This window comes from Chiloscyllium plagiosum, unplaced genomic scaffold (assembly GCF_037043375.1).
Source record: "Chiloscyllium plagiosum isolate Xiang-an unplaced genomic scaffold, Cpla_swu_hap1 HiC_scaffold_18, whole genome shotgun sequence".
NCBI classification, from domain to species: domain Eukaryota; kingdom Metazoa; phylum Chordata; class Chondrichthyes; order Orectolobiformes; family Hemiscylliidae; genus Chiloscyllium; species Chiloscyllium plagiosum.
Genome location: NW_028270156.1, coordinates 78,673,853 through 78,818,031, shown reverse-complemented (window position 1 = coordinate 78,818,031; position 144,179 = coordinate 78,673,853). Strand labels below are relative to the sequence as shown.

The window sequence follows — 144,179 nt, the reverse complement described above, 5'->3', positions numbered from 1 at the left end:
AGAAATATAATATACAAAGTTAGAGAGCACGGTCTGTGTGGGATGAGGTGGTGAGGGACTGAGGGATATATAAAGATAGAGAGATGTCACAGTATGGAGAGGGAGAGAGAAAACGTGTGAGGTGGGAGAGAAATATATTCTAATATAGTGCAGAGAGTGGGAGGGAGTATAGGGATGGTTTGGTGTTAACTTTCAGAAACTCCCCAGATTCAGGAATTGGTTCTTTTGGACTGGAGAGTAACAAATACTCAAGAAGGGAGGGAGGTAGTAAAGGGGAAACTATAGGTCGTTTACTTTTATGTCAGTTGTGAGGAGGCTGTGAGAATCGACCACGAAGGAGGAGATGCTGCGGGGAATCCAATTCAAGGTAATTGGGAAGAGTTGGCATGGTTTTTGTGGTGGGGGAATTGTAAGTAATTTATTGGAGTCCTTGGGAAGTCAACATGCTGGAAAGAAATGGGGTGTACTGTAATTGCACTTGATAAGGTCCAGTCAAAGCAGAAAATAAAAGCTTCTGATATAGGGGATAACACTGATCAAAGATCGGCTGGCTGGCAGAAAACAGAATATTTATAAATGGGTTTTAATCTAATCACAGGAAACGACGAGTGGGGTCCTAGACGTCTGTGCTGGAATATCACCTTACAATTCACATCAGTAAGATGAGGGGAGTGATAATTATACTCAGGTGACATAAATAGGCAAGTATGTTGTGAAGAGAACATAAGGAGGCTGCAAACAGAAATAGACAGATAAATGAATAGACAAAAATCTGGCAGATAGTGTATAATGTGCAATGTTTCACTTTGGCAGGAAGAATGGAAAAAAAAATGAGTTTTAATGATATAGAGAATGACAGTAGAGTTCTGAGGTGCGGAGGGATTTCTGATGTCCTAGTGTGTGAGTCATAGAAACTTGGTATACAGGTACAGCATGACATCAAAACTACTGGCAAGTAGCTAATGTTCCTCTGTCCAAGAAGTGAAATAGGGATAATCCAGGAAACTATAGACTGCTTAGTCTCCTATCAGTGGTTGGGAAGTTATTGAAGAGGATCCTTATGGATAGGATTTGTGCGCATTTGGAAAAGCATGGCCTAATTAGGGATAGTCAGCATGGCTTTGGGTGGGACAGCTCCTGTATCATTAACTTGATTTTTTTTCCGAGGTGGTGATGAGGGTGATAATTAGGGCAGAGCAGTGGATGTTGTCTAAATGGATTTTAGTAAGGCTTTTGACAAGGTTCCTCACTAAGCTCATCCAGAAGATTAAGATGTATGAGATCTACGATAACTTAGCCATTTGGATTCTGAATTAGCTTGCCCATGAAAGACCGAGGGCAGTGGTGGAGGGCTGTTTTTCTGGCTGAAGGTCCGTGACTAGCGGTGTTCCACAGGGATCTGTACGAGGACCTCTGTATATACAGTGACTTAGGTGGGTTAATAAGTTTGCAAATGACACAAAGATTGTGGAAATTTTGGATAGTGTAGATAGTTGTCATGATGTACAACAGAGATAGATCTGTTACAGATATGGGTGCAGAAATGGCAGATAGTTTAATCCAGGGAAATGTGAGGTGTTGCACTTTGGGAGATCAAATATTAAGAGTCCTGCCATTAACTGCATACTTTCCCTTAACAGCACTGATGTCCAGGGGGATCTTGGAATCCTAGTCCATAGCTCCCTGAAAGTGTCAACGCAAGTAGGTAGGGTGATAAAGAAGGTGTGTGACACACCTGCCTTTATTGGTCACAACATTGAGTACAGGAGTTAGGATGTCTTGATGCAGCTTTATAAAACTTTGTTGGGCTGCGCTTTAGAGTATTGTTTACAGGAAAAATGTGGAAGGTTTGGACAGGCTGCTGAAGATGTCTACTAGGATGCTACCTAGATTAGAGAGTGTGAGCTATAAGAGGTTGAACAAACTAGGGTTGTTTTGTCTGAAGTGGCAGTGGCTGTGGCTGAGGGGAGACTTGATAGATGACTATAAAATTGAGATCCATAGAAAGGGTTGACAGTCAGAATCTTCTTCCCACAGTTGGAATGACTAATACTAGAGAGCATGCATTTTAAGGTGAGAGGGAGAAAGTTCAAAGCAGATGAGGAGTAAGTGCCTGGAACAATCTGCTAGGGATAGTAGTGTAGATTCAAGAGTGTGGTCCTGGAAAAGCACACCAGGTCAGGCAGAATCCAAGGAGCAGGAGAATCGACGTTTCTGGCAAAAACCCTTTATCTGGAATGAGGCTGGGAGCCTTGGGGGTGGAGTGATAAATAGGAAGAGGTGGGGTTGGAGGGAAAGTAGCTGAGAGTGCGATAGGTGGGGTAATGGTGATAGGACTGAGAGGAGGGTGGAGCAGATAAGTGGGAAGGAAGATGGACAGGTCATGAGGATGGTGCTGAGCTGTAAGGTTAGAACTGGGATATGGTGGGGGAGGGGAAATGAGGAAACTGGTGAAATCCACATTGGTGCCATGGGGTTGGAGGGTCCCGAGGTGGTGGTAGAGGCAGATATGATAAGGGTGTTTAAGGGGTTTTTAGATAAGCAGTTGAATATGCAAAGAATGGAGGGATATAGATCATGGACAGACAGAAGGGATTAGTTTTAATTTGGCATAATGTTCTGCACAGCATCATGGGCTGAGGGGCCTGTTCCTGTGCTGTGCTGTACTGTTCTATGTTCTAAAAAGGTTAATGGGATGCTATTGTTTTATTATTGAAGGAAGGATGTGCTTCAGTTATACAGGATGTTGTTGAGACTACATTTTGAATACTGTGTGCAATTTTAGTCTCTTTATTTAAGAAAGGATGTAAACATATTGGAGGCAGCTCAGAGATGGTTCATTCGACTGATACCTGGAATCAATAGGCAGATCTTGTGAGGAAAGATTGTGCAGACTGGGCTTGTTTCTACTGAGGTTTAGAAGAATGAGAGATGATTTGCTTAAAAGTGTATAAGATCCTGAATGGTCCTATCGAGGATGATGTGGAAAGGGGGCACTGTTTAATAATGAGGGGCCACCTTTTCAGGGCAAAGACGAGAACTGTTTTCTAAGGGTTGTGAAATGTGATCTCTTCTGAGGCAGAGTTCCAATGCATATTTTTAAGACCGAGATGGATGAATTCTTGTTTGGCAGGGGAAATCCAAGCTTATTGGGGGTAGATGGGAATAGGGAATGCAAGCCACAAACAGATCCGGTGTGATCTTATTGAACGATGAAGCAAGCAAGTTGACCAAAGTGAGTGGGGAGAAATTGAGGAAGTGCCAGTGAAAGTGGAGGGTGAGTTTAGGGTATGAGTGTGCTGATCGAGACCATGCTGATCGAGGGCTTTACTCCAAACATCCACCTTAATCCCATCTCCAATGTTACCTTTGGCTAACAAAACCCTCCCCCACCCCCCAATCTCTGATTACAAATAATCAACTGATTTGACGTGAGATGCTACTTGTAAAAGACAGTCCAACTCTGTACTATCCTTTGTTTGAAAAATGTTTCCTAAGTTCACTCCCAGAAGGTCTTGCCTCTTTTTTTTAACACTCTTTCCCCAGCCAACAGAATTCAATAGGATAGGTAGAAACCGTTACCCTTAATAGCTTAAACATTTCTACATGTCACCTCTAAACCTTTTAAACGTCAGGAGCTAAGAGATTATCTTATTTACTCTCTCCTAATTTAAACAGTTTTACTAGAATGATACCCAGAAGTCAATGTACACTGCTATCCCTGAAGCCCCAACCTCATCTTTGAAAGGTGCAGGGCCCAGAGCAGCTCCCAGTGACCCCGAGACTGGTTGAAGTAGGGCTCCATACAGCTGACCCATGAGGTCCAGCTCCTTGTGTTTGAATTTTTGAGAGAGAGACCAGAGTTCTATCAGCCTTTAAGGATTATTTTCTGGACCTGTTCAGGATCTATTCAGGCCACTCTTTGCCTCCACTGCTTTTAGACCCTGGTTTCCTCCTTTTTGGATCCAAAGTGAGTGACCTCATTCACTTTGATTGGATTGCAAACTGTTTAGCTCAGTTTTACCCAATTGCTGAATGTATCAGTATCTCTGCGAGATGATGTTTTCACCCATGCTGTTTACAGTGCTGCCTATCTTTGTTTCATCTGCAAATTTGCACCCATATTTCTGAGTCCTTGATAAATAGGGAGGCCTCAACACAAGAAATACAGGTAACTAACATCCAGAGATATTCCAGTGTCCACTTCTTTGGAAACTCTGTATCAGGTTGGTTAGGTCTGACCTCTCCTTTATAAACCCATGCTAACTCTCTCTGACCAGCTGGAAATAGTGGAGCTGTTCTGTCATTTTCTCTTTAATTATAGGCTCCAGTAATTTCCCCGTAGTAACGTTTGATTGACAGCTGTGTAACTCCCTGGTGTCCCTTCTCACTTTTGTTACATAACGAAGGGGCATGAACAATTTTTCAGTGTACAGGAATGGCTGTTGCCTAGATTGGAAAGGGTTGGAGTAGAAAAGTGTAGAGGTCTTACTGCACTTACATGGGTTTTTGCACCATCAGCCAACTTTGGAGTAGTGTCTGCCATTTTGGTCAAGAAAGGTATCCTCATCCTGGAGATGGCATTGTGAGCATTCACCACAATCCTCTGTCTCTCTCTCTGTTCCCACACCCACCCCCCCCACTCCACCACCCATCCCTACTTGCCTCCCATTGATGGTTTCTTTTACTTTCTTCAGGATGGCATTGGTGAAGAGGTGCTTAAAATGTCCACTGAGGAGATTGTTCAGCGTACACGTCTGCTGGATAGTGAGATTAAGGTAAATGCTCAATACCTCAATTTGGAGTTGAAGATAGCAGACCTGTTGGTGCAGTCCCTTGAAGTCCTCATTTTCCCTCAGCTTGTGTTGAGCAGCTGATTGGAATGGGACTGTTTGGCCTCAGTGTCCCAAGACCTGAGGAGATTGGTCCTCATAGCTTCCACAGGTCACCCAATAAAATCTTCATGTGTTAAATGAAGTGAGGGTGGATTAGAATGTGAAGCTTTTCACATTTCAGTTGTCGACCATTACTTCCATTGCAGGCTGCCACACGAACAATGGCAATATGAGTGAGGTAGCAAACTAGGTATCCCAGAGTGATCCAGAACCACCAGATAGTGGTCCCAGTTTATGAGAGAGAGTGTCTGTGTGTGAACAGAGCCTGGTTTGGTGTTTGTTTGAGTGCATGGTCCCTTCACTGGTTTGATGAAAACTGTCTCTGACCGACTAACAGATTATGAAGAGTGAGGTGCTGAGAGTCACACATGAGTTGCAGGCCATGAAGGACAAAATCAAGGAGAACAGTGAGAAAATCAAAGTGAACAAGACCCTGCCATACCTGGTATCTAATGTCATTGAGGTGAGTACATGAGCCACTCCGAATAGTTCTGTTGTGCCCAGCCCAAAGCTGATTGAGATGTAGGGAATGCGAGCACTTTGTCATTACACCCGGGATCCCTCTGTAATGACAGTCCAATTGGAGATAGCAGTGCTGCTTCTGAGCACATTTCAGTGTTAATCACTTCACTTCAAATCTTGAACCATCTCAACATTGCTAATACTGGGGGAACCATTCCTTTGCAATGAAGTGCAGTGGAATCTGACAGCTGACAGAACCTCAGCTCAATGACCCGTCCAAAAGGTTACCCCTTCTGGCAACCTGTGCCGGCCCTCAGTCTGTTTGGTTGAGCTGAAAGTTTGTGCTCAGATGGTCTCAAAGGACTTGTGGTGTGACTTTGGAGCACAGGAAGTGTATGTGATGACTTTCTCAGCTCTGTAAATTCTCAATTTTGTTCTTTTTACCCTTTTAACGGAGGTCAATCAACATGACCCAACTTGAAGGTGAAAGAGCTGCAATTGGTATTGTGCTATCACTGCGATACACACACCCCCAGCTTTCAACATAATGAGCCATCTAAGGGAAGTCAGTGCAATGGAAAACGTGCTCAGATTTTCATAGTTCATGCAAAAATGTCTTTAGTTCCGTTTGTGGTTTATTCACACAGAGTAGAACTCATACAACAGTGTGTGTGGGGCTTCCTAGGTGTTGTGCAACTAAGTAATGGTGTCCCCAGGGTGCTCTGTGGGCCATTAACCTTTCCCACCAATGCATTGTTAGCCTGTCCTGGCACCATCATGGGAGCAGACAGGTTTTAAACCCAACCTGCCCCTGCTTGGAGTATTATTGTGAGGAGCACTGCTAATACCTTGCCCTGATGCTCTTTCTCAGTTACTGGATGTTGATCCAAATGACCAGGAGGAAGATGGAGCAAATGTTGATCTGGATTCCCAACGGAAAGGGAAATGTGCTGTGATTAAAACATCCACCCGTCAGGTAAGGAAGGCTTTAGATTTGTGATTTGAAGGAGCCGTGAGCTGTGATGTGGGGGGATTATGTCCCAGTAACGCGTGCCCTCTACAAGATGCAACAGTATTACTGTTTGTGAGGAGGACTTGGGGAAGGCTGCCACGACTGTTCAGGTCCTGACCCTTTGTGGTGTTTGTGCACTGACAGCAAGCCAATTCATCAGGAGCTGGTAGACAGGGTTGTTTGTCAAATCTTGCACAACCCCAGGAGAGAGGGATATTGCCTCATTCTTCTCCATTAGACCTGGCAGTGGAAGTTCTGAGTCTCCAACCAGGAGCAATGTTTCCTGTGCAGCTCCCCTACCCCAAACCTCCTCACACAGCATGTGCTGAACCCTTATTCTTGCTGCTGGGGTTGGGATGAGTTAACAGTCTGCACTTCTAGAAGGTAGAACATTCATTGCTTATTTTTCATGAGGTAATAAAGAAGGTTATTTAAGGGATTGCAATAGATGTTGTATATGTGGATTTTAAGAAAGTGACATGATACCAAAAAAGCTCATTATTAAAACAGAGGCTAAGCAAATATGAGAATCATTGTCCAATTGGGCAAATAATTGGCTTGAGGATGAGCAGTGAGTCGAAGTAGTTGGTTATTTTTCAGACTGGAGGGTGTTAGTGGGGATCAGTGCTAGGATCACATTTTACTTTGCTATATATAAATGACTTGGATCTTAGAATGCTGAATAAGATTTGAAGATGTGCTGACAATATCAAACTTAGAGGAGCGGTGTTATGACCCCAACTAATTTTATTACTAGAGAAATCAGGTCCCAGACTGAAACTTAACTTCACAGGTCATGTTCAATTGTTTTAGTTTTAATGAATTGGTTTCTCACTGGGATACAAATACTCAATGTTGCAGGTTTGGTTTTAACAACAAAACAAATTTATTGCATGCAAGCAATAAAGATAAAATAAATCAGACTATTTACATATAATGCAAATGTAAAGATTTTGAAACACATGGTAACACAATCCCATTAATTCCAAAATCAGACCTTTATACATCCCAGAAACATACTTTGTACAGTAGTCCTATGAGAGAAAAATACCCAGCTCTACTACATTTATAGACTTAATTTAACTGTGAAAATCTGAACCTCTCCCTGAAGCTTTCATACACCTAAGTTTAAATGTTTTGTACTCTAAATAACCTCTTCAGCGTTTTATCCAAGCTCTTCTGGTCTAGAGCTATTGCCAAAAGACTTATTCTAAAGAAATCTATTTTTACTATCTTCCTTTTTCACGAGCCCTGCTTTGCATTTCTATCTTCATCCAAGACTACTTCAGAATTCCCCCAAACTGAAACTAAATAAAGAAACATTTTGTTTTCAAACTATTGGCATTTCCCCTAAGCTTAAAAACACTAGTGCAGAAATTTCTGAATGAAATGCTAGATGCACAGTTGTTCATCTTATTCGTAATGTAATCTCTTAATGTAAACAAACCCTCATTAAATCTGGAGGCTGCTACTCTGTCAAGTTGTTTTAAAAGGGGCACCATTTTCATACAGAGTGTGGTGCGTGTATGGAATGAGCTGCCAGAGGAAGAGGTGGAGGCTGGTACAATTGCAACATTTAAGAGGCATCTGGATGGGTATATGAATAGGAGGGGTTTGGAGGGTTATGGACCGGGTGCTGGCAGGTGGGACTAGATTGGGTTGGGATATCTGGTTGGCATGGGCGAGGTGGATGGAAGGGTCTGTTTCCATGCTGTACATCTCTATGACTCTATAAAAGAAATTCCCATGGTTGTATAAATACTTTCAAGCAAATCATTAAACACTTCAGATGCGTAGAAAAATCCATTTGTCACTAATTCAAAGTTCAAAACATCAACCTTCAAAATCAATGATACACATATAAATTGCATCCCTTACACCAGAGGATGGCATGAATTGACTCTAACAAGTAGTAAATAGATCAGAGTGGGCAGACAAATGGCAGATGGAGTTTAATACAGAAAAGTGTGAGGTGATGCCGAATGGCTAGGCAGATGTTAGGTAGACTTAATGGCCTAGTTTTAAATACTCTGCAGGGTGTTTATGTGCATCTGTCTTTGACGGTGGCGGGCCAGATTGAGGAAGTGGGTAGCAAAGCATCTGGGAAATGCAAAGAGAAATTTTGTTTTGCCTGTGAGGAAATTGGTTGGGTGCTTGAGGGAAATAAAGCTGTGGGGCCATAGGTATCCAGTGTGGGAGTGGGAGTCACTGGATTGCTCCATGGGGAGGTAGTGTGAACTTGATAGACTAAATGGGCTGCCTCTGCTGTTGGGATTACAAACAGTGCTTAAGGTGTGTTTGGTTGATGGGATGTTTAGCTCTATCTTCTGTGTGTTGGACAGACATACTTCCTGCCTGTGATTGGACTGGTCGATGCTGAGAAGCTAAAGCCTGGTGACCTGGTGGTGAGTGCATCCCACTTGTTTCTTTATCCAGACCCCATCTCTCCCCTACTTGTTCTTCTCCCCCTTGGCTTTCACGGACAGTTCACTGCAACTGATTGAACTTGTATGTATCAGAGTCCCACCCCATTCTAACTCGGAGTGTCCTTATATCCTAGTCTGTGTGATGGTCTTTGATCTGCCCTGAGTAATCTCCTGTTTCCATGCCAGGGTGTGAACAAAGATTCCTACCTGATCTTGGAGACTCTGCCAACCGAGTACGACTCTCGGGTCAAGGCCATGGAGGTGGATGAGCGACCAACTGAGCAATACAGTGACGTTGGAGGTCTGGACAAGCAGATCCAGGAGGTCAGTGGGTGTCTATAATGAGGGGTGGGGTGGGTACTAGACTGCAGAGACATGTAGGGGACTCTCCATGAGTATGGAATGCTGCAGAATGTGAGTGCCTGAACTCCCATCTGAGGAAAGAGTTGCTGAGTATGTGTGAAGCAGAAGAATGAACCTTTCCTGTAATAATGCTGACATCTCTGCCTCTCTCTCTCTGCAGCTTGTTGAAGCCATTGTCCTCCCTATGAATCACAAGGAAAAGTTTGAGAATCTGGGAATTCAGCCTCCAAAGGGAGTTCTAATGTACGGACCACCAGGAACAGGGAAGACCTTACTGGCGAGAGCTTGTGCTGCACAAACCAAAGTGAGTGGCAGAGTGCTGTCTGACTTTCCAAGGAAGACAGGGGGAGCTTTAACCTGTATCTCACCCTGTGCTGTCCCCGTCCTGGGAATGTCTGATGGGGAATAGTGCAGTGGGAGCTTTACTCTATATCCAATCCCTGCTGTCCCTGTCCTGGGAGTGTTTGATGGGGAACAGTACAGCGGGAGGTTTACCCTGTATCTCACCCCGTGCTATCCCTGCCCTGGGAGTGTTTGATGGCGAACAGTGCAGTGGGAGCTTTACCCTGTATCTCACCCCGTGCTATCCCTGCCCTGGGAGTGTTTGATGGGGAACAGTGCAGCGGGAGCTTTACCCTGTATCTCACCCCATACTGTCCCTGTCCTGGGAGTGTTTGATGGGGAACAGTACAGCGGGAGGTTTACCCTGTATCTCACCCCGTGCTATCCCTGTCCTGGGAGTGTTTGATGGGGAACAGTGCAGTGGGAGCTTTACCCTGTATCTCACCCCATACTGTCCCTGCCCTGGGAGTGTTTGATGGGGAACAGTGCAGCGGGAGCTTTACCCTGTATCTCACCCCGTGCTGTCCCTGTCCTGGGAATGAGTGATTTGATGAGGATAGTGTAGCAGTACCTTCCCTTTTAGTTGAAGAGTAGCAGGAGCTTCATTCTGTGTGTGAGCTGACAGCTTTCTCCTCCCCTCAGGCTACCTTTCTGAAACTGGCAGGCCCGCAGCTGGTGCAGATGTTTATTGGCGACGGTGCAAAGCTTGTTCGGGATGCTTTTGCTTTGGCCAAAGAGAAAGCTCCATCCATCATCTTCATTGATGAACTGGACGCCATCGGCACAAAGCGGTGAGAAGAGTGATTGTTACGTTTCCACGGTCTGACCAGCTTTACACACTAGCGTTGTCACATCCCCACACTCTAACCATCGGTAGAAAGTGGTGGTGCTGAGTGTGGGTATTGAAAAGGTGGAAGAGAAGCATTTTGGGCACACATGGAGGAGAGCAGTGCATTGGTGTAGCTCTGTCTCTGGTACAGTGGGTTAGTGCCTTTTTATCTACCTTGAGTGAAGTTTTGGGTGATATTTGTGACACTGTGGGACATCGGGAATTCTGTATCTGGGGAAGACTGGGCAACAAATATTTGGGTTGTGAGTCACGCTGGTAAAGTGGTCTGTGAGCTTGCCGTGCCAGTGAACAATATTTGGCTGCATTGTGATTCTGTCTGTTGCAGGTTTGACAGTGAAAAGGCTGGTGACCGTGAAGTTCAGCGAACAATGTTGGAGCTGCTCAATCAGTTGGATGGTTTTCAGCCAAATACCCTTGTCAAGGTGAATATTGGAAAGCAACTCTACAACTATGGATGTCCATGTTGTTGATGGTCCCCTTTTGCTTCTGGAGGCTCCACTCCAGTGTCTGGGTGGGATGGGGAGGGTAGCAATGTCCCTGTTGTCCTATGGTTGGGTTGTGCCTGTAAATATCGATTTCCTTTAGGAGGGGCCAAAGTCATTTATTGGTGTTTTCCCGTAATGCCAATTTGTGTGGTAGTGGAGCTCAGGGCAAGTTTTCATATGGGCAGATTGAAGTAAGTCATGATTTACATATGGACCACTTTCACAGGCACTAATTGCATCAAATGCTTGAGGGAAAACTGATGTTTTTACTCACTTGAAATGTAATTTGAAGTCACCTCCAAAACATTTACAGATTTGTTACAGATTGAAACAAGTATCATCGTCATGTGACAGCTTGTCACAAAAGCAAAATCTGACTTTTCTTTTGAATGTTTGCTAAGTTTTGATCTATTTTGGCCTTGGAGACTGTCATTACCGGTCTTTGTGTGCGAGAATGTGAAAGAGCACAGTCTCTAGAGTCTGACTGTTCCTGTTCCTATTCCCCGATAGGTAATTGCAGCCACCAATCGAGTTGACATCCTGGATCCAGCTTTGCTGCGGTCCGGCAGACTTGATCGGAAGATCGAGTTCCCGATGCCCAATGAAGAGGCGCGAGCAAGGATTATGCAGATTCACTCCCGGAAGATGAATGTCAGGTGAGAATGCTCTGTGCTCAGTCAGGAATCAGTCCAACTTCACCAGCCCTACTGCTTCTGATTTCTCGTCCATGTGTTTCATCACACTGGTAAGTCCATCTCTAACCTAAAGGGGAGCAAAAATTTGTCGGTACATTGCCTAGGCTTAGCTGTATAACTGTGGTAGGTACATAGGCAGATGTAGTTAATACTGTTACACTTATTAGATTGTTAAATTGCAGTGTCAAGTCATGGTTAATAGTACCTTTTGAAATATTCCTTTCTTGTTGCTGTCTGCAGTCCTGATGTGAACTATGAGGAGTTGGCTCGATGTACTGATGACTTCAATGGAGCTCAGTGCAAGGCAGTGTGTGTGGAAGCGGTGAGTATAACTGTGGGACCTTTTTGGTATAGGAAGATTTACTGGAGATTCAGAGCAGTGTGGCAGGCGAGACACACTGGGGATCGGGAATTGTGTGTTGGGATAGGGGGTTTCTGGAGATTCGGAGCAGTGTGTCAGGAGAGAGAATCCCTGGAGAGCAGGCACAGTGTGTTGGCAGAGAGAGAATCCTTTGGAATCAGAAATGCTCTTAGGATAGAGAAAATCGCTGGAGATCAGGTGTGTTAGGATAGAAAGTTTATGGAAATTGGGTGCAGTGTGTCAGGAGACAGACTCCCTGGCAATTGTGAGAGGGTGTGGTGCTGGGAAAGCATAGTCGGTCAGGCAGCATCTGAGCAGCAGGAGAATTGACATTTTGGGCATAAGCCCTTCATCAGGAAAGGATTGTGATAGTGTGTCAGGATAGAGAGAGAAAGAGTTCCTGGAGATCAGGGACAGTAGGACATGTCAGAGTTTTAGTGGCTAGCAGTTAGTTGTGAAGGGCTCTCCCTGAACTTTCCTGCAGGAGAGTAATAGTTATCAGGAGGATTATTATATAGAGTTTTCATATTTGCAGCAGTCCTGTCATCATTCCCCTTCCTCCCCCACCTCAAAACCCTAAGAGAATCTGATATTTGGTGCTATTTACACACATTTAGGTGTGTACTTGTTCTGGAGAGAAGTCAGACTGAGTGTGATCCTTGGAGGCTGAGGTTAGTCAGCTTACCCCACTCTGTATGTTTGCTCTGTTGTTTCACTGGTTTGCTGATACTAAGTGTTCTTACCTTGACAGGGGATGATCGCTTTGCGTAGGGAGGCCACTGAGCTCACGCACGAAGATTATATGGAGGGCATCCTGGAGGTTCAGGCCAAGAAAAAGGCCAACCTCCAATACTATGCCTAGGAGCCAGGCCTCTTGTTAGTACCACTTTCCTGTACAATCCCTGGAGCTGGATTCAATAAAGTGATTGCTTATCCTGTGTTATCTGAAGTGGCTGAGCCAGGTATGGGGTGGGGGGGACTGGGACTTAGAACACCTCTGGACACGTGAGTATCACCTTGTCCAGTTGGGGGATGATAGTATTAACCCTCCAGCCAGGTCCCAGATACACTGTACACAAGCAACAACTTCAAACAAAATAACACTCTGGTGTTCCGTAGCTTCACATCTTTTTAATTATTGACCAACTGAATGCTCAGTGTATATATTACAATCTTAAACACTCGCCCCCGATCATATCAGTTTATTCCTTCAATCCTTGGCTATAAACATACATCAAAAATGGACATCACAATATTTTACAATTGTACTGTAAACAGATAGCACTGCACTTGAGTTTGATACAGTACAAACTTGTACATCCCAGACCTGCATGCTTCTTTCAGGAATGATGTGACACAATGAGCACAGCACAGTGGGAGAGAGGTCAGGGAATGGTGCAATCATTTCACGTGATGCTTGGGAAATGTGGGATGTTGGAACTATGAGAATCTGTGGTTGTCATGCCAGTAAAAGTGAGAGGAGAGGAGAAGCTAAGAGCTCTTTAGAAGATTGTGGGAAGGTAATGGGACTGATCCCACCATATACACGCAAACTGTGAATGAAGTGAGATTGATGGACTGAGTGACCTCTTCCTGTACCTGCTTCTTACAACCTTCCCTTTCACTGTCTGAACCACGGGCCAGTGCTGTTTGGGTGGGGAGAGTGCATTAGGGATAGCCCTGCAATGGGTTAGTATGAAACACCTCCCTCTCATTCCTGTTACCGAGCTCAGTCTGGATCGTTTATGGGATCTTACTGAAGAAGCTCAGCTCCACTCCCAGGCCATGACAGTGAGATACCTCATTAGGGTTTGGACTTTGCTAGGTTGGTTTGAACCAGATCAGTCATGACTCTGACCTTTATAAGTTAAATTTCCTGCTTGATTTATAATGTACATCTGAAGTAAGATTTTTGAAAATATCTGAAGGAGCCTCTGGCTTTTAATGTGGAAATGAGACAAATTCAATCCATGAAATAAGCCATTCCTCACCTGTCTATATCACCCTCCTGGAGTCTACTGTTAGACATTCACTGCCCTCAACACACTACTTTTATCTATACTCACTCACTTCCCCTAAACAGACTTCAGCCTGTGCTTCTCCTGCAGCTGATCTTCCAGCTTGTCGGAGTTTGGGGAGGGTTATTCTGCTGACCGCTGCTCCTCGCTGGTGCCCACTTTTAAAATCTGAGCACTGGTGAGGAGCACTGCCTAGCCAGCCCTCTGTGCCATTATGTTTATTCACCAGGAGTGGCCAAACCAACTCCAATCCAATGGTCAGTAGTCCATACCTTAAAAATATGGAATCTAGCTGTGTATTTCTATTTAGTAAATAAAAAAGGTATAACTGATTCCAGCGTTGAGGCTGTGATCTCTATACTCGGATTCACACAGTAAACGTCTGTTTCTTGGTCAAGTTCAAATATCGAGAAATCAGTTTGTATGATTTTTGATTTACTCCTTCACATCTTGGTCACTGAACAATGGGATTTTAATTGACTAAATGTACACAGAGTGTATGTTTACCTAAATTTGGCAAAGTATACATGAGGCATTTTCTGCTGAAACATTCTAGCGGATTTTGATGAATCAATTATTTCAGTCGGACAGTACTGAGCTTTGACAAAGGGTCAGTTAGACTCGAAACGTTAGCTCTTTTCTCTCCTTACAGATGCTGCCAGGCTTGCTGAGATGTTCCAGCATTTTCTCTTTTTTGGACAGTACTGGTCATCTGGGAGCTCTGATATCTCTCTCTACCACCTTTGAAGTTGTTGGCCGTTGCCTGTGCAGTAGCTACCGTTGGAATCAGCAGCCCTAAGCAGTACATAATGGCACAGAATTAAACATCAGCAGTCTGGCTGATAATCGAGACTTGGTCGAGTCTGTAACTTGGAAGTGTACAGCTCCTTGCCCCTTTATGGGATAATGCACTGCCCACAGTTACTCAACACTTTGTACTGTCTCTGGTTTGACAGGGAGTGGGAAGAGATGTTGCCCAGAAATCTGGCTATTGGCCAGTTTGTCTCTTTTTATCAGTTATATTAAAAAATGCATTTCCAACAATAGGCTGGAGATAGTCGCTTGCACCAGTTTTGAAGATTTAACCAAAAAGGGAGGAGGGGGGGAAAAAAGTTCAATTACATTCAAGGCAATTTACAGCAGTGACATTCTGTACAATTGAAAAACGTTTAATTATTTTATACAAATGAATGCAGAGGCAATACACAGCCAGTCACAGCCACTTTACAAAACCAAGTCCTTAGCTGACAAACCAGGTGCCTTCAACATTCCCACATTTGCTCACCTCAGCACTTTCCTTCGAATCTGCTGCTGGTTACATTCTGGGGTGGGGGGAGACACTGTTCAGTAAATGTACAAATGAGTCTTCTGGTTTTTTTACTGTGCAAGTTGGCTGGGACGCTGAAATGGTAGGTAGTATCAAAATTGTATATAATAAATTTGGGAAAAAGACCTTGATGCATTGACAGAAAGGAAAATGTTTTTGCAAGGTTTTTAGGATTTTTTTTTCTCTTAAATCGACTTCAATGTACGAACACTGCATTATCACAAGTCATTCTATTAAATACATTCAACAAAACTGCTTTGCGTAGACTTGATGTTTAAGTGTTTAAACAATTCTCAGCACCCTGCCCAGGGGTGTGATGCAGCTCCTGGTGACTCTGCCACTTCATCGTTTGGCTGACTTGCTCCCTCAGGCCTCCGAACGTCTCATTGAATCCAGGAATGTTAAACAGTGTGGCAGCAGCATCAATTACATTGTCCCATTCTCTGCCCGTGGTTTGTGTACAACTGTGTGAGGGCTGCTGAGGGAGGGGGCCAGAGTACAGAGGAAACCTGCCAACAGTGTGAGTCCTAGTCCGCCCCATGCACAGAACATGGACCAGCCGTAGCCATGGCTGATATCCTCGGGCAGCCCGTACATGTGCCGAGGAAAACGGGAAAGTTCAAAATTAATTCCGGCTACACAAGTACAGAGAGAGATAATGCAGCAGGTTCCTGATGGGAAAGGAAGAACAGAATTGGTATTCCTCATCTGGAGACTAGCCCTCAGTGACACTTTTCATGGACACCTCACATTCCACGCGGACACTAAACGCACTTCTAACCTGGAATTGTTTTGTTCATCTGATGTCTAGTATTTTGATGAGCAGAAACGTTCTTACAAAGCAATCAAAAAGATAGAAGTGATCGCCTCAGATCTCCACAATCAAGATTGCTTTCAAGGTACTGGCGATATGCCGTCCTTGCAAACTGTTCACACCCTCAGTGTGATACATGATCCCAGGACAAAGCTATTGTCAAATATCTGCAGGATCACTGAGTCAAACAACTGAGCCAAGAGAATAATATTGTCTCCTACCTCCAGAATTGATCGATCAAAAGGAAAGACTACAGTTGTAAAGGTACGTTCAAGGGTACAGGACTTCCAATGTTCCACGATGGAGAGCATGGGTAGTCACTGTACGAACTGGGAGGGAATGAGTGGTCAATATACACAAGGTGTGTGTGTGTGTGGGGGGGGGGGGGGGGGGGTGGTGGTGCCAAAGAGCATCAGGGAAAAGGCGGGAAGTCAGGGTGGTCAGTGAATGGACTGTGGAAGATCGAGACAGTAGGGCGGAGTGTATGTGGACTGGAGGGTGCAAGCAGTCAGTGTATGGATGGGGGGAGAGCGAGAGAGGGTGATCAGTGTACGGAGTAGGAGGGAGCAAGAAAGGGCAATCAGTGTGAGGACAGAGGGGGAGCGAGAGGGTGGTTCGTGTATAGACTGGGGAGGTGCGAGAGGGCAGTCAGTGTACAGGAGGGTTTGTGCAGTCAGTGTATGGACTGGGAGGGAGCGAATCATCAGAATATGGAGTTGGAGGAAATGTCAGTGTTCAGACTGGGAGGGAACGAGAGGGCAGTTAGTGTACAGACTGGGAGGGTATGAGGGGAGGAGTGTGAGGGTGGTCAGTGTTCGGGCTGGGGAAGAGTGTGGGCGACCTGACTCTCAGTCGCCAGTGTGCTTATATCATCCTCGCATTGAAAGACTGGGTAAAGCCATGAGCACTGTTCTTTGTGAAATGACTGTAGAGGGTGTGGAGGTGCTGATTTCAAACAATGGGCACTGACTGTCTTACCTCCCATGAGAAAGAGCAGGCCAGCCACATACTGCATCAAATCGTGATCCTTGCAGCAGCCCAGAATCCCAATGATCCAGCCAAAGAGAATGATAGAAACTGCCATTCCAATAAAGCCTGCTGTCATTCGTCGCAGATCTGGGATTTGGAGAAAGCAAAGCTTGAATCAGAGAGATCAGCAAATCAAGAAACTAACCCCAAAATAATTCGAGCAGAGCACAGAGTACAGCTCCCTCTATTGTGTCTCATGAAACACTCCAACGACAGGGACAGCACAAGGTTAGATACAGAATAAAGTTCCTTCTACACTGTCCTCAGGCAGTGTCAGAACAAGATTAGATAGACAGTTAAGCTTTCTCTACACTTTCTGCATCAACACAGCCAGAACAGGGGCAGCGCCGGGTTAGATTTTTTTTCTATCCCTACACTACTGCCATACAGTAGTAGTGAAAAATGTGTTGCTGGAAAAGCGCAGCAGGTCAGGCAGCATCAAAGGAGCAGGAGAATCGACGTTCCGGGCATAAGCCCTTCTTCAGGAATGAAGAAGGGCTTACGCCCGAAACGTCGATTCTCCTGCTTCTTTGATGCTGCCTGACCTGCTGCGCTTTTCCAGCTCTGATCTCCAGCATCTGTAGTCCTCACTTTCTCCTAGTTGATTTCAACCTACTGCGAATCCTCTTGCAAGGATGCATTCCTTGAAGAAGCTATCCTCCTCCCTCTGCAAGGATCTCAGTGAGTCCCCTCATTCCTGAAGAAGGGCTTATGCCTGAAATATTGATTCTCCTGCTCCTTTGATGCTGCCTGACCTGCTGCGCTTTTCCAGCAACACATTTTTCAGCTCTGATCTCCAGCATCTGCAGTCCTCACTTTCTCCATACAGTAGTAGTGCCCATTTTCCCAGCACCCATGCTGTGTGTGTAGGTGCAAGACACAGTGAAAACACCAGATGCATAGATAACTTTATTAATATTCCACCACCAGGAAAAACACTCAGTGAACCAGTAACAAGCAAAGCTGACATGAAAAAAATTAATCTATCTTTGCACACCTCTGGAATAAGTTTGGACTTGAACCTAGGCCTCCATGTCCAGGGAAAGGGACACTACCATTGCACCACAAGAAAGACCCTAAGTATGGAGGTTAGGTCGAGCGAAATAGTATTGACTACCTTGATTACTTGATTATATGAATTTGGTATTACGTATTGTATATTTTGTAAACAATATATTTTATTCTTTGACATTTTTGATTATGGTCTGAAACGAGAAAAGATCCAATTTAAAAACCAAGGATTCTTTTGACATTGCTGCAATTTTTAAAAGCAAGGAACCTGACACTCATTGGAAGCACTGTTTACACAGCTGCAGGTTCAAGCTGTAGCTGAAATTTACCCTGCAGACAAGGTAGAGCCAAGGGCTGTGTACAAATGGAGATTAATCCAGCAAAAAGTAGCTGATTGCTTTGTGATGAGTTATTGATGACCAAAGCCTGAGGGCTGTCATCAACAGAGTGAGACACCATCAGTTCTCTGCCTGCACAGGAGCTCTCTCTTGTCTGCAGAGGAAGAAACCTGTTCAGTTTCCCTTCAGCAGTAAGCTGTGACTTCTGTTTGAGGAGTCAGATACATTTTTAATTGTTAACCAGCTTGCCTCCTGCAAACAGGGGAGAATGATCAAGAAACAGCGTGCTGATCAGCACAGAACTAAGAAGGCAAAGATAACTGAGGCTCTGTCATGGCACTAGGGTTTAGAGCAAATACAAGGCGACCAGGTATACTCAGAGTAGGGAAGCACTGGATTGACACAATATTTGATTACAGTTAAAGCAGCTTGAGCATGAGGACAGATTGATTAAAAAAAAGAGGTTGAATTCCAAAGGGAAGGAAAAGATAAAGAGATAACAGAGAAAGATGAAGAAAAGAATGTAAATGAGCAAACTAGAGTTACAGTTGTAAAGGTAAACAGGAGAAAAATATGAATATCAGCTTAAAATTATACAATTGAAACAGGAGATGTTAGTTACTGATGCAGCCACTGGTAGAGAGAATCTGAGTCATAATTTGAAGTCCAGTTATGTTTGCATGGGACCTACCCACTTTTGAGGAAAATAATTGTGGAGGTGTTCTTATGTCATTTGAGAAAATAGCTAGGCAAGTGAAATGAGCAAAAGAAAACTGATATTGTTTGTTGCTGAGTTAGTTGACAGGTAAAGCAGAGGAAATTTCTGCTTAGCTGTCAGTAGAGGTTGCTTTGAAGAAAACTGTATTAGCTATATTTAGGATCGGCAAAGATTCTGAAATTTAAGGAACGGCTGGGGCAAAACTACACGGAAGTCAAAAGAGTTAAACAAAGTAATTTTGACAGGTGGATAAGAGCATTAGGAGCTGAACATATGTATAAAGGTTTTAGAGAGATTATTCGCCTAGAGGAATTTAAAAACTTACTACCTTCCATATTGCCTTGAGGACCAATTGCTCGGCAGGTAGCAATAATGGTTGATGATTATGAGTTCATCCAAAAACTAAACCTTTTTTCCTCAGAAATTCAAGAGGGATTGAAAATGGGAGAGTGAAAGAATGTAGGTGTTTTAGTTAAGAAATGATTGGTGGGAATGTCCAGGGTGTCCTCTCGGATTGGAAGGGGAGGAGATGAAAATCGGAAGCCAAGCTTCCTCAGTAACAAGGTTTGCTTAGAATGCTGCAAGTTGAAAGAAAAATCACTGGGACTTACTAGAGTTCATAAGAATGAATCCCAAAAGGAATAAGCTTCCCCCACAGATCAGATTGCAGTTTAACTATAACTAAGAAACCAAAGATAGACACTATCATGAGTGCAGAATTACACAGAGTAGATGAGAGATATGAAGAGTGATAATCAAAAAGAAAGATAGTTCCTTTCTCTTCAAGGGAAAAATCAAAGTCCATGACTATAGTACAGGATACTGAGCTATTCAAACCATCTAATTGGGGAGAAAATTCATAAGTCTGACGTGCAAAGAGACTTGGGAGTTCTAGTCCAGGATTCTCTCAAGGTAAACTTGGAGGTTGAGTCAGTAGTCAGGAAGGCAAATGCAATGATGGCATTTATTTTGAGGACTTGAATATAAAAGCTGGTAGGTATAGTTCTCGGGCTCTGTAAGGCTCTGGTCAGACACATTTGGAGTATTGTGTGCAATTTTGGACCCCAAGTCTCAAGAAGAATGTACTGGCCCTGAAGCATGTTTAGAGGAGGTTCACAAGAATGGTCCCAGGGATGAAAAGCTTAACATATGAGGAACGTTTGAGTACTCTGGGTTTATGGATGGAGTTTAGAAGGATGGGGTGGGGCGGGGGGGGGGGGGAGGTATCTAATTGAAACGTACAGAATACTGAATGGCCTGGATAGAGTGGATGTTGGGAAGAAGTTTCCATTGGTAGGAGAGACTCGGACCCAAGGGCATAGCCTGAGAGTAAAGGGAAGACCTTTTAGAACGGAGATAAGGAGTAACTTCTTCGGCCAGAGAGTGGTGAAGCTATGGAATTCATTGCCACAGAAGGCTGTGGAGGCCAGGTCATTGAGTATATTTAAGACTGGGGTAGATAGGTCCTTGAGTATCAAAGGGATCAAGGGTTACAGGGAGAAAGCAGGAGAATGGGGTTGAGAAACTTATCAGCCATGATTGGTGGAGTAGACTCGATGGGCTGAATGGCCTAATTTCTGCTCCTATGTCTTATGATCTTAGGTCTTCATTCATTGAGGCTCAGGAAGCAGATCCAGAGTTAAGTAAGAGATTGCAGACAACTCACACTAAAGCTGAGGCTGAAGGAGTTTCAGAATGTTGTTACATTATGAACAGGATTCTGATGAGGATTTAGAGACTTCCTCATAGACCTACAGGTGAAGAAGGGATAGTTGATCATCAGTTAGTGGCACCGCCCAGCTATCCTTTGGACACATTACAAATCACACATGAAGGTTCTGTGGCAGGGAGTCAATAACAAGTATTTAACACAGCCAAGACTTCATAAAGGTGTAGTACAGATTTGTAAAACATGTCAGTTGGTAAGAAAACCTCAGGAGTCTCCAGATAAGGAAGCATCTGGATAAGAAGTAGATGCACATAGTAGGTTCTGCTATAATGAGATAGTCCCATTCTTGTGCAACGTTTTCCCATTATTGAAAAATCACACAATAGCTGCGCCAAACTAATGCGGCCAGAATTGCGTTATAACCAATACACACTTTAAAAGTTTGCACTTTAGAAACATTGTCCCCAATCCTTCAATCACTTTACAGTGAATTCACGTTAATGAAATGTGTTATAGCAGTTTGACCTGTAATGTAACTGGAGTAGTAATACAAAGAAATAATGTTCCCTTGGAGTGTACTAAGACGGACGGGTCAGACATGAAAATTATTTTTCAAAGACTGTCAAGGGAAAATCATACTGCTGGGGATTCTGAATATTTTATCTCAAAATGGGAGGTTTTTCCTTATGCTTCAAATCAAGCTGATAATCAATAAAAATACAAAGAGACGCTGAAATAAGTCAGCCGCTGCTGCTGGCCAGTGTAGCATTTGTCTTCCAGAGGGGTTGATGAAAAAGAAAATATGAATTGTAGCTGTACAGCAATCCTATCATATAGTCAGATGAAAGCCATGACTGGGGGATGACAGAGTGGCCCAGAGGTTAGCACTGCTACCTCACAGTGCCAGTGACTTGGGTTTGATTCTATCCTCAGGCGACTGTCTGTGTGGGGTTTGCACATTTTCCCAGTGTTTGTGTTTCACACCACAATCCAAAGATGTGCAGGTTAGGTGGACTAGCCATACTAAATTGTTCATTGTGTCCAAGGATGGGTAGGTTAGGTGGATTAGCTATGGGAAATGCAGGGATAGGGTAGGGGATGGATCTGAGCGGGATGATCTTAAAAGGGTCAGTGTGGACTTAATGGGCCAAATGGCTTGCTTTCATGCTATAGGGATTCTATGAAAGCCCTATAGAAGGATTTAACTTCCTCTTAGGAAATGATCTGGCTGGTTCAAAAATATTGGCTTCACCAAGAGTAAAAGAAACAGATCTTACAGGAGGAATATCCTGGATTGTTCCTGACTAGATCTCAGGTCCATAGAACTAGATATGAAGAAAAAGGAGTCTATGAAAAAGGGAGACGATTTGAAAAGTCAATCATTGGATATAAATTTTGAAAATGTATTTAAAAAGGGTGAAGGAGGAGAGAATGAGGCTGACATATTTAGTCCTTAGCAGAAATGCAATGAACAGATTTGAAACTGAAACAGCTTACTCAGAAACAATCAAAATGACACCTCTGTGTTATTACTTGAAAAACAAATTCTTAATGAGGAAATGAAGACCACTTCAAACACCAGCTGGTGGGTAAAGGGCCATCAGCTTCTGAGCGCCACAATAATGTTTGATGAATGACGCTCAAAATTTGAATGGCAGGTCACTTAAGTATTAGGAAAACGCAGTCTAAAATATAAAAGCGTTTTTATTGGCCATGATTACATTAAAAAACTTATTTTTTTGAAGAAATGCTATAACTTGTCAGGTAATGAGGAAATCGCAACCATCAATTAAATCTGCTGTTTTAATTCCAGTACCAGCTTTCAAAGGACCATTTAGCAGAGTCTTAACAGACCAGTATGACCTAAAAACAGGATTGGGAAATAGTGTCTTTCAACAATTATAGATGTTTCAACAAGCTTTTAGGAAAAATGACTACTAAAGTTCAATGCTTTATATATATATATTGAAAAAGATAAAATTTGAGCCTTGATCTTAAAGTATGTCAGGTAATTAAAGAAATAATGTCTAGGTTACAAATTGAACAATTCACACCTTCTGTGTATCATCTAATCTCAAGGTGCATTGGAAAGACGGCATCAAAGTTTGAAGACTATGATTAGAGCTTATTGCTAAGAGTGTCTTAATGATAGGAATAAGGGGTTTGTTACTATTTGCCATTAGGGATACTCCAAATGAGTCCCTAGCATTCAGTTCTTTTGAACTAATTTATGGGTGTGACGTAAAACTGCTTTGTGTTAACACAGTGAAAAGATTATATAATAAGGATGATTGCTGGGAGAAAGGGGTACTTATAGTAGTGAAGGAAGGAGGGAGAGAAATAGAAACATCAGTGCAATAGGAAATTAATCCAAAATGAAAACTTCAGAAGTTAACTTTCCAACAAACTAAAATATACTGAGGTACTTAAAGGATTAAATCTTTTTATTTTCCAAAAAAATTATCAAGGTGACCTCTGAATTATTTGTGGGAATAGACCTGAAAAAGTGGTTTTGGCTGTTCATGACGCTGCTGTAGAGAATACATTACCTATAAAGCAACACCTGTGCTGACTCAATCTAGAGAGATTAGCTCAGGTGAGGAAAGAAATTTCATTTATGATGAACAATGACATTATTGGACTGAGTCAAAGTAACTGCATATCATCGATTGTGGTTGTAAAGATTCTGCATGATTATCGTGATGTCAATGTGGTAACAAGAGTGGACTCATATCCTAAACCATGACTGAAGGATGTGTTGAACAAACTGAACACGCCTGGTTTGTCACAAAAATCGACTTGCTAAATGGATAATTAGTAATAGAGAAAGCTACAGAAATTTTGGTTTGTGTAACACCAGATGGACCTAATCAGTACAAAGTCATGCTATTTGGAATGAAAAACGCATCAGCAATGTTTCAACGGTTAAACAATAACCAAAGGAATTAATAATTGTAAAAGAAAACAACGAATTGCGGATGGTGGAAATCTGAAACACACACAGAAATTGCTGGAGAAACTCAGTCAGTCCGGCAGCGTCTGTGGAGAAAATGCACAGTTAACTTTGCGGGTTCAGTGATCCTTCTTCAGATCTAGTAATTGTACTGTTTAAATTTACTATTTGGTTGTTTTTAGCCAAACCTGGCAAAAATATTGGCACCATTTGCCTGAACTGTTTGTTTGACTTCCATAAATCTATTTGCTGTAAATTGAGCTGAGTGAACTTGCCAATGCCAATGTATTTAGGCCATACTATGGGACAAAATCAAATAGCACTTAGATAAACAAAATTAGAGGCTATTTTGGACTTCCCATGCCTAAATTGAGCTTTTGCACTGTGTTAGCACCCTATAGATTCTTTCACAAGTTTGTTCTGAATTTCAACACTGTCACTGCACCCGTAACAAACTTTGTAAAAGGCAGAATATTTGAATATATGTAAGTGCCAAACTGCCTTGGAAAAATTAGAAACTGTACTAAAGACAGTTTGAATTGTGCTAAATTATACAAAGCCATTTAATTGGCTTTTGATGCCAGGGATGTCATTGTGTGGGGTTCGTTTTACTGCAATATGACAAGATGAGGATTGAATGGTTTGTCAGTTATTTTTCTGCAGAAGCTGACTACATATCAACTAAAGTATTCAATTGCTCAGAAAGAGACTTTGAGTCTTGTGATGGTTCAACATCATTTTGAAACATGCATTACCAATAATATGGACAAAACTGCTGTTTATACGGACCACGATCGTTTAGATTTCTTAGAAAGGTGGTGGGACCAGAACTTACGATTGTTTCGGTGGAGCTTAATTCTTCAACTGTATAATTTGAAAATCATTCATGTGTCTGGAAAAGAAAATGTCATTGCGGAGGCTTTATTGAGAGTGCATATGAGAGAGACAGCGTGTAGTGTAAAAATGATTGCTGTGTGATTTAGTGTGTAATTAATATTGACATGTAACCAGACTTAGTAATTTGTAGAATTAGCAATAAGATAACTTCTGATGCATAACAAACATGCCTCCTTAAAATTTATGCTTTTTTTTCCTTTGGAGGGAGGTGGGAATAAACGGTAGGATTTATAAATTATGTATTTAATATATATTAATATTATTTATTTTAAGTTTAGGTTTCTTATTTTTTTGAGTTGATAGATTTTGGATTTTCTGTGTCTGAAATTGACATTTTCCAAGTATTTTTGTAGCATGGTGATTTCTTTCAAGCCTGACTTCAGAGTAAATGGGTTTTGCCTACCAAGAATGGGGCCATTTATTTAGTTTAGTTTGTTTTGCAATGCAGCACAATAAATAATGGGCCTCAAGGTTGGTTATTGATCTCTGGAGCTAGTTTTCTCTGAACCTTAAGGGAAACATGAATAGCTTAGAGAAGGTGATTGGCAATCAGTTTTTGAGTAGTCCTGTGAAGTCAGACCTGTCCTCCTGAGAATTAAACTGTTTAGATTGAGGAGTTAGTGTTAATCCCAGACCAGGAGTGTTGGGATAAAACCCCAAAGTGGTTACTTAAAGCTGGGTACATTTAAGCTCAGGTTTATAATAGCTCCAGGAAGAAGCTATCTGCAGCACCAGTCTAAATGGCAAAGTCGCGTGTGACTTAGGAACTTAGAAACAGGGACTTCGGTGTAAGTGCTGTATGAGTGCTTTTTTTGTTGAGTGCTGTACAAAAACTGGTTTGTTTATTTTCAATTTCAAAAGTGATGTTTTGGGATTTATTGAGTTAAACTTTTACCGTATTTTTAAAAATCTCTGAATGTGTGTGAAATGTAGATGGCTTTTATTTTCAACCTTGTTGTTCTATTAATAAACATTTGTTTTCTTGTTACAGCAAACTGCAGCATTTTGACCGTATGTTTTACCAAGAGAGCATTATGTTAAAATTCTACAAGTCCAATTAAGAAAAATCAAACCAGGTTCCTGTGGGATCTGAATTGTTCAGTAATAGCATCGGCTGGGATCAGGAACAGTCTATTATTGTTATTATCTCTATGACTCTACTATTCTGAAACACATCAACAGTACTCTAAATCTCACCCTGCGGTTCCTATTATTACTGTCAACCTCAGCTTGCAGTACTCTCTATTAATCTGAAACTCAGTTGGCAGAACTGTTTATAAATCTCATCCTACAGTAGTCTTTACTCCACTGAATGCCAGTCTGTACTTCCCTGCCCTACTCTCAACTGCAACTTCAGTACTTTCTACTCCTCTCAATGTCAGCCTGCAGTCCTTGTTATTACTGCCAATCTCAGCCTGCAGTAATCTATGTTCCTCTGGACATCAGCAGTCAGTACTCAGTATACTCTAAACTACAGCCTGCATTAGAGCCATAGAGTCAAAAAGATGTACAGCACGGAAACAGACCCTTTGGTCCAACTCTTCCATGCTGATCAGATATCCTAACCTAATCTAGTTCCATTTGCTAGCACTTGGCCCATATCCCTCCAAACCCTTCCTATTCACATACTCATCCAGATGCCTTTTAAATGTTGCAATTGTACCAGCCTCCACCACTTCCTCTGGCAGCTCATTCCATACACGTACCACCCTCTGCATGAAAAGGTTGCCCCTTAGGTCTCTTTTATATCTTTCCCCTCTCACCCTAAACCTATGCCCTCTAGTTCTGGACTCCCCCACCCCAGGGAAAAGGCCTTGTCTATTTACCCTATCCATGCTCCTCATTTTTTAATAAACATTTATAAGTTCACCTCTCAGCCTCCAACGCTCCAGAGAAAACAGCCCCAGCCTATTCAGCCTCTCCCTGTAACTCTCTCCCTCGTCACCCCCTTGTCCTTAATATGTCTGTAAAATCCCTTTGTATTATCCTTGACACTATTTGCCAAAGCTATCTCATGTCCCCTTTTTGCCCTCCTGATTTCCCTCTTAAGTATACTCCTACTGCCTTTATACTCTAAGGATTCACTTGATATCCCCTGTCTGTACCTGACATATGCTTCCTTCTTTTTCTTAACCAAAACCTGAATTTCTCTAGTCATTTAGCATTCCCTACACCTACCAGCCTTACCTTTCACCCTAACAGGAATATACTGTCTCAGGACTCTCGTAATCTCATTTCTGAAGGCATCCCATTTTCCAGCCATCCCTCTACCTGTAAACATCTGTCCCCAGTCAACTTTTGAAAATTCTTGCCTAATACCATCAAAATTGGCCTTCGTCTAATTTAGAAATTAAATTTTTAGATCTGGTCTATCCTTTTCCATCACTATTTTAAATCTAATAGAATTATGGTCGCAGGCCCCAAAGTGCTCCCCCACTGACACCTCAGTCACCTGCTCTGCCTTATATCGCAAGAGTAGGTCATGTTTTGCAGCTTCTCTTGTAGGTGCACCCACATACTGAATCAGAAAATTGTCTTATACACATAACAAATTCCTCTCCATCTAAACCCTTAACACTATGGCAGTCCCAGTCTATGTTTGGAAAGTTAAAATCCCCTACCATAACCACCCTATTATTCTTAATTGAGATATTTGAGGTTTCCTTACAAATTTGTTTCTCAATTTCCCTCTGACTATTAGGGGGACTATAATACAATCCCAATAAGGTGATCATCCCTTTCATATTTCTCAGTTCCTCCCAAATAACTTCCCTGGATGTATTTCCGGGAGTATCCTCCCTCAGCACAGCTGTAATGCTATCCCTTATCAAAAGCTCCACTCCCTCTCCTCTCTTGCCTCCCCTTCTGTCCTTTCTATAGCATTTGTACCCAGAACATTAAGCTGCCAGTCCTGCCCATTCCTGAGCCATGTTTCTGTAATTGCCATGATATCCCAGTCCCGTGTTCCTAACCATGCCCTAAGTTCATCTGCCTTCCCTGTTAGGCCGCTTGCATTGAGATAAATGCAGTTTAATTTATCAGTCCTACCTTGTTCTCTGCTTTGTTCCTGCCTGCCCTGACTGTTTGACTTGCTCCTTTTCCCAACTGTACCAGTCTCAGATTGATCTCTTTCCTCACTATCTCCCCAGGTCCCACCAACCCCAACACCCCCCCACCTTTAGTTTAAATCTTCCTGAGCAGCTCGAGTAAATCTCCCTGCCAGTATATTAGTCCCCTTCCAATTCAGGTGCAATCCATCCTTCTTGTACAGGTCACTTCTACCCCAGAAGAGATTCCAATGATCCAAAAATGTGAACCTTTTCCTCTGCACCAGGTCCTCAGCCACACATTCATCTGCTCTATCCTCCTATTCCTACCCTCACTAGCTCGTAGCACTGAGAGTAATCCAGGTATTATTACCTCGAGGACCTCCGTTTTAAATTCCTGCCTAACTTTCTACATTCTCCCTTCGGAATCTCATCCTTTTCCCTTCCTAAATCATTAGTTCCAATGTGTACATGGATCTCCACTGGTCCCTCTCTCCTTTGAGAACATTCTGCACCTTCTCTGAGATTTTTTTTTATCCTGGTATCTTAATGATCCAGGGTACCGTTCTGACTTTTCACTGCCGGCCGCAGCAATGTCTGTCTGTGCCTCTGACTAGAAACTCCTATCTCAAATGATCCCGATGTACCTCTAATTTAATTAGATTACATTCTTGGTGCCAGAATCTTGGACTCTGCATTCCTCTGAACTTCAGCCTGCAGTTCTCTCTAGTACTCTGACTGTCTGCCTGAAGTACTGTTTATGAATCTTAGTCTGAGGCTGCAATACTCTTATTACTGTGAACCTTAGCCTGCAGCACCCTGTTTTACACAGAACCTCAGCTTGCAGTATTATCTATTACTCTGAACCTCAGTCTACAATATTATTACTCTGAACCTCAGTCTGTAATATTATTACTCTGAACCTCAGTCTGTAATATTATTACTCTGAACCTCAGTCTGCAATATTATTACTCTGAACCTCAGTCTGCAATATTATTACTCTGAACCTCAGTGTGTGGTACTCCATTACTCTAAACCTCAGCCTGTGGTACTCCATTACTCTAAACCTCAGCCTGTGGTACTCCATTACTCTAAACCTCAGCCTGTGGTACTCCATTACTCTAAACCTCAGCCTGTGGTACTCCATTACTCTAAACCTCAGCCTGTGGTACTCCATTAATCTGAACCTCAGTCTGTAATATTATTACTCTGAACCTCAGTCTGCAATATTATTACTGTGAACCTCAGTCTGCAATATTATTACTGCGATATTCCATTACTCTAAACCTCAGCCTGCGATACGCCATTACTCTAAACCTCAGCCTGCGATACGCCATTACTCTAAACCTCAGCCTGTGGTACTCTATTACTCTAAACCTCAGCGTGTGGTATGCATTACTCTAAACCTCAGCCTGCGATACGCCATTACTCTAAACCTCAGCCTGCGATACGCCATTACTCTAAACCTCAGCCTGCGGTACTCCATTACTCTAAACCTCAGCCTGTGGTACTCCATTACTCTAAACCTCAGCCTGCGATACGCCATTACTCTAAACCTCAGCCTGTGGTACTCTATTGCTCTAAACCTCAGCCTGTGGTACTCCATTACTCTAAACCTCAGCCTGTGGTACTCCATTACTCTAAACCTCAGCCTGTAATACTCTATTACTCTAAGCCTCAGCCTGCGATACGCCATTACTCTAAACCTCAGCCTGTGGTACTCTATTACTCTAAACCTTAGCCTGTGGTACTCCATTACTCTAAACCTCAGCCTGTGGTACTCCATTACTCTTAAACGTCAGCCTGCGGTACTCTATTACTCTAAACCTCAGCCTGCGGTACTCCATTACTCTTAAACGTCAGCCTGCGGTACTCCATTACTCTAAACCTCAGCCTGCGGTATTCCATTACTCTAAACCTCAGCCTGTGGTACTCCATTACTCTAAACCTCAGCCTGCGGTATTCCATTACTCTAAACCTCAGCCTGTGGTACTCCATTACTCTAAACCTCAGCCTGTGGTACTCCATTACTCTAAACCTCAGCCTGTGGTACTCTATTACTCAAAACCTCAGACTGTCGTACTCCATTACTCTTAACCTCAGCCTGTGGTACTCTATTACACTGAACTGTGATCCTAACCTTCTTTTCCTTGTACTTACGCAAAGCGTGCCATTCGTCCTGCCGAATAGTCATGGTTAAATTAACTGGTAGGTTTCGTGGCACTGTTGAGGAGGAGTAGTGATACTTCACAGGAATACATCGCTGTACAACACCTGTAACATAAACACACAATTTCAGAGCCAGTGCTGGTCCACACTCTGCGATTAACACAACTTAACGCACCCACTCACAGCAAGTATTACTGACATTTTAACCATCTGTTCATAGGGCACCGACTCTGTCCAGAAAGATCATTAAAACATCAATCCTACCATCAAATAGCCACAGTGCGGACAATGTGTCTTCAGAAAAGGTATTGTTACTTCCTTTCAGCACCAAACAACTGGTCTTATGTTAAAAACAGAGACATCTTAGAGTAGCAGCCCAATAGTAAAACCGTAGACTATTACATCATTGTAGTCTGACAAACTGCTGTGCTTTTCCAGCACCACTCTATTCCAAAATTTTGCATATATGTGTTCTGCTTTCAGTAAACACTTTCTGCTTCTGTAAATCTGCCCTCTTATCCCTGGGCATTTCCTAGTTGTGCCTCACCTGATGTCTCTCCGTCAGCTGTCGGAGGCCTTTTCTCCCTGATGGCATTAGCTTCATTCAGGCTTCAGTGTTGACAGGCCCAGGGTGACCCAGTGTTGCCATCTGTCCAGCCAACACCACAACGTGCGCCACTTCCGACTGCAATCACCACTCCTTTAATTCTCCAGACTTAAACCACAGCCACTAACAATACATTCTATCAGGAGGCTCGCTGCACAGACAGAGAAAATATATAACACATGCATTCATTCCTAATTATTGCACTGCCACTCTGAACCTCAAAACACAGTCCTCTCCATTACTCTGAACTTCAATCTGCAGTACGCCATATTACCCTGAACCTTAGAAACTCTGATTGGTCCTTGTTCCAGCAATGCTTGGGGCTCACTGTTTCAATATTTATGTAATCTGCTGGTGTTCCAACTCCCTCTGTAACATTTGCTTCAGGGTCTGGATGATTCCACAACAAACAGCTAGGACTGTATTCTAGGCCAAGGTGCAGCACAGATTAGATACAGTTACCAAACTCCCTCCACACTCACTCTCTGAGCAGTTTCTGTGAACATAAAACCTCTCTCAGCTCTTCCCCACTCAAGCTCCCATCACTAGATATTTCCACAGAATACTAAGTGGGTGAAGGTCAGGCAACAGTGAGCAAATAAACACTCCAAAGACAATTAAAAAGTGAACAGAGGAAATTCCCCCTATAGGGGCGCAGTGGCTCAGTGGTTAGCACTGCTGCCTCACAGCACCAGGGTCCCGGGATCAATTCCTGCCTCAGGGCAACTGTCTGCGTGGAGTTTGCACATTCTCCCCGTGTCTGCATGGGTTTCCTCCGGGTGCTCCAGTTAGTTTCCTCCCACAGTCCAAAAATGTGCAAGTTAGATGAATTGGCCATGCTAAATTGCCCATAGTGCTAGGTACATTAGTCAGGGGTAAAATGTAAGGAAATGAGTCTGGGTGGGTGACTGTTCGGCTGGTGGGTGTGGACCTGTTGGGCTGAAGGGCCTGTTTCCACACTGTCGGTAGTCTTAGCTGAGACTAAACATATTCATTCGGGACAGCATGGGGTTAGATATAGGGTAATGCTCTTTCTACTCTTTTAAGCTGAAAGTACAAACTGCCTCTACTCTAAACAGAAATTAAAACTTGCTCTAATCTTTTAAACTGAAAGAAACCATCAATTCTTTTAAACTGATAGTAAAACTCCCTCTACACTATCCACATCAAACACTAATGGAAGAGGGACAAGATGGGGTTACAGCATAAAGGCCCCTCTATTTGAAAACACAAAGTCAAGCTTCCTCAATTCTTCTCAACTGAAAGCACAGCTCCTGCTCCACTGTCACCATCCAACACTCCCAGGACAGGTCTAGCACAAGGCTAGACACAGAGTTAAGCTCCCTCAAATCTATTAAATTGAAAACAAAGCTTCCTCAAGTCTTTTAGACAGAGTGAAGCTTCACTTTGAACACTTTTGAATGGAAAATAAATCTACCTTGATACTGGCCCATCAAACTCTCCCAGGACAGTGACGAGACAGGGTTAATTATAGCGCAATGTTCCCTTTAAACTGAAAATAAAATTTCTTCTTCACTCTCCCAATCAAAGATTGCCAGGGCAGCTAAGTAGCACAGTAGTTAGCACTGCTGCCTCACAGCGCCAGGGACCCAGGTCTAATTCCAGCCTTGGGTGACTGTATGGAGTTTCACGGTCTTCCCATAACCATGTGGATTCCCTTCGGGTGCTCCAGTTTCCTCCCACAGTCCAAAGGAATGCAGGCCAGGTGGATTAGCCTTGATACATGTGGGTTACAGAGATTGGGGGGTGGGGAGTGGTTCTGGGAGAGATGCTCTTCAAAGGGTTAGTGTAGACACAATGGTCTGAATGACCTCGATCTGGACTGTAAGGATTTGATGATTCTAAGTACAGCATGAGGTTCGATACAGGGTAGAGTTCCCTCTACATTGTCCTATTGAACATTCTCAGGACAGGTACAGCATGGGATTAGATTCAGAGTTAAGCTCCTCTACACTGTCTCCCTTCAAATACTCCTCGACAGGTACAGCATTTAGTTAAGACACAGACTAAAGTGCCTCTTACTATTTTAACCTGATTGTAAAGCACCCTGGACTATTTTAAACTGAACATAAAGCTCCCTCTGCTCTTTGAAACTGAAAGTAAGCTCCCTTTACACAGTCACCATCAAACACCCTCGGAACAGGAAAGGTACAAGGTTAGATACAGAGTACAGCCTCCTCTACTCTCTTAAATTGATTGTAAAGCACTCTCTACTCTTTTAAACAGAAAGTAAAGCTGTCACCTTCATTTCTTTCCCCCTCAACTATTCAAACATACCTCCCTCTGAACTGACTGTACCCCATGCTCTCAGATCCAACCCTGACTGTTGACAAGGGCGGTGCTGCTGTTGTCTGGCAGACTCACCTCTATTTTGCAGAGGCTGAACGTCAGCTCTCCGACATCTCCCTCCTGTCTCCCCTTGGACCATGACCCCATCATGGAACACTAGACCATTGTGTCCACAATGGTCACTAACCTCATTTCATCTGGTGATCTTCCCTCCACAGCTTCAACCTCATCGTCCCCCAACCTCACACAGTACACTTCTACCTTCTTCCCAACATTCACAAACAGGACCTATTGTTTCTGCCTGCTCCTGCCCCTTGGAACGCAACTCGTCCTAACTCAACTGATTTTTTAAAACTCTCCCCTAAGCAACTAGAAGAGCAAAAGGGAGGGGGGGGGGGGGGGGGGGGGGGGCATGAGAAAGGACTTGGAAATAGGATTAAGGAGAATCCTAAGATATTTTATAAATACTTTAAAGGGAAGAGGTTAACTACGGAAAGAGTAGGGCCCATTAAGGACCAAGGGAGTGACCTGTGTGTGAACTGCATGATATTAGAATGGTGTTCAATGAATATTTCTCTTCGGTCTTCACTCTGGAATAGGAAGATGTAGGTATGGAATTCATGAAAAAGGATTGTGAGGAACTTGCACAGTTTGACAGAGGAAATGGGGAGGTATTGGAGGCACCATCAGGCTTGAAATAGACAAAACCCCTGGCCTGGATGAATTGCATCCCATGCTGCTGTGGAGGACGAGGCAGGGAATTGTAGGGGCTCTGACCACAGGGGAAAAGCTAGAGGACTGGAGGACAGCAAATGTGGTCCCACCTTTCAATGGCAGGGGGGAGTTGGAAGAGAGTCTCACATTCGTGGTCAGGAAACTACGGGGGAAAACTCTGAAGGAGCGAATTAACACCTACTTGGAAAAACATGAGTTAATTAGGGATTGTCAGCATGGCTTTACAGAGACAGATCATGTCTAACAAATTTGTTAGAGTGTTTTAAAAAGTGATTAAGTGTGCGGATGAGGGAAGCTCATGTTGATGTAGTTTATATGGATTTTAACAAAGCTTTTGACATGGTCCCACATGGGAAACTGATTGATTGAGAAGGTTAAAGCACATGGAGTTGAGGGAAACATGACGAGATGGACTGGAAACTGGCTTAGCAATAGGACACAAAAGGCAGTGGTAGAAGGCTGTTCGAGTGACTGGAGGCCAGTGTCCAGTGGCTTACCACAAGAATTAGAGATGGAAATGTGTGCTGGAGAAGCGCAGCAGGTCAGGCAGCATCTAGGGAACAGGAGAATCGACGTTTCGGGCATTAGCCCTTCTTCAGGAATGAGGAAAGTTTGTCCAGCAGGCTAAGATAAAAGATAGGGAGGAGGGACTTGGGGGAGGGGCGTCGGAAATGTGATAGGTGGAAAAAGGTCAAGGTGAGGGTGATAGGACAGATTGGGGTGGGGGCGGAGAGGTCGGGAAGAAGATTGCAGGTTAGGGAGGCGGTGCTGAATTTGATGGATTTGACTGAGACAGGCTGGGGGGAGGGGAAATGAGGAAACTGGTGAAATCCGAGTTCATCCCTTGTGGTTGGAGGGTTCCTAGCCGGAAGATGAGGCGTTCTTCCTCCAACCGTCGTTTCGCTGTGGTCTGACGATGGAGGAGTCCATCGCAGGTCTTTGGACTCCTCCATCGTCGCAGGTCTTTGGACTCCTCCATCGTCGCAGGTCTTTGGACTCCTCCATCGTCGCAGGTCTTTGGACTCCTCCATCGTCAGACCACAGCGAAACGACGGTTGGAGGAAGAACGCCTCATCTTCCGGCTAGGAACCCTCCAACCACAAGGGATGAACTCGGATTTCACCAGTTTCCTCATTTCCCCTCCCCCCAGCCTGTCTCAGTCAAATCCATCAAATTCAGCACCGCCTCCCTAACCTGCAATCTTCTTCCCGACCTCTCCGCCCCCACCCCAATCTGTCCTATCACCCTCACCTTGACCTTTTTCCACCTATCACATTTCCGACGCCCCTCCCCCAAGTCCCTCCTCCCCATCTTTTATCTTAGCCTGCTGGACAAACTTTCCTCATTCCTGAAGAAGGGCTAATGCCCGAAACGTCGATTCTCCTGTTCCCTAGATGCTGCCTGACCTGCTGCGCTTCTCCAGCAACACATTTCCATCTCTGATCTCCAGCATCTGCAGACCTCATTTTCTCTACCACAAGAATTAGTACTGGGAACCCTTATTGTTACATAAACAATAAATAATGTAGGTGAAAATGTAGGGGGGATTGTTAAATAAATTTGCAGACGACATCAAGATTGGTGGAATGGTAAATAACAAAGAAAATGATTGTAGGGTTGTAAGATTGGTCAGACAGGCAAACCAGTGCCAGACAGTACTTAACCCTGACAAGTGCAAGGTGATGCACTTTGGAAGAAGCAGCAAGTTGAGGGAGTATTTAATGAATACCAGGATACTGGGTAGCTTAAAGGAACAGAAGGGTCTTGGGGTAATTATTCACAGATCCCTCAAGTAGGCAGAGCATGTGATTTCCTGAAGAAGGGCTCATGCCCGAAACGTCGATTCTCCTGCTCCTTGGACGCTGCCTGACCTGCTGCGCTTTTCCAGCAACACATTTTCAGCTCTGATCTCCAACATCTGTGGTCCTCACTTTCTCCTAGAGCACGTGAATAGAATAGTTAAGGCGGCATATGGGGCACTTGCTTCCTTCAGTTGTGGGGTAGAGTATAAGAGAAAGGAGGTAGTGCTGGAGTTGTACAGAGCACTGTTCAGGCTGTAACTGTGTGCACTTCTGGTAACATCACTACAGGAAGGATGTGATAGCACTGGTGGGGGTGGGGGTACAGAGGAGGTTCACCAGGATGTTGCCTGGGATGGAGAAATTGAGCTATAAGGAGAGATTACATAGGCTTGGGGTGTTTTCTTTACTGTAGAGAAGACTGAGGCGGGGACCTAATTGAGATGTGTAGGACTGAGAGGTATGGACGGGGAGAACAGAGAGCAGCTATTCCCCTTAGTTGAGGGGTCAATCATGAAATAGCATAGTTTTAGGGTAAAGGGCAGGAGATTCATAGGGGATTTAGGCAAAACTGTTTTTCACTCAGGAGGTGATGGAAATCTGGAATGCACTGCCTGGGAAGGGAGTGGACACTGAAAATCTTACAACCTTTAAAAGATACTTGGATAAGGGGGTGATATGGTGGCTCAGTGGTTAGCACTGCTGTCTCACAGCACCAGGGACCCGGGTTCGGTTCTAGCCTCAGGCGACTGTCTGAGTGGAGTTTGCATATTCTCCCCGTGCCCAGCATGGGTTTCCTCCGGGTGTTCCAGTTTCTTCCCAAAATCCAAAGAAGTGCAGATCAGGTGAATTGGCCATGCTAAGTTGCCCATAGTGTTAGATGCATTAGTCAGGGGTAAATATAGGGTAGGGGAATGGGTCTGGTGGATTACCGTTCAGACAGTCAGTGTGGACTTGTTAGGCAGAAGGGCCTGTTTCCAAACTGTAGGGAACCTAATCCAATAAGTACTACAAATATTATAACATTCAAGGACATGGAACAAATGCAGGAAATTGGGATTAGCACACTTCTGGTGGCAGTTATATCGGTACAGACTCAATGGGCCAAAGGACCTTTTCTGTGCACGTATGAATCTGTGACCCTAGTCCCTCCCCACTTGCATCCACAATTACATCAGTTTCCCATTCATAGACATCAGCCAACTCCTCTGCAGCATGGACATGCAATACCTTTACATGCCCATCCTCCACCAGGATGGTTTCAGGGCTTTCCTCTTCTTCCTGGAAAAAAAGCATGAACTGTCCCCTCTGCCACCATCTTCCTCTGCCTATCCAAGCTCATCCTCTCTTTGAAGAATCTCTTCTTTAACTCCTCCCACTTTCTTCAGATCAAAGATGTGACCAAGGGTGAGCCCCATTCCTTGTTTCAATCCTACCTTGGTCCCTCCCCAAAATTCTTTTTCTGGTACACCGATGACATTGTTGGTGCTACCTCCCTCCCTTGTTCCGAACTGGGAAAATTTGTCAATTTTACTTCCAATTTCCATCCCACTCTCACCTTCATTTGGTCACATCTGAATCCTCTGTTCCATTCCTTGTCACCTCTGTTTCCATTCCTGGGGATAGGCTGACCATGACAAACCAACAGACGCCCAGAGTTACTGTACTATACATCCTCACACCCTGCTTCCTGTAAAGACTCCATTCTGTTCTTCCAGTTTTCCTGCCTCCATCTCATCTGATCTCATGATGCTACCTTCTGCGGGGGTGGGCGTGCCTCAGAAATGTTCACCTTCTTCCTCACCTGAGGACTCCCACCTTGTGGGTTAACAGCGTCCTCAACCGTGTCCTACCAATTTTGCATTTCAGCCATCACCCCTTCCCTTCCCTCCCACAACACCACTCGAGTGCCTTCATTTTACACTCCCCCAGCTTCTGCATCATTTCCACCACCTCCAGCAGTATGCGACAGACATGTACAATCCCCACAGCACCCTCTATAAATGCAGCAGAAGGTCTTGCATTCAATTCCTCTCACAATTAAACCATTTGCTTTCCTGATTACTTGCTGTACCTGCATACTAACGTTCTGTCATGGTTTCAAGATGGCACTGACACATGGCGACACTTTGCGAGCTCTCTGCAGGACATCTTACTCTTGCATTTCTTCCAATCGTTCTGCGCTTTTAAACTTCAATTCTAAGTCTGTTAAAATTACTAACAATGTTCTCTTAAATCTACATTTAAATCTTCTACAATCATCCAGGCCTGATTCACCTTCTCTGCAACTGTAACATTGTATTCCTCGCTCTGTACTATTATCCTTATGCACTTCGTATGGTATGATCTGCATGTACTGTACACAAAACAAAACATTTCACTGTACATGTAACAATAATAAATCAAATCAAATCAAATCAAGCACTAGGACACCCAGATCCCTCTGCATCTCAGGGCTCTGCAATCTCTCACTATTTAGATAATGGGCTTTCAGATTAGATTAGATTACTTACAGTGTGGAAACAGGCCCTTCGGCCCAACAAGTCCACACCGACCCCCCGAAGCGAAACCCACCCAGACCCATTCCCCTACATTTAACCCTTCACCTAAAACTACAGACAATTTAGCATGGCCAATTCACCTGACCTGCACATCTTTGGACTGTGGGAGGAAACCAGAGCACCCAGAGGAAACTCACGCAGACACGGGGAGAACGTGCAAACTCCACACAGTCAATCGCCTGAGGCAGGAATTGAACCCGGGTCTCTGGCGCTGTGAGGCAGCAGTGCTAACCACTGTGCCACCGTGCTGCCCATTTTGTTTTATTCTTCCTGTCAAAATGGACAATTTCATGTGTTCCCACATTTTACTTTGTTTGACAGATCTTTGACCACTCACTGAACCAATCAATATAGCTAATTTAATGCCTTCCAGCCCTTCAACCAAATCATTTGTATCAATTGTAAAGAATTGAGGCCCCAGCACCAACTCCTGTGGCACACCACTCACAACATGAAAACATCCATTTACTCCGACTCTCTGCTTCCTGTTAGCTAGTCCATCTTCAATCCATGCCAATATGTTACTTCCTACAGCATGAGTTTTCACTTTCCACAATAACCTTTGATGCAGCACCTTACAAAATGCCTTCTGGAAATCCATATACAGTACATCTGCTGGTTCTCCTTTATCTACACCTCAAGTCCCTTCTTCAGATTTCTCCAAAGAATTAGTTCAATTAGATATCCCTTTGACAAGGGCATTTTTCCTGATTATCTTGAACTTGTCCCTGTTATAATATCTTTCACAGTAACTTGTAATATTTTTCACTGTTAAGCTGATTGTCATGTAGTTTCCTGCTTTCTCCTTTTGTGGAAAAGAAGGAATGAAATTCACTATTTTACAATCCAAAAGTACATTTCCTGACTCTAATGAGCTTTTGAAAATTAAAACCAAGGAATGAGCTATCTCACTAATTACTCATTTAAAGACTCGAAGATGAAATCCATCAGGACTTTGGGATGTGTCAGCTCACTGGTCCAACAATGTACTCCTAGCTATTTCCCTGGAGACTGGAATTTTCTTCAGTTCCTCCCTCTTTTTCAATTCCTGACTTACAGCTATTTCCGAGATGCTACGTCTCTAATGAAGACCAACTCCTGCCCTCTGCACACACTTTTCTCTCCTATGTTAGTATGGTAATAGTTATGTGATCCTAACTTGTGCATGACATATACATAGACTCAAACAATAATGCATTGGTGCACATGCCCAAACATGGAACAGTGCTTTTCCATAGAAAGGCATACGCGCGCCCACACACACACACTACTGAATCAGATAGAAAAGACCATGTCTTTATGATTGCTACGTCTGGCAGTGATGCACTTTCTCTGGAATTCATTGAGAAAATAATCAGTTTTTAAAGTTGAAATCGAGTTATCTGATTATTTAACCCCTCCCTTCCATTACAGTGAGATTTATAATTCACTGTTAGAATTCTACAATGAGTAGAAAGCAGGACAAATTCAAGCGCAGGCTTGTTAGAAAGTTCTTCTAACTTCATTGTGAGTCAAATGATTTCCTGGTAAACAAGGCTTTAGTGGAAGACAGAGCACCGTTTACTGCATATCTGCCACCTACCCCGTCTCTAATCCCCACACCCAGCCACAGCCAAAGACCCTTTGATTGATTGACTGATATTTGCTGACTGTTTTGAAGTCTAGCAGCCTGTGGGTGTCTCATCTCTCTCATTCCCCGGATATTAATCTATAATTTACTGCTTCCATGATGCCTGCTCCCCCCGTTAATCTGACTGTTAACAGCCTCACAGTTCCTTATTTCACGGCATACTCTTAACATCGATTAAAGCACAGCCTGTATATCACAACCCAGGAGCTGTGGTTCTCTTGTCAAACAAGATTGTCTAGCGTCTTGCATGGCAATGTTCAGCACCCTGGACAGCGCCGTCCCTGGATCCCAAATCCAGGCTTTCAGCAAATGCCGAGCACACCCAGAGCAGCAGCGATAAGCAGACTGCCAGATACTAAAAACACAGGCAAATTCACCTCACCAAACCCAGACTCCTGTGAATACACATCCCACTTAACTGGGAGTTTCTGCGGACAACACTCAAGCCGTAGGCTCCAAGCAACATGATGTCAAGGTCGCGTTTACAGATTAGAGCCCGAACCCAACCTCTTCACCACCCAAAACCCTGAAGTGCTCCTAACCTAACTCTTTGCACCAAACACACCTTCAACCCCATTCACCTCCCCAGCCCCAGACAGGTATTCCTCTGTCTGGGAGCCCCAAGTCTCTCAATCTCTGTGCTCTCCGGCAATCCAATCCTCTCTCTGTGGGAGACTCCCACTCTGCTCCCCCCACCCTCCCCCAGTTCTCCGGGAGACCCCCCACCCTGTCTCCCTACCCCCCCCCCCCCCCCCCCCCCCGCCCAGCTCTCACCTTTGAAGATGAGCTCCTCGGTGTCCTGGTCGAAGCCCTGGCGGTGGCACTTCCTCCAGAGGCCCAGGATGGTGGAGTTGAACTGGCGGCTGCAGTGAGAGTCGAGCGGGGCTGAAGCGAGGAAGTAGCCGTGTGCCCGGGCCAGCAGCTGCCGGGGAGCCTGGCGGAGGGGCAGGTTCTGGCTCGGGATGTAGATGAAGCCGGGGTCGTTCCTCTTGTTCGCGTAGTTCTTGCAGCGGTCCCGGTGCCGCCGGGCGTCCGTCTCGTACCAGTAGTCGGTGCAGATAGCCATGGCGAGCAGGCCGAGAGCACAGAGAGCCAGCAACAACCCAGCACCGGTCAGCAGCTTCATCGCCGCCATTGCACACCGAGACACAGACAGAGAGCGGGGAGAGAGAGGAGGGGGGGGGGGGGGGGGATGTGGGAGAGAGAGAGAGAGGAAATGTGTGTGTGTGTGTGTGTGTGTGTGTGTGAGAGAGAGAGAGAGAGAGGGAATGTGGGAGAGAGAGAGAGAGGGAATGTGGGAGAGAGAGAGGGAATGTGGGAGGGAGAGAGGGAATGTGGGAGAGAGAGAGAGAGAGAGAGGGAATGTGGGGGAGAGAGAGAGAGAGGGAATGTGGGAGAGAGAGAGAGGGAATGTGGGGGAGAGAGAGAGGGAATGTGGGGGAGAGAGAGAATGTGGGGGGAGAGAGAGGGAATGTGGGAGGGAGAGAGGGAATGTGGGAGAGAGAGAGAGGGAATGTGGGAGGGAGAGAGGGGGAATGTGGGAGGGAGAGAGGGGGAATGTGGGAGGGAGAGAGAGAGAGGGAATGTGGGAGGGAGAGAGGGAATGTGGGAGGGAGAGAGAGAGGGAATGTGGGGGAGAGAGGAAATGTGGGAGAGAGAGGAAATGTGGGAGAGAGGGGAAATGTGGGAGAGAGAGAGGGAATGTGGGAGGGAGAGAGGGAATGTGGGAGGGAGAGAGGGAATGTGGGAGGGAGAGAAAGGGAATGTGGGAGAGAGAGGGGGGAATGTGGGAGAGAGAGGGAGGAATGTGGGAGAGAGAGAGGGGGAATGTGGGAGAGAGAGAGGGGGAATGTGGGAGAGAGAGAGGGGGAATGTGGGAGGGAGGGTGGGGGGGAGAGAATGTGGGAGAGAGAGTGATGGAGCAAGAGAGAGAAGGAATGTGGGAGCGAGAGGAGGGAATGTGGGAGAGAGAGGGGGAATGTGGGAGAGAGAGGGAATGTGTGTGTGAGAGAGGGAGGGAATGTGGGAGAGAGAGGGGGAGGGAATGTGGGAGAGAGAGGGGGAATGTGGGAGAGAGGGGGAATGTGGGAGAGAGGGGGAATGTGGGAGAGAGGGGGAATGTGGGAGAGAGAGGGAGGGGGAATGTGTGTGTGAAAGAGAGGGAGGGAATGTGGGAGAGAGAGGGGGGAATGTGGGAAAGAGAGAGGGAATGTGGGAGAGAGAGGGGGAATGTGTGTGTGAGAGAGGGAATGTGGGAGAGAGAGGGGGAATGTGTGAGGGAGGGTGGGGGGAGAGAATGTGGGAGAGAGAGAGTGAGGGAGCGAGAGAGAGAAGGAATGTGGGAGAGAGAGAGGGGGGGAATGTGGGAGAGAGGGGGGGAATGTGGGAGAGAGGGGGGGAATGTGGGAGAGAGGGGGGGGAATGTGGGAGAGGGGGGGGGGAATGTGGGAGAGGGGGGGGGAATGTGGGAGACAGGGAGAGAGGGAATATGAGAGAGAGGGAGACAATGTGGGAGACAGGGAGAGCAAGAGAGACAGAGGGAATGTGGAAGAGAGAGGGGGGGAGAGAGAGGAATATGGGAGAGAGGGAGAGGGTGACAGAGAGGGGGATTGTGGTTGTTAGAGTGGGAGAGGGAGAGGGAGAGGGAGGGAGTAGAAGAGGAGTGTGGGAGAGAGATTGAGAGGAAATGTGGGATAGAGGCAGGAATAGAGGGGGAGTGAGGGGATGTGGGAGAGAGGGAGGGAATGTGGGAGAGAGGGGGGGGGAGAGAGAGGGGGGGGAGAGAGAGAGAGAGGGAATGTGGGACAGAGAGGGGAAGGTAGAGAAAAGTGGGTTGGGGGATGTGGGACAGAGGGAGGGAGTAGAAGAGGAGGAGTGTGGGAAAGAGATTGAGAGGAAATGTGGGAGTGAGGGAGGGAATGTGGGTGGGAGTGAGGGTGGGGGAGAGAGGAGGAGGGAATGTGGGAGGGAAGGTAGGGGGAGAGAGGGAGTGTGGGACAGAGGGTGAGAGAAAGTGTGGGAAAGGGGGGGAATGGGGAGAGGTGGAAGGGGAGAGGGAATTAGGGAGAGAAGAAATGTGGGAGATAGGGATGGGGAGAGAGAGATAATGGTGGGAGGGGGAGAAAGGGAGATAGAGGAAGGTAGAGAGAGGGATGGGGAGAGAGGGAGGGGAAATAGGGGGAGAGAGGGAGGGGAAGTAGGGGAAGAGAGGGAGGGGAAGTAGGGGAAGCGGGGGAGAGAGGGAGGCAGAGAGGGGGAAGGGGATGGCGAGAGTGATGGAGAGGGGAGAGAGGGAGGAAAGGATAAAAGGGGAATATGGGAGTGAGGGAGGGATAGAGAGAGCATATGGAAGAGAGACACAAGGAGAGGGAATATGGGAAAGAGAAACAAAAAGAGGGAATGCGAGGGAGAGGATTGAGAGAAAGAATGTGGGAGAGAGGGAGGGAGTGAGAGAGAGAGGGAATGTGGGAGAGCGCTTGGGAGAGAAATGTAATTGGAATGGGGAGAGAAGGAATGTGGAGAGGGGGGTATTTTGGAGGGATAGATGGGGAGAGAGGGAAGGAATGGGGGAAAGGGAGGAGAGAGGGAGGGATAAATGGGGAGGGAGACAGAATGTGGAAGAGATAGAGGGATAGAGGGGGAAGGAGAGAGCGGGGGAATGCGTGAAATGGGGAATGTGGGAGGGGGAGGGGGAGGGAGAGGGGAAGAGACAGGAAAGGAATGTGGAGGGATGGAGATGGGAGAGAGGGAGGGAGGGATAACAGGGGAATATGGGAGGGAGGGATAGAGGGGGAATATGGGAGGGAGGGATAGAGGGGGAATATGGGAGGGAGGGATAGAGGGGGAATATGGGACGGAGGGATAGAGGGGGAATATGGGACGGAGGGATAGAGGGCAGACAGGCACAGGGAGAAGGGATGTGGGAAAAAGAAACAGAGGGAATGTGAGGGAGAGGGATTGAGAGAGAGAAGGAATGTGGGAGAGAGAGAGAGAAGGAACATGGGAGAGCATGGGAATGTGAGAGAAAGAAAGAGGGAGGAATGGAGAGAGAGGGAGAAAGAGGGATGTAGAGAGGGAAAGAGGGAGAGAGGGAGGAAGAGGGAATGGGAGAGGGAGAGAGGAAATAGAAGGAAAGGGAATGGGAGAGAGGGAGGGGGAGGGACAGTGGGAGAGAGAGGGAATGTGAGTGAGGGAATGCAGGACAGACATGGAGAGAGTATATGGGGCAATGTGGGAGAGAGAGAGGGAGGGAGAGAGAGAGGGAGGGCATGTGGGAGCAGGGAGGGAGCAAGAGAATGTGGGAAAAAGAGGAAAATAGAGGAGTCAGGGAATGCGACAGGCAGGAAGAGAGCAGGGGAATAAAATGTGGGAGAGATAGCGGGGAATACAGGACACAGGAAGGGACAGAGAAGAAATGTGATGGGCAGAGAGAGAGAGAATGTGGGATGGAGGGAATGTGGGAGAGATGGAAGGGTAGAGAGAGAGAAAGCAAATGTGGGAGAGAGTGGGAGGGAAAGATAGATCAGGGAGGAGAGGGAGGAATGTAGTAGAGTGGGAGGAAAAATGGGTGGAAGAGATAGGATGGGAGAGAATGTGGGAGAGAGGGAGGCGAGACAGGGTGGGATGGAGAGAGAAGGAATGTGGGAGAGGGAGATATAGAGGTGGAGAGAGAGGGAATGTGAGAGCTTGGTAGGAGAGAGGGAGGGATAGAGGTAATGTGGAAGTGAGGGAGAGAGAGAAAGGGACAGAGAAAGGGAATGTGGAAGAGGGGGTCGGAGAGAAGGGTAATGTGAAATAGAAAGGGAGTAGGGGTTGGAATGTGGGAGAGGGGAAAAGAGGGTGAGGGGGGAATGTGGGGGGGGGTGAGAGAAAGGGAATGTGGGAGAGAGAAAAGGAACGCAGGAGACAGAGAAAGAATGTAGGAGAGAGGGAGGGAGAGGAGGAATGTGGGAGAAGGGTCGAGAAAGAGGGTGGGAGAGAAGGATTGTGGGAGAGAGGGAGAGTGTGTGGGAATGTGCCAGGAAGGAGGAGGAAGAGAAGGAATGCGGGAGAGATGGAGGGGGAGAGAGGGCAAAGTGGGAGAGTGTGATGGAGAGAGAGGCAATATGGCAGATAGAGAGGAAGGGAGCGAATGTGGGATAGACAGAGGGAGGGTATGTATGGGATGGGGGGGAAGAGAGAGAGAGAGATGAGAATGGAGGGAGGGGGAATATGGGAGAGTTGGAGGGAGAGTTGGAGGGAGAGAAGGGAGAGTTGGAGGGAGAGGGGGGAGAGTGGGAGGGAGAGGGCGAGGGAGGGAGAGAGTGGGATGGAGAGGGGGATAGGAGAGTGAGTGAGGGAGAGAGAGTGGGAGAATGGGATGGGGAAGAGGGGAGGGAGGGCGAGACGAAGGGAGGGGGAGGGGTAGAGGGAGAGTGGAGAGGGGGGAGAGAGGGGGAATGGTGGAGGAATAGAGGAGAGAGAGAGGGAGAGAATGTGACAGAGAGGGAAAGGGGAAGTAGGAGGAACAAAAGTGAGAGGGAGGGATAGAGGGGGAAGGATGACACGTGGGAGATGGAGGGAGAGAGAGGGAGCGAGAGCGCGGGAATGCAGGAAACAGGGAACGTGGGATGGATAGAGAGGGAGAGAGAGCAGGAGGGAATGCGGCGTGATGGAGAGGGAAGAGAGGGAAGGAGGGATAAAGGGGGAATATGGGAGGGTGGGTGGGTGGGATAGAGGGGAATAGAGGAGGGAAAGACGGAATGTGGGAGAGAGAGAGACAGGGAGAGGGAATGTGGGAAAGAGAGACAAAGAGAGGGAATGTGGGAGAGAGGGATTGATGGAGAAAAGGAATATGCGTGAGAGAGAAGCAATGTGGGAGAGAGAGGCAATGCGTGAGAGTGAGGGAGGGAGGGGAGGGAAGGGAGGGAGGGGAGGGAGGGGAGGGAGGGAGGGGAGGGAGGGAGGGGAGGGAGGGAGGGGAGGGAGGGAGGGGAGGGAGGGAGGGGAGGGAGGGGAGGGAGGGAGGGGAGGGAGGGGAGGGAGGGGAGGGAGGGAGACAGAATGGGAGAGAGGGGTCGGGAATGTGCGAAATAAATGGAAAAATAGGGAATACAAGAGAAAGAGGGAGAGAGGGAGGGAGGGAGAGGAAATGTGAGTGAGCAATTGCAGGACAGAGGTGTGGAGAGAGTGTGGGGGAATGTGGGTGAGAGGGAGAGAGAGAGGGAGGGAATGTGGCAAGGAGGGAGGGAAAGAGAATGGGAGATTATGGGATACTGGGAGAGGGAATACGTGGTGGAGGGACAGCGAGAGACGGAATGTGGGAGAGAAGAGAGAGACAGTGAGGGTGTGGCAGAAAGGAGGAGGAATAGAAGGAATGTGGGAGAGATAGATAGCAAATGGGAGAGAGAGTGAGAGAATCATAGAATCCCTACAGTGTGGAAACAAGCCCTACGGCCCAAAAAGTCCGCACCGACTCTTCGGAGAGTAACCCACCCAGACCCATTCACCTAGCCACATTTCCCCCTGACTAATACACCTTACCTAGACATCCCTGAACACTATGGGCAATTTAGCATGGCCAATTCATCTAATCTGCACATTTTTGGATTGTGGGAGGAAACCAGACCACCCAGAGGAAACCCACCCAGATACACAGTCGCTTGAGGCTACAATCGAACCCAGGTCCTTGACACTGTGAGGCAGCAGCGCTATCCACTGAGTAACCATGCCACCCTAGGCAATATGGTAGATAGGGAGGGAGGGAAGGAAAGTGGGAGAGAGGAAGGGAGGGTATGTATGGGTCAAGAGGGAAGAGAGAGTGAGAGAGAGATTGAGAGCGAATGGAGGGGCAATGTGGGAGAGACAGGGAGGGAGGGAAGGGTTGTCATGTGGGACAGAGGATGGGAGAGAGTGAAAAATAGATGAAGAGAGAGGGAAAGTGGGGGAAAAGAGAAAGGGAATGTGGGAGAAGGAATGCGGGAGAGTGGGAAAGCGGGAGACAGAGGGATTGAGGAAGAGAGGGTGGGAGAGAAGGAATGTAGGAGAGAGGAACAGAGAGAAAGAGGGAATATGGAAGACAGAGGGAATGTGGGAGAGAGAGGAATTAGGGCGAGGGGGAATGGGAAATAGTGAATGTGGGAGAGGGAATATCAGAAAGGAGGGAGAGAGGGAATGTGGGAGAGAGAGAAGGGTTGTGGGAGAGGGGCAAGGAGAGAGAGAGAGAGAGGGGAAATGTGGGCAAGATAGGGAATGGAAAAGAAAAAGAGAGATGAAATGTGAGAGAGGGTAAGAGAGAAGGAATGCAGGAGAGAGGGTAGAATAAGTGTGGAGAGAGATAGGGAATGTGGGAGACAGGGGAAAAGAGTGAAGTGGGAGAGAAGGAGGCAGAGAGAGTGAATGTGGGACTGAGGGAGGAAGTGAGAGAGAGAGAGAGCAGCAATGTGGAAGAGAGGGAGGCTGAGAAGGAATATAGGAGCGAGAGAAGGAATGTGGGAGAGAGAGGGAATGTGCGAGAGGGGAGAACTTTGGAGGGATAGATATGTAGAGGGAGGGGAGAGAATGTGGGAGAGGGGAGGGTGTGGGAGAGAGGGAGAGAATGAAGAGAGAGAGGGAATATGGGAGAAAGGGAGACGGATGAATGGGGGAGGGAAATAAGGGCAGCGAAAGAGGAAATGTGGGAGCAAGACAGAGAGGAAGTGCAAGAGAGCTCGGCAGGGAAAGTCAGAGAATGTGGGAGGGAGAAAGAATGTGGGAGAAAGGAAGAGAGGGAGGGAGTGAGAGGGAGGGAGAGAGAGTAATGGCAGGGGGAAGAGAGGGAAGGGAAGAGAGAGAATGTTGGAGACTGCGAGGGAGAGGGGGGAATGTGGCAGAAGGAGGGAGACAAACAATGTGGGAGAGAGAGGGAGTGAGAGAGAGGGAGTGAGAGAGAGGGAGTAGGGTAGAGAGGGAGTGGGAGGGAGAGGAATGCGGAAGAGAGGGGGGAGGGTACATAGGGGATAGGAGTGGAGAGAGAGAGAGACAGGAAGAGTGGGAGGGAGAGAGAGGAGGAATGTGGCAGAGGGAGGGAAAGAAGGAATGTGGGGGAGAGAGAGGGAGAGGAAGTAGGAGAGAGGGAGTATGGGAGAGTGGGAGGGAGAGACAGGATGAATGTGTCAGAGAGAGGGAGAGAAGGAATGTGAGAGAGAGAGGGAGTGGGAGAAAGGGAGAGAGAGTAGAGAAGACATGTGGGTGGGAGGGAGGGAGGGCATATAGGGGATTGGAGGGGAGACAGGGAATGTGGGAGAGTGGGAGGGAGACAGGGCAGAAGAGGGATGGGGGAATGTGGAAAAGAGGGAGGGAACGAGAGAGGGTTGTGTGAGAGAGAAGGTGGGAGAGAGGGAGTGGAGAGGGAGGAATCGAGGGGGAGATTGAGCAATGGGGAGAGGGGGAATGAGGAAGAGAGGATAGAGAGAAAGAGGGATGGAAAGAGAGGGAATGTTGGAGAGAGGGAGAATGTGGGAGAGAGGGAGAGAAAGGAAATGTGGGAAAGAGGGAGAGGAAAAGGAATGTGGGAGAGAGAGAGAGAGAGAAGGAATGTGGGAGAGGGAGTGAGTGAAAGCATGTGGAAGAGTGGGAAAGGAGGGACAGATGGAATGAGGGTAGGAGGGATGGAGAGGGAGTAAGTGTATGGGAGAGAGGGAATAGGGAAGAATGTGAGGAAAAGAAGGAATATGGGAGAGGGGGACATGGAGAGAGAATGTGGGAGAAAGAGGGAATGGGAGAGAAAGAGGAAGGGAGAGAAGAAATGTGAGAGTGAGGGAAGGAGAGAGAGGGGAATGTGGGAGAGTCATAGAGTTATAGAGCTGTACAGCACAGAAACCGATCCTTTGGTCCAACTTATCCATGACAACCAGATATCTTAACCTAAACTAGTCCCATTTGCCAGCACATAGCCCATACCCCTCTAAGATGTTGGAGACTCAGAGTCAAAATGTGCGGTGCTGGAAAAGCACAGCCGGTCAGGCAGCATCCAGGATGCAAAAGAGTTGACATTTTGGGCATAAGCCCTTTATCAGGAATCTGAGGGGAGCAGGGCAAAGGAGGCTGAGACATAAATGGGAGGGTGGGGTTGAAGCTGTGGGGGGGGGGAGGGGAATGGCGATAGGTGGATGCAGGTGAGGGGTGATTGTGATAGGTCGGTGGGGAGGTTGGAGTGGATAGGTCAGAAGGAAAATGGAGAGGTGGGACAGGTCAAGAGGCCGGGTTGGAGGGTTTTATCTGGGATGAGGTGGGGGTAGAGGAGATTTGGAAACCTTATCTGCTGTGTCCATTGCTCTCTATGTGGTCTCCTCTACATTAGGGAGACAAAACACCAACTCATGGAGCATTTCAGGGAACATCTCTGGGACACATGCACTCAACAACCCCACCGCCCTGTGGGCGACCACTCAACCAAGGTAATGCAAGTCTTGGGCCTCCTCCACCACCAAATCCAAGCCACCCGACATCTGGAGGAAGAACGCCTCATCTTCTGGCTTGGAAACCTCCAACCACACAACATCAATGTCAACTTAACTAGCTTCCAAATCTCCCATTCCCCCATCTCATCCAAGATCCAACCCTCCAACTTCGCATCACCCTCTTGATCTGTCCTACCCGTTCATCTTCCTATCTGCTCCACCCTCCCCAATCACTCCTCACTTACATCCACCTATCGCCTTCCCAGTTACCTTACCCCCACCACCCCCCCAAGCCCAGCCCCACCATCCTATTTATCCCTCAACCCCCTTTCTCCTCTACCCCACATTCCTGATGAAGGGCTTATGCCTAAAACGGCCACTGTCCTGCTCCTCAGAAGTTGCCTGACATGCAATGCTTTTCCAGTGCCACACTCCATATCCCTCTAAATCCTTCCTATTCATATATCCATCCAGATGCCTTTTAAATGTTGTAATTGTACCAGCCTCCACCACTTCCTCTGGCAGCTCATTCCATACACACGCCACATTCTGCGGGAATAAGTTGCCCCTTAGGTCTCTTTTATATCTTTTAACCTATACCCTTTATATCCCAAACCTATACCCTTCTGGACTCCCCCACCCAATGGAAAAGACTTTGTCTATTTATCCTATCCATGCCCCTCATGATTTTATAAACCTCAATAAGGTCACCCCTTAGCCTCCAATGCTCCAGGGAAAACAGCCCCAGCCTATTCAGCCTCTCCCTATAGCTCAAACCCTCCAACCCTGGCAACATCCTGGTAAATCTTTTCTGAGCTGCGAGGGAGGAATAGAAGTTGCGAGAGAAAGAATGTGGGAGAGTATGAGAAAGGGAGATGGCGGAAATGCGGGAGAGAAGGAATGTAGAAGAGCGGGAGGTAGAGAGAGTCAGTGTGATGGAGAGAGAGGAATTGTGGAAGAGAGCTAGGGAGAGAGAGGGAGTGGGAGAGGGGGAATGTGGGAGAGCACGAGCGAGAAAAGGAATGTGAGAGAGAGAAGGAATGTTGGAGAGGGAGGTAGACAAGGAATATACGAGAGAGGGAGGGAATATGGTAGAGAAGGGTGGCAGAGAGGGGAATGTGGGAAACAGCTACGGAAGAGAGGGAATATGGGAGAATGGGAGAGAAAGTGAATGTGGGAGTGGGAAGTGTTAGAGAGGGGGAATACGAGAAGGAGCTGGAATGTGGGAGAGATGGAATGTTGTAGAGAGGCAGGGAGAGATGAAACATGGACGGGAGGGAGGGAAGAAATGTGGGAGAGAGGGGAGAGAGAGAATATGTGGAAGAGAGGAAAGGATAGAGGGTGTGGGAGAGGAGGGATAGAGGGAGAGAATGTGGGAATTAGGGTGGAGAGAAGGAATGTGGGAATTAGGGTGGAGAGAAGGAATGTGGGAGAGAGGGAGGGAGGAAGAGAGAATGTGGGAGGAGGATTGTGGGGGAATATGAGTGAGGGGTAAGGTTGGAGGGAAAATGGGGAGAAAGAGGGAGGGATTGAGAGGTGGCAGAGAGGGAATGTGTGAGAGAGAGGGAAAGGGAGGCAGACAGAATGGGGGAAGAGAGACTGAGGGAGGAAGAGGAAATGTATGAAGTAGATTAAAAGAGGGGGAATGTGGGAGAGAGGGAAGGAATGTGGGAAACAGGGAGGGAGTGAGGGGATGTGGGAGAAATGGGAAAATGGGGGAGACATGAAATATGGCAGGCTGGAAGAGAGAGGGTGGGATGGGATGTGGGAGAGAGGGAGGCGGAATATGGGATACAGTAAGGGAGAGAGAGGATATGTGGTGGGAAGAGAGAGAATGAAGGATGTTAGAAATGCAGGGGAGAGAGCACAAGAGACAGAACGTGGGATAGAGGGAGAGAAAAGGAGGAACAGAACTGAGCCTTACTTCGGCTGTGGATAAGGTGTTGGAAAAGGTTATAACAGATAGGATTCATAATCACCTGGAAAGGAATAATTTGATTAGGGATCGTCAACACGGTTTTGTGAAGGGCAGGTCATGTCTCACTAACCTTACAGAGTTCTTTGAGAAGGGGACAAAACAGGTGGATGAGGGTAAAGCGGTTGATGTGGTGTACTTCAGTAAGGCGTTTGATAAGGTTCCCCACAGTAGACTTTGCACAAAATACGGGGGCATGGGATTGAGGGTGATTTAGCAGTTTGGATCAGAAATTGGCTAACTGAAAGACGACAGAGGGCGGTGGTTGCTGCTGGAACTCAGTTACCAGTAGTGTGCCACAAGCATCGGTGTTGGGGCCACTGCTGTGTGTCATTTTTAAAAATGGTTAGGATGTGGGTATAGAAGGATGGGTTAGTAAATTTGCAGATGACACTGCTGGTTGGCAGAGTTGTGGATAGTGCCGAAGGATGTTGTGGGTTACAGAGGGATATAGATAAGATGCAGAGCTGGGCTGAGAAGTGGCAAATGGAGTTTAATGCAGAAAAGTGTGAGGTAGTTCATTTCATAAGTAACAGGAATACACAGTACTGGGCTAATGGTAAACTTCTTGGCAGTGTATATTGAGCAGAGAGATCTTGATGTCCTAGCGCATAAAGCCCTGAAAGTTGCCACCCAGGTTGATAGGGTTGTTAAGAATGCATATGGTGTGTTGGCGTTTATTAGTAGGGGGATTGAGTTTTGGAGCCATGAGGCCATGCTTCAGCTATACAAGACATAGGTAAGGCTGTACCTGGAATATTGCATGCAGTTCTGGTCACCACATTTATAGGAAGGATGTGGAAGCTTTAGAAAGGATTCAGAGGAGATTTACTAGGATGTTGCCTGGTATGGAAGGTAGGTCTTACGAGGAAAGGCTGAGGGACTTGAGGCTGTTTTCGTTAGAGAGAAGGTGGTTGAGAGGTGACTTAATTGAGACGTATAAGATAAGCAGAGGGTTAGATAGGGTAGACAGTGAGAGCCTTTTTCCTCAGAAGGTGAACACGAGGGGACAGAACTTTAAATTTAAGGGTGATAGATTTAGGACAGGTATCGGGGTAGTTTCTTTACTCAGAGTAGTAGAGGCATGTAACGGCCTCCCTACAACAGTAGTAGACTCACTGATGTTAAGGGCATTTAAATGGTCATTGCACATACATATGGATAATAATGGAACGGTGTAGGTTAGATAGGTATCAGATTAATTTCACAGGTCGGCGCAACATCAAGGGCCGAAGGGCCTGTACTGTGCTGTGCTGTAACATTCTATGTTAGAAGGAATGTGGGAGAGAACGAGGGAGAAAGAGGGAAAATTAATAGATAGGGAGGAAGAGAGGGAATGTGGGAGAGAGGGAGGGAGAGAAAGAGGGAGTGGAATGTGAGAGGGTGGCAGACAGAGGGAGGAGTAGGGGAGAGAGAGGGCATGTGGGAGAGAGGGAGGGTGAGAGAGAAAGAGAATATGAGAGGGGGGAATGTGGGACAGAGAAAGAGAATGCAGGAGACAGAGAGGGGAATTGCAGGAGAGAGGGTGGGAGAGAAGGAATGTGGGAGAGTGAGGGAATATTGGAGAGAGGGAGGGAGAGGGAGGGAATGTGAGAGAGAGTGAGGGAGAGAAGGAATTTGGGAGAGAGAAGAAATGTGGGAGAGGGGGAATGTGGGAGAGAGACAGAGGGAGTGAGAAATAGCTAGGGAGGGAGAATGAGGGCATGTGGGAGAGAGGGAGTAATAGAGAGGGAGAGAGGGTATGTGGGAAAGCGGGAGGGGGAGAGAAGGAATGTGGGAGTGAGGGTGGGAGAGAGAGGAAGGGAGGGAAGGAATGTGGGGGAGAGAGAGAGAGAGGGAATGTGGGAAAGAGCTAGGGAGAGACAGAGGGAATGTGGGAGGGGGGTGTGGGAGACAGGAGGGAGAGTGAGTGAATGTAGGAGAGCGCGAGGGAGAGAGACGTAATGTGGGAGAGCAAGGAATGTGGAGAGAGGGAAGGATTGAGAAAGAGGGAATGTGGGAGAGGGTGGGAGAAAAGGAATGTGGGAGGGATAGAGGGAGAGAGAGAGAGAGAGAGGTAAGGGGGGAATGTGGGATTGAACTAGGGAGAGAGAGGAATGTGTGGGAGAGGGAGGGCGGGGGGGAGAATGAATGTGGGAGAGGGAATGTGGGAGATGGATGGAGAGGAAGAGATTGTGGGAGAGAGCAGGATTTTGGAGAGAGGGAGAGAGAGAATGGGAATTTGGGAGAGAGAGAAATTTTGGAGAGAGGTAATGTGAGAGGGAGGGAGGGATAGAGGGGTAGGGAGTGAGAGGGGGATGGAGGGGCAGCAAGAGACATGACATGTGGGGTAGAGAGGGAATGTGGGATAAGGAGAGCGCTTGGGAGGGAGTGTGAGAAAGAGGGAGGAAGAGCGAGAGGCAGGGATGTGGGGGAGAATGAGGGGATGTGTGTGAGAGAGAGAGAGCGAGAGAGAGACACAGTAAGAGAGGTGGTGGTGGGAGAGAGGGATGTGGGAGACAGGTTCTATAGGTTCTTCTATAAGTGTGCCATGGCACCAGATGTCTGTGTTTTGTTGCTGTATATAAGCATTACTGAAAAATGGACATGTTGCTGGGACTTTTCATCTTGCACTCAACAGAACTAATGCAAGAATACCAAATTTCAACCAAACATAACAATCTATACTTTAAGGTTGAATGGTTGACAAGCCAAAGCTAATTGGCCAAGTCACTACTGCAGAGAAGCTGGCAGGGAACAAATACTGGCCCAGCTGCCCAAGCTCCCAGGTAACTCAAAAATGGTACAAAGTTTGAATACATTACTGGTGTGATGCCAGGTAGACAGACCATATAACTCAGTAAGTTTTAGAATACTCGTGGACAAAGATGAGAGTGGTGCTAAAGGAAGGTTGCTAAATAGTGGGAAGGCCAACTCTAGCAAAATTAAGCAGGTGGTGGGGAATGTGGATTGGGAGCAACTGTTTGAGGGTAAATCCACATTTGATATGTGGGAGGCTTTTAAAGAGAGATGGATTAGAGTGCAGGACAGACATGTCCCTGTTAAAATTTGGGATAAACGTGGCAAGATTAGGGAACCATGCATGACAGGGTAAAATGTGAGACTAGCTGAGAGAACAAAGGAAGCATCCGTAAGGTCTAGGCGACTGAAAACAGACAAAGCTTTGGAATAATATTGGGAAAGTAAAATGAGGAATTAAGAGGGCTAAAAGGGGTCATGAAATATCTTTAGAATACAGGGTTACGGAAGATCCCAAAGGGAGCAAAGGGATACAGATCCTCAGGAAATAGATGGCAGATTTAGAGGATATGGATCGGCACAGGCTTGGAGGGCCGAAGGCCTGTTCCTGAGCTGTAATGTCTTGTTCTTTTATTCGTATATAAGGAGCAAGAGAGTAACTAGAGAAAGCGTTGGCACTCAAGGACAAAGGAGGAAAGTTATGCGTGGAGTCAGAGAAAATGGATGAGATTCTTAGCGAGTACTTTGCATCGGTATTCATTGGGGAGAGGGACATGACAGATGCTGAGATTAGTGTTAGATCTTTGATTACTCTAGGTCAAGTCAGCATAAGGAGTGAGGATGTGTTGGGTATTCTAAAAGGTAATTCCCCAGGTTCAGATGGGACGCATCCCAGGTTACAGAGGGAAATGAGACAGCAAATAGCTGGTGCCTTAACAGATTTCTTTGCAGCATCCTTGAGCATGGATGAGGTCCCAGAGGATTGGAGAATTGCTAATGTTATCCCCTTGTTTAAGAAGGATAGCAAGGATAATCCAGATAATTATAGACCGGTGAGACTGACGTCAGTGATAGGGAAGCTGCTGGAGAAGATACTGAGAGATAAGTTCTTTTCCCATTTGGAAGAAAATGGGCTTATCAATGAGAGGTATCGACAGGGTGGAGAGCAAGAAACTCAATTACTGGGGGGGGGGGGGGTCACAAATTCAAGGTGAGGGGGGAAACATTTAAGGGAGATATTCGTGGAAAGTTCTTTACGCAGAGGGTGGTGGGTACCTGGAACGTGTTACCAGTGGAGGTGGTAGAGGTGAGCAAAATAGTGTCATTTAAGATGAATCTAGACAGATACATGAATGGGCAGGGAGCAGAAGGATACAGATCCTTAGAGAATAGGTGACAGGTATAGACAGAGGATCAGGATTGACACAGGCCTGGAGGGCCGGAAAGCCTGCTCTTGTGCTTTAATTTTCTTTGGTCTATGTTCAGTTGGTAAATCGAATTAGGCAACTTGTTCCTTTAGTTGTTTTTAATTGACAGTGTACATACAATGTAGTACAAACAGTATAGCTCAGGCTTGTAAAACAAAATCTGCAATTGGACAGCACTTGCTGAATAATCCAGAGTGTGCTAATAGCTACTGAGAGAAAGTGAAAACTGCAGATGCTGGAGATCAGAGTCAAAAACTGTGGTGCTGGAAAAGCACAGCAGGTCTGGCAGCATCCAAGGAGCAGGAGAATCTATGTTTCGGCACAAGCCCTCCACAGTCACATTTCTGATGAAGGGCTTATGCCCGAAATGTTGACTCTCCTGCTCCTCAAATGCAGCCTGACCTGCTGTGCTTTTCCAGTGCCACACCTTTTGACTCTGTGTGCTAATAGCTACACTAACAAACTTAATATGATCAATTAACTTCTGACTATTGACTTATTTAAGATTGCTAGAGATTGTGTTCATTTATACATCAAGGGCAATCCTCTGCAAACCAAAGGAATATGTTCAAGTCTTACATTTTTTTTTAATCAGAAGTTTGGGAAATTTATAGTCTCTACTGCTTTCTCTATTATAATGCATTGGCCAACCCCAATCTGCAGCATCTTTTTCCCCTTCAGTATTGTGACTGCAAAGGAAACTTGATTATCCGAATATCAATTATTCGAATATCAGATTATCTGAAGGGGATCTCAAGTCCCGATAGAAACAGTACATTAAAGACTGTTTCAACCCTGATTGCGTCTTTTGTTTACAGGTACAATGATTACAAACTGAAATGCTGCTGAGAACAGTCCTGGACAGTCCACACACCGTTTCTAAATGACTGACCTCTCGCACTCTCTCTCTCTCTCTTCCCACCCCCACCCTTTCTCTAGAGTTCTATACAGGGGTCTACCCTAAACCCCTCCTTCCCCAGATAATCTCTCCAACACTGTTCTGTACAGGGCAGAGGTGGAACTTATCAAAACGTTGTGTGTGCTTGTGTGTGCACGCATGCACGCGCTATTTGGAAACTTACCCTACAAAGGCAGGAGCAGTCTTACTGTTGGTGTAACAGTCCAGCTGCCGGGGATTTTGGGGGGGGGGGGGGGGGGGGGAGTAAAGAGGGGTTCAGGGAACAGGGACGCGGATGGTGGGTGGGGATGGATAGATTGGGGTGTGGGGTTGGGGGCGGGCGGGGGAGCAGACGGGGGAGAGTGGATAAGGTTGGGGCGGGCAAACAGTGGGGGTGGGCGGGGTCTTGCGCACAGTGTGCTTTTGCCTAGTCTCCTGAACAGGGAGCAGACTTCACATACAACTCCGAGCCCCAGAGGAAATCAATTAACCAAATAATCAATTATCCGAATGAAATAGTGCCCTCCCATCTCGTTTGGGTAAATCAAGGTTCCTTTGTATTTGAAATTTAGGATTCTTGTAACTGTCCTGATAAGTACAGGATGAAAAGCTTCAGCAGTACATGATTCTCTTCAACATGATTCCTCAATTTATAAAGTAGCGTATATTTACATAATACCCTTCATGACCATAGCACCTTACAGCTCATGAGGGACATTTAAATGCAGTCCACTGTTGTAACACAGAAAACAGAGCAGCCCGTTTGTGCACAAGTTCCCATAAATAGCCATGTAATAACAACCAGATATTTATTTGATCTTGATTGAGGGATAAAGATTGGCTGGGATATGTGGGAGAACTGTCCTGGTCTTCAAAATATGCCATTAGATCTTTTGTGCCCCCTTTGAATCACTAGTTTAAACCCTCCTCAACAGCACAATTGTCCCACAAGGAATGAGGCTGTATTTAGGAACAAAGATGTAACATTTGAGAGGAATACCAAGTGCAAAGAATACTGGGAGATAGAATAAGAAATACTAAGGTGTTGAAAGTAAACGAGATGTAATAAAGTTTAAATTGGAGTTAGTAAGAATGTAAATGAGTGTACAGAGTGCATTTCAATACAATTGGTGGGTTATAGGTGGTGTTGTGGCTTAACAGAGACCCAACTCAACCAAGGATAGGACCACAGTGTGTTCTTGAATATAAAGTGTTCAGGAAAGGTAGCAGGACAGGATGACAGTGTTGATTAAAGAGAATATCACCATGCTGAAAAGAGTAGGAGGAAGTCCCAAAGGGGTTAGGGAGTAGAATTTAATCAGCTGAAGCTAAGGAACAATTAAAAAGTACAATACATTGCCTGGTGTAAGCCAAAAGGGACTGCAAGAGCAGAGGATCCTGGGTGTATATATGCACAAATTAATGAAGGTACTAGGGCAGTGAGATAGTGGTTAATAAAACATACATCATCCTGAGCTTTATTAAAACAAACTTGTCACCACCTTCTCCACACAGACCTGCATTTTCTTCCTTTTTATATCATTACCCAGTTCCTTCTAAAAGGTCTGAATGAAATCTACCTTGGCCACACTCTTAGGAAATGCATCCAAATCTCAAATACTTGTGAGAAAATGTTATTCCTCATGTCGCCACTGTTTTAAGTCTTTTGTACATTATTCTTCATTTCTCCATCATTGGGATGAGTTTCTCCCGATTTATCTTGTCAAAGTCCTCATGATTTTAAAAGCCTCCATCAAATCTCCTCTTATCATTCGGTTATAGAGTTATAGACATATACAGCATGGAAACAGGCCCTTCGACTCCAATTCTCCATGCTGACCAGGTTTCATAAATTGAAGAGTCCCAATTTTCTGCGTTTGGCCTGTGTCCCTCAAGCAAAGTAGCCCCAGCTCCTCCAATTTACTGAAGTTTCTCATTGTTGTGCTTCATGAACCTTTTCTATATGCTCTAGGCAGGATGTGAAGCTGTTATAAAATATGGTGCCCTGAGCTGGATGTAGTTCTCCAGTTGAGGCTGAACAGAGGTAGATGACGGGAAACTTCAGTAAATAAAACTTCAAGAATGAAAACAATTGTAAAGATAACATGTAGATAATTATTATACATGATTCCAGGATTGTCATATGGTCATTGAAACGCTGTTGAAGTTTATTCACTGGCTTAAAAGGAAGTGGGAACATAGTTCATGCTGGTGCTTTAAATGCAGCACTTGCAGAGACCGGTAAAGAGCTCCAGGTTCGCTTACTGTACAGTACAAGTCTTGAGACCCAGGGTCTCCATATACAATGTGGATGGGAATCAATCTACAGCTGTGGCTGAGGTCACAATAAACCAGGAGTCCAAGACTGAAAGGCATAAGGGGTAATGCACACCAGTCTCACTGTACTCAAATCTGTCTTGGCTCTGTCTGGGTATGTACATAAGGCCAATTCAATCTGGCAACTGAAATACTGACAAACTGCACACAGACACTAACATCAAAATCTAGAGGGGTTGAATCTCCCCATGCATGAGCTTTGATCTTTCAGCTCTGGGTTTAAATCAGACACACATACATGACAAACTGAATATGCATATTTTATTAAATATTTCATGCTAAATATTTACAAGTAAAATGAAAATACATAAAATTTTTTAAAAAGAATGAGGAAAATAAAATCTGTGCCTGGAGATAGGAGAAAGTGCAGAGAGCTTCATTTTATCGCTAGGTCTGTATATAGCTGTGAGGTGCTGAAGATCTCAGTCGCGTGCAATGAGCAACAGCCTCACACTGGAGCAGACAGCACCAATAACACTAACAGCTGGTACTAACAGTCGGTCCATAGCCCTCATCTGAGCACACAGACTGAGGAATGTCTTTACTTCCTAACACAGTAACTGATTCCATTAGTATGGCAGTGCCGAGCAAAAAGGTTTGATTTTGCAGATGGCATAGTTATTGCACTGTAGTAAATGGGCAGATGCCACACACCAAAAGCATAGTTATGGTTGTAAACCCCAAATGATCTGGGAAACTGCACATTGCTTTTGGTTTTGCTATCTAACCGCCGCAAATACTATTATCATATGTCATGTGCAATCTAATTACAAGAAGTGTAGAAATCTTGGTGACAAGTAATAATTTGGCAAGTAGGATATGACAGACACACAATCGAGAGACTCAGATAATGTATGGGAAATAGGATTGGGGGGGGGTCAGGTGTGTAGTGTTTGAAGACTAATATCGAGGGGATTAGACAGACAGTTTTTGGGGAACAGGATTGAAGGGGTCAGACAGTGTTTGGGGAATAGGATCGAGGGGGTCAGACACACAGTGTTTGGCAATTAGAGTCAAGATGGCCTGACAGATAGTGTTTGCGAACAAGATCAAGGAAACTAGACAATGTTTGGCAAACGAGATCGGGGGATATACGGCAAACTGATAGCTTTTGGGGGGGTATTTGGAGAGAGCCAGTGGGAAATTGAGTCGGTTCGAGTCAGTTCCTCTTGGGTTTATTGCTGTTTACATTCTAGTAATATAATTGAAAAGGGAGTCATTAATCCTGATGTTATCAGGACAAAATGACAACTATTATTGATGATTTTGTTCTGGGGGAGCTTACTGACCCCTGTCGACTCCAGTACACGTCCACACTGACTTTGGATTTTTGACTTTGGCAGGGCATAGATTCGGGCAGACCCATCTAAGTGGAAGCACTGCAGCAACAGTATTTACTGCAGCATCACAGTGCTTTTAACTATTGATGTCTGACCTGTGTCAAAAAGCAATGGCAAACTCCAGATTACAATCTCATGTTAACAATGTAACAGCAATTGGCAAGGTTCACCTGTCAACATTTCCTATGCTACTTTTGAATAAAAAGTGTGATGTAAGGGCCAGTCTGTGCAAATCTGGAAATCAACATGGCTGAGCACTTATAACAAAGCAACAACTTGACTCATAACGTAAGCTGAGGAGTTCGCTGTCTGACAGTGAAGCACCATCAATTTATGTAGTGGCTGTTCCTAGTTGTGCAACATCTGGCTTATTGCAATTTTCTTTGGTTCAGCATTTTACTGCCGGTTACGAGTCATTTAGCAAGTCTCCGTGACCAAACTCAGTTTCCAGGAGACATGGGGTGGGGGAGGAACGACAATGGTACAGTAGTTCATTTTGCTGATCAATGGCCTGAAGAAAGCTGGCTGCAAGTTACCTTTCCCTCGGTGATACTGAAACAGCCTACTGATCCAGGATAATCCAGGGCCTCAGTTAAACAATAGCAGAGACCAGCATCATGACTCCAATCCCACAGCACAACAATAACACCTGACACACAGAGTTCCTGCAACAGAATCAGAGGTCAAAATTGCAGCAAATTAAAAGAGAATCCGTCAAGTACAAATGCAATGCGCACAATTCCCTACCTGTCAGAACTCCACTTCTTTCTTCACAATTATCGACTGCTTTGATAGCTGATGCATAGTAATCATTGCGGGCCTCAACACAAAGGTTACATCTCAGCTTATTTTAACACAGAGGACAATCCATAGCCAAGCTCGCAGCCAAGGCACAAACAACAGATTAGGTTAAATCCTACAGATTTGGAGATGCTGGTGTTGGACTGGGGTGTACAAAGTTAAAAATCTCACAACACCAGGTTATAGTTCAACAGGTTTAATTGGAAGCACACTAGCTTTCGGAGCGACGCTCCTTCATCAGTGACTATCACCTGATGACGGAGCGTCGCTCCGAAAGCTAGTGTGCTTCCAATTAAACCTGTTGGACTATAACCTGGTGTTGTGAGATTTTTAATTTGTAAATCCGACAGAGGTTGGGAAAACCATCCCGATCAAAGCAAACCTCCATGACTAGGCCTGCATAGCAGTGACTACACTTCAAAGTAGAATACAGTACTTGTGAAGCACTTTGGGATATTCAGAGGACAAGGAGCTACATGAATGCAAATCTTAATCAAATGATTCTTCACAAATTCACAAGTAAGCAGTGGATTTGGACTCACTAAAGGTCACCTTAGCTTTTTCAAACATTCCAAATCCCCCCCTCCTTTTGTGTGTGAATCAATGTAAATTCATGGAAAAATAAAGTTATGCTTTGGGTGGGAAATGCTATGTCAGGACTAATTATGTCATGTACAGATAGGTTGCTTAAAACTCCTTCTACAGTGTAGCTATCAAACAAAACCAGCACAGCTACAGCATGAGGTTAGATCCAGAGTAAAGCTCCCTCTATACTGTTTCCATCAAACATCCCAGGCAGATACAGTATCATTGTATGAAAAGACAATCCCACACTGGCATAACATTCATGATGACGGGTTTCTAAAGCATTGGGAAGCTAATGAAACATTTTTAAAATGTAGACACTTATGGAAAAATTTCCTCAAACAGAAGCACTAAACAGATAATTTCCCATTATAATGTTTGCTGTGACCAGGACACTTGGACAACATATTCTGAACCTAAAACAAATGCAAAGTTCTGCAGGTTCCGGCAATCTAAAGTAAATACAAAAAGTGGTGGAAATATTCAGCACATCTGCCAATATGTGTGGACAAAGACAGAGTCAACACTTCATTACAATGGCTCTAACATTGAGACCATCAACCTGAATTACTATTTCCCTCCCAACAGACACTGACTGAACTATGGAACATTTCCAGCATGTTCTATTTTTGTAACTCACCCCCAACCTTTGAAGAGTTGACCTTAGTGAATCATATACACATTGTCCCATTTTTGTACCTGATCTCTGGATCTACTAGTACCTGGAACTTGGGTGAGACTACAAAACATATAATTATGAATTAAAACATGATCAGACAGACTTTCACAGCCAAATATAAGGATGGTGGAGAGGCTGAAAATGAAACACAGAAACAGCAGATTGGTGTAGCATTAGGCCAATTGGCCCTTCAAGCCTCCGCTACCATTCAATACGATCCTGGCTGATCATGCAATCTTAGTATCCCATTCCCACCCTCTCCCTATACCCCTTGATCCCTTTAGCTGCGAGGGCTATGTCTACTTCCCTCCTGAATATATCTGATTAGATTAGATTAAAATAGATTCCCTACTGTGTGGAAACAGGCCCTTTGGCACAACAAATCCACACCGACCCTCCGAAGAACAACCCACCCAGACCCATCTCCCTCTGACTTATGCACCTAACACTATGGATAATTTAGCATGGCCAATCCACCTGACCTACACACCTTTGGATTGTGGGAGGAAACCCATGCAGACACGGGGAGAATGCGCAAACTCCACACAGACAGTCGCCAGAGGCAGGAATCGAACCTGGGTCCCTGGCACTGTGAGGCTGTAGTGCTAACCACTGAGCCACCCTGGTACCAACAGGATCCTGTGGGAGAGAATTCCATAGGTTCACAACTAAGTAAAAAAATTCTTCCTCATCTCAGTTCTGAATGGCTTACCCCTTATTCTTAGACTGTGACCCCTAGTTCTAGACTTGCCCATATTGAGAACAATCTTCCTGCATCTGGCCTGTCCAGTGCCATCAGGATTTTATATGTTTCTATGAGATCCTCCCTCATTCTTCCAAATTCGAGCAAATACAAGCCCAATTGATTCAGTCTTTCCTTGTATGTCAGTCCTGCCATCCTGGGAATCAGCCTGTGAACCTTTGCTGCACTCCTTCAATAACAAGAATGTCATTTCTCAGACTAGAAGACCAAAGTAATATTCAAGGTGTGGTCTCACCAAGGCCCTGTATAACTGCAGCAAGACATCCATACTCTGATACCCCAATCCTCTCACAATGAAGACCATTAGCTTTCCTCATTGCCTGCTGCACCTGCATGCCAACCTTCAGCGATTGTTCCACCATGACACCAGGTCTCATTGCATCTCACCTAAACTGCCACCAGCTTATTCAGATAATTTGCTTTCCTGTTTTTATGAGCAAAGTGGATAACCTCACATTTATCCACATTACATTGCATTTGCCAAGTGTTTGCCCACTCAGACAGTCTGTCCAACTCACCCTGCAGCCTCTTAGCATCCCCTTCACAGCACACTGCCACCCAGCTTAGTGTCATCTGCAAATTTGGAGATATGGCATTCAATTCCTTCATCCAAATCTTTAACATATATTGTGAACAGCTGCGGTCCCACTGAACACTGCAGCACCCCACTGGTCAAGGTCAGCCACTTTGAAATGGAACCCTTTATTCCAACTCTCTGTTTCCTGTCTGCCCAGCAGGTCTTTATCCATGCACTGCTGTTTGTTTCTGAATATGCCCCATTCTATATGGAGCTTAGCCAGAAGAACAGGAAGACCCCTTATCTGTTGCTTACTTGGACCTTCAAACAATATTCTTCATCCTTTCATGCCAGACAACTGCTGGATGGAGTTTGTCTGGAAATACACATCTCTGCGCCTACTTTGATTGTGCTCCCAGATGAATCCATTTTGACCTGCAATCTAGCAGCCAAATTTGATCTCTCAGCAGTGAATTCATTGTTTGCTAGACCTGTCCTCAGAGAAGGTGAGTCTCCAGCAACAAGCAGGCTGCTACACATCTACTGAAGTGCAATAAAGAGGCAACAGAACTACATGTGGGGCACACAGAGTCAGGTTTGCAGGTGTTCAATCTCTGCCTGACATGAGAAAATAGTAGATGGCATCGGAGCTGTTCTTGGAGACTCAGTCACACTGCCTGTTCACTACAAAGCAACCAAGCTACTGCACACTGAAGTCCACAATCCCACTTAATACACCCATACTCTCATGCATCCCTAAGCAAAATCAATCTGCCTCAGCTCATTCCTCCAGTACGTGGGAGTTCAAGAGTTCAGCTTTGCCAAGAGGCCAGGATAATTGAATGCTGTCCTCTGTGTCAGCATTATGGAGTCAAAAGATTAAACTGCTTCACGACAGTCAAATGTAGACACAAGTCTACAGCCTATATTAAAACTCTTCATATCTATATTTCTCTGTGCACTACATTCAACCTGGCAAAGTCATCCCTCAACTGCATCACTTTCAGTTCCTCAGCCTGACCTGCAGAGAATCTCCTGAGCTTCAGACAATTTGATTGCATTGTTTCTCAAACTGCCACAAGTTTGTCCAACCACAATTGACTGATAAATAAGAGTCTGCAATAACCTACAGTCATGAAGATGTCAAGTAAGAGTTTAACTATTGTAGATGCCTGTGGGTTGCTTCAAGTTACTAACTAATTAATTATATCAACAATTAGCTCAGACACTATTTGTAGAAGTACACATTCCAGGTGTGGTTCCAGCACCATTACAAAATAGCATTGTCGCTGAGGTAGTAGCTTGGCAAACACCCATGGCCACTATTAACATTATGCATGAGGATCACTAAGCTCATTTAATTTTCTAATAGAAAGGAAGAAGCAAGTTTAACATTATCCCTCTGCCCAACATTTCCAGAATCTATGCAGAATGGTTCCTTACCACACATCCTTTTCTTGAAGGAGGTCAGGTACCACAGAAACCAGAGCAATGTACAGAAATCCACCTGAAGTAAATGGTAGAATCCAAGCTACACTGTCCCCTGAAAGATTTCAGAGTTAGATGCATTAGAATTATAGAGATATGTTGTTGAGTCACTGACCATACCTTAGAATTCAATGTGTTAATGAATACATGTAGATAGATATTTTTAACCAATCTCTTCAGAGATAGTATTATACTTGAACCGAGGCCTCAGAAATAAAACACTACAAGTGCACCATAAAACTCCATAATCACAGGTAAATGACCAAAAGGAGGCAGCAGGCTGCAATCAACTTTGAGAGGCAGGTAGGTGCAGAGAGAGGAGGGACATGGGAAGTCAGAGAGGAAGGGGCAGAGGGTCAGAGATAGATGGGTAGGGAGGTCAGAGAAGGAGGGGAAGTTCAGAAAGGGAGAGGATATGGGAGTGGTCAGAGAGGAGGGTGATAAGGAGGAAAGGATGACAGGGAAGAAACAGGAGGGAGGAAGCAGAGGGGGAAGGGATGGAATGGACAGAGGGAAAGAATAGGGAGGACAGAAAGGAGTGGCTGGGTATGGGCATGCGGTGATTCAGAGAGGGAGGGGTGGATAGGGTTATAGAAGGGAGAGGATAAACATGGTGTACACATGCAATAAAGGCAACTGCACAACAAAGAGAACTTAGAGAGATTGGGAATGGAGAGAACCCTGACTAACATGAGATTGGAGGAGAGGTCCCCGAAGTTGGTGGAGGAAGGGAACAGGTCACAGAGGGAGGAGGCAGGGGAAATGCAGAAGGCTCAACTGGAGGAGATATGGAACAGTGACAGAATCCAAGAAGAAATGGAGATGTGGGGCACACATGGAGAGGACCCAAAGTCAGTATTTGGGTCAGGGAAAAGGACCCAGTGAGATGGTGTGCATGCATTGAAGAGACCTCAGAGGGAGGGGCGAGGTTAGATGGGAACCAAGATTGAGATTGAGATGGATTGGGGTGAAGGAGACAGAAGGGGAGGTGGTATGTAAAAGATCTGTTGATTGGGGAAAACAGTGAAGAAGGAGAGCATGTTTGCAAGCAGTGGGAAATGGGATCGGAGGAGGAATGTAGAGAGAGAAAAGGGAAATAAGGGTGAGAATGGTGTGAGAGAGAGAGGTAAAAAAGAAAAGTACACTTCTGGTTGGGCCTATTTTAAAAACAACAAAAAGAGAACTATTCAGACTCCTTTCCCCCAACAATACTGTCAATGCCTAACTTACATTCAGAAAATTAAACAGTACCTGCTCCTTCTGGAGACTCTGCACACATGGCAAAGCATGCCCCCAACACTCCTCCAAATGCAGTTGTCAACTGCATTTTCGCTGCACTCCACCGATCAAAACCTGCCCTGAGCAGGATGGCAAAGTCTCCAACCTGTGGATTAATACAATGAAACAGTCATGTCAGGCCTACTAGTAGCCATTTTGTACAGTGGAATGAGAATTAATCTCTGGTCAAAACAATGAGGCACAAGAAAACCGCTGACAGGTAGTTCCTGTGAATGTACAGGCATACCCGTTGTAAAAACTTTTCCAGGTGAAGCAATGATTTACACACACTTCCTTTAATGTTATTACTGTATTCATTGGAATGTCATGGCTTGCATCTTCAATCTACAGTTCAAAATGACTGACTTAGACAAGACAGCATGGAACAGCTGAAGAAGAGCTGGTACAGGGGAGAAGGACTCACATTTTTGAATCATTGGAATCTCTTTTGGGGTCAAAGTGACCTGTACATTAAGAGGTGATTGCACCTGAATTGGAAGGGGACTAATATACTGGCAGGGAGATTTGCTCAAGCTGCTCAGGATTTAAACGAGTAAGGTGAGGGGAGGGGGGGTGGGGGCAGAGCAACAGTGAGGAAAGAGATCAATTAGAGACTGGTAAAATTGAGAAAAGGAGGAAGTCAAGCAGTCAGGGCAGGCAGAAATAAAGCAGAGAACAAGGTTGGACTGATAAATTAAACTGCATTTATTTCAATGCAACAGGCCTAACTTGGAAGGCAGATGAACTCAGGGCATGGTTAGGAACATGAGACTGGGATATCATAGCAATTACAGAGATGTGGCTCAGGGATTGAAAGGACTGGCAGCTTAAGGTTCCAGGATACAAATACTACAGGAAGGATACATGGGGGGGGGGGGGGGGGGGGCGAGAGAGGAGGTGGTGTGGCGTTCTTGATAAGGGATAACATTACAGCTGTACTTAGGGAGCATATTCCCAGAAATACATCCAGGGATGTTATTTGGGTAGAACTGAGAAATAAGACAGGGATGATCACCTTATTGGGATTGTATTATAGATCCCCTAATAGTCAGTGGGAAGTTGAGAAACAAATTGGGAAGGAGTTTACAGTTACCCATAAGAATAATAAGATTGTTACGATAGGGGATTTTAACTTACCAAACATAAACTGGGACTGTCATAGCGTTAAGGGTTTAGATGGAGAGGAATTTGTTAGTTGTGTACAAGAAACTATTCCGATTCAGTATGTGGATGTATCTACTATAGGTGGTGCAAAACTTGACCTACTCTTGGAAAATAAGGCAGGGCAGGTGACTGAGGTGTCTGTGGGGGAGCACTTTGGGGCCAGCAACCCTAATTCTATTAGTTTAAAAATAATTAATGGAAAAGAATAGACCGGATCTAAAAGTTGAAGTTCTAAATTGGAGGAAAGCTAATTTTGATGGTATTAGGCAAGAACTTTCAAAAGCTGACTGGGGGGCTAATGTTCACAGGTAAAGGGATAGCTGGAAAACGGGAAACTTTCAAATGAGATAACGAGTGTCCAGAGGCAGTATATTCCTGTTTGGGTGAAAGGAAAGGTTGGTAGGTATAGGGAATGCTGGATGACTAAAGAAATCGAGGTTTTTGTTAAGTAAAAGAAGGAAACATGTGTTAGGTATAGACAGGAAAGATCGAATGAATCCTTAAAAAAGTATAAAGGCAGTAGGAATATACTTGCGAGGGCAGCTGCCAGGAGGGCAAAAAGGGACAGGATATAGCTTTAGCAAATAGGATTAAGGAGAATCCAAAGGTTTTTTATAAATATATTAAGGACAAAAGGGTAACTATGGAGAGAATAGGCCCCCTCAAAGATCAGCAAGGCAGCCTGTGTGTGGAGCCACAGCAGATTGGGGAAGATACTAAATGAGTATTTTGCATCAATGCTTACTGTAAAGGAGGATATGGAAGATATCAAATGTGGGAAAATAGATGGTGACATCTTGAAAAATGTCCATATTACAGAGGTGTTGGTGCTGAATGTCTTGAAACGCATAAAAGTGGATAAATCCCCAGGACCTGATCAGGTGTACCCTAGAGCTTTGTGGGAAGCTAGTGAAGTGATTGCTGGGCCCCTTGCTGAGATATTTGTATCATCGATACTCACAGGTGAGGTGCCAGAAGACTGAAGGTTGGCTAATGTGGTGCCACTGTTTAAGAAAGGTGAGAAGGAAAAGCCAGGGAACTATAGACTGGTGAGCCTGACATCAGTGGTGGGCAAGTTTCTGGAGGGAATCCTGAGGGACAGGATGTACATGTATTCGGAAAGGCAAGGACTGATCAGGGATAGTCAGCATGGCTTTGTGTGTGGGAAATCATGTTTCACAAACGTGTGGGCAGCACGGTGGCTCAGTGGTTAGCACGTTTGCCTCACAGCGCCAGGGACCTGGGTTCGATTCCAGCCTCAGGCGACTGTCTGTGTGCAGTTTGCACATTCTCCCCATGTCTACATAAGTTCGCTCCGGTTTCTTCCCACAATCCAAAAGATGTGCGAGTTGGCCATTCTAAATTGCCCTTAGTGTTCAAGGATATGCAGGCATTAGTTAGGGGTAAATGTAGAGTAAAAGGATAGGGGAATGGCTCTGGGTGGGTTACTCTTTGGAGGGCTGGTGTGGTCTTGTTGGACCAAAGGGCCTGTTTCTACACTGTCATGATTCTATGATTGAATTTTTTTGAAGGAGCAATGAAGAGAACTGATGAGGGCACAGCAGTAAACATGATCTATATGGACTTCAGTCAGGCGTACGGCAAGGTTCCTCATGGGAGACTGATTAGCAAAGTTAGATCTCATGGAATACAGGGAGAAATAGCCATTTGGATACAGAATTAATTCGAAGGTAGAAGACAGAGGGTGATGATGGAGGGTTGCTTTTCAAACTGGAAGCCTGTGACCAGTAGGGTGCCACAAGGATCGGTGCTGGGTCCATTGATTTTCGTCATTTATATAAATGACTTGGATGTAAACATAGGAGCTTTAGTTAGGAAGTTTACAGATGACACGAAAATTGGAGGTGTAGTGGACAGTGCCAAAGGTTACCTCAGAGTACAACAGAATCTTGATCAGCTGGGCCAATGGGCTGAGGAGTGGCAGATGGAGTTTAATTTAGGTAAATGCGACATGCTACACTTTGGAAAAGCAAATTACAGCAAGACTTATAGATTTAATGGTAAGGTCCTGAGGAGTGTTGCTGAGCAAAGAGACCTTGAAAGTCAAGTTGCAGGTGGATAGGATAGTAAAGAAGGTGTTTGGTATATTTCCTTTATTGGTCAGAGCATTGAGTATAGGAGTTGGGAGGTCATGTTGCATCTGTACAGGACATTGGTTAGGCCACTTTTGGAATATTGCGTGCAATTCTGGTCTCCCTCCTTTCAGAAGGATGTTGTGAAACTCGAAATGGTTCAGAAAAGATTCACAAGGATGTTGCCAGGGTTGGAGGATTTGAGCGGGACACTAAATAGGCTGGGACTGTTTTTGCTGGAATGTCGGAGGCTGTGAAGTGACCTCATAGAGGTTTATAAAATCATGAGGGGAGGTCAGAACTAGAGGCCATAAGTTTAGGGTGAGAGGGGTAAAATATAAAAGGGACCCAAAGAATAACGTTTTCACGCAGAGTGTGGTGTGTGTGTGTGGAATGAGTTGCCAGAGGAAGTGGTGGAGGCTGGTGCAGTTATAGCATTTAAAAGGCATTTGGATGGGTATATGAATAGGAAGGATTTAGAGGGATATGGGCCAAGTGCTGGCAAATGGAACTAGATTAGATTGGGATATCTGGTTGGCACGGACAAGTTGGCCAAAGGGTCTATTTCTGTGCTGTACATCTCTATGACTCTATTAAAGTCCACAGGGATTTTTAAAAATTATTCCACCATGGAATGTGGGCTTCACTATCAAAATTCATCATTTGTTTCCCATCCTATTTGCCCCGGGAAGGCGGTGGTGAACCTCGTAATTTAATAGCTAATATAATCAATACTGTGCAGCCCAGCTCAGCACAGAGGAAAAGACAAGTCTGAAATAGTTGTCAGCCATGAAGTGCCAAGTGCATGATCCATCTCAGGTTCTTCCAGAGGTCACCAGCATCACAGATGCCAGTCTTCAGACAATTCAATTCACTCCACTTGTTGTCAAGAAAACACTGGGTATTGCAAATGCTGTGGGCATTAAAAGGCTTTTGCTCCAGAACTAACCGTGTCCCTGGCCAAGCTATTCCAAATAATTACAACATTGCCATCTACCCAGCAACATGGAAAATCGTTCAGTTTCTATACACAGTAGGACAAATTCAACCTAGCCAATTACTACTCTATCAGTCTACCCTCAATTATTAGCAAGTGGTGAAAGATAGAGTAATCAAATTGCACTGATCATGAGTAATCTGCGCACTGTCAGTTTGGGTTCTGCCAGGGCTACTCAGCTCTTAATGCCATTGGTTTAAATGCTAATGGCTATCACTTTCACTCTTCCACTCACCTCTGGAATTCAGATTTTTGCTGACCAAGATTATAGCCAATGTTGGATCGGAGTATTTATGGCAAATCATAAAAAAAGTCAGCGTTCTTTGATTTAGTTAGATGGGATTTGTCCTAGTTTTCATAGGCAGTGCCTATCTGTGGAATTGTCAGGTGGATCTGATGTTGTCAGGGCCACCTGACAACATCAGATTGTAATGTCTTTGTAATGTCTAAGAACTACTTAAAGTGCTGGACATGCAGTGAATCAAATTGGCCAAAAACTAACATCTTTGATCGTGAGGATTTCAGGGGAACCCCAATGTCAAACAATGCTTAGCATTTCTAGCTGAAAATGCTTCAGTTTTGACCTTTGCACTGATGTGCTGGCCCTCCTGATCATTGAGGATGGGAATACTTAGGAAAGGTCATTCGCCCATTCTATGGTTAATTGCTCACTACCATTCACAACACAACATATGGCAGATCTGTTTGATGTAGGATTCTTAGCTACGTCTTCATGTTCCATATCCCTTCAGTCTAACTCATCCATGCCAACCAGATATCCTAAATAAATCTGGTCCCATTTGTCAGTATTTGGGCCATTCCTTCTAAACCATTCCTGCTCATATCTCTATTCAGATGCATTTTTAAATATTGTAATTGTATCAACCTCCACCACTTCCTCTGGCAGCTCATTCCATACGCACACCATCCTCTGTGTGAAAATGTTGCCCCTTTGGTCCCTTTCAAAACTTTCCACTCTCACCTCAAACCTACGTCCTCTAGTTTTGGACTCCCCCAGCCCAGAGAAAAGACTATCCTTAATCAGTCCTTGCCTTTCCAAATACATGTAAAGCTATCCTTCAAGATTTCCTCCAACAACTTGCCCACCATCAATGTCAAGTTTACTGGTCTATACTTCCCAGGCTTTTCCTTATCAGCACTCTTAAATAGTGGCACCACATTAACCAAACTCCAGTTTTCTAGCACCTTGCCTGTGGCTATCAATGATACAAATATCTCAGCAAGGGGCCCAGCAATCCCTTCCCTCTCTTCCCACAGAGTTCTAGGGTACACCTGATCAGGTCCTGGGGATTTAAGCCATCCAGCACCTCCTCTGAAATATGAACGTTTCTCAAGATGTCACTATTTCCCCACATTCTTTATCTTTCACATCCTTCTCCACTGTAAACATTTTTCAAGATGTCACCACCTATTTCTCCACATTCTGTATCTTCTGAGTCCTTCTCCACAGTAATTACTGATGCAAAATAATCACTTCATATCTGCCCCATTTCCTGTAGTTCCACACAAAGTCTGCCTTCTGATCTTTGAGGGGCCCTATTCTCTCCCTAGTTACCCTTTTGTCCTTACCGTATTTATAGAATCCCTTTGGATTCTCCTTAACCCTATTTGTCAAAGCTATCTCATGTTCCCTTTTCGCCCTCCTGATTTGCCTCTTAAGTATACTCCTAACTGCTTTTATACTCTTCCAAAGAATCACTCGATTTCTGCTGTCTATACCTGATATATGCTTCCTTCTTATTCTTGATCAAAACCTCAAATTTCTCCAATCATCCAGCATTCCCAATACCTAGCAGTCTTGCCCTTCACCCTAACTGGACTCTCGCTATCTCATTTTTAACGGCTTCACATTTTTTTACTCTACCTGTAAACATCCACATCAACTTTTGAAAATTCTTGCCTAATACCGTCAAAATTACCCTTCCTCCAATTTAGAACTTCAACTTTTAGATCCGGTCTATCTTTTTCCATCACTATTTGAAAACTAATAGAATTATGGTTGCTGGCCCCGAAGTAGTTTGCCACCTCTAATTTTGGTGTCACCTGCAAACTTACTAACTATACCTCTTATGCTCGCATCCAAACCATTTATATAAATGACAAAAAGTAGGGTTTGGAAGGTTTGGAGGGATATGGGCCAGGTGCAGGCAGGTGGGACTAGATCGGGTTGGGATATCTGGTCGGCATGGGCGGGTTGGACCGAAGGGTCTGCTTCCATGCTGTACATCTCTATGACTCTATTACTCTAAGTCACAGCCAGACCAATCACAAATCATTCTACTGAACCATTTACTGCAAGACATTGATATCCCCAACCCAAAGAATGTTTTGGACCACTGCCACTAAGTGCTGTTCAATACAGAGCAGTATTGATTCATCTGCTGTACAGGACATTGGTTAGGCCACTGTTGGAATATTGCATGCAATTCTAGTCTCCTTCCTATGGGAAAGATGTTGTGAAACTTGAAAGGGTTCAGAAAAGATTTACAAGAATGTTGCCAGGATTGGAGGATTTGAGCGATAGGGAGATGGTGAACAGGTTGGGGCGGTTTTCCCTGGAGCATCGGAGGCTGAGGGGTGACCTTATACAGGTTTATAAAATCATGAGGGACATGGGTAGGATAAATAGTCAAAGTCTTTTCTGTGGGGTGGGGGACTCCAGAACTAGAGGATGAGAGGGGAAAGATATAAAAGAGACCTAAGGGGCAACATTTTCACACTGTGGGTGGTATGGGTATGGAATGAGCTGCCAGAGGAAGTGATGGAGGCTGGTACAATTGCAACATTTAAAGCCTGGATGGGTATATGAAGAGGAAGAGGACGGGTATATGAAGAGGAAGGGTTTGGAGGTATATGAGCCGGATGCTGGCAGGTGAGACTAGATTGGGTTGGATATCTGGTTGGCATGGACAGGTTGGACGGAAGGGTCTGTTTCCTTGCTGTATCTGCTGAATAGGTGGTAGCTGCTAAAAGGTTTCCTTGTCCATGTCTGGTTAAATGTCATAAAACATCGCGGACTCAGAAGTCTCTGTTGAGGACTCAGGACAATTCCCTTCTCACTGTATGCCATTGCAACACCACCTATGGTGGGTGCGTCCTTCTGGTAGGACAGAGTATTCCGAGCAATAGTGATTGCCTGAAAGGTCTGATTATAAAAGCGAGCTTGAAGGGAACTTTTGCTAGAGATTAATAAGTAACAGTGGTGGACCTGAAAGGTATTTATGGCAAGAACCCAGCAAAAGACAGTGTCAGGCAGCTTGCAAAAAAATCTAAGACAGATGTCAGCATAAGTGACAAAACTATTTAAACAAATAGAGACATTTCAGTCATCCGAAGTGCACAAAATGTTCCACTCCAGAATGTAACTCATGAACTGGACAACCAATCTTACAGGAGGTATTGGCAGGTACAGTGTCTTGAGCTCCGGGTGTCAGAGTTTGAGCAGTAGCTGGTATCACTATGGTGCATCCATGAGGCTGAGCGCTTGGTAGATAGCAGGTTTCTGAATGTGATCAGCCTGTATCTTAAGTGTATGCTTCAGAAAGAAAGTATGTAGCATAGACAGGTAGTATAGCATTTTCTTGACTGCATCTCGCATCAGCCAGTATTCAGTCCAGAATACTGGAGTGTGATCTTACATCTGGTGAATGCAGACTGAGCCAAGACCACGGGACCATGGATGGATCAGCTTTCAGTTGGTCGGTTGAAGGATACAGATTAGCAAATCAATATAATAGTTAGGGCTCAGAACAGAACTGTGGCCATAGACATGAATTCAAGATAGTACATTATCTTACAAAAAAAACTGGAAATCAGAAACAAAAACAGAAATTGCTGGAAAAATCCGGCAAGTTTGGCAGCATCTATGGAGAAAAATCAGAGTTAATGTTTCGGGTCCAGTGACCCTTCTTCAGAACTGATGGTAGCTACAAAAAGATTGATATTTATGTAGAAGATGGAGGTAAACAACAAGTGGAGGTACAGCTCAAAGAGAGGGGAGAACAGTTGGACAGACAAAGGAGTGGTTAAAGATCGGTCTGGGGGAATGAATATCTGCTAATTGGGGGAGCTGTTAGTAGCTGACAATAGGTTGAGTGATAGCAGCTCATGTGATGTCAAAGCCTGGTGTATGGGGGTGGGAGTAAACATGGCCTCAAACCCTAAAATTGTTGAACTCAATATGAAATCCAGAAGGCTACAGAATTCCATACGTAAAATGAGATGTGACCTATCTCCCACAGTTTGGTCCCCAACCCCTTTCTTCCCTCCCACAAGAGCAATAGGGTCCCCCCCTTGTCCTCACCCACCATTCCACTAGCATCCACATCTGCAGAATCATTAACTGTGATTTCTGACACCTCGAGCAGGATGCTACCACCAGAAATATATTATCGCCCCCCCTCCCTTGTCAGCCTTCTACAGGGACCATTCCCTCCAGGACACCCTGGTCCACTCCTCCTTCACTCCCAACAAGTCCCCACACCCACCACGACACTTCCCCCTGCAACTGCAGAAGGTGTAACAGCTGCCCTGTTACTTCCTCTGTCCTCACCATCCAAGGCCTAAACACACCTTCCAAGTGAAGCAGCACATTACCAGCACTTCACTCAATCTAGTCTCTTGTATTCGCTGTTCACAACACGTTCTCTTTTAGATTGGGGAAATGATGCGTAAATTGAGTGACCTATTAGTGAGTTTTGAGAAGATTTGTAGCTCAGGTTGAGGTTCTGGATGTAGGTTTGCTCGCAAAGCTGGAAGGTTTGGTTTCAGATGTTTCCACACTAGCTAACGTCATCAGTGAGCCTCCAGGTGAAATGCTAGTGGTATGGGCCAGTTTTTATTTGTGTGTTTCGGTTTCCTTGTGTTGGTGACGTCATTTTCTGTTCTTTTTCTCAGGGGGTGGTAAATGGGATTCAAATCAATGTGTTTGTTGATAGAGTTCCAGTTGGAATGCCATGCTTCTAGGAATTCTCACGCATGTCTCTGTTTGGCTTGTCCTAGGATGGATGTGTTGTCCCAGTCAAAGTGGTGTCCTTCCTCATCTGTATGACATGAGCATCAGCGAGCCACAAAAAGACATGACCCACTCTCACTAGTATCTTTACATATAGATGAGGAAGGACACCACTTCGACTGGGACAATGCATCCATCCTAGGATGGGTCAACAAACATATTGACTTGGATCCCATTTACCACCCCATGAGAAAAAGAACAGGAAATGACATCACCACAGGAAATGATGTCACCAACCCAAGGAAACCTAAACACACAAATTAAAAGCAGGCCATACCACCAGTGCTTCATTCAGAGGCTCATTAATGATGTTACCTAGTATGGTGACAAAATGTCTGAAACCGAACCTGCCAGCTCAGCGAGCAAATCTACATCCTGAGTGACCCCTGTTTTGTCTGCAAAAAAGACCCTAAGCTTCCAGTTGCCTGCCACTTGAACACACACAATGCTCCCCGGCCAACACCTCTGTCTGAGGCTTGCTGCAGCACTCCAATGAAGTTCAGTGCAACATGGAAGAATAGTACCTCGTTTTCTATTTGGGAACTCTATGGCCTTCTGGATTCAATATAGGGTTCAACAATTTTGGGGCTTGAGGCCATGTCCTTCGTCCCACCCCCACATACCAGTCCTTGGCATTACATGGTCTGCTATCATACACAACGCATTGGCAGCTACTAATAGTCCCCATTTGCAGCTATTCATTTCCCCAAATTGACCTTTAACCAGTCCTTTTGTTTGTCCAACTGTTTTTGTCGCTCCTTGAGCTCTATCTTCACCTTTCGTTTACTCTCCTCTCTCCCGCTATCCCATTTCTGCATAAATACCACCTTTTTCAAACTACCATTTCTGGTAGCTCCGAAGCTAGTTTTGAAGGGTGACTGGACCAGCAAGATTAACTCCGATTTCTCTCTATAGATAGTGCCAGACTTGTCGCGTTTTTCCAAGTTCTGTTTTTGTTTTTGTGTTTGGTATATTACCTTACTATTACCAGATTCAAGGATGTCACTAAGCTACTCCAGAACACTTGGGGAGGGGGGAAAGAAACCAGAGGTCATAGTCATATTGGGAAAAAAAGGATGAGCTTCTGCAAGCAGACTTTAACAAACTAGAGAACATACCGGCAAGCAGGGTTTCAAAGTTATTAATGTCCAGATTATTCCCAGTGTCTAAAAATAGAAGGATAGAGAAGGTGACAGTGTGCCTCAAGAGATGGGGCAGTAGGGAGGATATTGATTGCTGGGAAATACTTAAAACTAGTGTGCAGGTACAGCAGGCAATAAGGAGGGCAAATGGAATTGTAGCACTTATTGCTAAAATAAAAGTGTATAATAGCAGGGAAGTGTTGCAACTGTACAAGGTATTGGTGAGATCGCATGTGGAGTACCTTGTACAGTTTCGGTCCCTTACTCAAGGAAAGGCAATTGAATTGGAGGCAGTTAAGAGAAGGTTTGCTATATTAATTCTTATGAAAGGCTTGCCTTATGAAAAGAGATTGAACAGTTTGGGCCTATTTTTGCTAGTGTAAGAATGGGAGGAGACTTAGAAATACAGAAGATGTGAAAGGGAATTAACAAAGTACACGTAGAGTGGATGTTTCTCTTTATGGGTTAATTTTGAATGAGAGGTTACAGTTTTAAGTTAAGGAATAGCAGATTTCATACAGAGATGAAAAGGAATTACTTCTCTCAAAGGCTCGTGAATCTGTGGAATTAATTACCCTTGCGTAGGGTGGAAGTTTGCACAGTGAATACATTTGAGGAACTAGACAGCTTTTTCGTTAATAATGAGTTAAAAGAGCGGGCAGGAAAGTGGAGTTGAGGCCAAGATGAGATCAGCTATGATCATATCAAATGGCAGAGTGGCTCAAGGGGCTGATTTGCCTATACCAGCTACTAGTTCTCATGTTCTTATTGGGCAAATGCAGGACATTTACAAAAATCATAAAACAATCAGGCAGAGTCAATGTGGATTTATTAAAGGAAACAATGTCAAGTTTATTAGATTTTTTTTGAGGGTGTAAACAGAGTAGATGAAAAGGTTTAGATTTTCAAAAAGCCTTCAAAAAACTGCCATAAAAGGTTACTGCACAAGAGATCATAGTATTGGAGATTATATATTGGCATGGATAGAGTCTAGATAATTGCATCATTTTCAGGTTTATTAACTGTTTTGAGTGGTATGCCACAGTGATTAGTGCTGAGGCCTCAACTCTTCACATCTATGTCAAAGACTTGGATAAATGGACCAATTGTTATGGAAGTGAACTTGTTGATGCTACAACGACAGATAGGAAAGTAAATCACTGATTTAAGGTGATTGAAAAGAGAAGCAGCAATGACCTGAGAAAAAACATTTTTAGGTAGCCAGTGGTTAAGGTCTGAATGCACTGCCTGAAAATGTGGTAAAGGCAGACTTAATCTCTTTCAAAAGAGAAATGGATAAGTGCCAAGAGAAAACAAAATGCAGGAGGAAGGAGAAAGTGTGGGTGAGTGGGGTTAGCGGAGCTGCTCTTACACAGAGCCAGCACAGAGACAAGGGGCTGAGTGGGCTCTGTCTGCAGATTGTATGAATGTGACAAAAGATCACACTTGCTTTACGTTGTGCTATATGGATGACTGCCCTCCTCACTAATCTGCCCGTCCAAAGACCTGGAAAAACAAAGAGTTGGGAAGCAGAAGGTTCCTATATAAGGGAAGTGTACATTTTAAAAATGTTCATAGAAGACAATTATTCGCATAAGTGTCAGCTCACTCACCTCGTGTGGAACTTCATGGAGAAGAATAGCCAGCGTTGTTGTGAGTCCAACCTAGAGGAAAGTATGATTTCACATTAACTATCTCAACAACAGCACTGCTCTGTCTCCAGTAGTTGACTAGGTCAAAATGAGTACCAGGTAATGCAACCGTAGATACTATACTTCCAGTTTTTTTACACTGCTTAAGAATTAACTCCAGCCCAGTGTAGAGATAGCTGAACAGAACCATGACAAAGAAATCATGAAATCAAACAAACTACAATGATTTTTAGAAAAAAAATCTGTCCTTAAACCCAAAAATATTAACTTTCAAGGTTTTCAAAAAATTCCCAATAAAGTCAATTACTTACTAGATCAAACGCACACACACAGCATGTCCTGTTAATTCTCCCACTTTGCTCAGTGCTCAGCCTATTGTACTGTTCTGACAGAGCTCAAGAACAGCATCTCATCTTTCAATTTCGTACTGCCATGTTGAGTCAGCACCCCAATCAGCAACATGACATCCTAAACAATATTTGTGCACAGCAGCTATTGGTAAGGATTTGTTTTCCCCCATTCACCACCTCTAGATCCATTGATTTATTGTTTCTTTGCTTGTCCTGTTGGCACCCAATTTTTCTTTTCACCATCAAACCTTTTGTTATTTAGTCTCACCTATCTCCATACTCTTTCTCCAATGTTTCCTCCTGTGCCTCTGCCAAGGTTGAGGGCTGCCTCTGTTTTCATTTCAAACATGTTACATCTCTAACGTTTTCCAAGTACGACGAAAGGTCATCAATCATGCAACATGAACTGTTTCATTTTTTGCAGGTGCTGCCAGATCTGCAATATTTCTAGCACTTTGTTGAATAAAACAGGACAACCTCATCCTTAAGGACTGAAGTAAAGACCTGAAAGACACTGATCAGTCTTTGTAAGCAAGCATTTTTGCTTGGACCACTGAAGAAGATTGATCATGAAGATGAGTGTGGTACAAACACAAGCGGTCTGTCTACATTTGGAGCACAGATTCTGAAATGAAGCGAAGGGGTCTGTGTTGGGTTCCTATATTGTTTCTAAATAACTTTCTTAGAACAGAACATTATTTCTCCATCACTCCAAAGCAAACTGAGACTGACCTTGAAAGCTCCACAACTGCTACATACAAACATTTCAACATGAAGCAGGACGAAGCAACTCAGTCCCTCAAGCCTGCTCTACCATTCAACAAGATCACGGCTAATCTGACTGCAACCTCAAATCTATATTCCTGCTTATCCAATAACCTTTCATCCTGTTGCTTAACAGAAAAATCCATCCAACTTTGCCTTAAAAATATTTAAAGGTCTCTGCTTCTAACACCTACTCAGGAAGAAAGTTCTAAACACACTCAAAGCCCAGAGAAAAGAAATGACCTCATCTGTTTTAAATGGGTGACCCTTATGTTAAAATGCGACCCCTACTGTAAGGTTATCCCATAACAGGACATATTGTCTCCACATCCACCCCTCAGGAGCTTATATGTTTTAATCAAGTCTCTTCTTCCACATTTCCGAAGATACAAGCTGAGCTCATCCAACTGTTCCATATAAAACAACTGTTTAATCCCAGAGATTAATGTTGTAAACCTTCTCTGAACTGCTTCTCATACATTTACTTCCTTCATTAAATAAAGTGACCCATATATAATCACCAATGATTTTGAAGTGAATGTCAACCCATAATGACTTCCCTCCCTCTGAACAAGAATTTCTAAAGAGTTGAAGTGCAGCTTTGTTGATTTATTTTTTTAAAATCAGATCAATAGGGGCAGTGTGTGCTCAGGGGCCCATGAGTTATTCAGGCAATTCCTAAAGTTCTATGGCCACACACCAAGTATATTGATTCACCGCCAGATTGTGGAAGTTCTAACAAGCAGAAACCAATTGTCCAATTCACCCATTGCCTCTGTGGTCATTGACCTACATTGGCTCAGGATTAAATAGCCCTTTGAATGTAAACCTCTCATCTGTGTTTGTAAAGCAGTTGATGACAATGCTCCCTATACTGCCCCGGTTTACCTCTGTAGCTTCCTCCAGCCACACGATTCTCAGATATTGGCACTCTCCACCTTTAACATAGTCAACGTTAATTGGCAATGACAATTGGAAAGTGTATTTTCATCTGCTAGGCCCTAGACTACCAAATTCCCTCCCTAAACTCTGCCATACATCTTTCCTTTTTTAAGACCCACTCTAAAATATCTGCCAATAATTTACTTGGCTCACCACTTTTTTGTTTGATACACCCCTGTGAATACCTTGGGACATGGCACTACATTAAAGACACTATACAAACACAATTTGTTATTGATACAAAGATTTGCATCTTACCATTCTCTTTGCAAATTATTTCCTTCTGTATTCCTTACCTTTCTGCTGACGAGGAAGCTCCCAGCTACTGCCAGACCATGTGTGAAGTTATCAATACCATTGGCAATAAGGTTCAGGTACCCACTAATCTATAAAACAATGGTCAAGGTCAAATTTTCAAAATTAAAAACAGATTCAAGGAGGGATCAATTGCAACAAACAACAGTGACCTCTTACCTTAATGACTTGAACAGGCTGAGGTGAAACCTTGAGCTGCAGAGTGGAGTTACGGCAGTGGCCATTACTAAGCTGGACACAAGAACCATTACGACGAGTGCTAGCAGAGGGAATGAGTTTTCCATTTTTAAGGTGTTTAATTGCCTTATCTAGACAGACATGTCCATTCTTGGTCTCAAAAGGCTCCTGAGAGGAGAATGACAAAATTTCAGGTGTAAAGAGAATTAGAAGCCCATTTGCTGCCGGAAGTGGGCGCAATTTGTTTTCAAAAGACAAAGAAAGATTTGTATTTATCTAGACTTAGGACATGCCAAAGCAGAAGTATTTGTGAAAAATAATTACTGTTTTAATGCAGGAAAAACAGTCAATTTCACATCGACAAGATCCCACAAACAATTAGATAATGACCAGATAATTTATTTCAGCGGGGTTGATTGAGCAGTAAACACATAACAGAATACTCCACTTAGTCAAACAGAATACTTCACTTATTCAAGATTCGGAGATGCCAGTGTTGGACTGGGGTGTACCGAGTTAAAAATCACACAACACCAGGTTTAATTGGAAGCACACTAGCTTTCGGAGCGACGCTGACAATCACCTGATGAAGGAGCGTCGCTCCGAAAGCTAGTGTGCTTCCAATTAAACCTGTTGGACTATGACCTGGGGTTGTGTGATTTTTCACTTATTCAAGGCAGCCACCTAATCTCCCTGTAGCACCTCACTGATCTTCATGCAAACTACTTGTACGGTTAAGACAGATTTGGGCGGCACGGTGGCACAGTGGTTAGCACTGCTGCCTCACAGCGCCAGAGACCAGGGTTCAATTCCCGACTCAGGCGACTGACTGTGTGGAGTTTGCACATTCTCCCAGTGTCTGCGTGGGTTTCCTCCTGGTGCTCCGGTTTCTTCCCACAGTCACAAAGATGTGCGGGTCAGGTGAATTGGCCATGCTAAATTGCCCGTAGTGTTAGGTTAAAGGGGTAAATGCAGGGGTATGGGTGGGTTGCGCTTCGGCGGGTCGGTGTGGACTTGTTGGGCCAAAGGGCCTGTTTCCACACTGTAAGTAATCTAAAAATTTCTTTTGTGAAATATCAAATCGCATATCACGATGCATCAACTATGCACCCATGAGGAGAAATGGTCATGTACTAAAGAGATTGGAACCTTTCACTGGGTTTGGAGGCAATGTATTTCAAATTCATGTAAATATTGCAAATAGAGGGGTTATAGAACATATTTTGAAATTCTAACATTTGATTTATCTCTGTTGCTTCCTTTTGGGTTTTGAAGGATGCTTGTTAAAGATGTCACTGCAATTCCAGGAGAATCTCACTTTGGTGAAAACAAAAGGCATTGTAATTTACTCTGTAACATTTCAACAGCTGCTTGTTTTGACTCACATCTTAGATCATAAATACCACAAGATAAACAATGTCTCCAGCAAGAATTGCTAGCTTCGCAGCTCAGTCCAACAACACTGCTAAGACCAAATAAATCAGTAGGCAATCAAGTGCAACAAAATGGAAACATATCAAAAGAAATACAGAGAAAAACCAAGCAGCACTGTGGAATAGTCAAAAATGACCCAAGTGAGCTACTTGCGGAAATATTGATCTCATCATGCTCCATTTGTATTGTTCAAAGTACCAGTATAAAAACCAACTTATAGATCAGAATTTCAGATCTGCAAGATGCCAGGTTCCACCTCCAGCATCTGCTGGAACTTGCAGAGTGACAATTTAAATCAAAATCTATGAACAAAGCTAGCCAGGTTCCCAACTACTTATCATGCCTGACCAGCAAATGAAAGCTTTCAGTTCACATACCAATCACAAACATCCTGATTACGGAGATAATTCATTTGATAGACTGTTCATTGCAACTACCTACATTGTAAAACTGCTCTGGACAGTTCAATTTATGATGCACTGGGGGCTCCATGTTCTGAAATTAAGATGAAAATAAGTTTAAGTTGACAAAAGTGAAAGTATATGTTTGACTGATTTGCTTGGGGAGTGCAGGAACACAGTGCTGGGAAAGAGGGATGTTACAATGTAGAATAACTTATCCATGGAATACGTCTAATATTATATGAGAAGGAAAACCGTTAATATTTGAACATGCAGAAGGAACACGACAACAGGAGAAATTAAGGCAGTGGTATTAGTTTTGGTCTGTCCCTGGCAAAGTGACATTATACTGAATATATTCCCTCTATACGTGAAATTCTAAAAGAGCAGAGATCAAAATCAACATGCTTTGTACTAAATAGTCACTGGGATAACACAATGCATACTGGCAGCTGTTGTAGCACTGAATCTTCGCAAGACTCACTGCCTTCAAGAGAAAGGCATATCCATTTTGTTCTTGTACAGTTGGAAAGGCAAGGAAGTGACAGTTTTCTAAAATGATTGACTGGTGAAACTGAAGTTCCTTAACCTGCCTGTGAATCATTAACTTTGGTGTAACTGATTATTTGTCGTGGTGGGATATCATCCTAAGATGAGTCCAGAACAGTTTTACAGTGCTAGTGGTTATAATGAACACATCTACAATTCAGTGGAATTCTCTCAGTTTTCATTTTATTGATGAAAAATGACACTCTTAGTGAAAATGTTTGTCTTGCATTAATAAGGACAACTCACTGGAAATACCAACATAAAGGAAAAATAACATTTATACTGCATGAGAGATGAGTACTGACTTGATTAGCAAAGTGGAGTTCAATCTGGATAAATGCAAGACATGGTATTTTGGCACAACTTACAAGGGTAGGGCTTAGATGAAAAGTGTGGTGCTCTAAAAAAAAAACAGGTCAGGCAGCATCTGGCAAGGAGCAGGAGAGTCAACGTTTTGGGCATGAGCCCTTCATCAGGGCTTATATAATTAATGGTAGGGCCTTGGGTAGAGTTGTAAAACAGATGACACTTCGGGGTTTACGTCACAAATTGACAGGGTGGTTAAAAAGGCATTTGACACGCTTCATTGCTTCGTCCTTTGAGTGAGAGAGTTGGGGAATCATGTTGAGGTTGTACAGGACATTGCAATACTGTGTCCAGTTCTGGGAGAAAGTGAGACCGCAGATACTGGAGATCAGAGTCAAGACGTGTGGTGCTGGAAAGACACAGCCGGTCAGGCAGCATTTGAGAAGCATGAAAGTCAACGTTTCGAACATCCGCTCTTCATCAGCAATTGGCGGGCTGGTAGACAAGGGGCCTGGGGGGAGGTAGCTGGGAACTCGATAGGTAGATGAAGGCAGGGTGATGGTGATAGGCCAGAGAGGAGGGTGGAGCAGATAGGTGGGAAGGGAGATGGACAGTTCAAGAGGGCAATGCTGTGTTTGAGGGTTGGATCTGGGATAAGGTGGGAGCAGGGGAAATGAGGAAACTAGTGAGATCAACATTGATCCCATGTGGGTTTAAGTTCCCAAGGCAGAAGATGAGGCGTTTTTCCTCCAGACATCAGGTGGCTAGAGGTTGGTAGTGGAGGTTGCCAAGGGTTTGCACTCCCCCTTGCACTCTGCCAAGGACATGCAAGTCCTTGACCTCTTCCACTCCCAGATTCTTGCCATCCGAAGCCTAGAGGAAGAACATCTCATCTTCTGCCTTGAGACCCTCCAACCACACAGGATCCATGTGGATTTCACTAGTTTCTTCATTTCCCCTGCCTCCACCATAGCCCAGAATCAACCCTCCCACTCAGCACTGCCCTCTTGAACAACCCTACCTGTCCATCTCCCTTCCCTCCTATCCGCTCTACCTTCCTCTCTGACCTATCACCATCATCCCCACCTTCATCTACCTTTTGCATTCCCAGGTACCCTCCCCCCCCAGCTCCATTCCCCCCTCCCAATTATCTCTCTGCCACCCCTTACACACCCCCTTCCCCATTCCTAATGAACAGCTCATGCTCAAAACGTCAACTCTTCTGATCCTTGGATTCTGCCTAACCAGCTGTGCTTTTCCAGCACCACACTTAACGACTGTGTTCAGTTCTGGCCATCCAGTTAGAGGAAGGATATTATTAAGCTGGAGAGGGTTAAGAAGAGATTTACCAGAATGTTGCTGGGTATGGAAGGTTTGAGTTATAAAGAAAGGCTAGATAGGCTGGTACTTTTTTCACTGAACCGTAGGAGATTAAAAAGCAACCTGATGGAAATTTATAAAATAATGAGGGGTATAGATAGAGCTAATAGTAGTTATCTTTTCCTTAGGATGGGGGATTTCAAGACAAGGGAACATATTTTTAAGGTGAGAGGAGAGAGATTTTAAAAAGACATGAGGGGCAGATATTTTCCACAGAGGGTAGTTCATGTACCCACATTTCCTCACAATTACAACTTTTAAAAGACATTTGAATAAGTGCAGGAATAGGAAGGTTTGGAGGGATATGGGCTGGGAGCAGGCAGGTAGGACTAGTTCAGTTTGGGATTATGTTCGGCATGGACTGGCTGGACCAAAGGATTTGTTTCCATGCTGCTTCCTGCATTCATTGTATAAATCATGGCCTTCATAGATACTATGCAAAGAGGTGAAATGAATGGAGTACAGCCTATCGTGTACATGTATATAGAATACAGAGAAGGCTAATCAATGGTGTTCATGGTAGGCTGTAAAGAATGTGGCTTGGTGGTTTCAAGTCATTATGTCATTCTTGTAAATAGTTACCATGTACTTCTATATTGAGTACTACCAAAATAACTTACTTTGTGGTACTCTTTATCCTCATCTTTATCTGGGAATAATTTCTCCAAAATGAAAAATGCAAGCAATCCAACAATTACCCACAATCCCAACTTCCTCTGCTGTTTACGACTGTGGCTTCCATCTGCACAAATGAAGGGGTTAGAAGAGTAGATTAATAGACTGGCAAAATGGGCCAAACAGCCCCAAGCAACTGCAAGCCTGGAATATGAGGTATGTTCCAATTCTTCAGGTTCAAAATTGTGGCTTTGCGCAATTTGATCTATTTCATGAACATATCTGATTTGACCATCAAGTCTATTTTTTTTTTTAAAAAGATAATACTCATTTTCATGATATGTGTATTGCTGCCACAGCGATTGCCCTTGCCTAGTTAGACAAAGATGATGACATAACTGAATGGTTGCTGAGCCACAGAATGGGTCGGGTGAATCATGTTAGTGTGGGCCTCAAGCCACATCTGAGATGGCAGGTTCCCTTTCCTAAAAGGACAAACCAGTTAGATTCAAGACAACCAACAACTTCAAGGTTATTCCCTTTCTATATACAAATCCTCATACTATAATCAAAGAATCTTGAAGTACAAAGCTAGTGATGCAATCCTATGAATACATGAGCCAACTCATCCCATTCTTTCTCCATGATATTGCAACTTTTGTTTTTTGAAATAATCTTTTGTATCATTGCAGTTTAAATCTTCATTTGCAATCTTTCCTCAGTTCTTTCACCAAATATCATTAGATGGTAACCTCCAATTATCAATGTTGGGAAAATAAATTCTCCATGCCCACATCATCAAAGTTTTTACTAATGTTGAGCACTTCTAATGAATCTATCTTCACTACTCTAAGGAGAGCAAAGATAGCTCATGAATTGTCATGTAAGCCCCTCATTTCTGGTGCTATCCTGACCATTTTTCTCCGAATGCCAGCTAAACTCTTTATAAGTTTTTTTTCATAGGATGTGAGTATTGCTGGCAGCACTTACTGTGCATCCCTACGTGCCTTTTAAACTGGCTTGTTAGATCATTTCAGAGAGCAGCGTCAACGTCAGTGGCCAGACTGAATAAGGATTTTCTTGCTTGAAGGACATTAGTCAACTGGACGGGGTTTTACAACAATTGGCAGTGATCATGCAGTCACCATTTTGATTAATTCCAGATTTTAAAAATTTAATTCAAATTTTCAAATTTAAATTCACGTCACCAGAACATCAGGCTCAGTCTCTGAATTACTAGTCCAGTGACATTACCACTAAGCCACTGCCTCCCTAAGTCTCCAAGCCCTTCCTAAAGTACACTGCCTAAAATCTTTTTTAAAAATGTAGAATCTCTACAGTGTGGAAGTGGGCCATTCAGCTCATTGAGTCCACACCAACCTCCTGAGGAGTGTCCAACCCAGTCCTAACCCCCTACCCTGGCATGCACATCCCGGAACACTACGGGCAATTTAGCATGGCCAATCCTCCTCACCTGCACATCTTTGGACTGTGGGAGGAAACCAGAGCACACAAAAGAAACCCACACAGACACGGGGAGAATGTGCAAATTCCACATGGACAGTCGCCCGAGGCTGGAATCGAACCCAGTTTCCTGGTGCTGTGAGGTGGTAGTGCTGAGCTGCCCTATGATTCATTGAGTTTAACCATAATTTCCATGTTTCTATATTTCTCTATTTTTAAAGTTCAGCATCTCATTATGCTCTATTGTATATGAACTGCCTTATTCTAGTCTTTCACAAAAAATTGTGCGGGCGAATCCCCACATTCCTGCATCTCTCTAATACTCAGCCACCGACAGACTCCATCACTAGGATTGCCAATGTATGCTTCCTGTCAGTCCAAGAGACATCAATGCATTTAACTTAGCCAACCATACTGATAGTCACCATTGCCCATTAAATTCTACATGCGTTCACCTTGACAGTGCTTACAGTACTGGATTTATCCCCCTCACTTTTTCCGAATGCTGATATGACATATGAAACTCATGCACAAAGATCTTCTTGGCAAAATCACTAATCATTTCTCTCTAGGTTTCTTCCACTTGGATACAGTGAGATTAGCTTATCAAATTCTTTTCTGGGCTCACATAAGGCAGCAGCTTTCAAAACTGCAGCCTTTTTGTTTCTCATCACTCCATATGTTGCCACTTTGAGCTGCATTGTCTGCTTTGTGGACACTGCAGAAGTACAAGCTTTGGGGCTTATTCTTTACCTGGATTACTGTTGCATGTGTAGGCCCATGCCTCAGGCAATAGGTGGAGAAAGACATCCCCGAGCAGCCCACCAATGGCAAAACTCAACAACCGTTTCAAACGTTGGGACCCATCTGCAACAGTAGAACAGAGAAAAGAGAAGTCAAGCTCTGCCCATTGACAGTGCAAACAATAATAGCAAAGGGCAACCATGGTTTCACTGAATAGTTGGTGCTGGTACATTGGTCAGGTATCTGAATATTAACTGACTAAAATATGGCAGTGATGACTCACCTTTCTGCTGTCCAGTTGTCAATGAGCTAACCCAATAGCATTCAGTCCAGGTGCACGTCCTATTATTAAACATAGACACTGAATTTTATGTCTCTATAACTAGGATATCCTTATGGATTAGCATTTACAACTACCTGGAAAGTCTCCAGTTTCACTGCTTGATCAAATTGCACAGTTGTTCTCTCAACAACAGTACTACACCATATCTAAAATAGTTTCTCATCTTGTCCAGTTTAAGAAATATTAATGACCAGCCTCAGCCACTGCTCATTCAAGACCATCATTTGGTGATTCCCCTTCCAAAGAAAAATTTAACCTCTATTCAGTGCCTTCCCATAATAGTATGGCTGCAATTGGGAGGTCAACACATGAAATATCTTGCTTCGGTTTCAACTAATTGATTTCAGCTTCCCCACTATAACCTTCTTTATCTGCATCTTTACAAAGGCACTAACTGTTCATGGCACTTGAAAAATTGCACATACATCTTTTTAAACATCATTTTCTTCGTTCACTTCACACTCCTTCTTCCCCAAGAGGTCAATCAGCCCTGCAGGCTCTGAAGTCAACAACCACAGTTTTAATGTTTTTTTCAAAGCATCTTGCAAGTCGATACTTCCACAATTCTTCCCAGTCACATAATGACAAGCTACTGAATTGTCAGTGCTTAGTTCTCCAAGCCAATGCAAGTTCACGAAGAGGAAGGATTTTAGTTCGCAGTGTGGCTAATGTCCTAGTAACACTTCGGCTATTTTATAAAGCAAGTCTATTTAGTTGGAGCCCACCTGCATGTATCAAGAACAAAGAAAATTACAGCACAGGAACAGGCCCTTCGGCCCTCCAAGCCTGCACCGATCCAGACCCTCTAACTAAACCTGTTGCCTATTCTCTAAGGATCTGTATCTCTCTGTTCCTTGCCCAGATACATCTTAAATGATACTACCGTGCCTGCCCAAACCACCTCTGCTGGCAATGCATTCCAGGCAATCACCAGCCTCTGCGAGAAAAACTTTCCACGCATATCGTCCCAAAACTTTTCCTCTCAGTTTGAACAGTTGATCCCATGTAATTGAATTCTTCACTCTGAGGAAAAAGTTTCTTGCTATCCACCCTGTCTATACCTCTCATGATTTTGAAGGCCTCAATCAGGTCCCCCCTCAACCTTTGTCTTTTCAATGAAAATAATCCTAATCTACTCAACCTCTCTTCATAGCTAGCATCCTCCATACCAGGCAACATCCTGATGAATCTCCTCTGCACCCTCTCCAAAGCATCCACATCCTTTTGGTAATGTGGTGACCATAACTGTACACAGTATTCCAAATGTGGCTGAACCAAAGTCTTATACAACTGTAACATGGCTGCCAACTCTTGTACTTAATACCCCTTCCACTGAAGGAACGCATGCTGTATACCTTCTTCGCCACTCTACTGACCTACGTCGCCACCTGCCACCTGTGGAGACCTGAACACCCAGATCGCTCTGTGCATCAATTTTACCCAGGACTTTTCCATTTACTGTATAGCTCGCTCTTGAATTGGAGCTTGCAAAATGTATCACCTCACATTTGTCTGGATTGAACTCCATCTGCCATTTCTTGGCCTAACTCTCTAATCTATCTATATTCTGCTGTTTTCTCTGACAGTCCTCTTCACTATCTGCTACTCCACCATTTTATTGTCAACTGCAAACTTGCTAATGAGGCAACGTACACCTTCCTCCAAATCATTTATGTATACCACAAACAACAGTGGTCCCAACACAGATCCCTGTGGAACTCCACTGGTCCCAGGTCTCCATTTTAAGAAGCTCCCTTCCACCACTACTCCCTGTCTCCTGTTGCCCAACCAGTTCTCTATCCATCTTGTTAGAATACTGTGGACCCCATGCAACTTGAGTATATATCCTATCCCTCAGTATCTTCTCCAGCAGCTTCCACTGACGTCAGGCTCACAGGTCTGTAATTACCTAAATTATCCTTGCTACCCTTCTTAAACAAGGGGACAGCATTAGCAATTCTTCAGTCCTCTGGGACCTCACCCGTGTTCAAGGATGATGTAAAGATATCTGTTAAAGCCCCAGCTATTTCCTCTCTTGCTTCCCTCAATAACCTGGGATAGACCCCACCCGAATCTGGGGACTTGTCCACCTTAATGCCTTTTAGAATACCTAATACTGCCTCCTTCCTTATGTTGACTTGACCTAGACTAATCAAAGATATATCCCTAACGTCAACATCCACCATGTCCCTCTCCTCGGTGAATACTGATGCAAAGTACTCATTAAGAATCTCACCCATTTTCTCTGACTCCACGCATATCTTTTCTTCTTTATGTTTGAGTGGGTCAACCCTTTTCTTAGTTACCCTTTTGCTCTAAATTAATAAAAGACTTTGGGGTTTTCCTTAACCCTGCTCACTGAGAATATCTCAGGACCCCTTTTAGCCTTCTTAATTCCTCATTTCAGGTTGGTCCTCCTTTCCCAATATTCTTCCAAAGCTTTGTCTGTTTTCAGTCACCTAGACCTTATGTATGCTTCCATTTTTCCTCTTAGCTAGTCTTAATTTCATCCAGCATCCATGGTCCCCTAATCTTGTCATTTCTATCCCTCATTTTCACAGGGACCTATCTGTCCTGAACTCTAACCAACCTCTCTTTAAAAGCCTCCCACACATCAAATGTGGATTTCCCTTCAATCAGCTGCTCCCAATCTACATTCCCCTGCTCCTGCCAAATTTTGCTACAGTTGGCCTTCCCCCAATTCACTACACTTCCTGTAGGACCGCTCTCATCTTTGTCCAAGAGTGTTTCAAAACTTCTGGAATTGTGATCACTGTTCGCAAATCTCAATTATTGAAAGATTCTTTACCTGCCAGGCTATTCCTATACCTTCATTCTAGGGTGTCATTTTCCCTCTTCCCATTCAACAAGGACTGGAATTCAAAATATATTCCATCTGCAGCTACATAGGCAGGAGCTATTAGAAGTAATTTTCAAGACAGACAGAAGTAGGCTGTTCCCATAAGCCTACTTCACCCATCTGTTAGTTTGCAGTTGCTTTGTACCTCAAAACTCCTTTTGTGCAGCCCTTCTTTCATTTACTCAACATCCTGAGTGAAAATCACTCTTCATCTTGAAGCTTCCAGTTATTGCTGCATTCCTTTTGGGAGAAAGGGAGTTCCATTTTTGTGTGTGGTGAAAGCGCATTCTAAACAGCCCCTGTAATTTTATTATGTCCCCTTGCTCTGGATTTCACATGATTTTTACTGGCTTCCCCTATTTTGAATTTGAAATGAAGTCTTTAACCATTAACGAGGCAATCTAGATCCCATATCTACTATTTTAGATTGAATTAAGATCCTATAAACATATCAAACAGCCAAGACAGATGTTATCCACTCATAGCCTTAAATGAGATTTGATATGGGTTGCACAAATCTCTTTTAAAAAGCTCACTGTGTAAGACTTTAGACTCCAAAGAGACTAAAGTAGATAATATATTTAATGGCTACTGTTAGGAAAATAAAAAGAAATGCTTGAGGGAATCATTAGGCATAAATACCTAGATAGAGGGACTTTCTGAAGATATCTAACGTACTTCAAACAAGTCGTGCTTTACAAACGAGACTGTAGTTTTTGGAAAAGTCACCAACATGATGTGTTACAAACCCGTAGAGACCAATAATCTAACAAGAATGGAATACCCAAACAATGCTAACAAAAGAAGTGATGGACAAGATTTCACTTTTTCAAGCTTCTATTGAAATAACCAAACCTAAAGTCAACATTAACAACCAAGTTGTATTTCAATAGAAAGAATGAACTGTACTTCAAATAATTAAGACAGACACCGCTCACTTCAGAGTGCAAGGCTGAATAGCTCAACAATAAAAGGCTTTTATTCACATAGCAGTCAGGATTCCTGTATAAGAGTAGGCTTCATTTGCCCAGAGTTTCACTGATACTTGAGGTAAATATAATTTCCATTGTAACAGAACATATCTCGTTCAGGGTATTCCTCTTATCTGAATCCCATCTCTCAAGCAACTATAACCAGGCTAATTTCTCAAATGTCTAATGACTTCACAGCTAGGAATTCCAATTACATCCATCTTTCCAGAATACGCTTAAGTATCAAAGCAAATTACTGCGGATGCTGGAATCTGAAACCAAAAGAGAAAATGCTGGAAAATCTCAGCAAGACTGGCAGCATTTTCCAGCATTTGACAAAGGGTCAGTTAGACTCGAAACGTCAGCTCTTTTCTCTCCTTACAGATGCTGCCAGACTTGCTGAGATTTCCCTTGCTCAAGTATCATTTTAGCTTAAAGGGATATCTCACAAATACAAGCTGCTTAGCAAATCAGATTTTGTCCAGTAGATGTTGCCTGTTGTTGACTTCTAAAAAGCTTTTGACTAAAGTAAAGCACAAGAGGCTGCTCAATAAAATCAGAATCTCTGCAATTACTGGCAATACAGCAAACTGGATTAAGAACTGCCTGGAAGCAAAAGGGCAGGCTGCAGTAGATAGGTTTGGATCTGTTTGGAGACTGGTCAGTAGCAGTGTCATTCACAGTTGGGATCATTTTTTAATTTTGCTATTGATGTAGAGGCACCCAAGAGGGGTGAGGATTTGTAAAATTGTAAATGATATGAAGATATGTGCGAGTGTTAATACTATAGTTGAGACTCAACTACTTTAGACAGATTGTGATGTATTGGGGAAGTGAACTCACAACCAGATGATGACAATCTGGAGAAGTGAAGTATTATACAGGACCAATGTTCAATATACGTATATCCTCCAGGGAAAGTATTAACGTTCTATAGAGGAAATGCTCTGAGCATTCTAGTGAAAACATCGCTAAAGGTCCCAGAACAATACCATCATACAACAGATGCAGCAAATAGTCTTCCATATATAGGACACAAACTGATAAACAAATTCAATAAATAAAAGACTAAACAAAACATTTTTGTGTTTCTCTAGGCCTTGTTGAAATAATACATTCAGTTTTAGTCTCTTCTCATGGTGAGTGATACTGAGGCTTTGGAAGGGTGCAGAGGATGTTCGCAGGATGAATACCCAGTTTAAATCATCTTAGTTGACAAAATAGTCAAAAATAGCTTGCACCTAATACTTTCGAGAAGCATAGTCTTTGGTTGATATCATCAAGTTTATTTGGCAAAGGGAATAGATTGTAAGAGTTTCTATCTGTTCCAATTTGTAAGGAGTTTTGGCCCATAAGTGGTTGTATAAGGAAAACTGTCCTTTCTTTAAAATGTTTGTGGAATATTTAGTTGGCATTGAGAATGCTTAAAAATGACAAAGTTTTACAACAATTGTAAAGTGATCAAGTGTAATTTCTTGAGCAAATATTGGTCAATGTGACCAGACAACCCATGACCTTGCAGCAACATCACCAGGAATTTAGCTAAGATATGGAAAGTGTCATGTTACCACCACGAGAAGAGAGACAAAGAGGTTACTTCATGTGATCATGACAAATAGGACAAAGTCTAAGTCAGAGTTACAGGAAGGACCAATCTGACAATTTCATTACTGCTGTTTCAAGTCCCACCTTGTCTAAAAGTGTGTGGGACAGCATAGCAAGTCAGTGGTTAGCACTGTTGCCTCACAGCACCAGTGACTTGGATTCAACCCCTTCCTCTGGTGACTGTGTGTGGAGTTTGTACATTCTTCCCGTGTCTGCATGGGTTTCCTCCGGATGCTCAAGTTTTCTCCCAAAGATGTGCAATTTTGGTGGACTGACCATGCTAAATTGTCCATACCATCTAGGGATGTGCAGGCTCGGTGGGCTGGCATGGGGGCTGGGTCTGGATGGGATGCTCTTTGAGGGTCGGTGTGGACTTGATGGGCCAAATGGCCTGTTTCCACACTGTAGGGATGCTACGACTCTGTGTCATTACATCTCTGAGCAGGCTATATAGAAAATAAAAGTGAAGTAGAATGTCTTATTTCCCCACCAATTCCATTTTGATTTAGTCTCCTCCTCTCCCCACCTGTCCATCAGTTTTGTTGTCATTGCACCATGTCTGATGGGTTTTACATGTAAATTGGTAAATAATTCTGAAACACAGGTGATTTAGTCGTGGCAGAAGAAGGGGAAAACAAAAATCACCACAGCGGATTTGGTACCGAAAAAAAAAGTGATGTGTAAAAGCCTCTCTGGTTTTATAAAACAAAATCTGGTAAGTAGAAGGCTTGTGATGCCATGGTAGTATTCCCATCTCTGAGCCAGAAAGTCTGGGTTCAAGTCCCACCTGCACAGAGGTGTGTCATAACATGTCTGAATTTGCGAATTCCTCAAATTGTATTCTGTGTGTCTCAGGCAATTGGCGAATAAGGGTGTTTCTTTCTTTTTAAGAAGTACCATCTCTGCAGTGCCACTGTTGCCTTTGTGTGTGATGGTGTCAGTTTTGGAATTAAAAAGGGACATACTTCTAATTCCGATTATCTCTCATATGAGCTTTGTTTTCAAATAAATTGAGTATTTTGAGTTTGTTAAAGCAGCTTGCTCAAAGTCTGTCTAATTCTGGTTAGCAGGTACAAAGGGAATTTTTTGGTGATTGAAATGAAGTTGTTACACTAATACTGTGTTCCCTGGAGCAGTGAGGCTTGATTACCAACACACTTTCTGTTACAGCAGAAATAATATTTTGAGCACTTTGTTTTTATTTCAGATTCGCAAGATAGGCATCATTTCGCTTTTATCACAATTGCGTTCTTGCAGGCTGGACAGGATAGTCAGAATTTAGCTATATTTTTATTCTTTGTCACCAAACTGTAAATGAATTTAACAAAACTAGAAATTGCTGGAAAAGCTCAGCAGGTCTGGCAACATCTGTGGAGAGAAATCTATGAATTTACCTTTTGATTTTAATGAGGCCCCAGCTTCGACCGGGATGACTAGGAGAGGAAAGATACCACTGAGTCCAACCATGACTGAGCCAATCAAAGAGCAGATCCAGGCATCAACACGCTCTCCAGTGAATAGTTCTGACCATGAGCGAAACTCAAACACGTTTTCAGGGCACCATCTGTTGCTGCCAATGGCAGCTTGTGCAGCCGCTGCCTTTCGTGCCAGCTTCTTGGCATTGGCTCTGTGGATATCTGCACTGGCCAGAGGCAGAAACATACTACAAGTGCAAAAAACCACCAGGAGACTCCAGAGTTGCTTCTGTCCCACCATCCTGATCACAGGCTGAGGTGGACCAACACCAGTCCATTCACTGTAAAATAAACAGAGAAATGATTATCTAAGAGGCAGGAGGGAGGTGATCGCTTGCAAATGGAACGCAAACAAGTTTCTTCACACCTTGATTTTATCACCATTTCCTGGAGAGAAGTACCACTTATTTGGGTAGACACACTTTCCAAAGCCCTGCTCAGTAACTGCGGTAAAAGAAAGGCATAATGGCATTTGCCATTCAGAACATTAAGCATCACTGTAACGATGCTTTGGCTCACTGAGGTTGACAACTTGAAACTCTCAATTTTAAAAAGGTGGCATACTTCCAACTATGTTGAGGATAATGTGGGAAGGTGGAATTCAGGATGATCAGCCATGATCCTATTGAATGGAGGAGGATGTTTAATGTGCCAAATGTCCTACTCCAACTTTTGTTTCTTACATAAAAGAATTAACAAACTGTTCAATGTACAAAACAGACACATATTCAACTGATCTTATTCATTCACTGTGTCAATGGGTAGCTATCTATTGATTATCCTTTCATATTACTGCAGTAAAACAAGCCAGGGAGACAGTCATGTGTTGGGAATGTCACTTGTATCCAGGAACTAATGGTCTGGGAACACGGATTCAAATCTCACCATGGGGGCGAGAGAGGGGGGGGCGGGAGAGGGGGGGGCGGGGCGGGAGAGGGGGGCGGCGAGAGAGGGGGGCGGCGAGAGAGGGGGGCGGCGAGAGAGGGGGGCGGCGAGAGAGGGGGGCGGCGAGAGAGGGGGGCGGCGAGAGAGGGGGGCGGCGAGAGAGGGGGGCGGCGAGAGAGGGGGGCGGCGAGAGAGGGGGGCGGCGAGAGAGGGGGGCGGCGAGAGAGGGGGGCGGCGAGAGAGGGGGGCGGCGAGAGAGGGGGGCGGCGAGAGAGGGGGGCGGCGAGAGAGGGGGGCGGCGAGAGAGGGGGGCGGCGAGAGAGGGGGGCGGCGAGAGAGGGGGGCGGCGAGAGAGGGGGGCGGCGAGAGAGGGGGGCGGCGAGAGAGGGGGGCGGCGAGAGAGGGGGGCGGCGAGAGAGGGGGGCGGCGAGAGAGGGGGGCGGCGAGAGAGGGGGGCGGCGAGAGAGGGGGGCGGCGAGAGAGGGGGGCGGCGAGAGAGGGGGGCGGCGAGAGAGGGGGGCGGCGAGAGAGGGGGGCGGCGAGAGAGGGGGGCGGCGAGAGAGGGGGGCGGCGAGAGAGGGGGGCGGCGAGAGAGGGGGGCGGCGAGAGAGGGGGCGGCGAGAGAGGGGGGCGGCGAGAGAGGGGGGGCGGCGAGAGAGGGGGGCGGCGAGAGAGGGGGGCGGCGAGAGAGGGGGGCGGCGAGAGAGGGGGGCGGCGAGAGAGGGGGGCGGCGAGAGAGGGGGGCGGCGAGAGAGGGGGGCGGCGAGAGAGGGGGGCGGCGAGAGAGGGGGGCGGCGAGAGAGGGGGGCGGCGAGAGAGGGGGGCGGCGAGAGAGGGGGGCGGCGAGAGAGGGGGGCGGCGAGAGAGGGGGGCGGCGAGAGAGGGGGGCGGCGAGAGAGGGGGGCGGCGAGAGAGGGGGGCGGCGAGAGAGGGGGGCGGCGAGAGAGGGGGGCGGCGAGAGAGGGGGGCGGCGAGAGAGGGGGGCGGCGAGAGAGGGGGGCGGCGAGAGAGGGGGGCGGCGAGAGAGGGGGGCGGCGAGAGAGGGGGGCGGCGAGAGAGGGGGGCGGCGAGAGAGGGGGGCGGCGAGAGAGGGGGGCGGCGAGAGAGGGGGGCGGCGAGAGAGGGGGGCGGCGAGAGAGGGGGGCGGCGAGAGAGGGGGGCGGCGAGAGAGGGGGGCGGCGAGAGAGGGGGGCGGCGAGAGAGGGGGGCGGCGAGAGAGGGGGGCGGCGAGAGAGGGGGGCGGCGAGAGAGGGGGGCGGCGAGAGAGGGGGGCGGCGAGAGAGGGGGGCGGCGAGAGAGGGGGGCGGCGAGAGAGGGGGGCGGCGAGAGAGGGGGGCGGCGAGAGAGGGGGGCGGCGAGAGAGGGGGGCGGCGAGAGAGGGGGGCGGCGAGAGAGGGGGGCGGCGAGAGAGGGGGGCGGCGAGAGAGGGGGGCGGCGAGAGAGGGGGGCGGCGAGAGAGGGGGGCGGCGAGAGAGGGGGGCGGCGAGAGAGGGGGGCGGCGAGAGAGGGGGGCGGCGAGAGAGGGGGGCGGCGAGAGAGGGGGGCGGCGAGAGAGGGGGGCGGCGAGAGAGGGGGGCGGCGAGAGAGGGGGGCGGCGAGAGAGGGGGGCGGCGAGAGAGGGGGGCGGCGAGAGAGGGGGGCGGCGAGAGAGGGGGGCGGCGAGAGAGGGGGGCGGCGAGAGAGGGGGGCGGCGAGAGAGGGGGGCGGCGAGAGAGGGGGGCGGCGAGAGAGGGGGGCGGCGAGAGAGGGGGGCGGCGAGAGAGGGGGGCGGCGAGAGAGGGGGGCGGCGAGAGAGGGGGGCGGCGAGAGAGGGGGGCGGCGAGAGAGGGGGGCGGCGAGAGAGGGGGGCGGCGAGAGAGGGGGGCGGCGAGAGAGGGGGGCGGCGAGAGAGGGGGGCGGCGAGAGAGGGGGGCGGCGAGAGAGGGGGGCGGCGAGAGAGGGGGGCGGCGAGAGAGGGGGGCGGCGAGAGAGGGGGGCGGCGAGAGAGGGGGGCGGCGAGAGAGGGGGGCGGCGAGAGAGGGGGGCGGCGAGAGAGGGGGGCGGCGAGAGAGGGGGGCGGCGAGAGAGGGGGGCGGCGAGAGAGGGGGGCGGCGAGAGAGGGGGGCGGCGAGAGAGGGGGGCGGCGAGAGAGGGGGGCGGCGAGAGAGGGGGGCGGCGAGAGAGGGGGGCGGCGAGAGAGGGGGGCGGCGAGAGAGGGGGGCGGCGAGAGAGGGGGGCGGCGAGAGAGGGGGGCGGCGAGAGAGGGGGGCGGCGAGAGAGGGGGGCGGCGAGAGAGGGGGGCGGCGAGAGAGGGGGGCGGCGAGAGAGGGGGGCGGCGAGAGAGGGGGGCGGCGAGAGAGGGGGGCGGCGAGAGAGGGGGGCGGCGAGAGAGGGGGGCGGCGAGAGAGGGGGGCGGCGAGAGAGGGGGGCGGCGAGAGAGGGGGGCGGCGAGAGAGGGGGGCGGCGAGAGAGGGGGGCGGCGAGAGAGGGGGGCGGCGAGAGAGGGGGGCGGCGAGAGAGGGGGGCGGCGAGAGAGGGGGGCGGCGAGAGAGGGGGGCGGCGAGAGAGGGGGGCGGCGAGAGAGGGGGGCGGCGAGAGAGGGGGGCGGCGAGAGAGGGGGGCGGCGAGAGAGGGGGGCGGCGAGAGAGGGGGGCGGCGAGAGAGGGGGGCGGCGAGAGAGGGGGGCGGCGAGAGAGGGGGGCGGCGAGAGAGGGGGGCGGCGAGAGAGGGGGGCGGCGAGAGAGGGGGGCGGCGAGAGAGGGGGGCGGCGAGAGAGGGGGGCGGCGAGAGAGGGGGGCGGCGAGAGAGGGGGGCGGCGAGAGAGGGGGGCGGCGAGAGAGGGGGGCGGCGAGAGAGGGGGGCGGCGAGAGAGGGGGGCGGCGAGAGAGGGGGGCGGCGAGAGAGGGGGGCGGCGAGAGAGGGGGGCGGCGAGAGAGGGGGGCGGCGAGAGAGGGGGGCGGCGAGAGAGGGGGGCGGCGAGAGAGGGGGGCGGCGAGAGAGGGGGGCGGCGAGAGAGGGGGGCGGCGAGAGAGGGGGGCGGCGAGAGAGGGGGGCGGCGAGAGAGGGGGGCGGCGAGAGAGGGGGGCGGCGAGAGAGGGGGGCGGCGAGAGAGGGGGGCGGCGAGAGAGGGGGGCGGCGAGAGAGGGGGGCGGCGAGAGAGGGGGGCGGCGAGAGAGGGGGGCGGCGAGAGAGGGGGGCGGCGAGAGAGGGGGGCGGCGAGAGAGGGGGGCGGCGAGAGAGGGGGGCGGCGAGAGAGGGGGGCGGCGAGAGAGGGGGGCGGCGAGAGAGGGGGGCGGCGAGAGAGGGGGGCGGCGAGAGAGGGGGGCGGCGAGAGAGGGGGGCGGCGAGAGAGGGGGGCGGCGAGAGAGGGGGGCGGCGAGAGAGGGGGGCGGCGAGAGAGGGGGGCGGCGAGAGAGGGGGGCGGCGAGAGAGGGGGGCGGCGAGAGAGGGGGGCGGCGAGAGAGGGGGGCGGCGAGAGAGGGGGGCGGCGAGAGAGGGGGGCGGCGAGAGAGGGGGGCGGCGAGAGAGGGGGGCGGCGAGAGAGGGGGGCGGCGAGAGAGGGGGGCGGCGAGAGAGGGGGGCGGCGAGAGAGGGGGGCGGCGAGAGAGGGGGGCGGCGAGAGAGGGGGGCGGCGAGAGAGGGGGGCGGCGAGAGAGGGGGGCGGCGAGAGAGGGGGGCGGCGAGAGAGGGGGGCGGCGAGAGAGGGGGGCGGCGAGAGAGGGGGGCGGCGAGAGAGGGGGGCGGCGAGAGAGGGGGGCGGCGAGAGAGGGGGGCGGCGAGAGAGGGGGGCGGCGAGAGAGGGGGGCGGCGAGAGAGGGGGGCGGCGAGAGAGGGGGGCGGCGAGAGAGGGGGGCGGCGAGAGAGGGGGGCGGCGAGAGAGGGGGGCGGCGAGAGAGGGGGGCGGCGAGAGAGGGGGGCGGCGAGAGAGGGGGGCGGCGAGAGAGGGGGGCGGCGAGAGAGGGGGGCGGCGAGAGAGGGGGGCGGCGAGAGAGGGGGGCGGCGAGAGAGGGGGGCGGCGAGAGAGGGGGGCGGCGAGAGAGGGGGGCGGCGAGAGAGGGGGGCGGCGAGAGAGGGGGGCGGCGAGAGAGGGGGGCGGCGAGAGAGGGGGGCGGCGAGAGAGGGGGGCGGCGAGAGAGGGGGGCGGCGAGAGAGGGGGGCGGCGAGAGAGGGGGGCGGCGAGAGAGGGGGGCGGCGAGAGAGGGGGGCGGCGAGAGAGGGGGGCGGCGAGAGAGGGGGGCGGCGAGAGAGGGGGGCGGCGAGAGAGGGGGGCGGCGAGAGAGGGGGGCGGCGAGAGAGGGGGGCGGCGAGAGAGGGGGGCGGCGAGAGAGGGGGGCGGCGAGAGAGGGGGGCGGCGAGAGAGGGGGGCGGCGAGAGAGGGGGGCGGCGAGAGAGGGGGGCGGCGAGAGAGGGGGGCGGCGAGAGAGGGGGGCGGCGAGAGAGGGGGGCGGCGAGAGAGGGGGGCGGCGAGAGAGGGGGGCGGCGAGAGAGGGGGGCGGCGAGAGAGGGGGGCGGCGAGAGAGGGGGGCGGCGAGAGAGGGGGGGGCGAGAGAGGGGGGGGCGAGAGAGGGGGGGGCGAGAGAGGGGGGGGCGAGAGAGGGGGGGGCGAGAGAGGGGGGGGCGAGAGAGGGGGGGGCGAGAGAGGGGGGGGCGAGAGAGGGGGGGGCGAGAGAGGGGGGGGCGAGAGAGGGGGGGGCGAGAGAGGGGGGGGCGAGAGAGGGGGGGGCGAGAGAGGGGGGGGCGAGAGAGGGGGGGGCGAGAGAGGGGGGGGCGAGAGAGGGGGGGGCGAGAGAGGGGGGGGCGAGAGAGGGGGGGGCGAGAGAGGGGGGGGCGAGAGAGGGGGGGGCGAGAGAGGGGGGGGCGAGAGAGGGGGGGGCGAGAGAGGGGGGGGCGAGAGAGGGGGGGGCGAGAGAGGGGGGGGCGAGAGAGGGGGGGGCGAGAGAGGGGGGGGCGAGAGAGGGGGGGGCGAGAGAGGGGGGGGCGAGAGAGGGGGGGGCGAGAGAGGGGGGGGCGAGAGAGGGGGGGGCGAGAGAGGGGGGGCGAGAGAGGGGGGGCGAGAGAGGGGGGGCGAGAGAGGGGGGGCGAGAGAGGGGGGGCGAGAGAGGGGGGGCGAGAGAGGGGGGGGCGAGAGAGGGGGGGCGAGAGAGGGGGGGGCGAGAGAGGGGGGGGCGAGAGAGGGGGGGGCGAGAGAGGGGGGGGCGAGAGAGGGGGGGGCGAGAGAGGGGGGGGCGAGAGAGGGGGGGGCGAGAGAGGGGGGGGCGAGAGAGGGGGGGGCGAGAGAGGGGGGGGCGAGAGAGGGGGGGGCGAGAGAGGGGGGGGCGAGAGAGGGGGGGGCGAGAGAGGGGGGGGCGAGAGAGGGGGGGGCGAGAGAGGGGGGGGCGAGAGAGGGGGGGGCGAGAGAGGGGGGGGCGAGAGAGGGGGGGGCGAGAGAGGGGGGGGCGAGAGAGGGGGGGGCGAGAGAGGGGGGGGCGAGAGAGGGGGGGGCGAGAGAGGGGGGGGCGAGAGAGGGGGGGGCGAGAGAGGGGGGGGCGAGAGAGGGGGGGGCGAGAGAGGGGGGGGCGAGAGAGGGGGGGGCGAGAGAGGGGGGGGCGAGAGAGGGGGGGGCGAGAGAGGGGGGGGCGAGAGAGGGGGGGGCGAGAGAGGGGGGGGCGAGAGAGGGGGGGGCGAGAGAGGGGGGGGCGAGAGAGGGGGGGGCGAGAGAGGGGGGGGCGAGAGAGGGGGGGGCGAGAGAGGGGGGGGCGAGAGAGGGGGGGGCGAGAGAGGGGGGGGCGAGAGAGGGGGGGGCGAGAGAGGGGGGGGCGAGAGAGGGGGGGGCGAGAGAGGGGGGGGCGAGAGAGGGGGGGGCGAGAGAGGGGGGGGCGAGAGAGGGGGGGGCGAGAGAGGGGGGGGCGAGAGAGGGGGGGGCGAGAGAGGGGGGGGCGAGAGAGGGGGGGGCGAGAGAGGGGGGGGCGAGAGAGGGGGGGGCGAGAGAGGGGGGGGCGAGAGAGGGGGGGGCGAGAGAGGGGGGGGCGAGAGAGGGGGGGGCGAGAGAGGGGGGGGCGAGAGAGGGGGGGGCGAGAGAGGGGGGGGCGAGAGAGGGGGGGGCGAGAGAGGGGGGGGCGAGAGAGGGGGGGGCGAGAGAGGGGGGGGCGAGAGAGGGGGGGGCGAGAGAGGGGGGGGCGAGAGAGGGGGGGGCGAGAGAGGGGGGGGCGAGAGAGGGGGGGGCGAGAGAGGGGGGGGCGAGAGAGGGGGGGGCGAGAGAGGGGGGGGCGAGAGAGGGGGGGGCGAGAGAGGGGGGGGCGAGAGAGGGGGGGGCGAGAGAGGGGGGGGCGAGAGAGGGGGGGGCGAGAGAGGGGGGGGCGAGAGAGGGGGGGGCGAGAGAGGGGGGGGCGAGAGAGGGGGGGGCGAGAGAGGGGGGGGCGAGAGAGGGGGGGGGCGAGAGAGGGGGGGGCGAGAGAGGGGGGGGCGAGAGAGGGGGGGGCGAGAGAGGGGGGGGCGAGAGAGGGGGGGGCGAGAGAGGGGGGGGCGAGAGAGGGGGGGGCAAATTAAAGTATTTGCCTTTTTTTTCCAGGCAGTAACAAAGCAGATGCACATATTTCTGTTTTAATTTCTAACTGTAAAATGGTAATCAAAATGGTGTTAAGGAAAGTCATGTAGTAGTATAATACACCCTACAACAGTACGCCTCCAGTCCAACAAGGATGCACTATTGGAACTGATTCTTCGAAATCAGGCCAGTTGGATCAAATGTTAGTGGAGAACACTTAGGAAACAGTGGCCATTGAATCGGAAGGCTCAGCATGATAGTGGAGAATGGAAAGCAAAGTTAGAAAATGGAAAGCTGAGTTCATTGGAGCAACAACAAAGCTAGACAGTATTGACTGGAACCAGAGTTGACAGGAAAAGCTGTAACTGAACAGTGGGCTTCATTCAAACAGGAGACAATTCAGGTACAGTTGAGGTACTTTGGCTCAAATAGGAAAGGCAGGACAAACAAGTCCAGAGCTCCCTGGATGACAAAGCAGATAGAGATTAAGCAAAAGAAAAAGTGTACTTGAGACAAGTGTCAGGCAGAAAATACAGGTGTAAGCCAAAAGAAAAAGCAAAAGTGCAGAAGGGAGGTGGAAAAGCAAATAAGAGAAGCAAAGAGAAATTATGAGAAAAGACCATCACTTAACATCAAGGGGTATCCCAAAGTTGTCTCTCGGCATATAAATAGTAAAACAGTGGTAAAAGGAGTGGGAGTGATTAGGCACCAGAAAGTGCTTTTGCATATGTAGACAGCACAGAGTCATAGAGATATGCAGCATGGAAATAGACCTTTCTAACTAGTCGATGCCAATCACATATCCTAAATTAATCTAGTCCCATTTGCCAGCACTCGACCTTATCCCACTAAGCCCTTCTTATTCATATACCCATCCAGATGCCTTTTAGATGTTGCAATTGTGCCATCTTCCACCACATCCTCTGGCAGCTCATTCCATACATGTATCACCCTCTGCGTGAACAGGTTGTCCCTTTTAAATCTTTCCCCTCTCACCTTAAGCCTAAGCCCTCTAGTTCTGGACTCCCCCACCTCAAGGAAAAGATCTTGTCAATTTACCCTATCCATGTCCCTCATGATTTTATAAACCTCTATAAAGGTCACCCCTCAGCCTCCAAAGCTCCAGGAAAAATAGCCCCATTCTATTCAGCCTCTCCATATAGCTCAAAGTCTTCCAACACAGGTAACATTCTTGTAATACTTTTCTGAACACTTTCAAGTTTCACAATATCGTTCCTATAGCAGGGAGACCAGAATAGCAGGTACTATTCCAATAGTTGCCTAACCAATGTCCTGTACAGCTGCAATAGGACCTTCTAAATCAATGCACCAACAAATAAAGGTAAGCATTCCAAACATCATCTTCACATGCCTATCTACCTGCGGCTCCACTCACAAGGAGCTATGAACCTGCACTCCAAGGTCTTTGCTCAGCAACACTCCCCAGGACCTTCCCATTCAGTGTACAAGTCCTGATCTATCTTTCCAAAACGCAGCACTTCACATCGATCTAAATTAAACTCCATCTGCTATCTTTGGTCCATTGACCCATCTAATCAAGATCCCGTGGTAATCTGAGGTAACCTTCTTCGCTGTCCACTACACCTCCAATTTTGGTGTCTTCTGCAAACTTATTAACCCCACCTCATACATTGACATCCGAATCATTTATGTAAAATGATGTAAAGCGGTTGACCCAGCACCAATCCTTGTGGCACACCACTGGTCACAGGCCTCCAGTCTAAAAAGCAACCCTCCACCACCACCCTCTGTATCTAAATAGCCAGTCCTCCCTCTATTCCATGTAATCTCATCTTGCTAACCAGTTTCCCATGGGGAATGTTGTCAAATGCCTTACTTAAATCCACATAGATCACGTGTATCACTCTGCGCTCATCAATCCTCTTTGTTACTTCATCAAAACTCAATCAAGTTCGGGAGACACAATTTCCCATGCACAAAGCCATGTTGTCTATTCCTAATCAGTCCTTGCCTTTCTAAACACATAAATCATGCTCCTTAGGATAAGGTATGACTAGGAGTTAAATAAAAATTTTGCAACTATTTTCACCTAGTTTTTACTCTACCTCAGCCATGTGACACAGGAGAAACTTCTTGTCACTAGAATAGTTCAAAATTGAAAAGGAAGAATATTTTAAGTTTACAAGGCACCAGATTTGGATGGGACGCATCTGAAGGATTCTAATGAATGTGAGAACAGCAATTGCAGGAGAACAACAACCTGTCAGTCTTCCCTAGACTCAGCGAGGTGCCAGAAGACTGGAAAATTGTAAACATTACAGCCTTGGTCACAAAAGGTTTAAGGATATGCCCAATTACACGCCAGCCAGTCTTCAGTGGTGGAGAAGCTTTGAGAAACAATTATTCAGGATAAAATTAATCACACGGGAAAAGGTGGGTGGATTAGGAAGAGTCAGTATTGATTTCAAGAGGGGAAAGCTAGTTTAACTTGGCGTTTTCTGAAATAAGAGAACGGCTCAATGAGGCTACTGGCCCTGGTGTAGTATGTTATTTTCCTCATAATCTAAATGTCATACCCTTATATTAAATCTACACCCCTTGGTCACTGATCCCTCCACCAAGGGGAAACTTCTTTCCTACCTATATTCCTTAAAATTTCATATATCTCAATCATGTCCCTTCTCAGTCTCTTCTGCTCAAAGGTATACAACTGCAGTTGTTTCAATCTCTCTTCATAACTAAAACTCAGGCAGCATCCTGGTAAATCTCCTCTGCACTCTATCCAGTGCAATCCAATCTCTCCTATAAATTCCAGAACTGCACATAATATTCCAGCCAGTGTTTTGTTTAGTTCCAGCATAACTTCTCTGCTCTTAAACTCTATGCCTTGGCAAGTATTTCATATACTTTCTCCACCACTTTATCTACCTATGCCGCTACCTTAAGGAACAAGTGCATGTGCACCCCAAGGTCCCTCAGTGCTTCACAAGGACTTACTGTTCATCATGTATTTCTTTGCCTTGTTTGTCTTGTCCAAGCGCTTATCCACATTACCCACCAATTTCTGTATTATCTATAAACTTACTGTTTTTTATTCACTGTGGCACATGGACATCAATAGTAGTATTGCCTGTCCCAAGTTACCCTTGAGAAGGTGTTAGCGAACTGCTTCCTTGAGGAGCTGCAATCCATGTGTTGTACATAGATGCACAATGCCCTTATGGAAGAAATTCTAGGATTTCATTGCAGCGACATTGAAGGAATGGCGATATATTTCTAAGTCAGGAGGGTGAGTGCCATGGAGGGAACATGTAGGGGGTGGTGTTCTAATGTACTGCTGCCCTTTTTTTTCTAGATACAAGTGATTAAGCGTTTGGAAGGTACTGTCTAAGAAAGTTTGGCAAATTTCTGAATGCATCTTGTAGATAGTACAGTGCTGCTAATGAGCATCAGTGGAGTTGGGAGTGGACGTTTGTGGATGTGATGCCAAACAAGTGGTCTGCTTTATCTTGAGTGGTGTCACACTTCTTGAGTGTTGTTGGAGCTGCATCCATCAGGCAAGTGGGGAGTATTCCAACACACTCTTGACTTGTGCTTTGCAGATAGTGGACATGCTTTAAGGAGTCAGGTGGTGAGTTAATCACCGAAATATTCCTAGCCTCTGACGTGCTGTTGTTAGCCACTGTTTTATATGGTGAGTTACGTTTCTGCTCAGTGGTAATCCCCAGGATGCTGATAGTGGGGATTCAGCGATGGTAATGCTACTGAATGTCAAGTCATGATGGTTAGATTGTCTCACTGGAGATAGTCATTACCTGGTATTTATGTGACACAAATGTTATTTGCCTTTTATCAGCCCAAGCCTGGATATTGTCCAGGTCTTGTTGCATTTGAACATAGATCTCTTCTGTATTCATTCGGAGGCACACTGAAGATGTTACCTAGTATGGTGACGAAATTCCTGAAAATGAACCTTCCAGCTCAGCGAGCAAACCTACATTCATCTCTTCTGTATCTCAGGAGTCACAAATGTTGCTAAATATTGTGCAATCATCAGTGAACATTCCCTCTTCTGAACTTATGACAGGGAGAAGCTCCCTGAGGAACTCCTGCAGAGATGTCCTGGAACTGAGATAACTGACTTCCCACAGCCACTAGGTGCTATCGGTTCTGAAGGGTCAACAGAGTTGACACATTAACTCAAGTTTTCTCTCCAGAGATGCTGCCAGGTCCGCTAAGTTTCTCCAGCTTCCTTTGTTGTAGATGTACTGAAACTGTTTGATTTGGGATATGCCTGGTTATGAAGCACAGTCTTTAGTGCTATTGATATCGGTGCCACAGCCTTTGAAACATCCAGTGTTTTAAGATACCGCATGGAGAGTGTCAAATTAGCAGAAGATTGAAATTTCTGAGGACCACAAGAGGTGGTTGAGATAGATCATCCATTTGGTACTTCAAGTTGAAGATTCAATTCCTAAAATCCAAAAGAACTCAAGCAGCTGGACCATAAAACTACAGCTAGACTTTATAGCAATCTGACGGTTTAAATTGTCATCACTGATGACCTTTTCTACTTTTTTATTCAAGAATTTATATGCTCCAACTTGTTTTGCTGGAATTTGAACTAGTGTCATCAGATCATCAGTTGAGGAATGTAACAAATATGCTTGGTTGTATTCAGAAATACTGGAGTTTAGACCAGCAACCCAGTCAACATTTTCAGAAGTGACCTCCCCACTTGTGACTTCTTCACAAGATATTATTGCTGGAAGGCAGCATCACACAAAATCTTTCCCAACACCATGCTCTTGCATTCTAAGTGCAATCAACTGTCAAATACAAAAAAAAAGGAGATTTTTTTTGATGAGACAATTCCAAATAGAGGTTTTGCTCCATTGGCTCTAACAACTGCCATTTTGCACAAGGATAAAGATAAACAGATTATTTTAAGCCCAAAACCACAAGCAGACTCACTTCACATGAAGCCATTCAAACTCCAAAACATGGGCATGTTACATAGAACATTACAGTGCAGTACAGGCCCTTCGGCCCTTGATGTTGCGCCAGCCTGTGGAACCAATCTAAAGCCTATCTATCCTACACTATTCCATTTTCATCTATATGTTTATCCAACAACCATTTAAATGCCCTTAAAGTTGACAAATCTACTACTGTTGCAGGCAGTGCCCCTACTAAAGAAACTACCTCTGACATCTGTCCTATATCTATCACCCCTCAATTTAGAGCTATATTGGTCTCACACTAGCCATCATGGTCTGAGAAAAAAAATTCACTGTCCAACCTATCTAACCCTCTGATTATCTTAGATGTCTCATTTAAGTCACTTCTCAACCTTCTTCTCTCTAATGAAAAATCCTCAAGTCCCTCAGCCTTTCCTCATAAGACCTTCCCTCCATACCAGGCAACATCCTAGTAAATCATCTCTTAACCTTTCCAAAACTTCCACATCCTTTCTATAATGTGGTGACCAGAACTGTACGCAATACTCCAAGTGCGGCCATACCAGAGTTTCATACAGCTGCAATATGACCTCTTGGCTCTGAAACTCAATCCCTCTACCAATAAAAGTTAACACACCGTCTGCCTTCTTAACAACCCTATCAACCTGGGTGGCAACTTTCAGGGATCTATGTACATGGACACAGATCTCTCTGCTCATCTACACCATCAAGAATCTTACCAGAAGCCCAGTACTCTGCATTCCTGTTGCTCCTTCCAAAGTGAATCACCTCACACTTTTCTGGAACTATTCCTGTAGACAATGATGACAAAGATCAAAGCCAATGGCTCTACAATCTCCTCTCTGGCTTTCCTGGAGAATCCTAGGATAAATCCCATCTGGCCCAGGAGACATCTATTTTCACACTTTCCAGAATTGTTAATACCTCCTCCTATGAACCTCAATCCTGTTTGGTCTAGAGACTGTATCTCAGTATTCTCCTCAATAACATTGTCTTTTTTCAGTGTGAATACCAATGAAAAATATTTATTTAGCATTTCTCCGATCTCCTCGGACTCTACGCACAACGTCCCATTAGTGCCCTTGATTGGCCCTAATCCTACTCCAGTCATTCTTTTATTCCTGATATACCTATGAAAACTTTAGGGTTTTCCTTGATCCTATCTGCCAATGATTTATGCCTCTCCTGGCTCTTCTTAGGTCTCTCTAAGTCTTTCCTGGCTAACTTGTAACTCTCAAGCGCCCTAACTGAGCCTTCACATCTTATCCTAATATAAGCCACTTTCTTCCTCTTGACATGAGATTCAACTTTCTTAGTAAACCATGGCTCGCTCACTCGATCACTTCATCCCTGCCTGACAGGTACATATTTATCAAGGACACGCAGTAGCTGTTCCTTGGATAAGCTCCACATTTCAACTGTGCCCATCCCAAGCATCATTGCCTTTTACCCCAGTATAACTCTTGCCCTGCGATATATACCTGTCACTTTCCATCACTAAAGTAAACATAACAAAGTAAACAAACATCACTATCACCAAAGTACTTATCCACTTCCAAATCTAACACCTGGCTGAGTTCAATGCCCAGTACCAAATCCAATGTGGTCTCATCCTTTGTTGGCCTGTCTACATAATGTGTCAGGAAACCATCCTGCACACATTGGACAAAAACTGACCCATCTAAAGTACTTGAACTATAATATTCCTCGTCAATATTTGGAAAGTTAAAGACAGCTACCCTGTTGTTTTAAAAAATTCTCAAGGTCAGGTTCGTAGGAGAGTAGTCTGACACAGAACAAACGACCAAGAGGCGAGTCTGCTAGAATATGGGCATTTTATTCCCCGCAGCGTCGCCACAACGGGTCTGGCTTATACTCACTCTACATGTTACCAAAACTGGGAGCCGTCAGTTCTCGTAGAGCGGTTGCCAACAACCCACGCTCGGCAGTTAAACGTAACCCCGGAGCAGACTCACCGAACTGGAGACTTTTCCAGCTGATATACTCTTTTCCAGATATAAACATTCATGTGAACAGCAGAGCAAGGCTAAAAAACACATTCCATTCTGGTTACATACAGATAAGAAGATTCACACGGGACTAAGCAACACCTCCATTCCGGTTAGATTCACACATGTATTGGGACATAATTTTTAACCGTTTCACCACATTCCACTGCTTGGAATTTTACACCACACCTGTCACTCGCACTCCTATCCAGAATCAACTTTGCAATCCTTTCCTTTATATCTCTGGAACTATTCAGAGCCCTATAGAAAACTCCCAACAGGGTGACCTCTGCTTTCCTGTTTCTAACCTCAACACATACTACCTCAGTAGAGGAGTCCCCAAACATCATTTTTGCCACCGTAATACTGTCCTTGACTAACAATGGCACAATTTCCCCTCTTTTATTATCTTCTTTGTTCTTACAGAAAAATCTAAACCCCGAATCTGAAACAACCATTCCTGTCCCTGCTCTATCCATGTGTCCGAAATGGCCACATCGAAGTCCCAGGTACCAACGCATGCTGCAAGATCACCCACCTTATTCTGGATGTTCCTGCCATTGAAATAGACACACTTCAAACCACCTTCCTGCTTGCCACCTTGAAACCATATTTTTGACCTCACTACTCTCAACCTCCCGGACACTGGAACTACAATTGATGTTGCCATCCCCCTGCTCAATTAGTTTAAACCCTCCTGAAGAGCATTAGAAAATTCAACACTCCCCCACCCCACCCCCACTCCAGGATATTGGTACCCCTCGAGTTCAGGTGTAGATCATCCTGTTTGTAGAGGTCCCATCTACCCCAGAATGAGCCCCAAATATCCAGGTATCCGAAACCCTCCCTCCAGCACCATCCCTGTAGCCACATGGTCAACTCCTGTCTCTCCCTATTCCTTGCCTCACAAGCATGTGGCACGGGCAATGAACCAGAGACAACTCTTTGTTCTAGTTCCAAGCTTCCACCCTTGCTCCCTGAATTTCTGCCTTAAAACCCCATCCCCTTTTCCTACCTATGTCATTAGTGCACACGTGGATCATAACTTGGGGCTGTTCCCTCTCCCCCTCAAGGATCCTGAAACCACGACCCGAGACATCACGAACCCGTCACAAATTGTTTTCTCCGACAAAGTGATTTGGAACATTCTGTTGACTCACAATTCTTTTACATTTCTGAAAATTCCTGTCCGGTCCTGCAGCTGTTTGACAGATTAAATCCAATTCCATGATTCATTCAGACACGTTGCCACTGAAATTATTTGCAAGTATTCACCAAAAAACGCCCTCCTTTGATATTCCCCAAGGGTACATATTAATGCAAGCAACACCTCAGAACATTGACATAGCTTTTGGCACACGATTAATAAACAGCAATCCTACCACTAATACCCTCCAAACCAACTTACCTGATCCCACTTTGTGCTCCACTTTACACTGTCTATTTACATATTCTCACAATCCAACTTCTCCCCTGCCCCCACACAAGTCAATTGCCCAGACCAGTCCCTTCACAACCCAGATAGCCCTCCCAAATAATCAGAATTACTCCCCCTTACCCAAATTAACACACCCAGCAACCTACCTACCCCTCCAACATGACCAATCTCCTAGCGTAAGCAGCTCTGCCTCACTAATATAACTACATCCCTCCCCAGCCTGGGGAGGGATGTAGTTATATTAGTGATTGAGATGGCTATGTCCCATCTGGGTCAACACTCCATGGCCAATTCAACTACCTTCCCTGAGCACATGACTATGCCCTGTTTGAATTGAACATCTTCCTTGAACTGACACACCTCCCAATGAACTGACCTGTCAACTGGCTTAACTGCTTCATCAGTGTCCACTGCCCTAACCATTCGTCACTACATATCCACTCCTTAACAGATTTGGATTTTTAAAAGCATAACAGCATACAGCAGCTAATACCATATACAGGGGATGTGCACTGCTCTTTCTTTGATTCTACTGTGTTCAAAGGGCTGATACTCGAGACACTACACAGACAATTTCTGTGTCGGCTAGGACCAGACAACTCTGGTGCGTGGAGTCAGTCAACTCTTTTCACATAGCAGCAATGACTCATAGGTCAATACAGTTTAGGGTTATCTTTTTTTAATTGGATATTTTGAAGCTTTTAAAGACAAAGAAATGAATTGTATCTACGTCAGGGTACCAAAGTACACCATGGCTACTGCGTCTTCCAATTACAGATACCTCAAAATCTGGCACTGGCTGGACAGAGCCATCTGGACTTTTGCCATTTGCTGCAAAGAATGGCATCAATCCCTTTCATTATACTGTCCGCCATTACCACCACATTCCTTCTTCGTTCCCACATCTGGAATGGCTTCCTATGCGATGGTCAGTTCGCTCATCCACCCTACAGCCATAATTCTCATTCAAAGAAGCTGGGAAAACCTCAAACCTGTTGTACAGTTGCTAAGGCTGTGGCTTCTGTCCTTTTGTCTCCTCACTTGTTCACTTACAGTCATACTGTCCTGTCCCTGACCACTGAGAAAATCAGAAGACCATACCATAAAGGGCTGTGACTGCCTCCAGAACAAAGAGTCTAGGTAACTTTCCACCTCCTCGATGTACTGCAGTGTCTGTATTTCAGGCATTTGCTGATGTTCCTGCAATCACAAGCACTGACTGCAGATGTATTTGCCCTGGATCAGGTAGGCATCCAGAAGCTCTCATTATTCTTCAAGTGCAGCACATCACCTGATCTGTCATCCCCATGTTAATTATATCAAATATGAATTAGTAGAAGCTTACACCCCCCAAAAAGGGTTTTAAGCAATTTGTAAACTTTACAAGACTTATGAAATAAGAGGTACAGTTACTCATAATACCAATTACTGTTTTATCTTTTAAATTAAAACAAAGAATTGCAGATGCTGCAAATCTAAAACATGTAAATTGCTGGAGAAACTCAGCAGACTCTGTCTGCATCCATGGAGAGAAAGAGTGAACATTTTGGGTCCAGTGATGCTTCTTCAGAACTGACGGCAGACAGGTAATAGTCATAGAGTCATAAAATATAAAACAGACTCTTCGATCCAATTCTTCTGCGTTGACCGGATATCCCAATCTCACCTAGTCCCATTTGCCAGCATATGGCTCATATCTCTCTAAACCCTTCTTATTCATATACCCATCCAGATGCTTTGTAATGTTGTAGTTGTACCCACCTCCACCACTTCTGCTGTGATTCGTTCCATACATGCATCACCCTTTGCATGAAAAATTGCCCCTCAGGCTCCTTTTAAATCTTTTCCCCTCTCACCTTAAACCTATGCCCTCTAGTTTTGGACTTCCCCATCTGAGGAAAAAGACCTTGATTAATCACCCTATCCACGCTCATGATTTTATAAATCTCTGAGGTCACCCCTCAGTCTCCGACGCTCCAAGGAAAAAAGCCCCAACCTTATTCAGCTTCTCCCTGTAGTTCAAATCCTCCAGTCAAAGCCACATCCTTGTAAATCTTTCCTGCACCCTCTCAAGTTTAACAAGATCCTTCCAATAGAAGGGTGACCAGATTTGTATGCAGTATTTCAGAAGTGGCCTCACCAATGTCCTGTACCACTGCAACATGACATCACAACTTCTATACACAATGTTATGACCATCGAAGGCAAGCATGCCAAATAGCTTCTCAACCACCCTGTCTCCTGATTTTCAGGGCATTATGCACCTGCACCCCTAGGTCTCTTTGTTCAACAACATTTCCCAAGGACTGACCAATCACTGTATAAGTGCTGCCCTGGTTTGCCATACCAAAATTCAACAACTGGACCTCACATTTATCTAAATTAAATTTCACCTGAGATTCCTTACTGCATTGACCCATCTGATCAGGGTCCCGTTGTACTCTGAGATAAACTTCTTCACTGTACACTACACCACCAATCTGCAAACTTATGAACCATATCTCCAATATTCACATCCAAATCATTGATATGAATGGCAAAAAGCGTGGAAGCAGCACTGGTCACAGGTCTGCAGTCCAAAAAACATTCCTCCATCCTCTGTCTCCTATCTTCAGGCCAAATTTGTATCCATTTGGCTAGTTCCCCTGGATCCCATGTAACTCAACGTTACTAACCAGTCTACCATGCAGAACCTTGTCAAATGCTTTACTGAAGTCCATATAGACAACGTCTACTGCTCTGCCTTCATCAATCTTCTTTATTATCTCTTCAAAAAACTCAAAGTTAATGAGGTGTGATTTTCCAAAGCCATGCTGACTATCCCTAATCAGTCCTTGCCTTTCCAAATGCACAGAAATCCTGTCCCTCAGAATCACCTCCAACATTAACACTGACTCACCAATCTATACTTTCCTGGCTTTTCCTTACAGCCTTTCATAACTAATGGCACCACATTAGCCAACTCCCAGTCATGGCACCTCACCCATGGCTATCGATGATACAAACATCTCAGCAAGGGGTCTAGCAATTTCTTCCCTAGCTTCCCACAAAGTTCCTTGAAACACCTGTTCAGGTCCCAGGGATTTAACTACCTTTAGCATTTTAAGACCTCCAGCACCTCCAGTTCGGCAATATATGGACACTTTTCAAGATATCGCTATTTATTTCCCCAAGTACCCTAGCATCCATGTCCTTCTCTGCAGTAAATACTGATGTGAAATACCCATTTAGTATGTCAGCTATCTCCCATGATTCCACACATCGATAACCTTGTTGACATGTAAATAGGCCCTATTTTGTCTCTATTTACTCTTTTACCTCTAATATATTTATAGAATCAAGGAGAGTCCAAAGAGATTTATGACCTCTTTTTGCCCTCCTGACTTCCCTCTTAAGTATACTCCTACTACCCTTATCCTTTTCTCGGGATTCATTCAATCCCGGCTGTTTGTACTTGATAATATGCCTTGTTCTTTTTCTTGACCAGAGCCTCAATTTCTCTGGGCATCCAGTATTTCCTACACCTATCTTCACACTAACTGGATGGGGGTTGGGGGTCTTGCTGCTGCTGTAAGACAATGCTAACAAGGTCATCATCCCTTTTCCACCCATATAGCTTCACTGGACAGTCTCCCAGGAATATCCTAAGTACAGCCATGATGTTCTCACGAACCAAAAATGCCACTCCCCTCCTCTCTTGCCTTCCTTTCTACATTTCTTGTAACATCTGTACCGTGGAATATTAAGCTGCCAGTCCTGCCCATTCCTGGGGCCTTGTTTCTGTGATAGGTATGATATCCTAGGCACATGTTCCCAACCACACCCTAAGTTCATCTACCTAACCCGTCAGGCTTCTTGCATTGAAGTAAATGCAGTTTAATTTATCAGTCTTAACTCGTTCTCTATCAAGCCTTGTCTGCCTTTACTATTCAACTTGCTCTCCTTATCTACAGTAACAGCCTCAGCCTTTTCTCAATATCGCTTTGGTTTCCATTCCTTACTAGTTTAAAGCCTCCCGAGTGACATTAGCAAATGTGCCCACAAGGATGTTGGTCCCTTCCAATTTAAGTGGAACCTATATCTCTTATACAGGTCATTTCTACCCCTGAAGAGATCCCAATGGTCCAAAAATGTGAATGATTGCTTCCCACACCAGCTCCTCAGCCACACATCTGTCTGCTCTATCCTCCTATTCCTACTCTCGCTAGCACATGGCAGTCCAAATATTACTACCCTTGAGGCCCTATTATTTAAATGGCCTACCTGGTTTCCTATATTCTACCTGCAAAACCCCAATCCTTTCCTTACCTATGTCAATGGTACCAACATGACCAATGACCATACTCCCCTTTCAGAATATTCTGCTACCCCCTCCAAGACATCCTTTGCCTTGGCACCAGGGAAGCAAAACACCATCTTCCTGTCTTGCTGACAACTGCAAAAATGCCCATCTATGCCCCAGACTAACAAGTACTCTACTACAATCAATTGCTTGGAACCTGACATACACCTCATTCTAGCAGTACCAGAAACCTGGCTGTCCACCCTATACTCCCAAGAGGCCACCTCCGCTACAGTATCCAAAACAGCATACCTGCTTGAGATGGGTAAAACCACAGGAGTATCCTGCACTACCTGGCTACCTCTCCTACCATTCCTAGTGATCAACCATCTACCTAACTGTATCTGTGGTGTCTCCATCACCCTGAAATTGCCATTCATCACATCCCCTTGCTCTTGTAAACCCTTCACTGCCTCTAACTGCCCCTCCAACTAATCCACACTGTCTGTTAGGATTTGCAACCAAACACACTTCCTGCAGACAAAGTCTCCAGGAATATTCATATTCTTCTTGATCTTCCACATCTGACAGGAAGAGCACATCACCCTACTAAAAACTACTTCTACCCTTTAACAATCTACACACCAGAAATTACTGAAAACCAAATACTGCAATTTAAGCCAAGTGGGTTGTATTAGCACAGTCTTAGTGCTCAAAAACACTGCTCCAGGATAACTTAATAACAATCCTTAATATTAAAAATCAACCAGAGACAAATCACATTATAAACTTTAAATAAATGCCCTGACCTTACTCACTATTAGAGAAATAGTGGCATTTATGCAGAAGGGGCAGGAGAGGGAGCTGGAGGTAAAGGATTAAGCAATAAGTGGACATGGACCCCAAAGAGCAAGACAGTTAGGCAAACTATGTGATGGCTGATGTTAAGCCAGGGAGAAGGAAGAGCTGCCAATGGGGAGCATAAATAGGTGAAAATGGGTTGGCTGTGCTAAAAGCAGCCATGTGATAACAGAGCCTGGGGTGAGTAAAAGACTCAGAAGAAGGTGTTGTGAAGCTAAAATTATTGAACTCAATATTGAACTCCTGAAGCCTGCAGAGTCCCCAAGTGGAAGTTGTTCTTCCAGCTTGTGTTGAGCCTCACTGGAGAACTGCAGCAAGACAGAAATGCTGGCCTGGGAACATGGTGGTGTGTTGAAGTGGCAGGTAACTGGAAGCTCGGGGTCATTCTGCAGACAGGATACAGATGTACCGCAATGCGGCCACCCAGTCTGCGTTTCATATCCCCAGTGCAGAGGAGTCCACAAGGTGAGCAACAACTACAGTAGACTAGATTGAGTGATGTACAGGTAAATTACTACTTAACCTGGATAGTGTATCTGGAGCTTTGGATAGTGAGAGAGGAAATTAACAGGCAGGCGTTACACCTTCTGCAGTTGCCATTGGAAAGCCTTGGGGGTGGAGGAGGAGGGGCCAAGGGTACCCCAGAGGGAATAGTCCTTACCAATGCTGACAAGGGAGGGGAATGTGCATCTGGTGTGGCATCCTGCTGGAGGTGATAGAAATGGCAGATTATGATCCTTTGGATGCAGATCCTGGTCAGGTGAAAAGCGAGGACCAACGCACTCTCTTGGTGTTATGGGAGGGAAAGGGAAGGGGTGAGGGCAGATGTGCAGGAAATGTATTGGACACAGTTGAGGGACCTGTTCAGTGGCAGGAATCCTCGACTGAGGAACAAGGTAGATATTTCTGAGGCCCCCCTTCAGAAGACAGCATTATTAGAACAGACGCAACGGAGGCAGAAAAACTGGAAGAATGGAGTGGAGCCTTTATAGAAATCAGGGCATAAGGTTGTATAATCCAGGCAACTGAGAGAGTTTGTAATAGAATATCGGTGGCCAGCCTTTCCCCAGAAATGGAAACAGATGTCGAGTAAGGAAAGGGAGGAGTCAGAGATTGACCAGCTGAAGATGAGAGAAGGCAGGAAATCGAAAAATTTCTCCTGTTCCAGACGGGAGAGGGAAGCAGCATTTGATGATGTCATCAACATACCAGAGAAAGAATTGTGAAAAAGGACCAGAGGAGAAGTGGAACAAGGAATGTTCCACGTACCTGACAAAGAGACATGCACCACTGTGGCTCATGCAGGTACACAGGACAAAGTGGGGACTGCAGATGCTGGATATCAGAGTCAAAAAGTGTGGCACTGGAAAAGTACAACCAGTCAGGCAGCATCTGAGGAGCAGGACTGTCAACATTTCAAGCATAAACTCTTCATTAGGCATGATAGTGAGGTGGAAATATCACATTCCTGATGAAAAGCTTATGCTCGAAACGTCGAGTTTCCTGCTCCTCGAATGCTGCCTGACCGGCTGTGCTTTTTCAGCACCACACGTTTTGGCCCATGGCAAACATATCTTTGATATCAACAACACTTTTGATAAAGTCCCACATGGGAAACTGACAAGAAAGGAGAGAGCCTATGGGATCCAAGAAAATTTGCTGAGTGGCAGGAAGCTGAGGGTTATTGGTAAGGGGTGTTTTACCAACTGGAAGTATGTGTTCAGTGAGGTCCCACAGGGATCAGCGTTGTGGCTCTTGCAGTTGGTGGGGTAGCATAGTGGCTCAGTGATTAGTACTGCTGTCTCCCAGAGACCTGGGTTTGATTCTACCCTCAGACAACTGTCTGTGTGGAGTTTGCACATTCTCCCACATCTGCGTGGGTTTCCTCTAGATGCTCCGGTTTCCTCCCATAGTCCAAAAATGTGCAGATAAGCTGAATTTGCCATGCTAAATTGCTCATAATATCCAGGGATGTGTAGGTGAGATGGGTTAGCCATGGGTTATGCAGGGTTAAAGATATAGGTTGGGGTGGTGGGTTGTGGAGATGTTCTTTGGAGGGTCGGTGTGGACCCGATGGGCTGAATGGCCTGCTTTCACACTATGATCTAAATGATCGATACCTCCTACATTCAAATTTAAATCAGTAAGTTCACAGATGATACAAAAAATGACAGGATGGTAATTAGTGAGGAGGATAGCCTTAGATTACAGGAAGGTATGGCTGAGCTGGTCAGATGGGCTGAACAACGGCGAATGGGATTCAATCCAGAGAAGTGTGAGGTGATGCACTTGGGGAGGATGAATAAAGCAAGTGAATACATGATGAGCTGTAGGACCCTGGGAAGCACTGAAGATCAGAGGGACTTTGGTGTGCTTACACATTGGTCCCTTAAGGACAGATGGATCAAGTAGTTAAGAAGGTGTATACTTGCCTTTATTAGTTGAAGCACTGAGTTTAATAGAAAGGTGGCGATTCTGGAACTACATAAAATATCAGTTAGGCCAGAGCTAGAATACTGTGTCAGTTCTGGAATCCACATAACTGGATGGATGTGATAGCACTGGAGAAAGTACAGAGAGGCATTACAAGGACGTAGCCTGGGATGTAGGCTTTCAATTATGAAAAGAAATTGGACCGACAAGTTGTTTTCCTTAGAAGAGGAGAGATGGAGAAGGGGACATGATTGAGATGTATAAAGTCATGGGACACATAGGTAGGAGAGATAGGAAGAGATTTTTCCTCTTGATAGAGAGATTAATGACAGATGATATAAATAAAAGGACAGAAAGTTTAGATGTGATGTGAGGATCATAGAGGAATCACAGTGCAGCAAAAAAATTTAGCCCATCAGGTCTGCACTCACCATCCAAACAGTATCCTATCCAGACCCCCAACGTATCCCGGTAACCCTGCATTTAATTTAGCTAAGTCACCCAGCCTGCATATCCCCGGACTCTATGGGGCAATTTAGCATTGCCAATCCATTGCACATCTTTGGAGGAAACCTGAGCACCTGGCAGAAACCGAGGTAGACATGGGGATAACGTACAAACTCCACACATTCACCCAAGGCTGGAATTGAACCCGGGTCCTGGTACTGAGAGGCAGCAGTGCTTACCATTGCACTCTGTGCCACTCCATTTTGGGTGAGGAAAAACATTTTCATCGAGAGGTCAGAGAGTAGTGGGAATCTGGAACTCATTGCCTTTAAGAGTGATAGACACCAAAACCATTATAACATTGAAGAAGTATTTCAATGAACACTTGCAATGCCAAGGCATACAAGACTATGGCCAAGTGCTGTAAAATGGGATTCGCACAGTTAGATGCTTGGTTCTGATCGGCACAACTTACTTGATGGACCAAGGGGCCTTTTTCCGTGTTGTCGATCTCTATAGCTTTGACTCTATAGCGATATTATCCGCCACAGATTCACCTGCACCTCCACCCACATCATCTACTGCATCCGCTGCAGCCGGTGTGGCCTCCTCTATATTGGGGAGACAGGCCGCCTACTTGCGGAGCGATTCAGGGAGCACCTCTGGGCCACCCGGACGAACCAACCCAACCAACCTGTGGCACAGCATTTCAACTCCCCCTCCCACTCCACCGAGGATATGCAGGTCATTGGACTCATCCACCGCCAAACCACAACAACCCGACGGTCGGAGGAGGAGCGTCTTATCTTCCGACTGGGAACCCTCCAACCGCAGGGGATGAACTTGGACTTCACCAGTTTCTTCATCCCCCCTCCCCCCACCTTGTCTCAGCCGGATCCTTCCAGCCCGGCACCGCCTTCCTGACCTGCAGTCTTCTTCTTGACCTCTCCGCCTCCACCCTACTCCGACCTATCACCCTCACCTTGACCTCTTTCCACCTATCACATTTCCAACTCCCCTCCTCCAAGTCCCTCCTCCCTACCTTTTATCTTCTCCTGCTGAACACTCTCTGCTCATTCCTGAAGAAGGGCCTGTGCCCGAAACGTCGAATCTCCTGTTCCCTGGATGCTGCCTGACCTGCTGTGCTGTTCCAGCAATAAAGTTTCAACTTTGATCTCCAGCATCTGCAGACCTCACTTTCTCCTCCAGCTTTGACTCTATCATTACTTGGCTTTTGTCTTACTCAGGCAAAACCTCCCTCACACTGACTGTGCACTCATTTACTAATAGTTCCAAAATAAGTGAGAAAATAGGGCAGCTACCACGTTCTGCAAGATTGAATGGTGTAATTTTTACAGATGCAATTCAAATTGGTGTTCCTATGATTATATATCTTGGGATGAACATTTGAAACAGATGAGAATTCTACACAGCACCTGAAGGTCAATTCAAGCTCCACCTGTGTTGCCAAATGCATGTTCGAACAGCAAAGACTAGACTCAACAGCAACAGTTGTGGATGACTTGCACTCCCTCAGTTCCCTCCAATATAACTATATTGGTGTACGGGTGGATTCTACGGGTGTATATTACAAGCTGGCCTTATCAACAATCTGGGGAGGATATGCAATCTGGGTTTCAGATATAACCTTGTATTTGTACAGTCTGGGGCTCTCAGAAACTCTGAGGGTGTATGTACAATCTGTATTGTATTTCTACAATTGGGGTTGTACAGATGCACAAGCTGGGGATGCATATACCCTCTGGACATTTATACACAATCTGGAGGAACATACTCTATCTGGGATTCTTTTATATATATGGGTGCAGAACCTAGGGGTACTTATAATCTGCAGGTATTTATGATTGTTGGGATATATACACTTGGGGGCAGTGTATACATTTTGGGTTGTATATGTAATCTTTGGTGTCGATGCATTCTTGGGTGTGTACAAAATCTGGAGTTGTATACACAATCTGGGAGGGGTTACATACAACTATCTCCAGGTATATACTCTCTGTGGGATGTAGATGGTCAAAGGTTGTTAACACAATCTGGGGTTGTATCCGCAATCTGAAGGGGTGTACAAAATATGGAGACACATTCAGAAATGGAGAGGTATCTACATCCTGGGAGGTTTTACACAGTGGGGGTTAGGTAACAATCTACATATGTACACACAGAGGTTGTAGGCACAATCTAAACTCTGGGGGGGTATAAACAATCTGGAAAGGTATTTACACGAGGGAATGTATGCACACCTAGGGGTTGTATTCAACATGTTGGAGGTTCCATACACTCCAAAGATGCATCTGCAGTCTGGAGTTGTATCTAAAATCTAAGGTATGTACAGACAATCTGGTGTTGTATCCACATTCCAGTGAGAATACACACTCTTGGGGTGTGCCTACAATTTGGGGATCATATACATTCTGGAGGAGGTACATGCACAACCTGGAGCTGTGTACACACAGAGTTAAATACACATTCTGGGTTATGGACATTCAAGGGCTTTCTACACATTGGAAGCTATGTGCACTCTGGCGTATGTACACACTCTGGAGGTTATATACACAGTCTGGGGGGGTATATACATTAAGGGTTTGAATCCATAATCTGGGGCTGTGTCCATACACTGGTATATGTATACTGGGGTTTATGTACACACTGGAGCTGTGCACACACTCTAGGGGTTATAGTCATTCTGCATGTACTCTCTCAGAGGATGCTGCCTTACCCGCTGTGATTTCCAGCATTTTTTTTCAGTACAGATTCCAGTAATTTGCTCCTGGTGAATGCACAAACTCTGGGGGTTACATACACACTGGATGGAGTATGTACACATTCTGGGGGTTATACCCATTCGCGTACTCCCTGACGGTTACATACACTCTGGGATATTTACACGGGGAGGGGGGGGGGCTATATACACACTGGAGGTGTGAGTACAAATCTCAGCGTTATATACTCTCCGGGTTTGTACACACAGTGGAGGTTATAACCACATTGGAGTCGAGGTGAACGTGAGCAGCCTCGGGCACAGTTTGTGGAGATGCCGTTAACTTTGGGAAAAGTTGATGAGTTTGTGGGCGTCGCGGCGCCCCCAGTCGCGAACTCGGTACGATGGGAGCGGTAATACTCACCACCCCAGGCCACAGCGACACTCGGGTCAAGCCTCAGCGAGAGGACTGTCCCTCCAGGCCAGGGACAGGAGCAGTCACTGCCGCCGCCGTGTCCCCCTCACTCGCCCTGCGAACCCGATCATCCAGCCGCGGCCACGTAGTCAGCGGAGAACGTGAGGCTCGAGCGTGCGCGGACACGCCGGAATGCCCGGGTACGAGCATCAGCCCGCAGCCACGGACGGAGCCGCCCATGCGCAGTACGGCCTCGCCCCATTCCGCTGTGGTCCCGCCCAGCTGGCCGGGCGCGCGCAGCTGATTTCATTTTCTGCTCGAGACGCAACCGTCAACCCTGGGCCCATCCACCAGTGCAGCCTCTCAGTCCCTGACAAATCCCCAGCCACCATCCCCTCAGTCCCTGACAAATCCCCATCCACCATCCCTTCAGACCCGGACAAATCCCCATCCACCATCCCCTCAGACCCGGACAAATCCCCATCCACCATCCCTTCAGACCCGGACAAATCCCCATCCACCATCCCCTCAGACCCTGACAAATCCCCATCCACCATCCCCTCAGACCCTGACAAATCCCCATCCACCATCCTCTCAGACCCTGACAAATCCCCATCCACCATCCCCTCAGACCCTGACAAATCCCCATCCACCATCCCCTCAGACCCTGACAAATCCCCAGCCACCATCCCCTCAGACCTTGACAAATCCCCATCATCCATCCTCTCGGACCCTGACAAATCCCCAGCCACCATCCCCTCAGACCCTGACAAATCCCCAGCCATCATCCTCTCAGACCCTGACAAATCCCCATCATCCATCCTCTCGGACCCTGACAAATCCCCATCCACCAGCGCAGCCTCTCAGTCCCTGACAAATCCCCATCCACCATCCCGTCAGACCCTGACAATCCCCAACCACCATCCCCTCAGACCCTGACAAATCCCCATCCACCATCCCGTCAGACCCTGACAAATCCCCATCCACCAGCGCAGCCTCTCAGACCCTGACAAATCCCCATCCACCAGCGCAGCCTCTCAGTCCCTGACAAATCCCCATCCACCATCCCCTCAGACCCTGACAAATCCCCATCCACCATCCCTTCAGACCCTGACAAATCCCCATCCACCATCCCATCAGACCCTGACAAATCCCCATCCAACATCCTGTCAGACCCTGACAAATCCCCATCCACCATCCCGTCAGACCCTGACAATCCCCAACCACCATCCCCTCAGACCCTGACAAATCCCCATCCACCATCCCGTCAGACCCTGACAAATCCCCATCCACCAGCGCAGCCTCTCAGACCCTGACAAATCCCCATCCACCAGCGCAGCCTCTCAGTCCCTGACAAATCCCCATCCACCATCCCCTCAGACCCTGACAAATCCCCATCCACCATCCCTTCAGACCCTGACAAATCCCCATCCACCATCCCATCAGACCCTGACAAATCCCCATCCAACATCCCGTCAGACCCTGACAAATCCCCATCCACCATCCCGTCAGACCCTGACAATCCCCATCCACCATCCCCTCAGACCCTGACAAATCCCCATCCACCATCCCCTCAGACCCTGACAAATCCCCAGCCACCATCCCCTCAGACCCTGGCAAATCCCCATCCATCATCCTCTCAGACCCTGACAAATCCCCATCATCCATCCTCTCGGACCCTGACAAATCCCCATCCACCAGCGCAGACTCTCAGACCCTGACAAATCCCCATCCACCATCCCCTCAGACCCTGACAAATCCCCATCCACCATCCCCTCAGTCCCTGACAAATCCCCATCCACCAGCGCAGCCTCTCAGACCCTGACAAATCCCCATCCACCATCCCCTCAGACCCTGACAAATCCCCATCCACCATCCTCTCAGACCCTGACAAATCCCCAACCACCAGCGCAGCCTCTCAGACCCTGAGAAATCCCCATCCACCAGCGCAGCCTCTCAGACCCTGACAAATCCCCATTCACCATCCCCTCAGACCCTGACAAATCCCCATCCACCATCCTCGCAGACCCTGACAAATCCCCATCCATCATCCTCTCGGACACTGACAAATCCCCATCCACCAGCGCAGCCTCTCAGATCCTGACAAATCCCCATCCACCATCCCCTCAACCCTTACAAATCCCCATCCACCATCCTCTTGGACCCTGACAAATCCCCATCCACCAGCGCAGCCTCTCAGACCCTGACAAATCCCCATCCACCAGTGCAGCCTCTCAGACCCTGACAAATCCCCATCCACCATCCCCTCAGACCCTGACAAATCCCCATCCACCATCCCGTCAGACCCTGACAAATCCCCATCCACCATCCCCTCACACCCTGACAAATCCCCATCCACCATCCCCTCAGACCCTGACAAATCCCCATCCACCAGCGCAGCCTCTCAGACCCTGACAAATACCCATCCACCAGCGCAGCCTCTCAGCCCCTGACAAATCCCCATCCACCATCCCCTCAGACCCTGACAAAGCCGCATTCACCAGCACAGCCTCTCAGACCCTGACAAATCCCCATCCACCATCCCCTCAGACCCTGACAAAGCCACCATCAACTCAGACCCTGACAAATCCCCAACCACCAGCGCAGCCTCTCAGACCCTGACAAATCCCCATCCACCATCCCCTCAGACCCTGACAAAGCCACCACCACCTCAGACCCTGACAAATCCCCATCCACCAGCGCGGCCTCTCAGACCCTGACAAATCCCCATCCACCAGCGCAGCCTCTCAGACCCTGACAAATCCCCATCCCCTCAGACCCTGACAAAGCCACCATCACCTCAGACCCTGACAAATCCTCATCCACCAGCGCAGCCTCTCAGACCCTGACAAATCCCCATCCACCAGCGCAGCCTCTCAAACCCTGACAAATCCCCATCCACCAGCGCAGCCTCTCAGACCCTGACAAATCCCCATCCACCAGCGCAGCCTCTCAGACCCTGACAAATCCGCATCCACCAGCGCCGCCTCTCAGACCCTGACAAATCCCCATCCACCATCCCCTCAGACCCTGACAAAGCCACCATCACCTCAGACCCTGATAAATCCCCATCCACCAGCGCAGCCTCTCAGACCCTGACAAATCCCCATCCACCAGCGCAGCCTCTCAGACCCTGACAAATCCCCATCCACCATCCCCTCAGACCCTGACAAAGCCACCATCACCTCAGACCCTGACAAATCCTCATCCACCAGCGCAGCCTCTCAGACCCTGACAAATCCCCATCCACCAGCGCAGCCTCTCAAACCCTGACAAATCCCCATCCACCAGCGCAGCCTCTCAGACCCTGACAAATCCCCATCCACCAGCGCAGCCTCTCAGACCCTGACAAATCCCCATCCACCATCCCCTCAGACCCTGACAAATCCCCATCCACCATCCCCTCAGACCCTGACAAATCCTCATCCAGCAGCACAGCCTCTCAGACCCTGACAAATCCCCATCCACCATCCCCTCAGACCCTGACAAATCCACCATCCCCTCGGACCCTGACAAATCCACAATCCCCTCTGACCCTGACAAATCCCCATCCACCAGCGCAGCCTCTCAGACCCTGACAAATCCGCATCCACCAGCGCAGCCTCTCAGACCCTGACAAATCCCCATCCACCATCCCCTCAGACCCTGACAAAGCCACCATCACCTCAGAACCTGACAAATCCCCATCCACCAGCGCAGCCTCTCAGACCCTGACAAATCCCCATCCACCATCCCCTCAGACCCTGACAAAGCCACCATCACCTCAGACCCTGACAAATCCTCATCCACCAGCGCAGCCTCTCAGACCCTGACAAATCCCCATCCACCAGCGCAGCCTCTCAAACCCTGACAAATCCCCATCCACCAGCGCAGCCTCTCAGACCCTGACAAATCCCCATCCACCAGCGCAGCCTCTCAGACCCTGACAAATCCCCATCCACCAGCGCAGCCTCTCAGACCCTGACAAATCCCCATCCACCATCCCCTCAGACCCTGACAAATCCCCATCCACCATCCCCTCAGACCCTGACAAATCCTCATCCAGCAGCACAGCCTCTCAGACCCTGACAAATCCCCATCCACCATCCCCTCAGACCCTGACAAATCCACCATCCCCTCGGACCCTGACAAATCCACCATCCCCTCTGACCCTGACAAATCCCCATCCACCAGGGCAGCCTCTCAGACCCTGACAAATCCCCAACCACCATCCCCTCACACCCTGACAAATCCCCATCCACCATCCCCTCAGACCCTGACAAATCCCCATCTACCATCCCCTCAGACCCTGACAAATCCCCATCCACCATCCCCTCAGACCCCGACAAATCCACCATCCCCTCAGACCCTGACAAATCCCCATCGACCATCCCTCAGACCCTGACAAATCCCCATCCACCATCCCCTCAGACCCTGACAAATCCCCATCCACCATCCCCTCAGACCCTGACAAATCCACTATCCCCTCAGACCCTGACAAATCCCCATCCACCACCGCAGCCTCTCAGACCCTGACAAATACCCATCCACCAGCGCAGCCTCTCAGACCCTGACAAATCCCCATCCACTAGCGCAGCCTCTCAGATCCTGAGTAATCCTCATCCACCACCCCACTCCCTCAGAACTTGACTAAACCCCATCCACCATGCCTCAGCCCTGACTAAACCCCATCCACCATCCCCCCAGACTAAACCTCCACCCTAAAACCCTAACTAAACCACAGACCCTGACTAAACCGCATTTACCACCTCACCCCCAGACCCTGACTAAATCCTATTTGCCACCCCAACCCCAGACCCTGACTAAACCCCATCACCCAGACTCTGACTAAACTCCATCCACTACCCCATCCCCCAGATTCTGACTAAACCCTACCTGATGGAAGGTTTCATGATGGGGAGTAGCTAAAGGGTTGATGAGTAGGAAAGGGTTGATGGTGGGGAGGAAGAGTTGGTGGTGAGAGGGAGGGTTGTTGGGCGTGAAGGTTGAAGGGGGAGATTTATTGGATTTGTGGGCGTTAGTGAATGCTGAATGTTGGCGTTTAAGGGTTGGTGAAAGGGTAAGGAATGATGGCAGGGGTGGAAGAGTTGGTGGTGGGGATGGGTTGGGGGTTGGTGGTGAGGCTGGGGAGTGGATGGAGAATTCGGAGTAGGTATGGTAGGGGGATGAGATTTGGTGGTGAGATGGGGTTAGGGTTGGTGGTGAGTGTGTAAGGGTTGATGGTGGGTGTGTAGGGATTAGTAGTGATGATGAGCTGGAGGTTGCTGGTGAGGTTGGGGAAAAGGTTGATGGAGGAAGGAGAGAAGGTTTGATGGTTAGAGGGGATTAAGGGTTAATGGTGAGATGGGGTAGAGTTCGTGGTGAGGAGAAAAAGTTGGTAGCGATGGCAGCAACATTCACCCATTGCCTGTGAGTGCTATGCAGGGGGATAGTGTGAAGGGATCAGTGTGTGGGTGGAGAGTGAGGACGGAACGGTATGCAGGAGGTGAGAGAAGAAGGTGGTGGGGAGTTAGGTGATGAGAGAAGGAGTGGAGGTAGGTGTTGTGGTCCACATGGTGGTGTCAGAAGCAGGAGGAGATAGTGCAGGTCAGGAAACAGAGAGATGGAAAAGAATGCAGACAGAAGATGTGAGAAAGAGTGGGTGGGAAGAAGTGTGTAAAGTTGAAGCAGGCAAATGAAGTTCAAGGAGAAAGGGAGGTGGTTGGAACAATTGAGGGAGGCAGAGTATGGTGTGAACAGAGGAGAAGGGAAGGGAAAAGAGGAGTGGGAGGAAGAGGGTTTAAGATAATGTGGTCTGGTCACATCTGTATCCCCTTCATCTGTATCACCTTCATCCTCTCCCCCACTCACATCTGTATCCCTTGTACTATTTTGTTATTGTTTCATGGGATATGGGTGTCACTGACTAGGCCAGCATTTATTGGTCATCCCAAATAGCCCTGGAGCAGGTGGTGATGAGTTGCCTTTTTGAACTGCTACAGTACATGAGATGTGAGCAGATCCACAATGCTGTTAGGGATGAAGTTCCAGAATTTTGACCCAGTGACACTGAAGGAATGGTGAGATATTTCCAAGTCAGGATGGTGAGTGATTTGGAAGGGACCTTGCAAATTGCATTCTTATTCTTCTGCTGCCTTTGTCCTACTCGTTAGTAGAGGCTATGCTTTGGAAGATGCATTTGTAGGCATCTTGGTGAGTTACTTTGTTCATTTTATAAGTTGGCGTGAATGTTTGTGGATATGATGCCAATCAACTAAACTGCTTTGCTCTGGATATTATCAAGCTTTTTGAGTGTTATTAGAGCTGCAGTTGTCCAGATAAGTGGGGAGTATTCCATCACACTCTTGATTTGTGCTCTGTAGATAGTGGACAGGCTTTGAGATGCTGGGAGGTGAGTTACTTGCAGTATTTCTAACTTCTGAGCTTTTCTTGTAGCCACAGTATTTAAATGGTGAGTCCAATTCAACTTTTGGTCAATGATAACCCACCAGGATGTTGGTAGTGAGGAATTCAGCAGCAATAATGCCATTGAATATCAAGGGATGATGGCGAGATTGTCACTTGTTGGAGATGGTCATTGCATGGCACTTATTCTTTACCAGTTGTCAGTCTAAACTTGGGTATTGTCCACATCTTGCTGCATTTGGACTTGAACTGCATAAATATCCAAGGAGTTGTGAATGGTGCTGAACATTGCAATCATCAGCAAACATTCTCATTCTGACCTTATGATGGACGGAAGGTCATTGATGAAGCAGCTGAAGATGTCTAGTGCAAGGACACTGTCCTGAGGAAGTCCTGCAAAGATCACTGACCTCCAACAATCACAACATCTTCCTTTGAGCTGGATCTAACTCCAACTACCAGAGAGTTTTCCCCTGACGCACACTGATTCCAGTTTTGCTCACTCCTTTATGCCACACTCGGTCAAATGCAAAGCTGTTGATGTGCCAAGTAACATCAATTTTGAATATCTCCTGGGTTGCAAGCACCAATGGTCAGGAGATCCATTCCTGATCCTGCACACTCTCAATAATCTGAAGTGGTAATTTCATACACATTATTGCCCCTTCACAGGGCCAGTTATGAATGTGAAGTTGTTGGCCTTGTGGTGAAACATTCCATGAATTAATAGATTTTAAAAAAAACTTTTGCCACTGAAATGTCTCCACAGAGACCAGTATCTGTCAACATGTTATCCTTTATTTACATGTGGAGGGTCCTTGACTTTTGTACTGCCTCATTCAGAGCCGGGACTCAGAGTGTTAGGATGTCTGACACGCCTGTTCATTTTTTTTCTTTTTTTTTAACCCCCACACGACCGCTGAACTGCGGTATTCTTTCCCCAGCACCCATGTTGTGTGTGTGCAGGTGTGAGACACAGTGAAAGACACAAGGTGCACAAATCTTTATTCAATTTCCACCACCAGGAAGATAGGAAAACACCCGGGTGGCCAGTGACAAACACTGCCCTTCACATCAAAGGTCAGTGCTGTGTGATCAAAACAGTGAAGGGGAGGGTAGGGACTAAATCAAAATAGAATTGGAGGGGGAAATAATGCACTCCACTCCCTGCGGCGCCCACCTCTCCCTGAACAACTCCAGGGTGTTGGTGGACACCACGTACTCCTTCTCCAAGGATACCCGGGCCCTAACGTAACCGCGGAAGAGGGGCAGGCAGTCGATCCTAACGACCCCCTCCACAGCCCGCTGCCTGGGCCTGTTGATTGCCAGTTTGGCCAGGCCCAGGAGCAGACCCACGAGGAGGTCTTCAGACGTGCCCTCCTTCCTCCGTACCGGGTGCCCAAAGATCAGGAGCGTGGGACTGAAGTGCAACCAAAAGCAGAGGGACATGCCTGTTCATTTTTTTTTATCCCCCACACTACCGCCTAACTGCGGTAGTGCTTATTTTTCCCCAGCACCCATGGTGTGTGTGTGTAGGTGTGAGACACAGTGAGAGACACAAGGTGCACGAATCTTTATTCAAATTCCACCACCAGGAAGATAGGAAAAACATGTCTGTTCATATCTGTCAGCCAGAACTCCCTGATTGGACCTGGTTAACCTGTGATAGCCAGCTAGCTGACCTCATTACAATCATGACAGCCTCCACCAGAACAAAAATGGAAAAGGCTGGAAATATTTGACTGGCCAGTCAGCATACGTGGAGAGAGAGAGAGGGGTTTAGGTTTATTGGCACGTGTACTGAAGTACGGTGTACAGGTAGTTCTTTTATAACGTGATAGTTGCATTCTTGTGGAAACCTGCATTTATAGCAAAAACGCGCTTTAGAAACAGTGCTGAAAGTGTTAAGTGTTGGCACCGTAATCGTGTTATAACCAGCACGCACTTTAAAAGTTAGCACTTTAGAAACAGTCCCCAATTCATCAATTGCGTTACAGCGGATTCGTGTTAATGAAACGCATGTTATAGCAGAACAATCTGTACAAGAATACCATGAAAAATGTACAATGTTGTCACACACAGTGCCATCTTAGGTACAAATTCTTACTATAAGTAGAAAAATAAAGAAATAACGTAAAAAGTTCAGCACTATAGTCTTCTTAGTATAAAAGTAGAAAAATAAAGATATAAAGTTAAGAGGTCAAAAATCACAAGCTGTGTGGGCCTTCTGACATTCCAAGCTGGGCTTTCCTCAAGAGGGCTCGCTCTCCCCTGCGCTAGACATACTTTCACCCACACTGGACTAAGACCTGACCATACTCACCAGTTGCCTTCACTGCTAACTGCCATTGCTGAACCCCATCAGGCATGCTAGTCTTTGGCTCTGACTGGTACTTTGCAACCAACTGTCACTGCTGCCATCTTTCACAACTGACCGCCGCCAATTTTCACCACCGCCATCATCCAGGCTTGTGCTGGGCTCAAGCCACTGCCACACTCCATTGACTTGTTAGCAGTCTCGCTGCAGAGTCCCACTCTGGTTCCACTCCAGATATCAACGAAGTTGCGATGCTGCCGACCATGAAGAGAAAGACGAGAAAAAAAGAGATAATGATCCAGTTTTGCTCGCTCCTTAATGCCATACTCGGTCAAATGCAAAGCTGTTGATGTACCAACATCATAACACACAGAGCTAATGTGTGTTGGGAACCTAAGGAAGCCCTTACTTAAGCATTCAGCTGGTATCAGAAGCATCTTAGTTGTGAGGGTGTGAGATGGGAATGGTGTGAGGAAGGAGCTAGATGAGAGGGTATAGAGCTGTCAGTAAGGGGAGGATGTACAGTGGGAGTAGTGGCAAGGGTGATAGCTGGGAATGTGGATTTCAAAATATAATCAGAACAGCCACGAATGCTGAATGGTGGAGTAAACTTGAGGAACAGAATGGGCAATCTGCTTTTATTTTGTATTTTTATGAAACGAACAAGTTGGTTTATGAGAGACTAAAAGTACTTTGCGATCCTTGACCAAGTTGCAGGTTCTTGTATCCACTCTATCTATCATTTATCAATGTTCCCTCTGAAATATGCTTTCAGCAAGTCAGTCAATGATGAATAAATACATTTAGTCAATAATAGTAAATGAAATTCTGAACTTTCAAATAACTCATACTGTGGAGAAATGCTTATAGTTTCTTTTAGTAAAAATCAATTTTAAAAAAATTTTATTTGAATAAAATCCTCAACGTTATTGTCACTGGCAGAATTCAAAGCAATGTGCCTGGCATTAAGAGTCCATGTAGAGAAAGATGAGAAAAAAAGAGTAATGATCCAGTTTTGCTCGCTCCTTTATGCCATACTCGGTCAAATGCAAGGCTGTTGATGTACCAACATCATAACACACAGAGCTAATGTGCGTTGGGAACCTAAGGAAGCATTGGGAATCTAACCATTGCATAACCTGGGCTGTCAGAGTATCCCTGTACAAAGCCTTAACAAGCTGGGAAAAACAACATTTAAATAAATTTGTTTATGTTGTCTGCTGTTATGGTCTGATTTATTGTAGACTGTGGCAAGTTAATTACTGGGTGGTCTGTATGTGGACCAGTTTTGCTCCCTTTGTAAATGCAATTGTTTTTTTCAACCATTGAAAATACAGCCGTCATACTTAGTCAATGGTGATCTAAAGAGTCAGCCATACATACACCAATTCTGAAATTGAAAAATTTCATCATACCACCTGCATCAGGAACAGTTGTGCATGTGCTGATGGCCACAGTCTGGCTGGGATGCACAGGCACAGCTGTTCCTGCTAAACGTCTAGCTTACAGAAGTTACAGTGAAAAGTTTAAGATGTATCAGGTTTTAAGCAAGTAAAGAGGTAAAAAGGGGAGGGGCAGAAAGAACATTTGGGAAGGTCTGTAATAGGATCAGAGCTAAGAGAGATTAAATGACAAAAAGGATAATGGTGAAAGTTAAAACTTAAATTGCAAAAGTTTTTAAGTTTCTTATGAATAAAGGTAAGAATAGAAAAGCCACAGGATTAGGTGGGGTTCCAACAGAGATTTTAAAACTTGGAAGAGCAGAGTTTGCTCGTCATTTCCTTCAACCGTTCCAGAAAATCTGGGACAAAAATGAAATCGCTGTAGGTGTAAGAGAGGCTGCTGTCACCATCAGGTTCAAATAAGGAGACAAAGTGGACTGTTGAGTCAGAGTCAAGCAAGGATGTGTCATCATCCCCACCCTTTTCTCCATCTTCATTGCCACCATTTTTTATCTTGTCAAAAATAATCTTCACAGTAGTCTGCAGGATAGACAGAAAACTTTTTATTCTTGACCAGTTGAAATCCAAGAAGCAAATAGACAATAGGTGCAGGAGTAGACCATTCTGCCCTTCGAGCCAGCACCACCATTCATTATGATCATGGCTGATCATCCTCAATCAGTATTCTGTTCCTGCCTTATCCCCATAACCCTTGATTCCACTATCCTCAAGAGTTCTGTCCAACTCTTTCTTGAAAGTATCCAGAGACTTGGCCTCCACAGCCTTCTGGGGCAGAGCATTCCACACACTCACCACTCTCTGGGTGAAGAAGTTTCTCCACAACTCTGTTCTAAATGGCCTACCCCTTATTTTTAAACTGTGTCCTCTGGTTCGGGACTCACCCATCAGCGGAAACATGCTTCCTGCCTCCAGAGTGTCCAATCCTTTAATAATCTTATACGTCTCAATCAGATCCCCTCTCAGCCTTCTAAACTCAAGGCTATACAAGCCCAGTTGCTCCAATCTTTTAACGTAAGGTAGTCCCGCCATTCCAGGAATTGACCTTGTGAACCTACGGCTGCACTTCCTCAATAGCCAGAATGTCTTTCCTCAAATTTGGAGTCCAAAACTGCACATAATATTCCAGGTGCGGTCTCACCAGGGCCCTGAACAGCTGCAGAAGAACCTCTTTGCTTCTATACTCAATCCCTCTTGTTATGAAGGCCAGCATGCTTTTAGCTTTCTTACTGCCTGCTGTACCTGAATGCTTGCTTTCACTGACTGATGTACAAGAACACCTAGATCTCGTTGTACTGTCCCTTTACCTAACTTGACTCCATTTAGGTAGTAATCTGCCTTCCTGTTCTTGCCACCAAAGTGGATAACCACACATTTATTCACACACTGCATCTGCCATGCATCTGTCCACTCACCTAGCCTGTCCAGGTCACCCTGTAATATCCTAACATCCTCCTCACATTTCACCCTGCGACCCAGCTTTGTATCATTAGCATATTTGCTAATACTACTTTTATACCATCATCTATATCATTAATGTATATTGTAAAAGGCTGCAGTCCCAGCACTGATCCCTGCGTTACCCCACTGGTCACCGCCTGCAATTCCGAAAGGGAGCCTTTTGTCACTACTCTTTGTTTCCTGTCAGCCAACCAATTTTCAACCCAAGTCAGTATTTTGCCCCCAACACCATGCGCCCTAATTTTGCTCACTAAATGATACTGACCTTGCTTGTGAAACTTCAGGGTGCAGATGACAATGTCATCTCTTCTCTCTCTCTCTCTCGAAAGTGAATCATCAAGCTTTGCTCAATACCTTTGCAGTAGCATGCCAAAGAATTGGTCTCAGCCTCAACTTCAAGAAAACTCAAATCCTTTACCAACCCATTCCCAAGTCAAGTTCCAGTCCAGATCAATGGAGAAATCCTCCTAAATGTGGAATGTTTCTCTTACTTGGGAAGCTACCCCTAATTCAAAGCTGACACCAGTGTGAAGATTCAACATTACATCCAGTCTGTAAGTGCCACCTTCAGACACTTAAGAATGAGAGTTTTCTATGACTAACATTTATGCTGACATCAAAATCCATGTTTGTAAGGCAATCATACTTTTAACTCTTTTCTAAGGCTCTGAAACTCGGACTACCTCAACGAGCTGGAGAAGTACCATCAACGCTGTTTGAGACGGATCCTCTGCATCAGCTGGGAGGACAGACGTACTAACATCTGTGTCCTTGAAGGAGCCAATAGCACAAGCATTGAGGTCATGATCATCTAAAACCAACTGTGTGCTTCAGGTGTCTGAGTTCTAACTGCTAAAGCAAATCATCTTTGTCCAGCTTAAGGAAGGCACTCAAACGAGAGGAGGATAAAAGAAGCATTTCAAAGACTCCTGGAAAGCATCCCTCAAGAAATGCAAAAAAAGATGTAAAGCCTAGGAGGACCTTGTTCAGAAGAAACTGACTTGAAGGAAGCTCTTGTATGAAGGGGCACGATTCTTTGAGAACACCTATTGGTGAAAGGAAGTATAAATCGTTCTGATTAAAGTGCTTTTCATCAGTGCAGATTGGCTATAATGCTATAGTGGATGCTGTTTGGATAATGTATACTTTCTACTGCAACAGGTACAGCAATTTTCTGTAGTGATCTTCTACAGTGCGATTTTCTATAGCAGTTTTCCATAGCGTAATTTTATATAGCGCAAGGTCACAGAGGAATGAAACTTGACACGTTATAGCAGAATGACCTGTACAGAATAGGAACTGGAGAAAGGAATGGTGGCACGGTGGCATAGTGGTTAGCACTGCTGCCTCACAGCACCAGAGACCCAGGTTCAATTCCTGCCTCAGGCGACTGACTGTGTGGAGTTTGCACGTTCTCCCCGTGTCTGCGTGGGTTTCCTCCGGGTGCTCCGGTTTCCTCCCACAGTCCAAAAATGTGCAGGTCAGGTGAATTGGCCACGCTAAATTGCCCGTAGTGTTAGGTAAGGGGTAAATGTAGGGGTATGGGTGGGTTGCGCTTCGGCAGGTCGGTGTAGACTTGTTGGGCCGAAGGGCCTGTTCCACACTGTAATGTAATGTAATGTAATCTGTAAAAAATCTGTAATCTGAATGCCAGTGATTTCAAGGCAAAGGACCAATTCCATCTCCTGGAATCTCCTGAAAAATGTGTGGTTGGAGATATGACTCTAGAATCACATTCATAAGCCATGCCAGGACCCACAGAATTTCCGAAGTCGATAATCATACTCATAAGCAAGCAATTGATAATGATGATGAGTGGTTTCCAGCTGTTGTTTTTGGCTCACTGTTCTGACCATTACCAAAACTACCCAGAATGTGCACAGCAAGTGGTCCACCTAGCTTCTCGTGCATTTTACAGAGTAATTTTGAAACGGGTTTGAACCCATTTGCAATTTTATTTAATCCAGCACTAAAGTCAGCAAGTAGACCGAAGTACATTGAGGGTGTCAGGATCTGTGACTGCAATAAAGGTACGCCGTATGGAAGTTGTACCCTTGTATCTGTTGCCCTCGCCTTTCTAGAAAGTAGGGGTCACAAGTTTGGCAAAGTTAATGTTTAATCTCTCAGATGTTCATGGGATTCAGTAATAATAATGCCAATAAATATCAAGGAGTGATGGTTATCACTCTTATTGGAGATGGTCATTGCCTGGCACTTATGTGGTGCAAATGTTACTTTCCATTTTTCAGCCCAAGCCCGCATATTGTCCAGATCTTGCTGCATTTGAACATGGACTACTTCAGTATCTGATGGTCACGAATGGTGCTGAACACTGTGTAATCATCATGAACACCCCCAACTTCTGACCTTTTGATGGAAGGAAGGTCATTGATGAAGCAGATGAAAATGGTTGACCTTGGCGAACTTCTGCGGCTATGTCCTGGGACTGAGTTAATTGACTTTGAACAACAGCATTTCCTATATACCAGGTATGATGCCAACCAACATGCCCTGATTTCCATTGATTTCAGTTTTGCTTGGGTTCCTTGATGCCACTCTCAATCAAATGAAGCCTTGATATCCAGCGCAGTGACTCTCACCTCACTTCTTACAACCATGTCTGTAATGAGGTCAGGGGCCGTGTGACCCTGGCAAAACCGAACTGGGGATTAATTGGTTGGTTATTGTTGAGTGAGTGCTGCTCAACAGCTCTGTTGATGACACTTTACGTCACTTTGTTGATGTTTGAGGGTAAACTGGTGGGGCGGTAATTGGCTATGTTGGATTTTTCCTGCTTTTTATGCACAGAACAGAAGTGGGCATTGTACTGGAACAGTTTGGCTAGGGACATGGCATGCTGTGGAGACTGCTCTTCAGTAATATTCCTAGAATATTGTCGTGGCTCAAAGCCTTTGCAGTATCCAGTGGATTCAACTTCACTCATTCGTCTGGTACTAAATTATCAGACTACTTATTCAAAATCCAATACTGATCGTGCTGAAAATTCATCAAATTAAATTTTGGAATCTGAAGCATTTATTTTCAGCTCTGCTCCACCTCCGTTCCCTAGCTACCAACTTCACCTCACTCCCTGGCAACAGTCTAAACCAGTCTGCTTGCAATTCTGGTGTCAAACATGATTCCAAGCTAGGTACCAACTACATACCTGCACACAGATTTCCGCCTCCACAACATTGCCAACTGTTTCCCGTCTCCACTCAGCTGTTGCTTAGATTCTCATTCATGCCTGTGTCACCTCTTGACTAGACTAATCCAAAATACTCTTGGCTGCCCTCCCACTGTATCTACTGTAATCTCCCTTCTTTGAACTCCATTATAGCCAAACACTGTTAACCGTGTCCTAACATGCACCAAATCATACAGTCATAGACATGTGCAGCAAGGAAACAGACTATTCAGTCCAACTTGTCCATGCTGATCAAATATCCTAATCTAGTCCAAATGCCAGCACTTGCCCATATCCGTCTAAACTCTTCCTGTTCATATACCCATCCAGATGTCTTTTAAATGTTGTAATTGTACCAGCCTCCACCACCTCTTCTGGCAGCTTATTCCATACACGCACCACGCTCTGTATAAAAAAGTTGCCCCTTAGGTACCTTTTAAATTTTTCCCCTCTCACTCTAAACCTATGCCCTTTAGTTCCGGTGTCCCCCACCCAGGGAAAGACTTTGTTGATTTACACTATCCTTTTCACACATTATGCCAGTGCCCACAGACTTAGGTTGGTCTGTGGAATGTTGAGGAATGTTTTCATTTTAAAGTTTACAGCTGGGTTTTCAAATCACCTCATGGTTATGCCCGTCCATATTTCCATAATCTCCTCGAGCCCCACAACCCTTCAAGATATTTGTGCTCATGTAATTCTAATCTCTTGAGCATCCATGATGTTTATTGTTCTGTCGTTGCCAGCTGTGCCTTCCTTTCATTGTCTCACCTTTGAGCTCTGGAATTCCACCTTTTGACCTCTGCCTCCTCTACCTTATTTTCTCCCCTTGTAACACCTCTCGAAATCCACACCTTTGGCCAAGTTTGAGATTATCTGACCTAATATCGTTTTATGTTTCTGACCATCAGTTTTGTATAATGCTGCTGTGAAGTGTTGTCGCATGTTTTATTTTGTTAATGATGGTCCACAATAAGAAATGAAGTAGGATCAGATGGTGGACAATCTGTGTGGGTAGAATGGAGGAACTGCAAGGGTGATAAAAAACCATAGTTGGAGTTTTGTACAGGGCTCCAAATAGTAGTCAGGAGCTAGGATGCAAGATACACCAGGGGATAGAAAAGATGTGCAGGAAAGGCAAACATACAGTAATGATGGGGGATTTCAAAGTTAAAAAATCACACAACACCAGGTTATAGTCCAACAGGTTTAATTGGAAGCACTAGCTTTCGGAGCTCTGCTCCTTCATCAGGTGGTTGTCATTAAGTGCTTCCAATTAAACCTGTTGGACTATATCCTGGTTTTGTGTGATTTTTAACTTTGGACACACCAGTCCAACACCAGCATATCCAAGTCATGGAGGATTTCAATATGCAGATGGACTGGGAAAATCAGGTTGGTGGTGGATTGCAAGAAAAGGAATTTGTGGAATGTCTGCAAGATGGCTTTTTGGAGCCGCTTGTGGTGGAGCCCACTAGGGGATAGGCAATACTGGATATAATGTGGCAGACTTCATAAGGGAGCTTAAGGTGAAGGAACCCTGAGGAGGCACTGATCAAAATACAATTGAATTTACTCTGCAGTTTGAGAGGGAGAAGATAGAATCAGAGGTAATGGTATTACAGTTGAATAAAGGCAGCTTAGAGGCATGAGGGAGAATCTGGGGTGGAATTAACTGGGGGAGGAGCCTAGCAAGAAAGAGAATGGAACACCACTGGCCTTTTAGTTTCTGGGAGTAATTCAAGACACAGCAGGAATTCATCCCGAGGAAAAAGAGCACAGTACTGGGAGGATGAGGCAACCATGGATGGCTAGGGAAGTCAGGGATAGCAGAAAAGCAAAAGAGAAAGCATATATTGAGGCGAAGGGCAATGGGAAGCCAGAGGATTGGGAAGCTTACAAATACCAACAGAGGGCAACAAAAAAGGTAATAAGGAGAGAAGAGATTAAATATGAAGGTAAGCTAGGCAGTAATATAAAGGAAGACTGTTATAATTTCTTTAAGTATATAAAGAGCAAAAGAAAAGCAAAGGTGGACATTGGGAGAATGACACTGGAGAGATAGTAGTGGGAAACAAAGAAATGGATTGAGGAACTGAATAATTACTTTGCTTCAGTCTTCTTGGTAGAAGACACAAGTAATATCCCAAAAATTCAAGAGAGTGAGGGGGCAGAGCTAAGTATGGTGGTCAAGGAGAAGGTGCTAGAGAAACTGAGTGGCCTGAAGGTGGATAAATCACCTGGACCAGATGGACTACACCCCAAAGTTCTAAGGGAGATAGCTGAAGAGATAACGGAGGCATTAGTGATGATCTTTCAGGATTTGCGAAGATTTGTAGCTAAGGTTGAGGTTTAGGGTGTAGGTTTGCTCACTGAGCTGTAGGTTTGATATCCAGACGTTTCATGACCTGGCTATGTAACATCATCAGTGGCGAGCTCCAAGTGAAGCGAAGCTATTGTCTCCTGCTTTCTATTTATATCTTTCTCCTGGGGTTCCTGGGGTTTGTGGTAATGTCATTTCCATGCAAGGACTGCCACAAACACTACGTAAGACAAACAGGAAGAAAGTTAGCCACCAGGATACACGAACACCAGCTAGCCACAAAAAGACACGACCCTCTCTCCCTTGTAGCCCTATACACAGATGAAAAGAAAATCACCATTTTGACTGGGACAACACATCTATCCTGGGACAGGCTATGCATAGACATGCCAGAGAATTCCTAGAGGCTGGCACTCCAACCACAACGCCATAAACAAACACATAGATCTAGATGTCATCTATCAACCCCTCAGAAAATGAACAGGAAATGACATCACCACAAACCCCAGGAACCTCATCCAGGAGAAAGATATAAATAGAAAGCAGGAGACAACAGCTTTACTTCACTTGGGGTTGCCACTGATGATGTTACCTAGCCAGGTAATGAAACGTCTGGATATTAAACCTACAGCTCAGCAAGCAAACCTACACCCTAAATCTTTCAGGAATTGCGAAAATCAGGGGTCCCAGAGGACTGGAAATTTGCTCATGTGACACCCCTGTTTAAAAAGGAAGTAAGGCAAAAGGTGGAAAATACAGACTGGTTAGCCTAACCTCGGTCGTGGAAACCATTGTGAAGGATTAGATTTCTGAATACTTGAAAGTATATTGTAAAATAGAGCAAAGTCAGCATGGTTTGATCAAGAGGAGGTCATACCTGACAAATCTGCTCAAATTGATTAAGCAAGTAACAAGCAGGTCAGACCAAGGAGAGCCAATGGATATTGTCTACCTGGACTCAAGAAGACCTTTGACAAGGTGCCAGACAAGAGGCTACTGAGTAAGATAAGGGCAAATGGTGCACAGAGGCACTGTGCTAGCATAGATAGAAGCTTGGCTGTCAAGCAGAAAGCAGAGAGTGGGGGTAACAGGATCCTTTTCAGGATGGCAGCCGGTGACTTGATGTTCTGCGAGGCTCAGTTATGGGACCATAACTTTTCACTTTATACATTAACTATAGACGAAGGAACTGAGGGCATTCTGGTTAAGTTTGCAGACATAACAAATATAGATATAGGGACAGGTAACATTGATGAGGCGAGAGGCTGCAGAAGGAATTGGACAGGTTAGGAGATTGGGCAACGAAGTGCCAGATTGAGTACAATGTGGGCAAGTGTGTGGTTGTGCACTTTGGTGGAAAGAATTGAGTCATAGACTATTTTCTAACTGGGGAGAAAATTCAGAAGTTTGAAGTGCGAAGAGACTTAGGAGTTCTAGTCTAGGATTCTCTCAAGGTAAACTTGGAGGTTGAGACAGTAGTTAGAAAGGCAAATGCAATGATGGCATTTATTTTGAGAGGATTTGAATGTAAAAGCAGGATGTACTTCTGAGGCTCTATAAAGTTCTGGTCAGACTACATTTGGATTATTGTGCGCAGTTTTGGGCTGAAAATCTCAGGAACCATGTACTGGCCCTGGAGCATGTTCAGAGGAGGTTCACGTGAAGGGTCCCAAGAATGAAAAATTGAATATATGAGGAACATTTGAGGACTCTGTGTTTATACTGAATGACGTTTAGAAGGATGAGGGGAGATCTAATTGAAACATATAGAATGGCCTGGATAGGGTAGATGTTGGGAAGATGTTTCCATTGGTAGGAGAGATGAGGACCCGATGGCTTAGCCTTAGAGTAAAGGGAAGATGTTTTAAACAGAAATAAGGAGAAAAGTCTTCAGCCAGAGAGTACTGAATCTATGGAATTCATTTCCAAAGAAGGCTGTTGAGGCTAAGTCTTTGAGTATATTTAAGACTGAGATAGATAGGTTCTTGATTATCAAGAGAATCAAGGGGTAAAGGGAGAAAGCGGGAGAGTGGGTTTGAAAAACTTACCAGCCATAATTGAATGGTGGAGCAGATGCAATGGACCAAATGGCCTAATTTCTGCACTAATGTGTTATGGTCTTATGGAATTGCAGTTGTTGTACATGGAGGTTGTGGCAGGAGTGAACTGTAGTGATGGCTTGCTTATCAAGGGGGCTGCTTTGTCTTGGGTGCTATCAAGCTTCTTGAATCCTTTGGAATTGTCTTTGTCCATGCTTGGATCAAGGCTGCAATGAGATCTGGAATTGAGTGATCCTATGGGAACACAAGATGAGCAACAGTGAGCAGGTTTTTGAGCAGTAAGTGCTATTTTCTCAATCTGTTTTTGAAACCTTCCCACACTTTGCTGATGATTGAGAGTGGACAGATGAGACAGTAACTGGCTGGGTTTGTCCAGCACGTTATTAACAGAAAAACCCATACATTCTTGATCTTTTTGTGTTCAATATAATTGCAAGTTTTATCCTTTTGTTCAATATTGTAAATGTTGTGAAAGGCGAATTATGTTAGGAGGAGGTGCTCAATGAGTGAAGCTTTTTTTTAACATGGCAAACATTCCAAAGAGAGAAACGTGATCAAAACTGAGATAGGGTTCTGATGAATTTCTGGTTCCTTTCAATAAATCCATTGAACAAAACAGTAACTATTCCAGTTATACAGGCTGCTGTGCAATCATTTTGTTTCTATAGACTTCAGGATGGTCCAGACTCCATACACAGATCCAAATAGGGCCAGAAGTGATTTATCCAGCAATCCCACACTACAAGGAGCTAGAAAATGTTGAATTCCTGAGCTGCATGAGAGATTAGGCCTGTTCCACAATTAGTATCATAGAATCACTACAGTGTGAAAGTAGCCCATTCGGTGCATTGAATTCACACACTGCACCCCCAAAGAGCATGCCACCCAGACCCCCCAACCTCTGCCCCATAGCCCTGCATTTCCCATGGCTAATCCACCTAACCTGCACATCTTTGGACTGTGGGAGGAAACTGGAGCACCCAGAGGAAACCCACACAGACGTACAAACTCAATATAGCCTGAGGCTGGAAACAAACCCAGGTGCTGTGAGGCAGCAGTCATAGAGCCATAGATATGTACAGCATGGAAACAGACCCTTCGGTCCTACCTGTCCATGCCGACCAGATATTCCAACCCAATCTAGTCCCACCTGCCAGCACCCGGCCCATATCCCCCAAACCCTTCCTATTCATATACCCATCCAAATGCCTCTTAAATGTTGCAATTGTACCAGTCTCCACCACATCCTCTGGCAGCTCATTCCGTACATGTATCACCCTCTGCGTGAAAAAGTTGCCCCTTAGGTCTCTTTTATATCTTTCCCCTCTCACCCTAAATCTATGCCCTCTCGTTCTGGACTCCCTGATCCCAGGAAAAAGACCTTGTCTATTTATCCTATCATGCCCCTCATAATTTTGTAAACCTCTATAAGGTCACCTAACCACTGAGCCACCATGCTGCCACATTTCCAGTCTCGGTACAATTTCCTTACCTTCCAGCAGAAAGGGAGAGAAAAGGATGCAAAGCCTGCTCTCTAGATCTCACTACTTTGTGGAACATTCTCCTCCATGTGTTCACTGGTTTGATTAGATTAGATTACTTACAGTGTGGAAACAGGCCCTTCGGCCCAACAAGTCCACACTGACCCGCCAAAGCACAACCCACCCAGACCCCATTCTCCTACATTTACCCCTTACACCTAACACTACGGGCAATTTAGCTCGGCCAATTCACCTAACCTGCACATTTTTGGACTGTGGGAGGAAACCCACGCAGACACGGGGAGAATGTGCAAACTCCACACAGTCAGTCGCCTGAGGCAGGAATTGAACCCAGGTCTCTGGCGCTAACCACTGTGCCACCGTGCCGCCCACCGTGCGGTTTGGAGATTGTTAATCGGCCTGTTCAGTCACATGATGACCCATGGTAGAAACTCGCAACCCTGAGTAGACATCCATGAGAGCGACTGCAGATAATCACAAAGGTTAGGTTGATGAACCTGATTGAATGAAGAAGCTGAGAGTGATATTATGAACTGATCCTGCACTTTGGGAAGTCTGGCACTATAATGTCAAAGTATTGATATTAGTTTCAATCTAGAAATAATCAAACAGGAAGCCAAATAGAAATCAAGCTTGAATTAGAAAGATCAAAAAATTAGATTTTCACAAGGTTAAAACTGGTTAATTTTTAATAGTTGCAATGAATTTACACTGTTAATATTTTCTGTGTAAAGTAATTGTTTGTGAGGCAAAGGGGCATATCATGGAATTGAAATAGAACAGAACTTAATGCACAGTAACCTTTTGGAAATTTTCAGTGAGATTGTGATCACCAGCTAACAATCACTAGTTTATTGTCAAACTTCCATTTTGTATCTAACTTCACAGAGCAGAACCCGATTAAGCCAATTATAGCAATAGTAGTTTATTTCTCTCAGCTAACAATCACAGCAGCCAGTTTTCTAGCTCAAAGAAAGTGTTAAATCAAGCATATCATTCAAAGTATTTTTATGCACCTGTCTTTGCAGAATGTGATTATGAGATCAACCAAGAGAAAAATCTGGAATGCAGCACTACCTGAAAGGGTTATTCGAGCAGGTTTAATCACAACATTCCAAAAGCAAATTGGATAAAGTGGAAAACTTGTTCAAAAAGCCAACACTTCAACAGTAACTGCTGTCACGTGGAAATGGATGGAGGTGAAGCATTGTCTGAGGTATAAGGATATGGTTGAGCCCAAAGTACGTTGAGGGGGGTGGCTGGGTGTGAGAATCTGGAACTACCTGTCTGTAGCAGAGACAGAAACCCTCATTGTATTTAGAAAATCCTTGGAAGTACAACTGCTCGGCCATAAACTCCAGACTTATGAACTAAGAGTGGGAAAGTTGAATTAGAGTAGCTCAGTGGTGAGCACTGCTGTCTCACTGTGCAAGGGAACCGGGTTCGATTCCTGCCTTGGACAACTGTCTGTGTGGAGTTTGCATATTCTCCCCGTCTCTGCATGGGTTTTCTTCCGGTGCTCCAGTTTCCTCCCACAATTCAAAGATGTGCAGTTTAGGTGAATTGGCCATGCTAAATTGCCTATAGTGTTCAGGGATGTGTAGATTAGGTGCATTAGTCAGGGGTAAATGTAGGGTAGGGGAATGGGTCTGAGTAGGTTACTCTTCGGAGGGCCGGCGTGGACTTGTTGGGTCTAAGGGCTTGTTCCCACACTGTAGGGATTCTATGATTCTATACCATTTTATACCATGGCTGGTGGATATGATGAGCCAATGGCTTCCTCAGGCCCAGTGGAAATTTGGTGTATGTGATCATTGTGTTAAAGGATTTTGAGTGGGCTAATGTTGATCCCTAGTTTTAAATAATCAAGGGAAAGGTCTGTCTCTCGTCAGAATGAGGGAGGAGGGTTTGAGATGAGAATGAGCAGTTGCACACCAGAGAATCATGTCACAATTCAAATC

At 46.3% G+C, this 144,179-nt stretch overlaps 3 protein-coding genes across 7 annotated transcripts in view; 1 reads left to right on the top strand and 2 right to left on the bottom strand.

Annotated features, from left to right (window-relative positions):
* Positions 1 to 15,012, top strand: part of psmc3 (proteasome 26S subunit, ATPase 3) — a 15,218-nt gene extending 206 nt beyond the window's left edge. Inside the window, exons 2-13 of one of the 4 annotated variants that reach the window (XM_087996821.1) lie at positions 4,698 to 4,778; positions 5,233 to 5,358; positions 6,229 to 6,333; positions 8,712 to 8,774; positions 8,982 to 9,119; positions 9,319 to 9,462; positions 10,143 to 10,291; positions 10,676 to 10,772; positions 11,346 to 11,491; positions 11,771 to 11,852; positions 12,643 to 12,767; positions 14,562 to 15,012. In XM_087996821.1, the coding sequence (XP_087852947.1) occupies positions 4,698 to 4,778; positions 5,233 to 5,358; positions 6,229 to 6,333; positions 8,712 to 8,774; positions 8,982 to 9,119; positions 9,319 to 9,462; positions 10,143 to 10,291; positions 10,676 to 10,772; positions 11,346 to 11,491; positions 11,771 to 11,852; positions 12,643 to 12,753 (1,242 nt within the window). In that variant the 3' untranslated portion in view covers positions 12,754 to 12,767; positions 14,562 to 15,012. Of the gene's footprint in view, positions 1 to 41; positions 52 to 348; positions 368 to 4,695; positions 4,779 to 5,232; positions 5,359 to 6,228; positions 6,334 to 8,711; positions 8,775 to 8,981; positions 9,120 to 9,318; positions 9,463 to 10,142; positions 10,292 to 10,675; positions 10,773 to 11,345; positions 11,492 to 11,770; positions 11,853 to 12,642; positions 12,832 to 14,561 lie in introns of those variants that run through there. The other 3 variants (XM_087996824.1, XM_087996822.1, XM_043706297.2) reach the window with 3 other exon arrangements.
* A 603-nt stretch (positions 15,013 to 15,615) lies between these two features.
* Positions 15,616 to 40,759, bottom strand: tmem276b (transmembrane protein 276b). The gene is made up of 4 exons (XM_043706298.2): positions 40,298 to 40,759; positions 29,873 to 29,986; positions 17,029 to 17,166; positions 15,616 to 15,907 (listed from the first exon to the last, which is right to left on the bottom strand). The coding sequence occupies exons 1-4, from the start codon at positions 40,656 to 40,658 to the stop codon at positions 15,663 to 15,665; spliced, it is 858 nt and encodes a 285-aa protein (XP_043562233.1). The 5' UTR covers positions 40,659 to 40,759; the 3' UTR covers positions 15,616 to 15,662.
* Positions 40,760 to 58,557: 17,798 nt separating this feature from the next.
* Positions 58,558 to 121,667, bottom strand: slc39a13 (solute carrier family 39 member 13). 2 transcript variants are annotated; one of them, XM_087996819.1, is made up of 10 exons: positions 121,513 to 121,667; positions 94,468 to 94,829; positions 87,304 to 87,417; positions 85,092 to 85,213; positions 80,384 to 80,569; positions 80,206 to 80,295; positions 77,814 to 77,864; positions 65,743 to 65,875; positions 64,447 to 64,546; positions 58,558 to 60,323 (listed from the first exon to the last, which is right to left on the bottom strand). In XM_087996819.1, exons 2-10 carry the CDS (start codon positions 94,787 to 94,789, stop codon positions 60,251 to 60,253), a joined length of 1,191 nt encoding a protein of 396 aa, XP_087852945.1. In that variant the 5' UTR covers positions 94,790 to 94,829; positions 121,513 to 121,667; the 3' UTR covers positions 58,558 to 60,250. The 2 variants fall into 2 exon arrangements, with proteins under 2 accessions (XP_087852945.1, XP_087852946.1); XM_087996820.1 differs by lacking the exon at positions 64,447 to 64,546.
* Positions 121,668 to 144,179: the final 22,512 nt, after the last annotated feature.

Coding starts and splice junctions, on each gene's coding strand:
- tmem276b (XM_043706298.2), bottom strand. CDS start 40,658: ATGGCGGCGATGAAGCTGCTGACCGGTGCTGGGTTGTTGCTGGCTCTC. Junction 29,987..40,297: donor CGAGGAGCTCATCTTCAAAG/GTGAGAGCTGGG, acceptor TTTATGTTACAG/GTGTTGTACAGCGATGTATT. Junction 17,167..29,872: donor GGACGAATGGCACGCTTTGC/GTAAGTACAAGG, acceptor TCCAAATCCCAG/ATCTGCGACGAATGACAGCA.
- slc39a13 (XM_087996819.1), bottom strand. CDS start 94,789: ATGGTGGGACAGAAGCAACTCTGGAGTCTCCTGGTGGTTTTTTGCACT. Junction 80,570..85,091: donor AGGATAAAGAGTACCACAAA/GTAAGTTATTTT, acceptor TTCTCCTCTCAG/GAGCCTTTTGAGACCAAGAA. Junction 65,876..77,813: donor TCCATGAAGTTCCACACGAG/GTGAGTGAGCTG, acceptor ATTAATCCACAG/GTTGGAGACTTTGCCATCCT.